Genomic DNA, 144,179 nt, shown 5'->3' on the forward strand with positions numbered 1-144,179 from the left:
TTCTCCAGGGGCCCCCCTCTCAGCTTACAAGGAACCCCCCCGATCTTTGGGGTCTTCCCAGTCAGTCCTGGTGAGATATCCTGCTCTCCAACATCTCTGCTGCCTACCCCCCATGCCCCTTATATGCCCAGGGCTGGGGATCAGTTGGTCACCCTGGCAGACCTGTGTTCTCTTATTGCTGCCTTGCCCACAAAAGAGGACTTCTCTTCACTAACCAAGCAAGTCCTGACAGAGTGCAAGCAAGAATTCGCACAACTCCACACTCACCTGTCTGCAGTTTCAACTAGAGTTGCAGTTGTTGAGTCGGCTCAGGAAACTACTACTTCCACTATCCAAGCTTTACAGGCGGCTGTACAAACACACTCTGATCAGCTTTTCACCTTACAACAACATCTGGACGGTGTAGAAAACAGAAACAGGCACAACAACATTCGCCTGCGCGGCTTGCCGGAGGTTGTGGGCCCTGAGGACTTGTATTCGGCAACCTTGGCTATCTTCAATGACCTGCTGGAACAGGCCTCAGATGCCCATATTGAGCTGGACAGAGTTCACCGGGCTCTTGGACCCCCCCACCCAGATGACCAATGTCCTAGGGACGTGATTTGCCGGGTACACTTTTATGGTATAAAGGACGACATTCTTCGGGCGGCTCGTGCGCGCCGGCGCATTCTCTACAAGGATGTATTGTTGAGCGGCTTAGGCCATATTCGAATTCGCGAATATATGGACGAAAATTCGTCATATATTCGCGAATATTCGCATATTCGTAATATTCTCGTTTTATTTTCGCATATGCGAAAAATTCGCGTATGCGAAAATTAACGTATGTGAAAATTAGCATATACAAAAATTAACATGAGTGAAAATTCGCATATGCGGAAATTAGCATATGCTAATTTTCGCATATGCGAAAATTCGCACATCAGTCTCACACAGTAGTATTAGAGCCTTCTTTACACCACACAAGCTGGAAGCAGAGAGGGATGATCACTGTGATGTCTACTGTGAAAAAAAAACAAAAAAAAAACGAATATTCGTAATTACGAATATATAGTGCTATATTCGCGAATATTCGCGAATATTCGATATTCGCGAATAAAATTAGCATTGCGAATATTCGCGAGCAACACTACAAGGATGTACAAATACAGCTCTTCCCGGATCTTTCCCGCCGCACCCTGGTGCAGAGGGCAACCCTGAAACCCATTCTGGAAATGCTTTGTGAAAGGGACATCCCGTACTGATGGGGCTTCCCATTTGCCTTGTTGGTGCGGAGGAATGGGACTACCTTTTCCATCAGGTCCCCGGAGGACGTCCCAGGGTTTCTTCGGGACTTGAATCTGCCTTCAATCTCTCTACCGGATTGGCCTGGTGTCTTCTCTGGGGGTGCAAAGTGGACCCTGATGCACTCTCCTCAGAGGAACCATAAACAAGCTCAACAGGGACTTCCACCGCGAACCCACCGTCGTCAGCGCCTTGTTACTCGCTGGGAGCCGGTTCCATCCCGGTCGAGAGCTGTCCCGTCCCGGTCGGAGGGCCCTTCCTCTTCTGTGCCCTGAAAGTATGGACATGTAGCTGCAAGTATATTTTAACTGTCTTTTACTTTGCAGGTTGTTGCCCATTATGATCCCGATGTGCTTTGCATTGTTCCATGATTTTGTGTTTTATTATGTTGACAGCTTAAGGGGGTACTTCTGATGTTTAGAGGTGGGAGGGCTGGTTGGGTTTACATCATACTCATCTGTGCCACCCGGAGTCTTGGGGTGTCGTGCTGTTTGAACCGTCCTCCCCGCCCTTAGAAGATGCAGTATATCCCCCCCCTCTTTTACCCCTCTGTTGTACGTAGAAACATGTAACACGGTGGGACCGCCCCCTTTGCTGTGTTAGCCTATCTGTTTCTCATTTGTTCTCTTGCCAGGAAGTTTTCAATTTTAATTGTTGCTTTTGCTTGCATGGTGTGGTTGGCCTGGGGCTCCCTATATGAGTTCTAGAGTCTACCACTTTCCCCCAGTAGGGTGGTGAATTTATCGGGCCTGCCCCGGTATTCAGTTCACTGATTTCCTTGAGTGAGTTATAGTTGGTGCTGCAACAGGTTACCTGTTGCTACTGCTTTGTTGCTTCTTCCTCCACTTCTCTTCTTGTCTCTTTATCTTTGTTCTCTGGTTTTTTCTCCTCTGATCCTTGTCTCTCTGTTCCTCTTCCCCCTCTTTCCCCCCTCTCCCCTTCACCCTTTTCTTTTTGAATTTTATTATTTTTTCTTTCTTCCCCTGGTGCCGGGCCCGACCCTCACCGCGCTTCTCTTAACAGCATGGCGGATCTAAATTTTGCTTCGTTTAACACTAAAGGTCTCAATACACCCTCTAAAAGAACACAAATTTTGCAGCATCTTCATAAACGTAAAACCCACATAGCATGCTTCCAGGAAACCCACTTCAAAGTGAATCATACCCCGACCCTTAAAAATAGGCACTATCAGACATGGTTTTGCGCCAATAACCCCGACTCTAGATCCAAGGGGGTGGCTATAGCCTTACATAAGTCTCTCACACACCAGATTCTCTCAGTCACTCTAGATCCTCAGGCTCGTTATGTGATCCTCTCCTTGTCGGTCTGTGGTAGGGTGTACACTATTATCAATGCTTACGCTCCCAACCTGGGACAATCTGAGTTTGTGGTCTCCCTGATAAACAGGGCCCTCCCGGTGGTGAAGGGCACTGTGGTCCTGTGCAGGGATTTGAACCTCACCCTAGACCCCACTCTGGACAACTCCACTGGTCGCTCTAGTCTCTCCTACTCGGCCATCTGGAGGGTAAAGCGTTCACTCGCTTTACTGCAATTGTGCGACTCAATGGGCCTTCTCCATCCTAGTGACGAAGATTTTAGTTTCTTCTCCTCCCTACATGGCACTTATAGTAGGTTAGATTACATTCTAGTTCCACATAGAGCTATGCCCTGGCTTGCATCCTCCTCTATTGGCAGCATCCTCTGGTCCGACCATGCACCAGTATTTTGCCCTCTTCATATTCCTTTCTTGCAACGATCAGCTTGGTCATGGACAGGGCCGGATCATCATTGGCGCTCATTGAGCACCTGTTCGGGGCCCCGTCATATTCAGGACATCCCTGCGGGCTGCTTAGTAGCGGATCGGGGCCCCCGATAGCCCGGCCGCGGCCACTTTAAAACAGTGACCAGCGGCGGCTCCTGTGGGCCTGCCCAGGACTCCTCCTGCTTTTCCTATATTTCATATTTCCTTACCTGGCCACGCTCGGCAGGCTCAGGTGATGCGTTGGGTCATGTGGGCTGTGACGAGTGACGTCTCCTGCGGCTCCTCTGCACAGCATCAGGGGCATCACTCATCATTTCCTGCAGCCGCGCCGCTACAGGGCACAGTTTTCTTCATTACACCCCAGCACTGCAGGAAATGACGAGTTACGTCGTGCAGAGGAGCCGCAGGAGACGTAACTCGGCACAGCCCACGAGAACCGACACTACATGAGCCTACCGAGCGCGGCCAGGTAAGTAAATATGAAAAATAGAAAAAGCAGGAGGAGGGGGGAGCAATAAGCAGGGGAGAATGAGTGGGGGAGGATGATGAGGCAGAGGGGGGTAATGACGAGCAGGGGGGTAATGACGACCTGGGGGGGGGTAATGACGAGCAGGGGGGTAATGATGAGCGGGGGGGGGGGGGTAATGATGAGCAGGGGGGAATGATGAGCGGGGGGAATGATGAGCGGGGGGGGAATGATGAGCAGGGGGGGAATGATGAGCAGGGGGGAATGATGAGCAGGGGGGAATGATGAGCAGGGGGGAATGATGAGCAGGGGGGGATGATGAGCAGGGGGGGAATGATGAGCAGGGGGGAATGGTGAGCGGCGGGGAATGATGAGCGGGGGGGAATGATGAGCGGGGGGATGATGAGCAGGGGGGGGGGGAATGATGAGCAGGGGTTGATGATGAGCGGCGGGGAATGATGAGCGGGGGGGAATGATGAGCAGGGGTGGAATGATGAGCGGGGGGGGTAATGATGAGCAGGGGGGGTGTTGATGAGCAGGGGGGATAATGAGCGGCGGGGAATTATGAGCGGGGGGAATGATGAGGAGGGGTGGAATGATGAGCGGGGGGGGGGGGGAATGATGAGCAGGGGGGGGGGGGGAATGATGACCAGGGGGGATGATGAGCAGGGGGGATGATGAGCAGGGGAAAACACAGTCTCTTGTAGGGTTATATTGATTGTTGTCTTTATACAGAGGATGGGGAACGGCTGGCAAAGTAAGGAACCAATGATGTCCAGGCGTCAAACTTTACAGAAGAAGATGGAGCTGGAAGAAGACATGGCGTCTGGACCAGATGTAGAAGAAAAGGAAAAACAACAGAGAAGATGTCTCCTGTGAGTCATTTTATGTTTGTGTATTCTTCTGACTGTCCCATTAGATCTCTCGTCACTTCTAAGTTTTGCAGTAATAATGGATGACACTGTATATGAGGCTCCAGCTGTTACAAAACTACAACTCCTATAATGCCTGAAGCTCTCCAGACATAATGGCGGTTGTAGCTTTGCAACAGCTGCAAAGAGTGACCTGAACTAAAGTGATTTTAGACCATGCAGCCCGTTTTATTTTAAACGGGGGCCTGACTCCTGTTCCACTCAGTGGAAGGGAAGGGGGACTGTAGGGGGGGGGGGCATCATAATGAAGTGCTCCGTCTTCCAGGCAGCCTTAATCTGGCCCTGGTCATGGAAACTCAATGAGTCTCTGCTCCTGGACCCGCTGTGTATGTCGGACCTGAAGGAAGCGGTGGCCAATTTTGTGACCGATCATGCTGCAGATCCTTCAACCCCTTTGTTCAGTTGGAGGCCCTTAAATGTGTCTTACGTGGCATACGTATAAGACATGGGTCCCGACTTAAAAGGGAGAAGGCCCACACCTTGAGAAAGGCCCTGGCCAAGGTGTCGACCCTTGAATTGGTGCATAAGCGGTCACTTTCACAACTGGTCTTGGGGGATTTATTGTTGGCCAGGATGGAAGTTAAGAGACTGCTGGAGGCCTCTTGGGGGCGATGGTTGCACATGGGAAGAAGCAAATTTTATGAGTGCGGTAATAAAAGCGGCCGTATGTTGGCCAGGGCGTTGAGGTCTGCTGTGGCCCAGGCCCACATTCCTAGTATTCGCTCCCATTCTGGCCAACAATTTAATTCCACAGAGGACATTACGTCAGTATTCAGGAATTTTTTCATTGACCTGTATAATCTCCCCCCTCCCCTCAGCCCGTCCCCCAGCTCACACTCCCCTTCCCTCCTCTGCCACTTGAGGAGTTTGAGGCATTGGGTGCTCCATTCTCCTCAGGAGAACTCGCACATGTTATTAAACACTTACCGGGCGGTAAAAGTCCTGGACCCCGACGGGTTCACTGCTAAATTCTACAAAACCCTGTTAGACTCCTTATCACCCATTATGTTAGCCGCCTTCAATTCAGTTTCCCCGACCCACCCCATCCCTGAGGGGGCTACTCTGGCCCATGTGGTGGTCATCCCTAAACCGGGGAAGGATCCTAGCTCCTGTGCTAGCTATAGGTCAATCTCTCTTTTAAATGTGGACCTTAAAATTGATGCCAAACTTTTAGCTAACCGACTGAATGTTGTCCTTCCCAATCTCATTTATCTGGATCAAGTGGGGTTTGTGCCTGGGAGGAAAGCCAGGGATAACACTATTAAAACGTTGGATCTGCTGCATTATGCTCGCTCTAAAAAAAATTCCAACTATGGTCCTCTCGCTCGATGCCGAAAAGGCCTTTGACCGCATCTCCTGGTCCTCCCGGGCGCAAACACTACAACATGTGGGCCTGGGCCCTAACTTTAAAGTGTTGGCACTGTATCATTCTCCCACTGCCCGACTCAAAATCAATGGTTTCCTGTCCGACCCCTTTTCTATCCGGAATGGTACTCGCCAAGATTGCCCCTTGTCCCCCCTCTTGTACGTTCTGGTGATGGAACACCTGTTGGCTGGTATTAGAGGGGATTCTAACATCCACGGTCTAGACATAGGTGGGGTTACCTATAAGTGCTCCACTTTTGCAGATGACCTGTTGGTTTATTTATCTGACCCAACGACTTCCCTACCAAATTTGATGGCGTGTTTGAGGGAATTTGGGAGGTGGTCCAACTTTAAGGTTAATTTAGCGAAATCGGAGGCGTTGGGGGTTTCCTTGCCAGAACGTACAAGAGAATCCCTACAGGCGTCCTTTCCTTTTACCTGGCCCCCAGAGGCATCAAATATTTGGGAATAGTGATTCCTCTAGACCTCTCTGATTTGTTTTCCCTGAATTACTTTGGCAGAATCAATATTCTTAAAATGACATTGATGCCCCGTCTCTTGTATCTATTGCAGATGGTCCCTATTCATGTCCCCATGTCCTACTGGAACCAACTTCAGCGGTGCTTCGGGAGGTTTGTCTGGTCTTCTGCCCGTTCGCGACTGAATAGACTGACGTTGGCTCGGCCCAAATTGTTGGGTGGAGCGGGCCTCCCGGACTGTTACTTGTATTACCTGGCCTGTGCATACACCCGTGTACTGGATATTTTTCATAGCACCACCACCAAGTTGTGGGTTCGTTTGGCACAGGCGGTATGTCCCAGAGCCCTCTCCACTCTTCCCTGGACCTGGTCCCCGTCTTCCCGTGATGGATTTTTTGTCCCCATCTCTGTGAGACACACGCTAGCCTCCTTGTACTCGGCCAGAGGTTCATTGGCGCTGGTCGACCACAAGGGCCCTCTCTTGCCTGTCACGGACAATCTGTTGTTCCCCCTGGGATTGTCCTCCAATGGTGGGTTCCTGGGAGCCTCCCTGTTGGCCCTGCTCAGGTTTTCTGACGTACTGACGGCTGACTCACTGAAACCTTTGGAGACCATTTTGGAGGAACGTCCATCCTTCAGACGAGGTCCGTTTTCTTATATTCAGCTTCGACATTTCTACCTGTCATTGACTGCGGACCACTCTCTGCATCGTGACCTTAATCATTTTGAACGGTTATGCACGGCCTATTCGTGTCTCCGCCACTCTATCTCTGTCCTCTATGGTCTCCTGATTTCCTCGAGGTCGGAGTCCCTTCCGGCTTTTTTCCACTGAGCAATGGACAAAATATTTTTTTCTATCTCACAAAGCTGTAATCGCCAACAAAGCTCAGGAGACGAGTTATAAAATTCTCTCTAGGTGGTATAGGGTCGCAGAGACCCTACACAGGTTGTACCCTTCAGTATCTGACCAATGTTGGAGATGTGAGTCGGCGGTGGGCTCGATGACGCATGTCTGGTGGAGTTGTTCTAAACTGGCTCCCTTTTGGCACTCTATTTTGAGGATCATATTGGAAGTCACTGGGGTAAGGATTCCCCCCACTCCTGAATCCACTCTGCTCTATATGTTCCCCATGGCTCAGTCCAAATACAAAAAGTCATTGACACGTCACTTGCTTCAAGCTGCAAAAACAGTTATTCCCAGGCATTGGAGGCATCCAAATTCTCCCTCCTTGGAGGAATGGGTGACTGAAGTCTCCCGCACACAGCGCATGGAAGAGCTCTTAGCGGTGCTCCCCTCTGATGTGGACCGTTATGGTGCCACTTGGACCCCATGGTCCCAATTCTGCTCATCCCCCAATTCCGGACTCTTTGTTGTCCGGCTTTGGTCAACTGATCTGGTTAATCCCCCCTTTGGGGTGGTGGGGGCATTGGGTGGCGGTTGGGTCCTGAACCGGGATGCTCCTTGATCTCCTTTTCTCTCCCCCCCCCTCTTTTCCTCCCCCCCTTTTTTTCTTTTCACCTTTCTCTTTTTTCTTTCTTTTCTTCTCTTTGTGATACTGTTTCCTTTCTCCCCTACTTGTTTTACCTTACAGTGAGTTTTTTACTGATATGGCCGTTATGTAGACAGGTGATGGGTCTTTTGTGCATATGTTAGATTGATCTATATTGGGAGATTAGTAATCCTTCTACCTTCCTGTTCCCCCTTCCCCTGCCATTAAGCTTACATTTAGGCCAAACTTTTGGGTCGCACAGTGGGAGGGTAAGATTACGGATCTCTTTTCATGATATTTTGTGTTTCTCATAACTTGATATTCACAACTGCTTGATGGACATCATATGTTGTCTACTCTGTCTAAGTGTGTTTTCTGGATAATGTCACTTGATATTTTCTCTTGGCCTCCCAAGGCCATTTTGTCTGTTACGATTTCCTGTGTTTTATGGTTGTACAATCAACTGTGCTTCATAAAAACCTTTTTTGAATAAAATAAAAAAAAAGTGCCATACAGAGAGGAACATTAATACAGCTATTGGTGCCAAAATCTGGTGCAATTTGTGGCAAAAAATTATTTGCGCCACATTTTTATGTGAGAAGACAATCCAGCACTAGTGTAATTTAATAAACCATACTTTACTGTATTTATTCATATGTAAAATAAACATTTACATCCACAAGGAACAGCTTTAGATCTGACGCATTTCGACAATATTGCATATGCATCATATGGCTTAAACTAGGTTCACACAGTGTTTTTTCCGGCATATTTTATTTGTAAAAATGTGTCCTCAAAATCGCAAACAAATTGTATCCGCGTTACGATAATGTGCTCTACGTAAGTCTACAGGACTTTCATGTTGTCTGTGCACACAATCTGTAAAAATATGGCTGAATTTTTTACAGCAGAGTCAATAAGTGACATGTCACTTATTTATGTGGCTGAAAAAATGCGTTTGTATTTTTACATATTGTGCCACACAGAACCCCAAAAATGTACTTGTTCACCTGTTATCTTCTAGTACACATTCCAGGCCTGGCAGAACAACACAAGAAGTGTGATAACATTATGATCAGTGGCTGTACCCCCCTGATGGCGGCCCTGATCATGCTTGCCTGTATCAAGAAGAAGATGAAGACCATGGAATTGACCACAACATCCCATATCGAATTTTCCAAATGTGATTATTTGTGCAGGACTGCCAATGACTGGATTAGACAGTGTAGAGAGTGGCTATAAGTCCAGCCATGTCTGTGACTGTAGACAGCTTGTAGTCGATGCAAGCATCTAAGTATTTCCCATCACCATTACTTGAGGTGGAAGCGGCACAGATCAGCGCACAGCTGCAGTGAAGCTACATTCCAGGTTTCCAGAAGATGGAAATGCCACATACTATACTTCAAAGAAGACTGCCTGGAAGCAATTCCCAGCCATATCTCAACTACAAATGTATTTTGCCTATACAATAGCAGAAATGTGATTTCATTTATTTATTCTATGAGTGTGTCATGCTCTGTAAATGGCCTGAAATGTGCACGGCTGCAGACAAGGAACATGAAAAAGATTCACCAGCACTTTGGGAGTTAGATAACAGCGGCACAGGGATTACAACAGCCAGTGTGTTATTTGGGGGCTTCTCCAGTGTCTTTGGGATACTCTGTGTCATTTCTGCATGTTAAAGTATGTCAATCTGCAAAACATATTAGAGAACAAGAGCTTCTTTTATGTTCTCCACTATGGATCAGTAACAAAGGCCGTCGTGGCCACCACTGAGATTATTCATTCACAAAGCTAAACAGTTTCTAATAGTCACGATTGCTTTTATGGCTTTATGCCTCCATGATGTTACATCACCTTCATACATTAAATTGCGTAAAATTTATGGGATCAGCAATTTACCATGTCCCTTGTTAAACTGTATGTGACTAATGGCTTGAAGATTTGCAATGGGCTTAAATTGCAACATTAAACTTAATAAAATAAGAAAATTATCTTGCTCGGAAATCCTTGTGCTTATTATTAGTTCATTGAAAATTCGACTAACAACTAAAAATTCATAGGGATCAATGATGGATCATTACACTCGCCATCGGGACAGATCTTGTAGCCACAATATATGTGCATTTTTTTTTTCTATTGCTAAAGTTTTACTAAGGCTTTCCCCACACATACATTTTGCATTGGGTTTTTTCCGCCCAGAAAAAACACTACAAAAAGTCACTTTTTTGTCCTCCATGATGCAGTTTTTGTGGTTTCCCCCAATTAGTATGTATTATGTATCTGTGCATGCATTTTTGTGGTATTTTTTTTAGTTGCATTTTTCTTATTACAGTACATTTGATTTTTTTTAACATATGTTTTGAGGATTTCTATTGAAGAATATAAAAAAAAAGTACAAAAAAGCACCGTTGACACATTTGTTTTTTAAGCATTTTTTCAAACATCTGGAGGTCTGTATGAGGGGAAACACCACCACAAGCTAGGTGAACAAACCCCAAAGCCAGAGCATGCTACATTTAAAATAAAACTGTCACTGAGCCGAAAACACAATTAAATGAAAAAAAAAAACACAACAAACAAGGTATTGTAGCTAAAGCATTTTGTATTTCCATATGGACTCCCAACTAATACCTCGATGAGGCAAGTTTGCAAAAAAAAAAAAAAGTTCATGTGTTATCCATAGTACTCTTTCTGTTGTTTTTCTGGGAAAATGGTATCTGTGAAATGTAGGAATCTATCACCTATATTTATTTATTAATCTTTTTTTTTTTTTTTACAAATTAGAGCCAGATACTGAAATTTGTACTTTATCTAATCTTTTTCTATTTTACAATTGCTATTTTTTTTAATTTTATGTATGTTATTATGGTGGGCAACCTGAGCTGTATTTACAGCATTTAGAGATTTGCTTTATGGCAAGCCTCATGGACATAGGCAACCATAAGCTGAAGCTGGCCAATTGATAAAATGGGAATGATATCATGGCATGCTCGGTGCCCAGAGATAAAAAAAAAAAGACATCAGCCGACAATTATCATTGTCTTTAGACTATTTATTGTGTCTAGAAAAGGCGCAAAAAAGGCGCAAGCCTTTTGGTTACACATTTCTGCTGATATGAGTTGCAATCCACAGATTTTGGCAATACATATGATATGGAAGAGTTTTATGAACTGTGCTTTTTTGTGAAAAGGCGCAAAGCCACTAAAAGTCTCTAAACTACACCAGCCCAGACTTAGCTTAGCTTTTTGGTGTATGTGAAAAGAGAAATTTCAGAAAATGTTTACCTGCACGAAATGTATAAAATGCTCTGTGACCATTTAATAAATTTGGTGCTCCTACACATTACCAGCACACAAAAAAAAGGTGTAGAAAAATCCTTCACTTAAACCTACAGTGATAAATGCCGGACATCATTTGCAAAAGTCATTTTAGAGGGAGGGATAGGCTGAACAGTATGCAACAGCTGTTGTGTGTTGTTTTGTCTGTTACTTTCACTGTTATCTTGTCTAAGATGTGAGTTCCTGTTCTGTTCAGATATCTTTTCAACAGTGCCCTCTTTATCAACACAGTTTTAGGCCTAGTGGCCAGAATGTAAACTGCAAGATTTCAGAATTATAAAAAAAAAAAAAAAATAGATAGTAAAATGGAAACTTAGAAAAAGATCACAAAAAGTCTTAAAAATTACAAATTTTTTTAAAAACATATTTTATTCCAATGTTACAGCTTAACAGCATAACATATGGGATACATACAGGTAACCTCCACGCAGAGAAGTAGTACTCACGTTTCTGCATATAACAATAAATAGAAAAAACGAACATGCTCATAGAACAGAATAGGTCAAAATATAAACGTCCATCAATCCTAATCTAGGCAGTTCACAGGTCATAGAGGAATAGTCCCTGGACGGTGAACATCCGCCCAAAATGGAGGCGGTGAGGACCCGTAGAGGAATTATGCGCTCACAGTTCTATGTGCATCCACCACAATCATCTCTATGACCTACATCAGTAAAGAACACTCATATCAAGCATATATCTGGCGGCTGTCCCTAAGTACATCCGGACCCTCAGGTAGATAAATGTAAGGCCCCCAGGGTGTCCCCCAATACTCCCCTGCAGTACCATTCCGTTGTGTTGAATAGGCAAACAATGTCCTCTATTTCTGTCGAAGTGTAATGCAAAGTGATAAAAGATTACCATTTGTCAAAAAACGTTTCTGTCCGTTTGTCTTTGTGCCTTTCCGTGTCAAGTCTGTCTATTCTACAATAACATTTTAGTTGTGTTATAACCATGTCTAACGTGAGTGTAGAATTTGCTAGCCATGAGGTAAACAGACAGCGGAGGGCTACATGTAATACAATATGTACCATGGGGGGCACCCTGAATCCCAAGTATTGTGAACCATCCGGAGGCCGAAATTGGTGAAATAATAGCGCTCTAGGGGTGTTAGGCAGAGCGAGATCCCACGTAGTGTTAATATATGATAAAATCATGGTCCAATAGGTTTTCGTGTGCGTACACATCCATACCCTATGCCATAGATCCGTCAGGGGAGTAGAGCATTTGGGGCAAGAAGTTATTCGATCAGGAAAGTTAGGGGAAGGAAGAATATTAAAGCCATATAATGCCTTATGTGCAAGCTTGAAGTATGTCTCCCGCCATCTCTCATTGATAATGTGACATCTCACAATGTTCCACCCGTGTAGAATACAGTCAGATATGTCGTCTCCCGGTATCCACGAAAATATTGTGTTGGGTTCTATTTTAAGCAATGCTTGTCGCAATATTGGGTAAATGTCCGACACATTGAGTCTACGTGGTTCGGAACCAATTAGTCTGTCAAGTGCGTGGTCAGTAACTTCAGCGTTTAGCACCCGTAGGCGGGACATGAAAAACGAGTGCAATTGGTTTAAGGGAAGGGGTTTGTGACAGGGGCAGATTGAATTGCGTCCGTATGTCAGTGGGAGTTGACCAACGCCTATTCGTCCTGTCCATGAAATTGCCCGCAGTTGTCAGACCAAAATCTACATTTTAATACAATTCTCTTCTGGCCATTAGGCCTTCCAGTTCTGTACAGATCCTAGCAGCGCCCCCGTATGATACACTGGTGAAAGGTGACACCAGTGTATAGATGTACAAACAATAGCTGTTGCTCACAGATCAGCCTCCCACTCCCTGTAAAAATTACCTCTGAATAACTTATAGAGCATGTCCAGCAACATTTCCATGTGACTAGGACATGTCGTGTCTATTGTTATTTGTGTGGGTCCTGCTGTAAAGCCTATCTCTAAATGCTGTTAAAAAAGGCCAACGATCAGCTGATCTGTGTAAAGGGTGTTCTGGTGACTTATATTAGGATAGCAGATCCACTTATTAACGGTTGCAGCTGAAATATATAGTCTGAAACGAGGCCATAATATGGTAATAACAGTGTAGTTCTTAGGAAATTAGGAAATACAGTAAATGGCAGTTACCATATTGTCTTTCTTTTTTAGTTGCTTGTTGTTTATGATTATTATATACTTTCTAAAATGGAGAAATAGTCCACATGCAGTTGGCCTTGGTGGTGGGCTTGTCTCTATATACAGCTGCCAAACTAAACAAGCAGATACGCAGCGTAAAGCATAAAGCATTTAAAAAAAAAAACTTTAAAAAAAAAATACACAAACCAGCCGTAATGGTGCTGAAATAAGAGTTAAAAAAAGAAGAAGCATGAAAGAGTAGATAAGCAGGACCAAACCATAGTTACATAATATTCTGCTATCATTTCAAAATGTATGTATTTCAATTTTAATTTAAGGTAAGCAATGCCTTGTTCATTATATATATTTTTCAGAGGAATTGGTTAACATATATCTGATTATATGACTAGTATAATACTGCAGATCCAAAGAACAAAATAAAACTTTTGTTTCTAACACAACGGTAGTTTTTTACATCGACCAAATGTGGTAATGGAAACTCTAAAATCTGACGTTCCACCCAGTTAGTGGTTATGTGTATATTAACAACTGGAGAAGTTTCATGTGGTGGTGAATATATAGGTCACCACAAACACTTTTACATACGGTTTCAGGAAACATTGCTTTATTCCTGCAATTTTCATCTCAGATTATTTTTACATTAAAGAGGAGGGTGCTGATCAGAAATATAGCCACTTACTAGAAGACGGATTCCATTGATGAGGTCATTTGGCTTTAGGCAGTGTTCACACATTTAGGTTTTTAAAGGCAATTATTGAATGCAAAGCCAAGAACAGGTCCTACATGGAGGACGTGTATAAGGGAAATACGTAGTTGTCTCTTGTATCCATAGCCATTCCTGACTTTGTATTCAACAGTTGCCATTAAATATCTGAATGTGTAAATACAACTGTATGTATTACTCCTTTGATTATCGCCATATAAGTATGTAAATATTATATAGACAAAAGTATTCAAAAGTATTAAGCTCCACCTCTTAACCATTGCATTCCTTTACAAACAAATGCAGCCCTGGCCACTATATACGCCCCACTTTCCCCGGGAGGACCCCTTCTCAGATTGCAGTGAAGGGGGCCCCACTCTTGGTCGGTGCCATGGCCCCAAGCAGTGAGCCAGGAAAGGGACACTGCCACTTTAAGGGAAGCAGACGTCTGCGCGCAGGCACACCCCTGACAACACGGAGTGTCCCTGCCCTGGCTACACTTCGTTCTGAGCAGGAGGGGGAATATGTGGCCGCTTCAGCCTGCCGATGAAGCCTCCTGCATAAGGTGAGGAAGGTAGGGAGGGAGGCAAAAAGTGTAAAAAAGAATGATGAAGGGGTCTTATGCGGAGGAGGGTTGGGGCAGAAAGTTCTGGATAGAGGCAATAAAGTTGGAAGAAGGTTACTGAGGGTCTGAAGGAAAGGGGGCACAGAGGTCTGGGGGGAGAGTATGAAGAACAATGACTGAGGGGATTGGTGGGGCAGAGATTTCTGGGGGGTACACAAGTGTGAAGTAGGATCACTGGAAGGTAGGGGACAGAGAGTGCTGGGGGGAACACAAGGGTAAAGGAGAAGGATGACTGAGGAGTCTGGGGGGGGGGGGGGCAGAAAAGTCTGGGGAGACTAAGGGATCTGAAGGAGGAAGAGACAGATGGATCTGGAAGAGGACTAATGGGTCTGGGGGGACTGAGGGCCTATCCACATTGAGGACATTCCGCTGGTGGAAATTGGCTTGCAGCAGAGTCCAATTGTTTTCAGTTGGATTCTGCTGCCCTATTCACACTGCAGAATCGCCACAGCAAAATTCCGCCATCAGAATACACGTAAACCCATGAAAGAACATGTTTGTTCTTTGGGTGGACGTCTGTTCTGCTTGCGGAGTTCTGTGTTTAATATAATACATACAGTACAATAAACAAATATCTGCAAAGGTTTCCATAGGATTTAAAGGGGTTGTCCAGAGAATTATTTCTTGCTAAAAGGAAATTTATCATCAGTGTCAGCTGCACTAACCTGTCAGTACAGACAGGTAGTGCAGGTTACAGTGATGATAACAATACTTACCTGGTTCCGTATCTTCCATTCCAAGGATAACTTGAAGCCTGGGCAGAGCTTTGTGACATCACCGCTCTGCTGGGTCCCGCTGCTAGCAAACAGCAGTGGTGACATCACAAAACTCCGTGCTTTGGTTCTTCAATTGCAGGAGAACCAGAGCACGGAATGGGACCAGGTAAGTATGGTTGTCATCAGTGTCACCTGCACTACCTGTCTGTACCGACAGGTTAGTGCAGGTAAAACTGATGACAGATTTCCTTTAAATTGTGCTTAGAGTGAGTTTAATGATTTTTGCTTTACTCTTGCCATACAGGAAATGCCCATTTAGTCATTTACTAGTGGTGGTCTGTCAATGCTACAGCCAATGACTGGCTAAAAGGGCATCTCCTATGTGTTAAGAGGAGAGCAGAAAACACTGAGCAGTGGTGAGTAACAGCCTCGGAAAGGTACTGGCAGGGGAATGGCTCTTTTTTTAGTGCAGCTTGAGCATGACTAAAGCTAGAAATAATTATCTGAAAAAGCCCTTTAAGAGTGATATTCATTAGAATGTACTCTGTACTATACAGTATATGTGTATGCAAAGAGCTTTATACTTCCATTATAGAAAAAGGCATACACATGTTAAAGCAGTACCCTAGTGAAAACAGAGATCTCTAAAAAAAAAATCTGTATTATTCTAAATTCTAGGTTCTCAGAGGTGTAACATATGGGAACCATGTGACTGTCTGAAATGCTTTGAAACTCTCAAATATATGTTTCTGAGAGTGTTTGTTCTTAGTAAGGCATGGTGGCAAAATTAAATGATGATGTGGCAGAGTATTAAAGCTATTCAACTCTCCTTTTCTATTTGTTTGATGTAGCAGCAAAAAAATATAGAATGCTTTTTTTTTTTTTTTTTACATTTTGTTATGTTGCAGCCTTGTGCTAAAATCATTGACGTACCTACTCTTTCGAGAACCCGATCCCTGCTGGGGGCGCACACACAGGGAAAGGCAGGCCACTTTCCCTGGATCCCCAGACAAGTGAGCACTGCTTTCAGCTGTACTGTATGTGCACATGTGCGTACAGGTAAAAGCTGCCTGTCTGTGTAAGCCACAGGACCTGTGGCTTACACTGACAGGAGACTGTGGCCTCTGCCCCCATGCAGTGCTGGTGCCTTTATTGGCACCTTCATTGTGGATGAAGGAAGATGCGCCGGTTGTTTGGAAATCCCTGGGTTGGACAGAGGAAAGCATGATTTTTTTTTCAACCTAGCATAGGGGGTATCGGGAAGGAGCCTGACTATCTACTTATCTACATAGCTCTTAGAAGCAAGGTGTACCAGGCACTGCTCTTAGTAATACTATAGTCCCGTAAGATAGCTCTATGTGGCTATAAGTGCAAATAGCAGTATGCTGTGTCCTCGGGTGCAGACGTATAAAGCACAATCATAGACAATTAATTATGGCAAGGTATAGGAATAAGTCGCACTCACCCGGACTTCAGCTTCACCATAAAGGATTTTATTCCAAATAGACTGCAGCAAGCATGTGAAAACATACAGATCTGTGGTGGGGAGCGAGAGCCGGCACGGCTCTTTGACGCGGGGCCCACCACTGATAAGCCTATCAGTGGTGTGCCCTGTGTCTGAGAGCCGTGCCGGCTCTCGCAACCCACCAAAGATCTGTATGTTTTCACATGCTTGCTGCAGTCTATTTGGAATAAAATCCTTTATGGTGAAGCTGAAGTCCGGGCGAGTGCGACTTATTCCTATACCTTGCCATAATTCACTATGTACATAGCTACTTGGCTACATATTTAACTACCTACCTGGCTACTTTGCTACCTATCTACCTACTTACCTATGTAACGTTCAGCGCTTCGGCCAGACACGCTGGCCATGAGCACTTTCCTCCTCTCTCCTCCTCAGTCTGCGGGGCCGGGATTCACATTGCAGGACATGCCCGCATGCGAATCTCAGCCTGTCACTCACCTTCCCAGTCTGTTGTCCCTCCGGACATCTCGCAGCACCGGCGCGCGTACGCCGAATCTCTTAGATTTAAAGGGCCGGTAATTATTACTTACACCTGCACCTATCCTATAAGTATCAGCACCTCCCACTAACCCCTGCCGGATCTTTGGTTGCCTTTGTGCCCTAGTGAAAGCTATTCTGTATCTTGCCTTGCATGTTCCTTACCCCATTGTTCCGTGACCTGACCTTGCTCCTGTGCTGCCTGCCTATTGACCTCCTGCTACGTTCCTGACTTCGCACCTGTGTCTCCTGCCCTGACCTTCAGCAATCCAGACCATTACTTGCCGTATTTCTCATGTGCCTTGTACCTCCCCAGCTGCCTGTGTGGTCGAGTCATACCAGGGGTAGCGACCTGGGTGCCGCCTGCCGCAGCAAGACCATCCCGCTTTGCTGCGGGCTCTGGTCAAAACCAGCGGCACCTTAGACTCCGCTCCCTGGCACAGCCCACGTCATCTACCACACAGGTCAAGTGGATCCACTACTACTGTGTGTGTTTCAGCCTTCTGCCGTGAGTCTTACAACCTATCTATCTACCTGATGCTTACCTACTTACATACCTAGCTACTTGGCTACCTACCTACCTTGTTAGCTACTTACCTAGCTACCTACCTACCTAGGGGGTTGTGAAGGCAGAGGGAAAGATTATGTGTGTATATTGGGGGGTGGGCACTGGTACAACACCTCGCCAAGGATGCTAGGGGCACTAGGTAGATCTCGAGCTAAAATAAAACAAAATAAGTTTTCAGACCCTTTACTCAATAATCACCTGCCCAATACTAATGTAGGAATGGTATTGTGCAGGTGATGAGCAGCGTCTGGTTTTCTCCAGACATGTCATTTAGAATTGATGTCAAAAGGTTCAAGACCAGATAATCTTCTTTCTCGCAGTCTGAGAGTTCTTTAGGTGCTTTTTTTGCAAACTCCAGGCAGCTTTCATATATCTTTTACAGAGGAGATGCTTTTTTTCTGACCACTCTGCAACAAAGCCCTGATTGTGGAAAGTTGCAGTAATGGTTGACCTTCTTGAAGTTTCTCTCATCTGCACACAGGATCTTTGGAGCTCAGAGTGATCATTGGGTTCTTGGTCATCTCTTTTAAATAGGCCCTTCTCCCTGATTCATTAGTTTGATTGGGTGCACAGCTTTATGTGTATGCAGCACTCATTGCCCTCATATGACAGGTGAGTTCACACTGCTATATGTCTGCACACAAATGCATGAGATCACCAGGTAGATATAGCCTTATGAATCCTTATAGACATGAGGTGTGAATGTCCATCTTTAATACCATATTGTGATTGCAGTATTAGATTGAAAGCGTACATTTATTTAACGGGAGCCAAGCAGTAGATTCCCCCATAAGGCAATGCCTTATATATGGTAAAATATTTATCCTCACCATCCCTCATCACCAAACAATTCAAAGGGGGTATTCCAGCCTTATACATCTTATCCCCCATCCAAAGCATAGGGGATAAGATGTCTGATCGCAGGGGTCCCGCCGCTGGGACCCCCACGATTTCTGTGCAGTCCCCGGCATTCTGTGCAGTCCCCGGCATTCTGTGCCGGTCACTGCCTCCGAGGCATGATGTCACGGCCATACCCCTCGTGACGTCACGTCACGTCTCCTCCATGCATGCCTATGGAAGGATGCGTGATTGCCGTCATGCCCCCTCCCATAGGCATGAATGGAGGGGGCGTGGCCGTGACGTCACGTCTCGGAGACAGCGCCGGGGGCTGCACCAAGATTACAGGGGTCCCGGTGTCGGAAACCCCTGCGATCATACATCTTATCCATTATCCTTTGGATAGGGGATAAGATGTATAAGGACGGAATGCCCCTTTAAGAAAATGTTTTCCATGCATATTGTGTTAAAACTTATGGACACTCTGATGGGAGTGCCTATTTAAGTGTAAAGACGTAGAAGACTTACACAAATATACCATCAATTAGAACAGACCTAGCTGTGAATATGTAATGGGAAATTCTTTGCTTGTTAAAATTCATAGTTATAATATTTTACAACAAGCACTTTGTGTGTCCCACCAATTGGAAAAACAAATGCAGTAAATGATTTGGATTTTATTGAGAATGTAAACAAATGTATTATGAAGCACCCCATATAAACCTGCAGGAGTTTTATGTGACTCATGCAAATGTCACCAAGAAATGTGAAAGTGCGCAAACCGTACACAAAATTATGTAAATGCCACGTTCCTTCTGGTTTCTTAATACCTACCTCCAGAGGTTTTATTGCCTATGTTCTTCATTTTTATGTATATTTTATTGTGACAATTGTTATTCCTCTAACCTTTATTTATTAATCATGGTTCTTTTTATGAAAACAATAACTTAAAAAAATGTAAAACATGAAGTTATATTTTATTAATAATGAACTTTGCTAAATATGTTCGTAGTTCCTGTTTCTATGGGGAAATGTGTCAGATAAAATTGTCTGTTTAGTAAATGAGGGGGGGGGAAAATGGCCGAGTCTGCACTTTCTTTCCACATTCTGACTCAGTGTCGTCTGATAGCAGAATCTAAAACTGGCAGTTCTGTGGATCAACCCCAATTGAGTTTACAAGGAAAAATTGTGGGCTGGGAGATGTTAAATTTTAGTAAACAAAGCAGATAATAAAAACCTGTGTAAATTGGCTGTACTGGTGGCAGAGGCATAGAAAAGATGCAGGTGAGCGTATTCAAATGTGGTCTGGGCAGAAGCAGGTGGCAGAAGTAGGAGGTGAATAAACTCAGCCAAAAAGTGGAGCTGCGGGCACCATGACATTTATTAATTTCACTGGTATTTATTACACTGGTATGCACTGCCAAAGAGCTATAGTCTGGTTTCATGTGTCCCTTAATCATTTTGCTAGAAGGATTGTGTGGTGTCGGACGGGTTAATGTGTAATTAACCTTATCGTGACACCAGGGCTTGGTTGGCCTATACACCACTATGTAGGCCAGCTTCACCTGTGCCAGACATGGGGCAAATAATCACTCCGACGCAAGGTTACGGAGAACTGGTATGCTTTACTGAGGTTGGAAAGATTGTACAATCCGTTACAGCTCCGAATAGCATGAAGGAGTTGTAGGGTGAACTTAGGGAAGCTTATCGGCTTGCTGGGACTTATAGTTCATTGTGCTGTGTATAATTTACTTGACTGGTATACAGCCCACGCTATACTTTAGGGACTTGGACTTGACTAACTGAAGTAATCCCCGAGACTGTAGGCTTACCGCAAGGCTTTGACTTTCACCTGGGTAGTGGGGTTAACTTGTAGTTGATAAATGGTTGCAGGACTAGCAGGACTCCTTTCAGATCCACCTCACAGACAGAATTCACTCCTCACCAAACTGTACCTCAGCATGCACAGAACTAAGAGAGCGAGTTGAACTCTGACCTCACTGTATATGGGAGGAATTTACAGAGATCCCATTGGCCAGATAAGTCACGTGTTAACCACTGCATACTCCCCTTAACAACAAGGTCCTTGACAACAGGTTCCTTAAGGTAACAAGTGCATAGAAAATACAATACATTAACCCTTATGTAACATTACATTATTTAGTACATTATGGAGAGTTCTAAGGAGTGTGGGCCCAAGACGGACATTGAAGCAGCATCTGCCACACAGGGTTGGCAGGAGTACAGAAGAACACGTGATTCTGTACTGGGTCACCACAGGCTCCCCCTCTAGAGTAAAGTCGCCCTCGGCATAACATCCTGGAGGGCAGATGTAAATGAAATGGCCTAAAGGGCCTTGGTTAGAAAAAACAAAATAGTTCATGGGGCATTAATGAAAACATCCTGCACAGGGCTATGTGATTGTTTTTTTTCCCAACGATTGCTATAATATTGTTATATTGTCTCTGGTCAGATTTTCAATATAACTGTAGGCTATAACAAGTGATGCAATAAATGTTGATCTATTACCAGTTCTTTGTGGTCGGCAATTACTTGCTGAGCTGCAGATATACTTGCAGGAATATGTGCTGGCATGCACAGGTGGCGGCTGGTCCTGACAGCACAGGGCCCGGGTAATACCGCCCGATGAATCGAGGAGATGAATGCAGAACTTCGTGGTGGCTGGTCCTGACGGCGCAGGACCCGGATTATGCAACCCAATGGAATTGAGGAAGTGAATGCAGAGCATCGTGTTTTCAGCGTCTGACGTCAGAGTTCATGCGGACCATGGCTTCCAGACGCATTGCACAGACCAAATGGCATACCTTTGAACTCGAAAAAACCATAGGTGTCACGAAGGTGGTCTTCTCCCGATCCTCCTGGGCTATTGGCACTTGCCAATATCTGCTGGTTAAGTCCAGGGTGGAGAAGTAGGCAGCAGACCCAAGGGCAGTAAGCGACTCCTCAATTCATGGCAAGGGATAAGCGTCCTTGTGAGTAAAATTGTTTAGTTTCCTGTAGTCGACACAGAAACAGATAGTTCCATCTTTCTTTTTGACTAGGACAAGTGGTGCCGCCCAGGGACTTTGGCTTTGTTGAATCATGTCTACTTCCTTCATTTCAGCAAGCATCTTCTTTACATTTTGATTCATGCCTGTCGCGACCAGATGGTGTCTCTCTTTGATAGGCGGAAGATGCAGTGCTGAATCATTGACGTTTTCCCAAAGTCCATTGGGTGCTTACTGAAGGATTCATGATACCTCTTCGCTATATTCACAACTCCATTAATCTGGTCTGGAGGGGTAGTGGCGTCCACTACCTGGAGCTGCACCCACTAGTGTTCTGAGGGACCAGTGCTGGATCCACCGGCGACTTGAGCCGCTCGCTGTCGGGCCACCAGACTTCAGTCACAACATCTCTTGACTCGAGGAGTAGAGATGAGCGAAGTTACTGCACGAACCTTGTGGCTTGGTGGTTGCTGACTTTAGCCTGCATAAATTAGTTCAGCTTTCAGGTGCTCCGGTGGTCTGGAAAAGGTGGATACAGTCCTAGGAGAGTCTCTTATCTCATTTGTTATGAGCTCCATCAAGAAACCTGTCCATTAACACTTTATTTCCCTGCTCAGGAGTTGTACCATCTAACTTCTGGACAGTCTCTATGGCATTCTGTAGGGCCACAGCATACGCTCTCAGAGTCTCACCTGGCTTTTGTCGCCTTTCATAAAGTCAGAGACGTACCTCTGATGGAGAATGGTACTCAAATACCTGGTACAGCCCTCCAAAATTCTGCTCCACAGTCGCCTTCTCGGATGTTGGCCAGGTGTGGACTTCCTCTAATGCCGTTCCCTGTAGTTGCCCTGTGAGCAGTGGCACCTGTTGATTAGGAGGAAAAGAGTAAAAGACAAACAGGCTCTGGATTCTTTCCTTAAAATCCCTCTGGGTAAAGGGGTCTATATTGTAGGGAGTACAGGATTTCCCATGAATACCGGGGGGGTTGCCGGAACACTCGGGTTGTTGGCGGTGGAAGGAGATATGGTGCTGGTCGCCAGAGCAGGTGAGTCCCTTGCCACAGGAGGTGCAGGAGCGTTGGTGCCCGGTTGGTCAATGGTACTTGGTTCAGACATCTGAATTTAATAGGGCGTGATGAGATGCTGCAGCAGCTTGGGGATTGCACCTGGACTGTGAGACACTCCCCCTCTTTTTACAGTTACTCAGTAACAAGCGACTTTGAAAGGCAATTATTGGGCAATAGTAGTAGACTTGGATACCGGAGGTGCAGCGCAGTACTGCCATCAGAAATTTTGGGGCTCCTTACATGGTTCAAGGCTTGGCCTACCCTCACGTGGCCCACCACCTAGTCTGCCCCCAGTGCCTGCCTCTATTTTACCCATCATCTATATAAAAAATATTTTAAAACACAGGACAAGAAAAAGAAGAGACCTTTAGTTCATAGAGAAAGTAAGGAAGAAATAGTCTAACCACAGAAAAAAGCACAGAAAAAAGGGTAGTGAAAAAAAATTGGCATCGGCAATGGAAAGCTACACATATATATCTAGGTGGAAGGAGAGGAGGTCAATTACCCGGCGTGTGTTACTGATGGTGCATCACGTATAAAGCTCAAATAGATATTGCAAACATGGAAGAAATTGAAAACGGAGCACTCACACTACTGCTGGAGGTCTTCAATTCAGGCTGTATTCACGGAGGTCCCGGCATAGGTGACCTCTGCAGGGAGACGCAGATGGAATAGGGGGGAAGCTCGGTTCTAGCTTCCCCCCTATTCCATCTGCATCTCCCTGCAGAGGTCACCTATGCCGGGACCTCCGTGAATACAGCCTGAATTGAAGACCTCCAGCAGTAGTGTGAGTGCTCCGTTTTTTTATTTCTTCCATGTTTGCATTAAGGAAGAAATAGCACATATTGCCGCCATACTGATACTGACCAAATCCAGTATACTGAGACCAATATTACCAATAATACCAGTATACAGGGAGGAATATTAGCACCAAACATATTACCATCATATTGTTACTGAACAAATTCTGTATACTGAGACCAATATTACCTATATTACCAGTATACAAGGAGGAATATTATCACTATAAATATTACCATTATGCTGCAATCCAAAGGGAAGGCAAGCAATATTAACCCCGTCCTGTGTTGTGCAAGCGACAAGCCAGCTTGCCAGGCTGGAACAGCAATATACATCCAAAAAGCAAAATCACAGCACAACTCCAGGGATCCAGTCTTTCAAATTAGGGCTGAAATTTTATTGCACCATGTAACAAACAGTGCGACATTTCAGCATACAATGCCTTTATCAATGCTTGATAAAAGCATTGTATGCCGATACGTTGCACTGTTTGTTACATAGTGCAATAAAATTTCAGCCTTGATTTGAAAGACTGGATCCCTGGAGTTGTGCTGTGATTTTGCTTTTTGGATGTATATTACCATCATACTGTTACTGACTAAATCCTGTATACTGAGACCAATATTACCAATAATAATACCAGTATAAAAGTGAAAATAATACCACAATACCATGACCACTACGATTACCACCACATAGTGATTGAAAAACCATTGAACATAGACCAATATCCCCCCCCATACAAAGCCCACATAGTAATGACCCGGGCTCTACACAGGCTTTGCAGACCGTATAAGTGATTACAGTGCAGTTACATCTGCTGACTCACAGGAGGCATCTTCTTGGAGTCGTTCTCTTTCCTTTACTTCCCTGTTTTGTTTAGACCATCATGAAGTCTTCTTCCAAACATGACTCGTCTCCACAGAATCTGCCAAACAACAAACATATTAGGCTCCATAATTTTTCAGCACATTTCCCACATGTTCCCTACCCTAAGTGCCCCAAATAATGAATGAATGAATAGTATAAGGAAGCAGTTAAGTGTGTTGGGGGAAAGGGTAGGGGGATAGGGTGGTGGTGGGTAGGTTATTTCCCCTCCCCTATTAAGTAGCGGCCCCAGTAGGTAGGTAGGAAATCCCCCTATAAGTTAGAACCCCCCCCCCCACAGTAGGTCGATAATGCCCCTAGTAGGTAATGCCCCCAATAATGCTCCCAGGTAAGTAATGTTCCAGTAGGTATGCAGTAGGTCATGCCCCCAGATAGGTTGTAGTTAATGCCCCCAGTAGGTATGTAATAGGTAATGCCCCAGTAGATAGTGCCCAAGGTAGGTAATACCCCCAGCAAATAATGTCCCCGGTTAAAAGTGCCCCCCAGGTAGGTAATGCCCTTAGTAGGAAGTACCATAAGTTAGTAGTGCCCCAGTAGTTAGTACCTCCAGTAAATAATGCCCCCAGGTAGCTCATGCGTCCAATAGGTAGATACCCCAGGTAGGTAATCCCCAGTAGATAGTAACCTGAAGCAGCAGCCCCTGTGTTGATTGCAAAGGACCCACAGCCCATCCTGGTGTCTAAGTGAGTTCCGCATAGTTGAGTTATAACTCAGTTTTATTGTCTATAGTGTCCACCGGTGTTCTTAGTATCGGTAGCCTACCAGAGGGTTTTTTGAAGTTGCAAGAGTTTGTTTCTCAGACGTCCCAGAGTCCAGCACATAGATTTTCATAGGTTCATGAGATAAATTGCTATCTGTACTGTCTTTAAGGTTTTTCAGCAACAGTTGAGGTTGGCAGCAGGTGACGCCGGACCGTGCATCTATCCTTGGTGCTTCTATTTGAATATTGTTAATTTCCATATAGCGGTATATGGGTTACCCATCACGTCTTTGGGTTCTCTTCCCAAACTGTTTTATAATTTAGCCTCTGCACTTTAACATATTTCTACAGGTTGTGGGTTGCTTAGGTGCTGCTCTACCACAGTGTCAGGTGATACGGTGCTAGTCCGCTGTTGTGACAAGGTAGCAGTTTAGGATCTTAGTTGAGTGCGGTTCATCAAGGCAGGGTCAGGTTCATGTTCTGGGTCTCATCGGGTTTTGGTTACCTTACAGGTCAGATTCTAGGTCAAGGGATTGGCTTGCAGTTCTTTCTGTCATCATTCATCGCCAGCTGGTTACATAGTTACATAGTTAGTACGGTCGAAAAAAGACATATGTCCATCAAGTTGAAGTAGGCTCTCAGTTTGTGTAGGTAGGTGGTGGCATTACTCCTGGCTTGTCATAGGAGTTAGCATAGGCAGGTAATTTCAGGTTATGTGTTGTTTCCTTACAGGTTCAAGGTTCTTGATCTACTGGTCCGCAGGTAGTTATACTTTTGTCTCTTTACCGATCACGGCTTTGGGTAAATCGTTGTCTAGCAGTCGCCAGCCCAACACATCTTTGGGCTCTCGAGGTCTTCCCACATTGTATATCACTTGTCACTGATATGTATGTTTTTTCACACATGACACAATGTCACGATTATATCAGAGGTCTGTCATGGCTTCTGTCAGACTTTCTGGTACCGATAATTATCAAATGCTATAATATGAAAGATATAGGAATTATACAATATGGCTATGTGTCCGGCATCCATTTTGTAAACATTCTCATAAGGCCCCATACCAATTGACCAAAGTCTCTGGGGAAAAACTGAATGTGTGAAAATTCTCCAATGAAAAATCTCCTGGAGAATGAAACTCATTGTCTGTTATTCTTACTCCCATGGGGGTCTGCTCTGTACACCTGGATGCAGGTGTGTGTATGTGTTCAACAATGTGTTGTATTTGCATTCTATTCATCTATATCTCTGGCGATCTATTTGAGGTGCCCGAGAAACATCTATGCCATTGTCTTGTCCCCCTATGTGTATACAGGTGATAAGGTGGCCACAATAATCTTTTGCATCTCTAACACAATTATAGCAAATTAATGTTTAACAGTGATGTCATGTAACTAGACCTTGATATACATAGTTAACACCCACCAGTCATCATTGGTTGACATTATATTTAGTTGGGTGGAGTTTTTAATAGGAAAACAGGTTAAAACTTGGTTGAATGAAACAGGAAAGAAAGCTCATTATCGGAGGTTCATAGAGGGAAGCATCACAGAAGTTCCTAGAGGTACCTGAAGGGGGGAGCCATGAAGAGTCAGGGAGAAACCTTTATCCCATAAGTCATCTCTTCTCTGATGACCGGTTGTTGACTACAGCCATTCCCATGGACCCCAGACAGCCATCTTTCTTTTATCCAGAAGTTCTCTCGGCAAGATACAAAGGTCTCTTATTCGATTAAGTTATCTCCTTTTAATGTGGATGACACTTCAGACCTCACCATTCCCCCCGAAAGAATCCAAGATATCAAGACAGAACCTGCACTGCTAGCTCTGTGAAAAGGAATGTCTTTTTTGCAGTGTAGGAGTACTGTTCACCCAGTAGGATACGGTGGTGCTCTAACATAACAGGCAGATGCAAACAATTTTCAAAGGAAACAAGAAATGCTGGTGACTCACCGATACTTATCAAGTCTTCTTTATTGACGTATACTCACATACAGATGACTGTTGGGGAGGGGGTGGACACATACCGGGGGGGTACAAAGGCGACAGCAGCAGCCGATGTTTCGCACGGGTTACCTGCTTCGTCTGGCCTCAACTTCATGGGGAGTACACAAGGATTAAATACAGGTGTGCAATCACATTGACTTATCACCATGTTCCAACTGAAAACACCATGTGACTAAAATCGTAACCCTGAGGGCGGACCTAGAAGCAGGTAAGTTACTCACTTAAAATGCAAAAAGTAATCTACAAACTCATTGCCATTGGTGTTATTTAAAAGCACACAGACATATCCACCTTATCATTTAACCCCAACACTCCTGTAGCTTCGGTTCTCAAAATACACTGCATTTCTCTTCTAAGCAAGTGTCTGTCTGCACTGATTCCCGGGGCTGCTTTAACCTTTTCAAGTCCAGCAAAGCGCAGCTCTTCATATCTGCCATTGTGGTTTTCCCTCACATGGTTAATGAGGCGAGGAGCCCCTTTACCAGTACGGAAAGAGTAAAAATGTTCCCTCATCCGGATCTGTAACTGTCTAATGGTCTTTCCAATGAAAAAGAAACCACAGGGGCAGAACATGACATACACTACACCTTTTGCCCGGCATGTAATCAAATCTTGGACAACGTGTCACCAATCCTACTCGTAATACCTTAGGAGCTAAATTGTACTTACAAAAATTTTCATTTTTACAGGGGTAATTATCTTGCAGGACTAAGTCTTTTAGCCAGGTATCTCTATCTTTGCTCTTATTCCGGTTCGCATTCACATTGGATTTTAAACGATCGCCGATTGTGCGATTCTTCCGGTAAGCCACCAAAGCTTTCTTTCAGCTATAGATTTCAGCTCATTATCTGCTTCCAGTAGATACCAGTTGCGTCTGATGGCACGTTCCACAATCTTGTTAACCGGAGTATTATCAAATGTGCATGCGAACCTACGAGTTTCTGTACACGTAGCGGTTTTACCGTTATGTGTGAACAAGTTCTGCCTTCCTCTGGCATCAGCTTTTTGTCTGCCGGACTATATCAGAGACATCGGGTACCCTCTCTCTTTTAGTCTTATTTCCAGTTCGTCAGCTTGGACCTGGTACTGGTCTTCAGTGGTGTTATTACGTTTCAAGCGGACGAACTGGCTCTAAGGATTTCCCTTTTTGACCGAGTATGGGTGAGAGCTCTTGAAGTGCAGAATAGTGTTTTTAGCAATACTCTTTCTATAGCCCTCACTGATTAGTGTATTATTCTCTATAATCAACCTCACATCTAAGAACTCAAGTGTCCCTCCTCCAAATTGTTCAGTGAACGACATCTTCATTGTGTTGGTTTTATTAAGGTACTGGACAAAGGTACTAAATTGGTCCCGAGGACCAGACCACACCAACAATATGTCGTCCACAAAGCGGAGGTATAACTTGATTAACCTGATGTAAGGATTGGACATAGAGTACATGTATTTATCCTCAAAAACAGGTAGAAATAAATTAGCGTACGTGCAGGACACCGGTGTCCCTATCGGGGTCCCGGTGTCCTGCCTGTACCACTGCTCCTCGTATTTGAAAGTACTATTGGTAAGGATAAATCTCAAAGCCTCACCTACGAAACCGATATATTTGTCAGAGCTATCTGTTTTTCTCAGTGATTCGATGACAGCCTGTACACCCACATCGTGAGTGATGCGTGTGTACAGGCTGACAATATCAATAGAGCACAAGCTACAGTCCTCCTGCCAATGCATGTCGCCCAGGATCAGAAGAAGATGACCAGTATCTTTGATGTAAGCAGGTATCGCCGGGAGGAGGGGATGGAGGAGCAAATCTAAGTAATGAGAAAGGTGCTCAGTCACTGAGCCGACCCCTGCCACAATAGGGTGGCCTGGGGGACGGCTCAGCGACTTATGCACCTTTGGGAGATAGTGCCATCGGGCTGGTTTCAGGCACTCCGGAATCAGTTTCTCTGCACTTCTTCTAGACAGAATACCCTCTAATACAAACTTATGCAGCATAGACTTTAAATTAGTTAATATCTTGAAGGTGGGATCACTGGCAAGGGGGGTATTGGTGGTGGTGTCAAATAGTTGCCTCTCGGCCTCATCACTGTACATCTCCTTAGACATAACTACCACACTACCCCCCTTGTCAGCTTTAACCACCAGCAGATCTTCTTGCAACTTAAATATTTTCAATGCTTTCAGTTCTACCTGAATAAATTAGGTATTGGCTGAGGATACAAGATGGACTTCACATCACTCACGACCACCCTCTGGAACAGATCAAGGTGACCCCCCTGCTGAAGAGGGGGAGTAAACCTGGATCTATTTCCTTTCTTAAACCTGTCTTCAGTGAAACTGAATACACTGGTCGGAGTCGTGTGAGAATCTTCAAATCCACTAGTCATCATTTCAACACAATCTAATTCAGTGCTAGAGAACTCTGTCTGTAAAAATCCTAACAGGCCGATAATGGCTGGTACATCTCCTGGACATTTCTCATGCTCGTGCTCAATTTTATTTGAGAAAAACTTATACAGATTCATGTCTCTGACGGCCTTAGCCACATCTATTTCGTACTGCTCGGGTTTGAACGGAGTGAAACAGTGTCCGGATCTAACTGTACTTCAGTGAGATTGATGACATTCGAGATCAATTCTGGGGTCTCCAAGAGTTGAAACATCGGCTGCTGCTGTCGTCTTTGTACCCCCCCCGGTATGTGTCCCCGCCCCCCCCCAACAGTCATCTGTATGTGAGAATACGTCAACAAAGAAGACTTGAGAAGTGTCTGTGAGTCGCCAGCATTTCTAGGTTGGTGGCAGAAGTAGTTAGGGTAAGTCACTTTCAATCTTGTTGTATGGCTGGTTTCATCATGTTTATAGTAAAGGTTAGGGCTGGCTCGGTTATGGTATGGGGGCACAAGGTAATTGTTATGTTTGTTGTTAGGATATCGCATGCCTCGGATATTGAAGACGCTGGCTCTATGCTTGCCAACACTGCTAGGACATCCGAATATGGTAGCATGTCCTAGCAGTGTTGTCGCAGCTGGACCATCCCGAATCTGACGGCAGAGCTGGTGCACAGGGGCATTCCATTCCCAGCCACAGCCCATAAAGCTGAAATTTACCGGTTACTGATTTAGGTCCAGACAGGGCCCAGTGATCAGGCGGGCTCTAGTTCAGGGGCCGTTTCAATGCAGACATTGAATACATTCATAATGCAGCTCCATACCTTGGTGAACTCCCTGTCCTCCAGGTTGGACAACCTGGAAAATAGGGCTAACACTTCGTCAGTTCCAGCAACCCTGATGGTACAGCAACAGTCTGCGCTTGTGCCAGTAGGTCTCAATATGGCTCCATCACACTTTATCCCGGCGAATTTGAAAAAAGATATTATTGAGGGTAAGGACGTCAATTTGGCATCTCTTCTCATTGCAACTAATGACATCATAGAGAATAAGACTATTGCTTGCGGGGAGGTGTCAGTGATACTAAAAGCCAAGGACGTGAGGCTCAGCCGGAAGCTAACCTTAGCAGAGTTCAGCATGGCTTTCGCCATTTATAGAGACATTATCTGTTCTGTGAAACCACACAGGAGAGAAGAATTGGACATGTATTTGTACAAGGTGACTGAAGAGTCGCACAAGTATGGTGGCAACATCTTTTACGATTGTCACAGATCGTTTTCGGCCAAAGCAGCAGCGGCCCTGGCGCAGTTCGGTTATACCATGAATTTGGCCTTGATTGATACGGAAATCTTTTGTAACCATTTTGCAGGTTCAAAAGCTCCGGTCTGTGCTAAGTGTCAGTCCATAGCCCACACCACGGATTGGTGTTGCAGTGTCAGTGAAGCATCAGATAAGGCTACTCCAGGGACATCCTCCTCCACTGCTACAATGAAAGGTCCCAAAGCATCCGGTATTACTGATAGGCTTGGCAGGCCTATCAAATATTTAGGCAAGTCACAGATTTGTAATAATTATAACTATTCAGTCTGTAACTACCACCAATGCAGACTGTTACACGTCTGTTTCAGGGCACACCCTAAAAATGCTTGCCCGCAAAAAAATAGGGCGTGACTAGCAGTGGTGGAGGTACTGTCCTTGCAGGTATTTCTGAAAGATCACCCGGATAGGCAATTTGTCTCCTATTTAGTGCAGGGCTTACAAGAGGGATTCCATTCAGGTTTTGTGGCTCTCCCTGGGGTCACTTTTGAATGTGACAATTTGAGGTCTGCCCTGAGAGATCCAGTCACGGCGGATGAGCTGATTAAGTGCGAGGTGGACAAGGGCTTTGTCATCGGTCCTTTTGTCACTCCTCCTTTTGATGTGTGGAGGGTAAGTCCCATTGGTTTGGTGGTAGGGAAATTTACCAATAAAAAGCGGTTAATATATGATTTATCCGTGTCTCACTCTTCTTCCACCCCAAGCTTAAACTCGCTTATTCCTGCCGAGGAATTTGCTCTCAAATACGCATCTATCAACAAAGCTATTGCAGTAATTCTGAGTATGAGGGGCAACGCATGGCTCTCTAAGGCGGACATATCGGACGCCTTCAAACATCTCCCTATTCATCCGGAACTGTGGAAGGGGCATGGGCTTAAATGGCGTGACCAGTACTTCTTTGCAGTGAAACTCACTTTCAGATCCCATAGTAGTCCTTGGATTTTTGATAAATTTGCACAGGCTTTGCACTGGGTTCTCGAACACATGTTGGAATGCACACATGTCATCCACTACTTGGACAATTTTTTGTTGATTTGTCTATTTATTTCAGGTGCAGTATATGGCACACCCCTGACTGCCTGATAGTTTGTTAAGGTACTAGGATTAGGTAGGGACGCTACGCTTATGAGTAGAAATGAGCGAACTTACAGTAAATTCGATTTGTCACGAACTTCTCGGCTCGGCAGTTGATGACTTATCCTGCATAAATTAGTTCAGCTTTCAGGTGCTCCGGTGGGCTGGAAAAGGTGGATACAGTCCTAGGAAAGAGTCTCCTAGGACTGTATCCACCTTTTCCAGCCCACGGGAGCACCTGAAAGCTGAATTAATTTATGCAGAATAAGTCATCAACTGCCGAGCCAAGAAGTTCGTGACGAATCGAATTTACTGTAAGTTCGCTCATCTCTACTCATGAGCAACGACCAAAAGTGTGAAGGCTAACGTAGTTAGCCTGTATTTGTGGGAAGGGCGAGTTTCCACGCTATAAGAACCCGTGGCTTCTCTAACTCGGCACGCCGTGGGTCCTGTTATGTCCCACCCAAAACCCATCCCTTCTTTCAATAATTCAGGAACATCATAGTTCCAGGTATGCCCTCTATTTATTTCAGGTGTACCTACACGTGACAGTATATGGCACACCCCTGACTGCCTGATAGTTTGTTAAGGTACTAGGATTAGGTAGGGACGCTACGCTTATGAGCACCGACCACAAATATATATATATATATATATATATTTATATATATATATATATAAAAGAAAAAGACAATTTGTGTGTGAAAGAATATTAATGGTTATAAATGGTGTGTGATAGGCAAAACAATATATGTATGCTATTCAAAAGAGAAAGAATGTGTAAAGTACTGATACTAATGATAAAAGAATGTAGTTAATGAACAGAATGGTTGAAAAAAGTTTAAAAAAAGATGAATAAAAAATTAAAATAAAGATAAAAATGAAAAATAAAGATAGAAATGAAAATATATAAATCAAATAAAGTGACTAGAGCCGTGTGGGATGGTAAAACTATATCATGGCAATTCAGGAAACAATTAAAGGGTACCTCTCATCAAAAAAACTTTTGATATATTATAGATTAATGTATGCAGAATAACTTTACAATTGCATGTTATTAAAAAATATGCTTCTTTCTATTTAATTTTCCACTTTGAAGAAATGACCACTAGGGGTCTCCCTACCAGTCCTGGCAGCAAGCATTTCAGACTCATGCTGGAGTCCTAAACACTACGAGCTGCCAGTCTGCTTTGTTCACAAAGGAGAACACTCAGAGCTGCCAGCCTGCTTTGATCACAGCCTGTTTGGCTGTGAACAAAGCAGGCTGGCAGCTCTGAGTGTTTAGGACTCCAGCATAAGTCAGAAATGCTTGCTGACAGGACTGATCGGGAAAAATACAATAGAAAGAAGCGTATTTTTCATTAACATGCTATTGGAAAGCTATTCAACATTCATTAATCTAAAATATATCAAAAGTTTATTTGATGAGAGGTACCCTTTAACCCCTTAAGGACCAGGCCATTTTACACCTTAGGACCAGAGCGTTTTTTGCACATCTGACCACTGTCACTTTAAACATTAATAACTCTGGAATGCTTTTAGTTATCAATCTGATTCCGAGATTGTTTTTTCGTGACATATTCTACTTTAACATAGTGGTAAAATTTTGTGGTAACTTGCATCCTTTCTTGGTGAAAAATCCCCAAATTTGATGAAAAATTTGAAAATTTTGCATTTTTCTAACTTTGAAGCTCTCTGCTTGTAAGGAAAATGGATATTCAAAATATTTTTTTATTTTATTCACATTTCCAATATGTCTACTTTATGTTTGCATCATAAAATTGACGTGTTTTTACTTTTGGAAGACACCAGAGGGCTTCAAAGTTCAGCAGCAATTTTCCAATTTTTCACAAAATTTTGAACCTCGCTTTTTTTCAGAGACCAGTTCAGGTTTGAAGTGGATTTGAAGGGTCTTTCCATTAGAAATACCCCACAAATGACCCCATTATAAAAACTACACCCCCCAAAGTATTCAAAATGACAATCAGTAAGTGTTTTAACCCTTTAGGTGTTTCACAGGAATAGCAGCAAAGTGAAGGAGAAAATTCACGATCTTTATTTTTTACACTCGCATGTTCTGGTAAACCCAATTTTTGAATTTTTACAAGGGGTAAAAGGAGAAAATGTATACTTATATTTGTAGCCCAATTTCTCTCGAGTAAGCACATACCTCATATGTCTATGTAAAGTGTTCGGCGGGCGCAGTAGAGGGCTCAGAAGCGAAGGAGCGACAAGGGGATTTTGGAGAGTACGTTTTTCAGAAATGGTTTTTGGGGGGCATGTTGCATTTAGGAAGCCCCTATGGTGCCAGAACAGCAAAAATAACCCACATGGCATACCATTTTGGAAACTAGACCCCTTGGGGAACGTAACAAGGTATAAAGTGAGCCTTAATACCCCACAGGTGTTTCACGACTTTTGCATATGTAAAAAAAATATTTTTTTTTCACTAAAATGTGTGTTTCCCCCCAAATTTCACATTTTTTCAAGGGTTAATAGCAGAAAATACCCCCCAAAATTTGTAACCCCATCTCTTCTGAGTATGGAGGTACCCCATGAGTTGGCATGAAGTGCATTACGGGCGAACTACAATGCTCCAAATAGAAGGAGTGATATTTGACTTTTTGAGAGCAAATTTTGCTCGGGGGGCATGTCGCATTTAGGAAGCTCCTATGGTGCCAGAACAGCAAAAAAAAAAAAACACATGGCATACCATTTTGGAAACTAGACCCCTTGAGGAATGTAACAAGGAATAAAGTGAGCCTTAATACCCCACACGGGTTTCACGACTTTTGCATATGTAAAAAAAAATATATTTTTTTTTCACTAAAATGTGTGTTTCCCCCCAAATTTCACATTTTTGCAAGGGTTAATAGCAGAAAATACCCCCCAAAATTTGTAACCCCATCTCTTCTGAGTATGGAGGTATCCCATAAGTGGACCTGAAGTGCACTACGTGCAAACTACAATGCTCAGAAGAGGAGGCGCACCATTGAGCTTTTGGAAAGAGAATTCGTTTGGAATGGTCGTCAGGGGCCATGTGCATTTACAAAGCCCCCCCGTGGTGCCAGAACAGTGGACCCCCCACATGTGACCCCATTTTGGAAACTACACCCCTCACAGAATTTAATAAGTGGTGCAGTGAGCATTTACACCCCACTGGCGTTTGACAGATCTTTGGGACAGTGGGCTGTGCAAATGGAAAATTACATTTTTCATTTTCACGGATCACTGTTCCAAAAATCTGTCAGACACCTGTGGGGCGTAAATGCTCACTGTACCCCTTATTACATTACATGAGGGGTGTAGTTTCCAAAATGGGGTCACATATGGGGGGGGTCCATTGTTCTGGTACCATGGGGGCTTTGTAAACACAAGTGGCCTTCAATTCTGGACAAATTTTCTTTTCAAAATCCCAATGGCGCTCCTTCTCTTCTGAGCATTGTAGTGCACCCATAGAGCACTTTACATCCACATATGGGGTATGCTCTTACTCAGAAGAAATTGGGTTACAAATTTTGGGGGGCTTTTTTTTATTTTCCCTTGTGAAAATGAAAAATTTAGGGTGACACCAGCATTTTAGTGAGAACATTTTTTTTTTTTCACTTTCCCATCCAACTTTAATGAAAATTTGTCAAACACCTGTGGGGTGTTATGGCTCACTATACCCCTCCTTACGTTCCGTGAGGGGTGTCGTTTCCAAAATGGGGTCACATGTCTGTATTTATTGTTTTGTGTTTATGTCAGAACCACTGTAAAATCAGCCACCCCTGTGCAAATCACCAATTTAGGCCTCAAATGTACATGGTGTGCTCTCACTCCTGAGCCTTGTTGTGCGTCCGCAGAGCATTTTACGCCCACATATGGGGTATCTCCGTACTCAGGAGAAATTGCGTTACAAATTTTGGGGTCTTTTTTTCCTTTTACCTCCCGTGAAAATAAAAAGTAAAGGACAACACCAGCATGTTAGTGTAAAAAAAAATTTTTTTTACACTAACAGGCTGGTGTAGACCCCAACTTTTCTTTTTCATAAGGGGTAAAAGGAAAAAAAGCCCCCAAAATTAGTAACGCAATTTCTCCCGAGTACGGAGATACCCCATATGTGGCACTAAACTGTTTCCTTGAAATACGACAGGGCTCCGAAGTGAGAGAGCGCCATGCGCATTTGAGGACTAAATTGGGGATTGCACAGGGGTGGACATAGGGGTATTCTACGCCAGTGATTCCCAAACAGGGTGCCTCCAGCTGTTGCTAAACTCCCAGCATGCCTGGACAGTCAGTGGCTGTCCGTAAATGCTGGGAGTTGTTGTTTTGCAACAGCTGGAGGCTCTGTTTTGGAAACACTGCCGTACAATACGTTTTTTATTTTTTATTAGGGGGACAGTGTAAGGGGGTGTATATGTTGTGTTTTACTCTTTATTATGTGGTAGTGTAGAGTAGTGTTTTTAGGGTACATTCACACTGGCGGGTTTACAGTGAATTTACTGCTAGGAGTTTGCGCTGCGGTGAAAAATTTGACACAGCCCAAACTTGAAGCAGAAAACTTACTGTAAACCCGCCAGTGTGAATGTACCCTGTACGTTCACATGGGGGGGCAAACCTCCAGCTGTTTCAAAACTACAACTCCTAGCATGTACTGACAGACCGTGCATGCTGGGAGTTGTACTTTTGCAACAGCTGGAGGCACACTGGTTGGAAAACCTTCAGTTACCTAACTCAGTATTTTCCAACCAGTGTGCCTCCAGCTGTTGCAAAACTTCAACTCCCAGCATGTACTGATCGCCGAAAGGCATGCTGGGAGATGTAGTTATGCAACAGCTGGAGGGATCGCAACTACAACTCCCAGCATGCAGAGACAGCTGTTTGCTGTTTAGGCTTGCTGGGAGTTGCAGTTTTGCAACATCTGTAGAGCTATAGTTTAGAGACCACTGCATAGTGGTCTCCAAACTGTGGACCTCCAGATGTTGCAAAACTACAACTCCCAGCATGCCCAGACAGCAAGCTGCTGTCTGGGCATGCTGGGAGTTGTAGTTTTGCAAGATCTGGAGGTGCACAGTATAGAGATCACTTTGCAGTGGTCTCAAACTGTAGACCTCCAGCTGTTGCAAAACTGCAACTCCCAGCAAGCCTAAACAGCTCTCTGGGCATGCTGGGAGTTGTAGTTTTGCAACATCTGGAGGGTTACAGTTTAGAGACCACTATAGTGGTCTCAGACTGTAGCCCTCCAGATGTTGCTAAGTAACTCACCGGCTTCCGTTGGATCCAGGGAGCTGCGTCGCGGTCCTCTTCTTCCGCCGATCGTCGCCCGCTGCCGCCGCTGATCGTCGCCGCTGCCGTCGCCGATGGGTAAGTGGATCTTCGGCGCCGGTCCCTGTCGGTTTCCCCGTCCTGCCCCGCCTATTGTGGGAGGGCAGGACGGGGAAACCGAAAGTAAACCCCTCTGCCCCCGATCTGCTATTGGTGGTCGCGTCTAGACCACCAATAGCAGAGATAGGAAGGGTGGCAACCTTGCCACCTCACTCCTATCGCTACAGGGGGATCGTGGGTGTCTAGGACACCCGCGATTCCCCTTCTATTCCGGGTCACCGGGTCACCATAGACCCGCATGACCCGGAATCGGCGCAAATCGCAAGTGTGAATTCACTTGCGATTTGCGCCGATCGCCGACATGGGGGGGTCTAATGACCCCCCTGGGCATTTGCGCGGGGTGCCTGCTGATAGATATCAGCAGTCACCCCGGCGCGATCCCCGCCCGGCGCGCGGCGGGGACCGAAATTCCCACGGGCATACAGGTACGCCCTTGGTCCTTAAGTACCAGGGAGCAAAGGCGTACCTGTACGCCCTTGGTCCTTAAGGGGTTAAGGTCTCAGAAAACCATATCATAATGCTTGATTATTTAATGATAGTTTGCAACGCATCAAAAAAATATAAACATTTCAGTAAAGATGGGTGGAGAGAGCGTAATTCGTGAATCCATCTGAGCTCACAGCATTTCAATCTACTGCTCCCCCTCTTTTCGACAGGGGTACATGATCTATAAGTGCAAATTTGAGATCATGCTCACTGTGGCCTACTTCAGTAAAGTGTATGGTCACTGGTAGGTCTATCTGCCTTTTGCGGATCGTGTATGTGTTGAAAAAAACATGTTCTGAAATCTAGTGCAGTTTCACCTACATATAGTAGGTGACAGGGACAAGTTAACACATATACCACATGGTCTGAGGTGCATGTTAAGTACCATCTGATTGTGTATTTCCTCTGTGTGGTAGGATGTATAAAACTTAGGACCCTTCATCATATGGTTACAGTTAATACAATTGCGGCAAAGGTAGCTGCCCTTGTTCTGAACTGTAAGAAACCTTTGTTGTCCTATTGGATGGGTGGATCAGTTATTACTATTTTATCACGAAGGCTAGGGAGTCGGCGATATGCCATCAGAGGGTTCGACTGAAACTCAGGAATAAGTGGAAAACTGCTTTTCATTGGTGGCTGATTATTCGAGAAATGTAATTAGAATGATTATTGTAGGTGCATACAAAACTGATGGATTTTCCTGGATTTTTTTGTGGAGTATGATGTATTAATTAATTTCTTGTTCTAATCAATGTTTGTGCTTTACTCCTCAGAACAAGAGGTTTGGGGTATCCACGCTGTGTGAAATTGTGGACCATGTGATCTAGTGCTGGTTCAACTCTCTCCTCAATGCTGATAATCCGTCTAGCTCTTAACATTTGGCTAGACGGAAGGGATTTCACCATTGAATGACGGTAGTGACTTTCAAATCTCAGAATGGAGTTCCTATCTGTAGGTTTAGTATACAGGTCAGTGACCAGTTTGTTTTCATGTACTTTAACCAAAGTGTCTAGGAACTGTACAGCCTCCCTAGAGTGTGTCAATGTAAATTGAATATGCTCATTAATGTTGTTAAGAAATCTCAGGAAGGTAAACAATCCCTCCTCAGTGCCCATCCAGATGAGGAAGACGTCGTCTATATATCTCCACCATGCCAGTATATTCCTGGCATGGTGGGATACATAGATCAACGCCTCCTCCATCGTTGTCATGACCATGTTCGCATAAGTGGGCACCACGTTGGTCCCCATGGCCGTGCCCGCAATTTGAAGAAAAAATATGATTGTTAAACAGGAAGTAGTTACACTCTTATACCAGACGTAATAGTTGTATGATAAATGTGGTTTGGCTGGGTGAGAAATCTGGTGTAATGGCTGATTGAACCTTCTGGATCCCCAACCAGTGTGGAATGGACGTGTACAAACTGCTATTGGAAAGCTATTCAACATTCATTAATCTAAAATATATCAAAAGTTTATTTGATGAGAGGTACCCTTTAAGGTCTCAGAAAACCATATCATTATGCTTGATTATTTAATGATAGTTTGCAATGCATCAAAAAAATATAAACATTTCAGTAAAGATGGGTGGAGAGAGCGTAATTCGTGAATCCATCTGAGCTCACAGCATTTCAATCTACTGCTCCCCCTCTTTTCGACAGGGGTACATGATCTATAAGTGCAAATTTGAGATCATGCTCACTGTGGCCTACTTCAGTAAAGTGTATGGTCACTGGTAGGTCTATCTGCCTTTTGCGGATCGTGTATGTGTTGAAAAAACCATGTTCTGAAATCTAGTGCAGTTTCACCTACATATAGTAGGTGACAGGGACAAGTTAACACATATACCACATGGTCTGAGGTGCATGTTAAGTACCATCTGATTGTGTATTTCCTCTGTGTGGTAGGATGTATAAAACTTAGGACCCTTCATCATATGGTTACAGTTAATACAATTGCGGCAAAGGTAGCTACCCTTGTTCTGAACTGTAAGAAACCTTTGTTGTCCTATTGGATGGGTGGATCAGTTATTACTATTTTATCACGAAGGCTAGGGAGTCGGCGATATGATTTTGTTAAGAAATCTCAGGAAGGTAAACAATCCCTCCTCAGTGCCCATCCAGATGAGGAAGACGTTGTCTATATATCTCCACCATGCCAGTATATTCCTGGCATGGTGGGATACATAGATCAACGCCTCCTCCATCGTTGTCATGACCATGTTCGCATAAGTGGGCACCACGTTGGTCCCCATGGCCGTGCCCGCAATTTGAAGAAAAAATATGATTGTTAAACAGGAAGTAGTTACACTCTTATACAAGACGTAATAGTTGTATGATAAATGTGGTTTGGCTGGGTGAGAAATCTGGTGTAATGGCTGATTGAACCTTCTGGATCCCCAACCAGTGTGGAATGGACGTGTACAAACTGGTAACGTCTAAAGAGGCAAGTATGACATCATTGGGTAATGCAATGTTTTCTATTTTACACAAAAAATCTGATGTGTCTTTGATATACGAGCGTGCCCCATATGCATATGACCATAATACTTGGCCCAAAAAGATGGATATATTACTGGTGAGAGAACCCCGTCCGGAGACAATTAGTCTACCGGGGGGGGAGTCTACTAGTGACTTATGTATCTTGGGCAAGAAGTATTTCATTCGAGTGGTAGAGTGTAGCACAGTCAAAAAGTTGAATAACGGTCTATCAATAATTTCAGAACATGAGGCCTCAACTAGAACAACATTAATTCTTCTCTTAATTTCATGTTTGGGGTCCCTTGTTAGTTTGTATGTAAATTCGTCACACAGTTGTCTATTTACTTCCAACAAATACTTAGAGCGGTCCATAATCTCAACCATGCCCCCTTTGTCAGCAGGTTTATATATATATATATATATATATATATATCAACAAAGAGTAATTGTATTAGCCACACATTTTGGACATACACTACTCTTTGAATAGTTCTATATGGCTCTTTCCACATATCGCACTTGGTACCTACAATCCACTACATTTACATTCTATCACATTAGTTGGTTTTCATCTTAGCATTCTCTTTTTCCCTCCTCCCCCTTTTTTTCACATATATTTTCTCGTGTACACAATTTCATACACACGTTCATTCTTCACTTTCACTACTCACTTTCACTACTTTACTTTCACCATTCTTTACACATTTTTATTGTTATTCATTACAATACACTATATGGGGTGTGCACATGCGATCAGCACGTTACACACTGACTTCCTCATCCAAATGCATGTATTTGGATGGTGCGAAATGCACTTAAAGGACAAGTCTCACAGTAAACAATTGTTCAGCTTTTAGTGCAGAAGGTAAAGTTATATAGGTTTGTAAATCACTTCCATTACCAATGCTGCTTAGAAACAAGCTTTTTCTGCATTCTTCTGTCTGACAGGAAATTCAGCTGTTCCAGGTTTTCATGACTTCCGACCCCCTATTCAGGCTGTTATCAGCAGCATCCAGGGGCCGTGACGTGACAATTACCCAGAAAACCCCTGTGCTGCAGAGAGCTCCCTGTGCTTGGCCTTAGCCCCTCCCCTCTGATGAATATTCACACTGTCCTCCCTCTGTTCTGCAGTGATTGGCTGAGCAGCACTGCCTATATGCCGGCTGATTCAGATCATAGCAGCCCCAGCAAACAGGCTGATTCTCTCCCCTCTCCTTGCTAATGTTTTTACACTGAGAACGGAGGAGATGGGGGAGGGGAGGGAGCTGCCAGCGTAGACCAGTCACACTGAGCACTGGGGAGAGAGGAGTGCAGGGCAGAGAAGGGGGGGAGGTGATTGTGCCAGTGTAAAGCAGGAGGGGGAGGGAGTGATTTTACAGTGTAAAACTGCAGCTTTAACTCCAGGGTCCCTCTCTCTGAGCACTGAGATTACATTTTGTTTCCTCGTGGCCACCCTGCTGTATAGGGCTATGATTGGAGCTCAGTGTTATGTGGGAGTGAGCTAGCAGAGCTGTGGGAGTGACTAACATAAGTTAGGGGTGGTAACAAGCTCTCTGCTCAGGCAGCTGAGAGCAGGAAATGTGAGCAGTGCATGCAGGGAAATGTAGTCTTTGAGATCACAGGCATAGCCACCATAACCAGGAAGTAACTGGAATTTATGAGCTGAATAGCCGGTGAATGGGGGCCGAAAAAAAAATCACAAACATGTCAGAGAGGTGGTAGGTGAATATACTATGGAATGGCTAGGTATTTTTTTTTTCTTTGCTGCATGGGATATCTTCTTTAACTTTACACATAGACTTTGTTCTATTATACCGCACTGCACATTTGCTGTATCTGCTGACTGCGGGACCTTGTTTGCGCATGCGCCAGTAATGCTGGCCGTCTGCCCACAAGTTATATGTCAGCGGAGGGTTCCGAAAGCACAGGGAGTGTGCGTGGACCTCGATCTGACTCTGGTCTCTTAGTTACCATAATGATTGATCTTGATTGGCCGTACTACACTTCCTTTGTCTACGAGGTAGCGTGCGTCTGTATACAAAAGCATTACAGATGCGCCGCCATGATTTTCAATACATGTGGTGAGTGTTTGATCTAACCCTACCTCCTCTATTGTTTTTAATTTCCTTTTATACACTTATTTAACTATGATTATGTTGCACCATGATCGCTTTAGTGCTATGGAAATGTAATAGAACTAAACATATTGTATTTCATTGCACTTATTGATTTGCATATGTACCTTATGTCTCTCAACATTGGATCACTGTTTATATTATTTTTCAATTTGATTGTTTGTAATTACTTTGTAATTGATTTTGTATGTGCTACACATAAATACCATTACTCTGGTCACTCTGTATGCTTGATAAAGACAGTGCAGACAGTCGAAACATTGATATCTCATTATTTCTCAACCAGATTGCCTCTAGCTGTTGCTGTGATAGCCTGGGGGGTGTAGGGTATGGGGAGTGTAGCTGTGCAGTAATTAAAGGGTGCTTGTTAACCCTTGCTATTTGTGACGCCAGGGTGAGGGTTCCTCAATAACGCTTTTCCTACCGCCACCCTTCCCAAGAGCCATAGGGAGGTAGATAAGAAGAATAGATTGTCCACCACCGTAGAGTTTCTGAAACAGCATTAACTTATACTGAAGGTTTTCTGCAAACTTCAATAATACAACAGTCTCTGAGCATAACAACAGCTTTCCTTGGAGATTGACAAAGGTTGGGACTTTAGCATTAAGAGTCTTTTTAGTACTATGTGTTGCTCCACTGGATTTAGGGGAATTAGTTGCGGTCCAGTAGTCACGCTAGCATTAGCGGGGATTTAGATTTGAACTCACGGTTTTGGTTCCGCTGAGGCCGGAGGTTTTTGAGGCCTAGCGTGTCTTTGAAAGATGCGTAGCACCGTCCTGTTAGTCCGGCATCCACGAGAGCAGCAACCCAAGAGAGCGATAATTGGACGCAGCTCCCTTATATGCGCAGGGGCTGGACTAACGCTAATTGGTCCATACTAATGTCAATCACCATTACAGAGATTTGTGGGTAACACGTGACCCAAGGACCTCCTAAGGTCCTGCAACATACCATAGAGGTTACTAGCATGATCACATGGTCGAAGGTCCTGCGACGCTGAACAAGGTAAGTACTATACATTACTATATAATATATATCATTATTGAATATATACATATATATTAACTTTAGAGATAGACTTTAGGAGAGGTGACAAAGGCATGCTGGGAGTTGTAGTTTTGAAACAGCTAAAGGCACCCTGGTCTAGAAACAATGAGATTGGGATAAATAGGCACTTTGATGGGCAGGACCCAGCTGTGAGCATGGGAAGTCTTTCTCATCTCAGTAGCCACCAGGTGTCAGGTTTGTTGGGGGAGAGCAGGAAACACAAAGCATGTGCCTGCTCCCCCAATACTGTGAGGGGAGGGAAGGGGTGTCCCTCTCTGCTCTCCTCTTTTGCTCTTCTCCTACCAGACAGTCAGCACAGCTGCGGCCCCTGTGCTGATGTTACAGGGTGTGCATGCTGCAGATTTAACCCCTTAACGACAATGGATGTAAATGTACGTCATGGTGACGTGGTACTTAGCGCACCATGACGTACATTTACGCGCCGCCATGATCATGAGCGGTGCGCGTCATGCCCGGCAGGTCCCTGCTGCTATCAGCAGCCAGGGACACGCCGGTAATGGTGGACATCTGCAATCACGCGGATGTCCGCCATTAGCCCCTCAGATGCCGTGATCAATACAGATCACGGCATCTGCGGCAGTGCGGTACTTTGAATGGAGGATCAGATCGCCCGCAGCGCTGCCGAGGGGATCTGATCATCCAGCATGGCGGACGGAAATCCCCTCACCTGGCTCCGGCCGTCTCCAGGGGTCTTCTGCTCTGGTCTGGGATCGAGCAGACCGGAGCAGAAGATCACCGATAATACTGATCAGTGCTATGTCCTATACATAGCACTGAACAGTATTAGCAATCAATTGAATGCTATAAATAGTCCCCTATGGGGACATAATAAGTGTAAAAAAAAAAAATAAAAAATAAAATGTTAAATAAAAAGTAAAAAAATTAGAAAAATCCCCTCCCCCAATAAAAAAGTAAAACGTCCGTTTTTCCCATTTTACCCCCAAAAAAGCGTAAAAAAATTATTAATACACATATTTGGTATCGCAGCATGCGTAAAAGTCTGAACTATTAAAATATATTGTTAATTATCCTGTATGGTGAACGGCGTAAACGTAAAAATTTTTTTTAAAAGTCCAAAATTGCAGCTTTTTTGTCACATTTTATTCAAAAAAAAATTTAATAAAAAAATTTATAAAAAGTAAAACCTAAGCAAAAGTGGTACTGATAAAACTAAAGATCAGGGCGCAAACAATTTGCCCTCATATCGCTCCATATATGGAAAAATGAGAAAGCATACATACGAATTTTGTTAAAATGGTTTGAGATTTTTTTTAAGCGGTACAATTATAGAAAAGCATATAACATGGGTATCATTTTAATTGTATTTACCCACAGAATAAAGAAAACATGTCATTGAAAATAAAAACCTTCCAAAATTTGCTAAATTGCGGTTTTCTTTTCAATTTTCCCACATAAATAATATTTGTTTGGTTGTGCAGTACATTTTATGGTTAAATAAGTGATGTAATTACAAATTACAATTGGTGAAGCAAAAAACAAGCCCTCATATGAGTCAGTGGATGGAAATATAAGAGAGTTATGATTTTTAGAAGACGAGGAGGAAACGAAAATGCTAAAATAAAATTGGTCTGGCCCTTAAGGACAAAATGGGCCTGGTCCTTAAGGGGTTAAAGAAAAAATGTCTCTGGAAACAGCAGGCCCCCTCTATCCGCCTCTGGGAGCAGGAGACCGCTTTAAACAGCGGTATCCTGCTTCTGTGGTGGGGCTGCAGGCTGCTACAGGGGTGGTGCAGCTGGGGCTCGGGGCCCCTGGAAGCTCGGGCTCCTTACTGGAGTACTGGCTGTACCCCCCCACCCCTGATGGTGGCCCTGGCCCTGATGATTACTGATGTTTTCATGTGGCTCATTGTTGCGAGGCAGCGTTGGAGATAACCGTAGCAGCAGCTGCAGCATCTTCAAGATGGTGGCGCCCAGGGAACTTCTGGCTTGGGTCCGGTCAGAAGAGTCTTCCCTTGTGCAACACAGGGCGATTCTTTTGATTCCTCCTCGCTGTGCTGGAGAGGCTTTGCTGCCGGAGACTGGTAGGGGCGGAGCTGCAGCTGCTGGGGAGTGCGGGAATCACGAGTCGGTTAACCCCTTCTGGGTAAGACAGCACTATACTTGTTATGCAGCACAAGTCCACTACTTGTACATATGACGGAGGGTGATAACCATAGGCTTGGTACTTTCACAGTGGAAGACAATAAAATCTTCTCCTCTCCCTCAATTCTACAAGCACCTCTTTGCATAAGTATTTTCACAAACAAAGTCAATTTTGGTGCAATCTTAGTAGCACGGACATGCGTTTTTTCTGCAACATGGACGCAGTTCAGACTGGGGGGGGGGGGGGTTTCCTTGCATAAGGCAGACACCCATATCCTGTTTGTAGGACGCCAGAAAGTTGTGGTGTCGGACAGGGTAATGTGTAATTAACCTTATTGTGACACCAGGGCGTGGTTGACCTATACACTCTTCACTAATCGGACCAATATATGGAGGGTTAAATAAATTTATCAACCTATAGATCCCTATTAATAGGAATCCAAAAATCCCTAATTTCCCATATATATTCTCTTTATGGTGAACCCACAAGCTTTAATAAAGTAATTGTGCATGAACATATAATGAAAACTCACATGAGTTAAAAATTGGCAGAGCAGCAGCTCAGTGTTTGGACTGATATCTAACTACTGTATATCAAGGCCAGTATACTCTAGCCTAATCTGATTGACTCTGCTAAAGTGGAGATGCCCGGCGTGCCTGCAGTGCACGCTGAGCAGATTCTGAGCTACTGCTTTGCTTTATATTAAAATTGAGTCCCTACTCTGCCCCCCTCGACATGTTTCGCTGCCTCTGCAGCTTTATCAAGAGGTAGCGGGCACACTGGACACAGAGGCTATTGGTCGTGTCCTGACATTGCTTTCAAATTTGAATCCCTTTGCTCTGCCAAGTTATACAGTATACAGTATAACACTTTATTTTAGGAGATTAATAAAAAGTAAAAGGAAACAGTTATCAAGAGCATCAAAAGATCTTTTGAGGACTGTTTTCTTTACTATTTATTAGTATGCACAGCCGCTCACTTGACCAGTGACCATGAATATTTACATCCAACTGGCGGGCCCGCCTCCAGCTCGCATTTAAGCGCAGAAAGAAGCCGATCTTCAGAGGGACACCGCGCCGGACTGCAGGTATGTATATTAGTCAGAGAGCCCGCATTGGTCTCCTGTTCACTCGCACTCAAACCTGGTGTATTGGGTTTAGTGCGGGTGAACGGGTGACCATTTTCCTTTAATATTCAGGGGTTCCAATAATGTTGACCACAGCTGTATTTGGTGTTATTTAAAAGAAAACAATACTGACTAGGCAAAATACCAGTTTAGATGCTAAAATGGCGATGTTATTAGAAACTGTTGTATGTAAAAATTTAATTTTTCTCCCCAATTCCTTAAAGGGGTATTCCAGGCCAAAACTTTTTTTTATATATCAACTGGCTACGGAAAGTTAAACAGATTTGTAAATTACTTCTATTAAAAAATCTTAATCCTTCCAATAGTTATTAGCTTCTGAAGTTGAGTTGTTGTTTTCTGTCTAACTGTTCTCTGATGACTCACGTCCCGGGAGCTGTGCAGTTCCTATGGGGATATTCTCCCATCATGCACAGCTCCCGGGACGTGACATCATCATTGAGCAGTTAGACAGAAAACTTCAGAAGCTAATAACTATTGGAAGGATTAAGATTTTTTAATAGAAGTAATTTACAAATCTGTTTAACTTTCCGGAGCCAGTTGATATATATAAAAAAAGGTTTTGCCTGGAATACCCCTTTAAGCAGGTATCCAGTATTAGAAATAATTGTCTGCTTTTTGTTTCTGGAAATTGCAGCAAATATGTGAACAGAGCCAAGGGAACGGGCTAGTGCCGTAGCGGCGGGGGTGGGGGGGGGGGGGGGTGTTGGAACGGGCTAGCAAAAAGGGCTAGCAAAAAAAATAATAGGATGGTGGGAGCTACCCTTTAAGGACTCAAAACAGTCTTCGTTTTTGCACTTTCATTTTTTCCTCCTCATCTTCTAAAAATCATAACACATTCAATTTTACACTTACAGACCCATATAAGGGCTTGTTTATTGCCTAACCAATTGTACTTTGTAATGACATTACTTATTTTATAACATAATCTGCGGCAAAACCCAAAAAAATATTTGTGGCGTGAAATGAAAAAAAATGCCATTTTGCTAATTTTTAGGGCTTCCGTTTCTACGCAGTATACTTTTTGGTAAAAAGGACACAATATCTTTATTCTGTAGGTCCATACGGTTACAGAGATACCCAATTTATGTAGGATTTATTTTACTACTGTAAAAAAATTACAACTACATGCACCAAAATTTGAATGTTTAACCCCTTAAGGACTCAGCCCATTTTGGCCTTAAGGACTCAGACAATTTAATTTTTACGTTTTCATTTTTTCCTCCTCGCCTTCTAAAAATCATAACTCTTCTATATTTTCATCCACAGACTAGTATGGGGGCTTGTTTTTTGCGCGACCAGTTGTCCTTTGTAATGACATCACTCATTATATCATTAAATGTATGGCGCAACCAAAAAACACTATTTTTGTGGGGAAATTAAAACGAAAAACGCAATTTTGCTAATTTTGGAAGGTTTTGTTTTCACGCCGTACAATTTATGGTAAAAATGACATGTGTTCTTTATTCTGAGGGTCAATACGATTAAAATGATACCCATTGTTACACACTTTTATATTATTGTTGCGCTTAAAAAAAAATCACAAACTTTTTAACCAAATTAGTACGTTTATAATCCCTTTATTTTGATGACCTGTAACTTTTTTCTTTTTCCGTATAAGCGGCGGTATGGGGGCTAATTTTTTGCGCCATGATCTGTACTTTTTTTTGATACCACATTTGCATATAAATAACTTTTAATACATTTTTTATAATTTTTTTTAATAAAATGTATTAAAAAAGTAGGAATTTTGGACTTTTTTTTTTTTCGTTCACCGTACGGGATCATTAACATTTTATTTTAATAGTTCGGACATTTACGCACGCGGCGATACCAAATATGTCTATTAAAAAAAGAACGCGGGCGTCGGCCATTGCCGGCGGGTCCCTGGCTGCGATCAGCAGCCGGGATCAGCCGCGCATGACACGGGCATCGCTTCGATGCCCGCGGTTATGCATAGGACGTAAATGTACGTCCTGGTGCGTTAAGTACCACCTCACCAGGACGTACATTTACGTCCTGCGTCCTTAAGGGGTTAAAATTATCATTTTCTGACCCCTATAACTTTTTTATTTTTCCACATATGGGGCTTATTTTTTGCACTGTGGTCTGTAGTTTTTATCGGTACCCTTTTTGTTTTGATGGGACTTTTTGATTACTTTTTATTAATATTTTTATGGCATATGAAGTGACCAAAAATTCTCAATTTTTTACGTGTACGCCATCGACCGTGCAGTTTAGCTAACCTTATATTAAAATATTTTAATAGTTCGGACATTTACACACATGGTGGTACCACATATGATTTTTTTTATTACATTATTTTATTTAAAAAATAGAGAAAGGGGAAGTGATTAAAATTTTTATTGGGGGGGGCTTATTCACATTTATTCTCTTATTTTAGTGGGCTATACCATGCAATCTTTTGATTGCATACACTCTTCAATGCTATACCATAGCATTGATCAGTGTTGTGACGAGGAGGCAGGTTAGGACTCTCCCATCATCCAGTAAGCTGATCGGGACACCGCTGAGCTGCCGGGATAGTTTTACTTTCAGTCTAGATGCCGCAACCAACTTTGATTGCGGCGTCTAAAGGGTTAATGCCGGGCATTGGCCCGATTGGCGGTGCCCAGCATTAGCCGTGGCTGCCCTTAGCAACCAGGACCCACAGAGTTTAACCCATTCTCCGCTCGTGAAAACGGTTTAAACCCTGTTAGCGGGATCAGGGTGTACAGGTACGCCATGAGTCCTTAAGGGGTTAAGGGGGATGGTGTGATGTCACAAGGGGGTGGGGGCGTGAAATCATCCCCTGCATCGCCAATCATCAGGCACAGAGCGAAGCTCGATTTTAGTACATACATGCCAGACAGTAATGGACATGCTTAGGAAGGATCCGTGCTTCTCTTGGGGCTACATTGCTATGTTATGAGATTATCTTTTGAGGCTATACTTTTGTGAACTGGCTATTTCCTGTTGGAGTTTGTTCACTTAAACTACAAGTCCCATGATACCTTGTTTGTAAGTGTGAGGTCACTTTTCTCCCTGCCACCCTACCTACTGAAACAGCCACCAGACACCCTACCTACTGAAATACTCCTGTACTCCTTTCATGCAACAGACCAGTGTCTTCTAACCAGGGTGCCTCCAGCTGTTTCAAAAATACAATTACTTGCAGAACGATCTCCTTCCCACCCAGTGGTCACTCCACCTATTGACGCAAAGACACCTGTCTAGTTATGTAATGTTTTGGGCCGCACTGCAACCTGGGAAAACCTGAGATGACAGTAATTTTGTATGCTGTTAAAAATAAACTTTGGGGCAAAATCACAAAATTATGAGACCACCGTCAACCACAGGTACAGACATTATATTATGAACTACACTAACTTTACAGCCCCTGTAGCATAGTCAAATAAAATAAATTCCAATAATACCCCTTCACAAACTGTTAGATGTAGCGACTGGTGACACACCCCACAGTTGATAGTATGGTACAGCTGAGAGGGCATCTGTGATTATATGCTACACGGGCCTATCTATGGTATGACAGATTCCTTTTGTGTTTATTTTAACGATCCCCAGAGCTTAGAAGACACATTTTAAGACACACGTGAAAAATGGAAAAACTTTCGTGAAACGGTCGTGTTGCTCAAACTGGCCCTTGCGCAAGGGTCCAGTCCCGGCAGAGTGCAGCAGCCATTACCTACTAAACCATACTCCCACCGGTCCACTGAAAGTATTGGTCCCGGGAAACCTGGGACTAAGGCTTGGCATCTGATCTGGTGAGTATATCACTTAGGTGTGGTGGAGGGTCACACTAAGTCGGTATATGTAAACGAAGGGAGCGCCCCCTGTCTTCTTTTTCCCTCTTTCCTATGATTTTAAGACACATTAACCCCTTAAGGACACGCGCTTAATTCATTCACTTAACCACTTAGGGACCCAGGACGTACAGGAACGCCCCGACGCCCTGGTACATAAGGACCCAGGGCGTACCTGCACACCCATAGGAATTTCGGTCCCCGCCTGGTGCACGGCAGGCACCCCTTGCAAGCCCCTGGGGGGGTCCATCATGTAAATTCTGTTGACTCGGTGACCCAGAAAAAAAGGGTGAATGGAGATGTCCGAGACAGCCCCATTCGCCCTTACCCAGCAGGAGTGAGGTGGCAGGGGTGCCACCTCACAATCACGTGATTGATCGGTCGGAATGAATGACCAATCACTGCCCTGCTGGGCGGTGATCGGGGCGGCGGTCAGGGCCGGCGTGGGTCTCCTACCTCTCCCCGGCCCTGCGGGGGTCCCCTCAGGAGCGGCGTTGTCGTTCCCGGCTGCAGGAGTGGTAGCAGCAGCGGCGGCAGACATGGCATCAGGATACAGCAGGAGGTGAGGCCTATTTACCTCCGGCTGTTGCTTAGCAACAACTCTCAGCATGCACAGCCAAAGGGCATGCTGGGAGTTGTAGTTTTGCAACAGCTGGAGTTCCAAATACAACTCCCAGCATGCCCTTTGGTAGTCTGTGCATACTGGCGGTTGTAGTTATGCAACAGCTGGAGGCACATTTTTCTATGAAAAAGTGTGCATCCAGCTGTTGCATAACTACAACTCCTAGCATGCACAGAATAACAAAGGGCATGCTGAGAGTTGTAGCAGTGTGCCTCCAGCTGTTGCAAAACTACAACTCTCAGCATGCCCTTTGACTGTCAATGCATGCTGAGTGTTGCAGTTTTGCAACAGCTGGAGACACATTGTTTGTGAAACAGAGTTTGTGTCCTAACCCAGTGTTTACCTCAGCTGTTGTAAAAATACAACTACCAGCATGCACTGAGTACAGGGTACATTCACACGGAAGGGGGTTTACAGCGAGTTTTCTGCTGCAAGTTTGAGATGCGGCAAATTTTCCGCTGCAGCTCAAATTCCCAGCGAGAAACTCACTGTAAACCCCCGCCCGTGTGAATGTATCCAAAAAACACTACACTACACAAAATAAAAAGTAAAACATTACATATACATATACCCTTACACAGCCCCCCCCCAATAATAAAAAAAAAAAACGTCTTGTACAGCACTGTTTCCAAAACAGAGCCTCCAGCTGTTGAAAAACAACAAATCCCTGTATTGCCGAACAGCCACTGACTGTCAAGGCATGCTGGGAGTTTTGCAACAACTGGAGACACCCTGTTTGGGAAACACTGCCATAGGGTATTTTGGTGGTGGATGCAAATCCCCAAAATTGGCCTCAAATGCGTATGGCGCTCTCTCGCTTTGGAGCCCTGTAGTATTTCAAGGCAACAGTTTAGTGCCACATATGGGGTATTTCCGTACTCAGGAGAAATTGCGTTAGAAATTTTTACCCCTTATGAAAAGGTAAAGTCGGGGTCTACACCAGCATGTTAGTGTAAAACAAAAAATGTTTTTTTACACTAACATGCTGGTGTTGTCCCATACTTTTAATTTTCACAAGTGGTAAAAGGAAAAAAAGACCCCCAAAATTGGTAACACAATTTCTCCTGAGTACGGTGCTACCCCATATGGGGGTGTAAAATACTATGCACATAACAAGACTCAGAAGTGAGAGCGCACTATGTACATTTGAGATCTAAATTGGTGATTTGCACAGGGGTGGCTGATTTTACAGTGGTTCTGACATAAATGCAAAACAATAAATACCCACATGTGATCCCATTTTGGAAACTACACCCCTCACGGAATGTAACAAGGGGTATAGTGAGCCTTAACACGCTACAGGTGTTTGACAAATTTTCGTTAAAGTTGGATGTGAAAATAAAAAAATAAAAAACATTTTCACTAAAATGCTGGTGTTACCCTACATTTTTCATTTTCACAAAGGAGAATAGGAAAAAAGCCCATATGTGGATGTAAAGTGCTCTGCATGCGAACTATAATGCTCAGAAGAGAAGGAGCGCCACTGTGCTTTTGGAGAGAGAATGTGTCCGAAATTGAACACCCCACAGGTGTCTGACAGATTTTTGGAACAGTGGTCCGTGAAAATGAAAAATTACATTTTTCATTTGCACAGCCCATTGTTCCAAAGATCTATCAAACCCCAGTGGGGTGTAAATGCTCACTGCACCCCTTATTCAATTCTGTGAGGGGTGTAGTTTCTAAAATGGGGTCACATGTGGGGGTCCACTGTTCTGGCTCCACGGGGGGCTTTGTAAATGCTCCTGGTCCCCAACTTCCATTCCAAACAAATTCTCTCTCCAAAAGCTCAATGGTGCTCCTTCTCTTCTGAGCATTGTAGTACGCCAGCAGAGCACTTTATATCCACATATGGGGTATTTCCATACTCAGAAGAAATGGGGTTACAAATTTTGGGAGGCTTTTTCTCCTATTAACCTTTGTGAAAATGAAAAATTTGGGGTAACACCAGCATTTTAGTAGAAAAAAAATTTAATTTACACATCCGACATATAATTTTTAATTTTCATCTCCAATTTTGGCGGACATTTGTCAAACACCTGTGAGGTGTTAAGGCTCACTGTACCCCTTGTTACATTCCTTGAGGTTTGTAGTTTCCAAAATAGTATGCCATGTGTGTTTTTTTTTTAATTTTTTTTTTGCTGTTCTGGCACCAGACATGCCCCCCAAAAACCATTTCAGCAGAATTTGCTTTCCAAAAGCCAAATGTAACTTCTTCTCTTCTGAGCATTGTAGTGCGCCTGCAGTGCACTTGATGTCCACACATGGGATATTTCCATACTCAGAAAAGATGGGGTTATAAATTTTGGGGGTCATTTTCTCCTATTGCCTCTAGTAAAGATGTAAGATTTGGGGGAAAACCAGCATTTTAGTAGAAAAAAATTAATTTACACATCCAACTTTTTTTTTGCTGTTCTGTCACCATAGGGGCTTCCTAAATGTGACATGCCCCCCAAAAACCATTTCAGAAAAACTCACTCTCCAAAATTCTATTGTCGCTCCTTCTCTTCTGAGCCCTCTACTGCACCCGCCAAACACTTTGCATACACATATGATGTATTTCCTTACTCGAGAGAAATCGGGTTACAAATTTTGGGGGGCTTTTTCTCTTTTTACCCCTTGTAAAATTTCAAAAACTGGGTCTACAAGTGTAAAAAATGAAGATTTTGAATTTTCTCCTATTCCTGTGAAACACCTAAAGGGTTAACACACTTTCTGAATGTCATTTTGAATACTTTGAGGGGTGCAGTTTTTATAATGGGGTCATTTGTGGGATATTTCTAATATGAAGGCCCTTCAAATCAACTTCAAAACTGATTTTGAAAATGTTGTGAGAAATTTGAAAATTGCTGCAGAACTTTGAAGACCTCTGATGTCTTCCAAAAGTAAAAACATGTCAACTTTCTGATGAAAATATAAAGTAGACATATTGTATATGTGAATCAATATATAATTTATTTGTTATGTCTATTTTCCTTATAAGCAGAGAGTTTCAAAGTAAAAAAATGCAAAATGTTAAAATTTTTCATAAAATTTTGGAATTTTTCACCAAGAAATGATGCAAGTATTGACATAAATTTACCACTGACATAAAGTAGAATATGGGACGAAAAAACGATCTCGGAATCAAATGTATAAGTAAAAGCATCCCAGAGTTATTAATGCTTAAAGTGACAGTGGTCAGATGTGCAGAAAATGCCCGGGTCCTAAAGGGGTTAAGGGGTAAAGGTCATTTTTAAAGTGTTCACCAGAAGTGGAAGAAGTAGAATACTTGGAATACCAGTATGGAACCCAATGGTCTGAAATGCTTGAAAACTAATGACACCAGCACATAACCCCTGAGGTCCTAGTATAAATAAATGAATTCATGTTAAAGCAATTAAACTGACCAGTTACTTGTGTCCCAATGCCAACTGATGGCATCTGGTGAAGGTCTTCTGTACACAAAGCCAATGCACCTAAGTATAAATTCATTGTGCATGGAAATGTCTACTTCATCTTTGTTCTTGTCAGTCTCATAAGAGACTTTTTTCTAACTTTTATTTTGCATGGGCAGCAGAATAGTTAGAAAGCTATTCTCCGCTTAGATTTTGTCAAAATAGAACCTTGGCAATGCTCATTTTTTTTCTCGCTCTTTTATGCGCTCATTGTGAATACCTCCTAGTAAAACTGAAAGACGTTCCTAAAAAATAACTTTTGAAAAAGTTCACCTTGTAATAACAAAAAAAAGCAGCTTGGCTCATGAAGGGAACAGACACCATGGAGATTATTCGTGATGAAGAAGGGCAGATCATTATTGGAGGTCAACAATTCACACTTTCAATTATTTTTCTTTACCTGCTTTGTGTTCTGAATTCTATTATGGTTGAATTGAAATCTCTACAAGTTCAGGACTGAATAAATAAATACTTTAAGAAAAAAGAAAGCTGAAAAAAAGTCTTTTAAATGTTGTAGGAGCTAATCTCCCATACTGGCAATAAACAGGCCCTTTCTTCCGGCAGGAGTTTTGGACTCCATCCAGGTATTACAAAGCCCTTGCTTTCGCTGACCTAACACCTTCCTCTACACTAGCAGAGTCAGATTGTGATTGATGCTCCATACATTCGAAATTCTAATCTCATTTCACCTTAAATGCTCAAGTCTTAGACTACATAGGTTTCATCCTGCTGGCTAAGCTTAGGTTTTCTCTTAACAATCAATGGGTCCTATTCTTCTCATTAATGGAATACTTGGCGGATAAAATGGCTCCTGTATTATAAATGTTTCATATTCAGGTTTGATATCCCACATAATAAAACTATAAAAGTTAGGTTTGTCACTTGTATCCATCCCATTTCTCACGAAATAGTCAAATGATTTGTTATTCATCAAAATTGTGTTTTTGCTTTCTGTTATTATCTTTTAATTTCTCAATATAGTTTATATAGCTACATAGGAGTGCAAACTTGCTACAGTGATTGCGCCTACAATTTGGTACAATTTTGTGGACACATATTATGTTTGCACTTTTTGTGCTTTACCTAACTGGGGATGTGGTTTTGAGGGAAATGGGACATGGCTTTACAGGAAGGAGACATGGCTTAAAGGGGTACTTTAGATAAAAAAAAAATATTAAACAATTCTGCAGAAGCATAGAGCTTTTCTTACTTGTCTGTCCCAGTCATGAAATCACCAGAAGGTCTTCTACAATAGCTCAAAGACAAAAGAGCTAGCCACACCTCCTGAGACCGGAGGTAGGCTGTTAGGTTCCTGAGACAAAACCACACAGAAAATGAAAGAACCACAGGACTTCCTGTCAGAGGTATTTCAAGAAAAAACATGCCCAATAGTCTGAAAATAGAAAGTACCACGGCACTCATGTTCTGCAGGTAAACAATCCAGGATTTTTATTCCAATAAGGACAGCAAGTTACATTAGGAGGAGCGAGATGGCAGGACTATGTTGCTTCAATTGGTCCCTACGTCATCCCTGTGATGCCACTTTATAGGTATTTAAATCTGTTTTCAGACAGCACCCAGATCCTGCTTCTTACTGTGACATGTTGTCCAAACAGGAACTGCCCCACTCAGGCAATCACTGGGGTGGCCTTTCTAAAAATAAAAAAAATTATAGATTGATGTGCAGGATTTAAAGCTGCAGATTTTATGCTGCAGATGTCAATGTAAACTAAATTACTTTAAATCTCCAACTTTAAATCCTGCACATAAAATATGCACAGGATACTGCACATGTGAATACACCCCCAAAGGGGTACTCCACCCCTAGACATCTTATCCTCTATCCCAGCGGTATGACTTCCCGCGCAGCTGGCACCCCAGCGTTCTGAACACTATGCTCAGAATGCCGGCTTGGGGGCGGCCGTGGTCATGGCATGGTCTATAGGAGGGGGCGGGATGGCGATCAGACATCTTATCCTCTATCCTTTGGATTTTTTAAGTACCACTTTAAGCTCTTCAATCAAATCATGCTAAAGAATTTGTAAGATAATATTTAAAAGATATTGCATTGTTTACCAGACCTTGCTTTTAAGTGTTTGTGTATAAGAGCTGCATTATATAGATCAAGGTTAATTATTCCTTGTAAATTAGCTTTTCGTACCAGCTTCAATTTACACACATAGGGGGACATGTATCAAAGATTTTACCCCTGTTTTGTGTGTATTTTTTTGCGCAAAATTTAGCGCAAGTCCTTTTTTTGCGCATTTTTTTGCGCACGTTTTGGTAGAGCATGTCCTCCAGATGTGGCTGAATCAGGGTACCTTGGAGTGACATCTATAGTACACATTGATTTATTAACTGCGTACTTTTCCTTTACACCAAAACTTTTGCTGCAAGAGCAGGTTTTTTTGCGCAAATATTAGCCATCTTGGACTTAACGTAGCAAGATGCTCTAAATCATCGATTCTATTTTCCAAAGCGTGGATTGAGGAGATTACTATATTTACCCGCAATTTATGAAGCTCATTGCGCTTGATTGATAAATTTAGCGCTTCTGCTCATAATTTAGAATTCGGGAAAAGGGGTAAACTGCTTCTACCATACACAAATAATGATACACGTCCCCCATACTGTATAAAATATATTTATAAATGCGCTTGATGACCTGTTATTTCCTTACCTACATTTTTTTTAAATCTGTAGGCTTTAAATGTGGTGAGATACGATGCTACATATTTATACTTTTGCAGGATGTGGTCATCTGGGAATTTGGAGAAATGTAATTTATCATCAACTGACTTGGTGTCAGGTCCCATTATAGTGCGTACATAACACTGCTGATAGGCGTTAAAGATACCATCAACGGTACAATCTAAAAGGAAGTATAAGTGTGAACTCTTCAAAGAAGTTCATAACTGTGTAACAGATTGAAGAAACACTAGATCAGCAAAATGCCCTTTTGATATATCATATAGCATGTTAGCATTCCAGTTATATTAGCATTTTTCTGAGATGGTCTTTCTTAGAAATGTGATGCTGCCTTTAAGTGTGAAATCCTTTTCATATTTGATGATTAGAATTTTAAAGAGTCAAGTGTTTTCCATTCTGTAAATTTTCCATTCATTTATTTCTCAGAAAATCTAAGCGCAGAGAAATACGTTTGTATCTACTTTATAATGATCATGATTTCAAATAACAAAGAACATAACCAAAATATTTGAATATTAATATATGCATTTAAAGTTAAAAAAAAATGTAAGAAGCAGTTAATGAAATAGAACTGTTGTGTGTGCACTGCGAGTGAACAAACACTGCGCCCTCTAGGGCTAGAGCCATACTTACCAAATTTTGTTTTTCAAATAAGAATAAAAACTACAAATAGTTAACTCTAGAGCTACTGTTCTTTCAGATAACATTTGACATGTCGTAGAGGCATGGCAGAAGTTTTGAATGTTGGGCATCTGGGTGCCTTCTGGGATCTGTAGAATGAAGAGGCAATAGTGCTTATCTGAGTAGGGCAGATTTTGGGGGAAAGAAGGATCAGGCATGTTGGATTTTGACATTTCCAATCTTCTGTTCCCAAAGGAGATAGGAGACCAGCATTGACCCCAATGTAAACACATGTATGCAGAGCCAACCTGAGCATGCATGCACTGTGTGTGTTCAGGAATAATAGCTCAGTTGAGTGCTGAGATGAGTACCTTCAAAATCTACCGGCGCTTTAAGTCTAGCACCAGTCAAAAAGAAAAATCCTTAAATCCTCATATCTACCGTATTTTTCGCCATATAAGACACACCCAATTTTAAAGGGTAAAAATCTAGAAAAAAAGATTCTGAACCTTCAACCTGCGGACCTCTAGATGTTGCAAAACTACAACTCCCAGCAAGCCCGGACAGCCGTTGGCTGTCCGGGCATGCCAGGAGTTGTAGTTTTGCAACATCTGGAGGTCCGCAGGTTGAAGACCACTGGTATAGGAGGTAATACTCACGTGTCCCTGCCGCTCCGGACCCGTTACCCAATAGCAAACCTCTCCTGCTCTGGGCAGTTCCTGACATGGACAGAGGTGTCAGCAGAGAGAACTGTGGACAGACAGAAAATAAATTTAAAAAGAAAAGAACTTCCTGTGGAGCATACAGCAGCTGATAAGTACTGGAAAGGTAAAGATGTTTAAATAGAAGTAATTTACAAATCTGTTTAACTTTCTAGCACCAGTTTTAACAAGCACCAGATTTAAAGAAAATGTAAGTACATGGAGAAATTGTGTTGCAGTGAAATAAAGCTGTGTCTGGTGGTCAAATGACATTTGATGTGACATATCATAATTCATTTAACCCCTCAAATATATGTGTGGAGTTCAAAAAACTGAATTGTAATATGTTTAGTGTGTGTAAGCATTTCTTTTTACAGTATATAGTTTTGTAAAGAGTAGTGCGTATTTCTCCTCCTATAGGTTATACAATATGCAGGGTTCAATGTATACAGTCCTTGAATGTGGGAGCATTCCATATAAACAAACCCAGAAGGCACAAATATAAGAATATTGCAATATTAAAGGGGTACTCCAGTGGAATTTTTTTTCTTTAATCAACTAGTGCCAAAAATAAACATATTTGTAAATTACTTCTATTTAAAAATCTTAATCCTTCCAGTACTTATCAGCTGCTGTACACTAGAGGAAGTTCTATAGTTCTTTTCTGTATGACCACAGTGCTCTCTGCTGATACCTCTGTTCATGTCAAGAACTGTCAAGAGTAGAAGTAAATCCTCATAGCAAACCTATCCTGCTCTGGACAGTTCCTAACACAAACACAGGTGTCAGCAGAGAGCACCGTGGTCAGACAGAAAATAACTATACAACTTCCTCTGGTGCATACAAAGGCTAATAAGTATGGGAAGGATTAAGATTTTTAAATAGAAGTAATTTACAAATCTGTTTAACTGTCTGGCACCAGTTGACTAGATTTTTTTTTTTCCACTGGAGTACCCCTTTAAAGCTCTCAAAAAGTATACTGGGTAGCCCTGGGGAAAACCTTTAATGTTAATAAGAAATATGTCATCAATTATTCTGTTGACACTTCAGGGATTATTAACAATAATGAACTTTCTAGAAAGTAACAAGGGAATTTCCTTATGAAAGTTTTTTATGTGTGGTTTTATATAGTATTGACATTTGTTCAGTGAGAAAATATTTAAATGTCATCCTAGTCACAGCTAAACAGCGTAAACAATACGTGTGAAAGCTACAAAGCATGAACATTAAGTACTGGACAGGTTGTCATTTAGGCATATAATCTCTTAGGTGTTTCTTATGACTATAGGCTCACTTACCTTAGTACGTCAGACAAAGTATCAGGTACTAATGTAATAAAAGAACATAATCTATTTACATAGGATCTATCATGAAAGCCATTTTGCTCATAAATACATAGTTTTAAATTGCAAATGATAGTGTGTGTCTGTGTGATCACGATATGAATCAGTAGGTCCGATGGTGAGGATAGCATGCAAATGTAACCTTTACACATAAAATCTGATACGGCTGACTGGATTATTGATTGAACATTCATGCAAAAAAAAAAAAAGGATTTGAATTCAATGGTTTTACGCATCAGGACATAAAAAAATCTGGTCCTTTCTAAAATAAAGTAAGTCCAACCTTTATAGAACATTACATAGAATTCTTGTCTATGGTTGCCCACATTCCCTCCTTTTTATTCACTCATACTGCTTCTCTCTACTCCTTTCCTTAGTTGAACTTGATGAACATGTCTTTTTTCAACCGTAAAAATTTGACATTACGTATATATAGATATATATATATATATATATACAGTACTAGTACTGAGACGGGTGAGGGGAATATAGCTCGGGTTCGCGCGCTGGGTCCACACCATAACTGGCAGATGACTGCTGCTATCAGCAGAAGATATCTGCTGGTAATTGGAGCTGGCTCTGATGTCCATCACTCAAATGGTTAAATATCATGATCAATAGCGATCACAACATTTAAACATCAAGTATCGGTAATCCCTGGTGTCTGGGGGTCCCATTGGCAGCTCTGCGATATAATCACATGCTGCGGATGGGTTGCTGCGGATGGGTACCTGTCCTTCCCGATACTCTGTGGATCGGATTGCCTAAGGCTGCCAAGGGGTGGGAGAATACACAGAAGCAAAATACGGCACATGTGACCCTACCCTAAGAAGGAAATGTTGAACTGCTAAATGCAGAAAATGTTATCTTGATGTTAGCTTCATGTTAACTTAACGTAATCGCGGTATGATAGTCAGCCAAAACTAAAAGTTAGTTGTAATTTTAGCAGTGTTACATTGCAACATGGCCAAAGTCACCAGTAGCCCTAACCTTAAAGGGGTACTCCAGCCAAAATCTTTAATTTCTTAATATGCCCAGGCTGCTGCAATGAAAAAATAAATCTTGACTTACCTCCCACTGCTCTCCTGATGCCTTCATTATCGCTGTCCTGTCCTCAGGTGCGATCCCCCTCTTGCTTCTGGGGCCTAAAATGCAACAATGCAGCTAAGCTAATCACTTACCAAAGCGGTGTCCTGCCTCGTCCAGTCATTGGCTGAGCAGCAATGTGACATGTAGGGCCTGTGCATCAGGAAGAAGACCGGGGCCGGGGCCCAAGACATCATACTGCCAAGGCAGGACACTGTTGGGGCCAGCGATTAACTAAGCTGCATTGTTGCATGTTGGCAATACCAAAGGCACCAGAGGAGCTGTGGGAGATAAGTCAAGGTTTATTTTTTTATTGTGGCAGCCTGGGCATATTAAGGGTACGTTCAGTATGCCGATTTGATGCGCAGGATTTGCTGAACAGGATTTTCTGCTGCAGATTTCAGTGTAAACTAAATAACTGATCACAGCTTCTAATCGGCAGTTACAAATCCTGCGCATCAAATCTGCGCAGGATCCTGTACGTGTTAACGTATCCTAAGAGAAAAAAGATTTTCTTCTAAGTACCCCTTTAACTCTTTGTATTTGTGAACAAAAATGCAAAGTTTTCTAAAGTACATAAGATTGATAGTAGCTAAAGTAGATAATACTGCACTTTAAAGTCTTTTAGTAGAGGCATTTTGGTTTCTGTAAATCACCACACCATCACTTTAATGCATTTACTTAACAAATTTATTCTAATGAAGATTTTTCGGAGTAGATACCGGTAATTGTACCTGTTTATTTAGTGATTTCGTAGCATAGATTCCTCTTCCGCTACTTGCCAAACAGAAAACATTACACATAATCCAGTACTCACTGAGCTCAAATGACAGCAGAAATCAATATATTGAGGCACATTTTATACTGGCGGCTGAATATTACAAAGCCTGCATGTTCCTGTAACCCGCTACTGACTTTTAATGTCAAGAGCTGAGAATACAGAAGGGCGAGTAATGATTTTATTTTTTAGAATTATTGGGGGAGATTTATCAAGGGATTTAGAGCTCTTTTTTTGCTTACAAAAGTTGCACAAAAAGTAAGTGCGCCTAAGCAATTTTTTGTGAGACTTTTGCCTGTATGCAAAAAACTACAAGAGAGCTTAAAAAAGGAAATTTCCTTTTTTTACTTTGCAGTGGTCAGGGATTTATCAAGTGCGAAAGTCACACAAAAAGTCGCAACCGCCTCAAAGCACCATAAATATAAGCCAGCCCAGACCTGGCTTACATAACTTGTTTAGGAGAGCAGGATTTCATATTTACCGCCAGGAGCCGAGACCACAGCTCCAGCTGGAAATACAAAATCACAGCTGTACAAAGGAGCCCGGGCTGGCATAACTGTGCAGCCTCCCGGGCTATATCTCATCCCCGCTACCCACCCTACACTGTTTTTCATGCCTCCGTTGCACATCTTAACAGACCAGCCCCCTCCCCCCCTTAGCCGCTCATCTCAGCAGACCAGTTCCTCCTGTTATCACCCGCCACCAGCCCCAGCTCATCTATTCCCCCCAGCCTGGTCATCTCCCACCTGCCGCTCTCGACCCTCACTCACCCCCAGGCCCCCCCCACATTGCCGCCCGGCTGCTCTCCCCCTCCGCTCATGACACCCCTCAGCTCATGACAACCCCCCCTCTCTGCTCATGATTACAGTGTAGTTTCATATTCTTGGGAGCCAGCCGGCTCCACTCCCCGGCTACCCGCAACTACCAGCAATTGCAACTATAACTCCCAGCATGTTCTCACTGAAAGGACAAATTTTTCTCTTCGTCTACACCCAGGGAGATAAGCTACAGTGCCATAGGTTGCAAACTTCTTGATAACGTTGCGCACTGTGGACAAAGACAAATCTAGATCTCTGGAGATGGACTTGTAACCTTAAGATTGTTGATATTTTTACACAATTTTGGTTCTCAAGTCCTCAGACAGTTCTCTTCTCCTCTTTCTGTTGTCCATGCTTAGTGTGGCACACTCAGACACACAATGCAAAGACTAAATGAACTTCTCTCCTTTTTATCTGCTTTCAGGTGTAATTTTTATATTGCCCACACTTGTTACTTGCCCCAGGGGAGTTTAAAGGAGCATCACATGCTTGAAGCAATCTTTTTTTCCCCACAATTTTGAAAGGGTGCCAATAATATTGTCCAGACCATTTTTGGAGTTTGGTGTGACATTATGTCTAATTTGCTTTTATTTCCTCCCTTTTTTGGTTTAGTTCCAATACACACAAAGGGAATAAACATGTGTATAGCAAAACATGTGTTACTGCAATCCTTTTCTGTGAGAAATACTTCATTTTCTTGAAAAATGTCATCGGTGCCAACATTTACAGCCATGAGTGTATACATATCAAATTTTTTTCACAACTGCAACTTTAGAGCAGAAAGAGAGGAGGTGGTGTTATAAAGTAGCGTTCTGAAGTCATTTAATGGTCATAAATGAGCCGACCGGACGAACGTTTCACTCCGGTCGGCTCATTGAAATGAATTACATATGGGAGCGCATACGAAGGCATACAGGAGCACGAGATTTTAGCTCCCCCCTGCCGTATGCGCTCCCATATGGGGAAAACGTGATGTGAACCCAGCCTTATTTATGGAATTCAAAACCAGCTGCAAATTGTTTAGCGTATCTTTTTTTGACAGAATAATACAGCTCCTTCAATACAACTCTAGTTACAATTGTGCACTGTAGTCAGTAAGGGTGTACCATGTCTTACTATGATAATAAGCTTTCTTTGTGATTTTCTAATTTACAGGTTTCTTTTGGTGAAATCTAGTGGTTCCCATCTGCTGCACATCTGAGCACTTGGCTTATCTGTGATAAAAGCATGCTGTCTACCAGATGTCTATGAGGATTCTCTAGCTAACACCTTTGTTATCATATATTAGCACACAGCACAACCTTAACCTTGTGGGAGCGGAAAAGCAATAATGATATTCTTGCCCTTATATACTGGTCTCTTATCCTTGTCTCATATTCCTGTCTCATATCCCATCCTCAAATTGCGACCTCATATGTCATCCTCAGGTGGGGCTAAGTGTTAGGGGCAGTGCTTTGACCATTTATTCTGGCCGTGAGCTCTGCCCCCTCCCTGGTCTCCCTGACTCTGCGACTCGCGGTGCAGGCATAACCATGAGCAATGCTCCGGCTATGAAGTCCGGCCGTGAGTGCATCCCTTCTAGTCCTCCTGTTGGCACCAGGACTCGCTATGCGGGGCACTCCCGCATGCGAGCCGCGGGCATCACCTTACCTTCCTCTGTCCCCGGCCTCTCTGCTCCTCTGCTTCGCCGGCACACGCATCCCCTGTCCTTAGGGTGCGCGCGCCGGCTTTGCTAGATTTAAATGGCCAGTACGCCCTTAATTGGTGCCCTGCTGGGCGGACTCTATATTAGTCTGGCACCTCCCTAGTGTGGTGCCGGATCTTCGTGCCTTGTGCCCAACAGAAAGCGTTACCGTGTGTGTGCCATATAGTGTTCCTTACTCTTCACCTGACCTTTCTCCTTTGCCGCCTGCCTCCTGACCTTGTGCCTGTGACTTGACTACGCTCCTTTGCCGCCTGCCTCCTGACTTTGTGCCTGTGACCTGACTACACTACCTTGCTGCCTGTCTCCTGACCCATGCTTCGTCTAACTTTGCCTTCTTCTGTGCCAAGCATCACTTGGGCAACCTGTGTGGATGGATCGTGCTGGGGTAGTGACCGGGGTGCTGCCTGTCGCTGCAAGTCCATCCCGCTTTGCGGCAGACTTTGGAGAAAACCAGCTGCACCTTAGACTCCGCTCCCTGGTATGGTTCAGTCATAGTCCACACAGGACAGCGATTCCACCTCTCCTCTGGCGTTACAGTACGAGCTTTACAGTAAGATCCGGTCATGGATCCAGCCCAGGTTCCTCTGCCAAGTGTTGCCGACCTCTCTACTATAGTAGCTCGACAGTCAGCGCAGATAGAACAAAAAGCGCATCAGATGTCTCAGATTTCTGCACTGGTGCAGCAACTCCTAGCATCGCAACAGCCTCAAGCTCCGCCGGCTGGACCCTCTGCATCTCCTGCTTCCATTGTTTTGGCTGGTTCTAAGATTCGTTTTTCTCTGCCTACCAAGTATGATGGAGATCTGAAGTTGTGTATTAGCTTCATGGATCCATGGATCTTAACTCCAAGCAGAACAGTTTCCCACTGAACATGCCAAAGTGGCATTTGTCATCAGCCTTCTTTCCGGGAAAGCCTTGGCCTGGGCTACCCCGCTCTGGGACTACAATGATCCTTTGTCCTCAAATCTCCAGACTTTTCTTACTGAATTCCGTAACGAATTTGAGGAACTGGCCCGGGCTTCTTCAGCTGAGACAGCTTTACTGAATCTCTCTCAAGGAAACTCTTCAGTGGGAGAATATGCAGTACAATTCTGCATCTTGGCCTCTGAACTGGCCTGAAATAATGAGGCTTTGTGCGCTACTTTTAAAAAGGGCCTATCTAGTAGCATCAAGGACGCCTTGGCGCTCGGGATCTTCCTTCTTCCCTGACTGATCTCATCAACCTGGCTACACGTATTGCTGTACAGTTCTTGGAGAGACAAGAGGAGGTTCGACATGAGAGGGAACCACTCCAGTCGTGACATTATCCCCGCTTGGCCCCCGTTTTTCAAAGTCCTCTACAATAATCTTCAACTCCACCTGTAGAAGAGCCCATGCAGGTGGACCGCATTAGACTTTCTTCTCAAGAAAGAACCTGTAGACGTATTGAGAACTTATTCCTTTATTCTGCTAGTCCTGAACACTTCCTAAAGGAGTGCACTCTTCGTCCTTTGCGTCCAGGAAACGCTCGCACCTGGGGCACGTAGGAGAGGCGTCCCTGGGTAAGAATAGTTCCTCTCCACGTTTGACCATGCCTGTTCGTCTTCTTACTCCTATGAAGTCTTCATTCCTACAGCCTTCCTCGATTCTGGTTCTGCCGAAAATTTTATTGATGCCTCCCTGGTCCAGAAGCATCAACTACCAGTGTCTCGTCTTATCAAGCATCTGTTCATTTCTTCTGTTAACAGTGAAGACCTGAAGTGTAAGGTCCTTTTTCGCACAGAACCTCTTTTCATGCAAGTAGGAGTGTTACACTAGGAGAAGATACAGTTCTTAGTACTTCCCCATTGTACTTCTGAACTTCTTCTGGGACTTCCTTGGCTACAGCTTCACTCTCCTCAAATTGACTGGAATTCAGGAGAGGTTTCTGGTTGGGGAGCTTTTTGTCAAGGTCGCTGTCTTGATTCCATTCTGCCTAAGATTGTTTCCTTGCTTCCCATTAAGTCTAGTATTCCATCCCCTTATTGTGACTTTGCAGATGTATTCTGTGAAAAACAAGCAGAGACTCTTCCACCACATCTCCCTTAGGATTGTCCCATTGACCTACAACCAGGAACTACACCTCCTTGGGGAAGAATTTATCCGCTTTCAGTACTGAGACACAAGCTATGAAAAAATATATTCAAGAAAATCTTCAAAAGGGTTTTATCTGGAAATCCACCTCTCCTGCTGGGGCTGGATTCTTCTTTGTTGGGAAAAAAGATGGCTCTCTTCATCCTTGCATTGAATATCGAGGACTAAATAAAATCACCATAAAAAATTGCTATCCTTTGCCTCTGATCTCAGAACTCTTTGATTGTCTACGTGGGGCCAGAATCTTCACTAAATTGGACCTCCGTGGAGCATACAATTTAATTTGCATTCGAGAAGGTGATGAATGGAAAACGTCATTTAACACCCGAGACAGCCATTTTGAGTATCTAATTATGCCTTTCGGGCTTTGTAAGGCTCCCACAGTCCTCCAAGAATTTGTTAATGACATCTTTCTTGATCTTTTTTATACCTGTGTGGTAGTCTACCTGCAGTGTCTCTGGTAGAATCGTTTATTTGGCAAGTTGGAGAAATGTCTCTTTGAGAGAACCAGTCTACCTTTTCTCGGATATATTGTTTCCTATCACGGACTACAGATGGATCCTGCTAAGCTTTCAGCCGTCCTGGACTGGCCTCGCCCTTCTGGACTTCGGACAATTCAATGATTCTTGTGTTTTGCCAACTACTACCGTCAATTCATTCCTCATTTTTCTTCCATAGTAGCGCCAATAGTAGCTCTTACCAAAAAGAATAGTAACAGCAAGAATTGGTCTCCTGAGGCTGAAGAAGCTTTCTCTCGGTTAACCCCTTAAGGACCCGGAGTTTTTCCGTTTTTGCATTTTCGTTTTTTCTTCCTTACTTTTAAAAAATCATAACTCTTTCAATTTTGCACCTAAAAATCCATATGATGGCTTATTTTTTGCACCACCAATTCTACTTTGTAATGACACCAGTCATTTTACCCAAAAATCGACGGTGAAATGGAAAAAAAATCATTGTGAGACAAAATGGAAAAAAAAAACGCTATTTTGAAAATTTTGGGGGCTTCCGTTTCTACTCAGTAATTCTTTCGGTAAAAATGACACCTTTTCTTTATTCTGTAGGTCCATATGATTAAAATGATACCCTACTTACGTAGGTTTGATTTTGTCGTACTTCGGGAAAAAAATCATAACTACATGCAGGAAAATATATATGTTTAAAATTGTCATCTTCTGACCCCTAAAACTTTTTTATTTTTCCCCATATGGGGTGGTATGAGGGCTAATTTTTGGCACCGTGATCTGAAGTTTTTAGCGGTGCCATTTTTGCATTGATAAGACTTATTGATCGCTTTTTATTCATTTTTTCATGATATAAAAAGTGACCAAAAATGCACTATTTTGGACTTTGGAATTTTTTCGCACATATGCCATTGAGGGTGCGGTTTCATTAACGATATATTTTTATAATTCGGACATTTGCACATGCGGCGATACCACATATGTTTATTTTTAATTTTATTTACAGGTTTTTTTTATGGGAAAAGGGGGGTGATTCAAACTTTAATTAGGGAAGGTGTTAAATGATCTTTATTCACTTTTTTTTTTTTGCAATGTCATAGCTCCCATAGGAACCACTGATAGATGATTCTGCTGCTTGATTGCTCATGCCTGGATCTCAGGCACTGAGCAGTCATTCGGCGATCGGACAGCATGGAGGCAGGTAAGTACCCTCTGGCTGTCATGTAACCTGTTCGGGATGCCGCAATTTCGCCACGGCAATCCCGAACAGCTCCCTGAGCTAACCGGCATGGTTTTACTTCCACTTTAGACGCAGCGGTCAACTTTTAATGCCACATCTAAATGGTTAATAGCGCACGGCACTGCGATCAGTGCTGCGCGCTATTAGCCACGGGTCCCGGCTATGATGCGGGGCTTTCTCTTCTGCACCTCTTCTCTCCACACCTGATCCTGGAAAACCGTTCTTTATGGAGGTTGACGCATCTTCAGTAGGAGCCGGCGCAGTTCTCACACAAAAATCCTCTAAAGGCAAAAATATTACTTGCTGAGAGCCGATGCTCTCTCTCATTCTTCTGATGTTGTTGGTCAGGATTTTGCTTCACTGAATATTATTCTTCCTGAGTGTCTTATTACTGCGGCTCCAGCTTCTCTTCTTCAAGTCCGTCTCGGGAAGACGTTCGTGCCTCCTCGCCTCAGACGTCGGGTCCTCAGTTGGGGACACTTCTTGTTGTTGGCTGGTCACTCTGGGATTAAGAAGTCCTTTCATTTAATCTCCAGACACTGTTGGTGGCCACATCTCAAACAGGACGTCACAGACTTCGTCTGTTCTTGTAACACCTGGCTCGAGAAAAGACTTCCCGGTTGAAACCAGCACGACTCCTACAGCCCTTGCCTATTCCGGATATTCCTTGGACTCATATAGCAATGGATTTCATCACCGATCTCCCTCCTTCCAGTAACAATACCATCATCTGGGTGGTCGTTGATCGGTTATCCAAGATGGCACATTTTATTCCTTTGCTTTCCTTCCTTCTGCTCCTCAGTTGGCCAAACATTTCCTCCAACAAATTTTTTGTCTGCATGGCCTTCCTTCCCACATTGTCTCTGTTCGTGGGGTGCAGTTTGTCTTCAAATTCTGGCGTTCCATTTGTTCTCGTTTATAAATTAATCTGGACTTTTCTTCCACCTACCACCCTCAATACAAAAATCCCGTCTCATACAAATTACGTCTACCCTCCTCCCTTCGCATTCCTAATTCTCTTCATGTCTCTTTGCTCAAACCCCTGGTCATTAATCGTTTCTCTCAAAAAGTCGTTGCTCCCACTCCTGTCTCTGGTTCTTCAGACATTTTTGAGGTGAAAGAGATCCTTGCCTTGAAAACTGTGAGGTAAACATTATTTTATCATTGACTGGAGGGGCTCTTGGACCTAAGAAGAGGGGGATACCCAATGGGGGAGGAACTGTTAGGGGCATGAGCGCTGCCCCCTCCCTGGTCTCCCTGGCTACGGGACTCACGGTGCGGGACGCACCCGCACGCGTGTCCCAGGCGTAACCATGAACAACGCTCCGGCCGTGAGCGCAACCCTTCTAGTCCTCCTGTTGGTGCCGGGACTCACTATGCAGGGCACTCCTGCATGCGAGCCCCGGGCATCCCCTTACCTTCCTCTGTCCCTGGCCTCTCTGCTCCTCTGCTTCGCCGGCACGCGCATTCCCTGTCCTTAGGGCACACATGTACTGGCGTTGGCAGATTTAAATGGCCAGTTCACCCTTAATTGGTGCCCTGCTGGGCGGACTCTATATTAGTCCGGCACCTCCCTAGTGTGGTGTCGGATCTTCATGGCTTGTGCCTAAGAGAAAGGGTTACCTTGTGTGTGCCACATAGTGTTCCTAACCCTTCGCTTGTGACCTGACCTTGCTCCTTTTCCTCCTGACCTTACTACGCTACCTTGCTGCCTCCCTCCTGACCCGTGCTTTGTCTGACTTCGCCTTCTTCTGTGCCAAGCATTACCTGGGCAACCTGTGTGGATGGATTGTGCCAGGGGTAGCGACTGGGGTGCCGCCTGCCACTGCAAGTCCATCTCGCTTTGCGGCGGGCTCTAGTGAAAACCAGCGGCACCTTAGACTCCGCTCCCTGGTACGGTTTAGTCATAGTCAACACAGGACAGTGGATCCACCTCTCCTCTGCTGTTACGGTAAGATCTTTACACTAAGTTGTGATGAAGAGATTTTAGGCTGAAAATTTAAGGGGTTGTGGGTTTGTGGGGGCATGGCTTGTAAGAGGGGCCTGTCTTGCAAGTCATACTGGCACATTCACTCATAGATTTGGAGCTTGTGGAGCAAGGTGGGGCTTAGCTGGATTGAAGAGATTGTGGTTGAAGGACCTGTGATGTTGGTGTATCAGGCAAAAATTGTGTTTTCGGCCTTGAGTCGAAACAAAAAAAGGTAAAAAAAAGAAGGGTTGTGGTTTGTGTTAGGGCATGGATTGTGGAGGGTGTGACTTGCAAGCTGGACCGACACACTCACCAGGAGATGCAGAGTGGAGCTTGTGGAGTAAAGGACCAGAAATCCCATAGCCTTGCCTGGGGCTTTAGACAAAAACCCTGACCCTCGCAAATGGGGATGAGTTAGGGTTAATTTAACTTTGTAATATTTTTAGGTGACATATTAGTAACGTGTACCAAATTTCATTAAAGTGTCCCCAGTTGTTTGGAAGTGATGCACACTTACACATACACACACTTAGAGTTGAGTTTTAGAGAAAGACAGAGAGAGATAATATTCTGGATCCTGGTTAATATTCTTTTTTTTTTTAGTTTTTTTTTTTTTCAATTACCTTTTTATTAGGAGTTTAATAATAAAAATCAGACAAAAAACATAGAAACTGAGTCCTATGGACTCTAAACATTATAACATCACGACATAGCATCCAAGGGAATGAAAATCATGAATGGCAAACAGTATTTATAGAGGAAAAGGGTTCATCGTCTAGTCGTATAATTTCAAGGGCCTATGTAGGCAGAACCGATTGCGCAAAACGTCTAGGATGCAGAGATTTAATTGCGAGAACATCAACCAATAACTAGGGGAGGATGAGGGTGGGAGGTGGGGGGGGGGGTAAGAGGGGGGATGTTTATGATATGTACTTGTAAAAAGTGTAGTGCAAGCGTTGACGGCTCAGCCATTGCCTTCAGCTGGGGAGGCAGGGGGTGTAGGCTGCACAGACAGGGTAGGGGTGTAATGGGGGAGGGTCTATCAAGGAGACTAGGTAGAGAGAAATTTGTCATGTGTCCTATTGCACCAGCTAATGAGCTCCTCGAATCTAAAGATGTCATTGACTTTAGTCTTCAATTGAGATAAATTTAGAGGGAAGGTTTGTCTCCATTTCAGCTTTAGCTGCAGCTACAAGATGGACTGGCAAGTTGTGTTTCTTGGGGTGAAACATTGAGGAGTGTAATGAGAAACACCAGTACCCAAATAGGCATGCCTCTCTGTCAAGAGAGGATGCTAAATGGATCTTCCGATTACAGAGTCAGGCACCCATCAGTATTAATGAGGGGTTTTCTTTTGCTGCCTTTTTGCACGCTACCATCGTTGCATCAACGATGAGTTTACATATATTCCAGTATTTCTACTTATTATTTATTTTCTGTCAATTATATGTCAGTATAATGGTGTATTCACATGTACAGTATTCTGCGCCGATTTTATAGAAACATAGAATGTGTCGGCAGATAAGAACCATTTGGCCCATCTTGTCTGCCCAATAATCTGAATACTATGAATAGTCCCGGGCCCTATCTTATATGAAGGATAGCCTTATGCCTATCCCATGCATGGTTAAACTCCTTCACTGTATTTGCAGCGACCACTTCTGCAGGAAGGCTATTCCATGCATCCACTACTCTCTCAGTAAAGTAATACTTCCGCGCAGGATTTTCTGCTGCAGATTTCAATATAAACTAAATGACTGAGCACAGCTTCAAATCGTGTGCATCAAATCTGTGCAGGATACTGTACGTGTGAATAGATCCTTAGAGTTTCCAAAAAAGCAAGTTATGGTTGATGGAGGGTATGGGGGTACTCCAATTACATGTTAAATGGAGGCATATAGGGGCACTCCATGTGATATGGCTCTGCCATTTCATGATATATCTCAATTTGTTAGACATCATTAACAGTAAGTATGGACACACTGAAGATAAGTGATGGCATGATAAGAACCCATAGTGAATAGTCTGTCTTTTAATTGAATGACATATTGATGAGTGATAAAGGTCACTATCCTATGTAGGTACAGTATGTATTAGCACCTTGATGTAATTAGACATCACCAATTAAAGTTACCTTATTTCCCTGTAGTATCAGACGACTATCCTATCACATGACTTTTTTCTGCACTTTGTGCACTTTTTTCTGAGTGCTGGTACATGCGCTCTCAGTACCGAAATATATCCCTACAGGAGCCAGAGACTAAGTCTAGTGGCATGCGGCATGCACACTAGTTCTTTTCTGTGCGCTCCACTCTAAGTACTGGAACATGCACAGTTACTGCTAACTATGCACAGGAGACTGAGTTTTCTTACATTTGACATGTGCTGCGCCTTTAAATGGCTGACATCAGAATAAACAATGGCTGCGGCCTGATGATATAAGTAGGTGAGCTGCTGATGATGGGTGAGTTGTCCTGCATAGACCTAGGAAGTGATTGATAGGGGTATACTTTGATTGGTAGACACCTATTGTTGGATGTGTACCTTAATACCATTGGACATCCATGGTGGTCCATTGAGTATGATGTCATAGGGATGATTATAAATACCCCCGCCGCCCATTACTGACTGCCATTGCCTATGCTAGCCTCTTGAGAACGTTGTTACCATGGCAAAACATGTTGGGTAGGGCAAGACAGATATGCTTTTAAATGGGCACTGTCAGATATAAAAAAATATAGGTACTGTACATCTTCGCAAAACAATAGTTTTTCTAATATACTTCTATAAAAAAAAATTACATTTTATTAAAGAAAACTGCCCTTGAAAATCCCACCACTAGGGGTCCCCATACCTCCTAGGACAATGATGAGTCCCACAGCAGCATGAGCATGTCCAAGGGTCATGGACACAAGATGGCTGATTGACAAGGCTGCAGGAGTTTTACCAATCATATGCCTCCAGCTGTTGCAAAACTCCAACTCCAAGCGTGCCTTCACAGTCAAAGGATGTCTGGCTATGCTGGAAGTTGTAGTTTTTTAAAAGCTGTAGGCACACAGCTGAAGGCAAAAAAAGCTGCAAAAAAAGAGTTATTCAAACACTGTACCTCCAAGTATTCCAAAACTACAAGTCCCAGCATTACAGGACTTGCTGGACTTTTTTTTTTTGGGGGGGGGGGGGGGGATCTGACAGGTACGCTTTAACTTCACGCTGAGATAGAGTGCAAGTTATGCTGTGTACTGCAGTACCCCCACACCATCTGATAAGGGGACTAAACCCTGTATTCTACATCGGTTACAGCACGGTCACTCTATCCCTGGCATTACATTTTTTAACTTTATATTTGTTTTGGGGTGAATATTTTTATTACACTAATAAAAGTTATATTTTGGGGGAAGGTAACAAAGGGATATTTTTATCTTGGGCTTTGGGATATAACCTCCATGGATAGGGTAATTTGAGTGGAAGCTAGATAATATTCTTTGACAAGTTCCTATAAAATATTTACACTAAAGAAAGGGAGGTGCTCAAAAAGTTACCTTTAGTAAATGGCCAGATAGGAAACAATTGCTGAAAATTTTCTTTCTCGACTTTTTGGCAGAAGAAACATCATGCAGATTTTTTTGGGCAGATTTTCTTCTGCAGAGTAAAAAGACAAAAGTGATCACGCTGATGTCCACCATTACCCCTCAGATGCCGTAATCAATACAGATCACAGCCTCTGTGGCAATGCAGGCGTTTGAATGGATGAACTGATTGTATGCGGCACGCCTGCAGTGATCCGATCATCCAACATGACGGCAAGAGGTCCCCTCACCTGCTCCGGACGTCATCCCGGGTTCTTTTTCTCTGGTTTGACATTGCGCAGACTAGAGAAGAAGATCACCTACAATACTGATCAGTGCTATGCATATGCATTGCACTGAACAGTATTAGAAATCTAACGATTGCTATAAATAGTCCCCTATGGGGACACAAGTGGAAATTTTTTTTTTTTAATTATAAATAAAATGTGTAAAAGCCTTTTCCCCAACAAAAAAATGTAATGGCTTTTTCCCATTTTACCCCAAAAAGTGTAAAAACTAAAATTAATAAAAATATTTTATATTGCAGCATGCGTAAATAATCGAACTATCAAAATATAATGTTAACATGTCAACATTAAAAAAAAAAATCCCAAATTGCTGCTTTTTTATCACACAACATATTTTAAAAAAATTATAAAAGTGATTAAAAAGTTACATATACGCAAAAGTGGTATAAATAAAAACTACAAATTGCGGCGGTGGATGCACTGACGGCAGCCACAGAGGGATTGCAGAGCGAGCTTCCGGCTGCGGTGGGGTAGCTCTGTGTGTCCACTCGTATAGGCAGATTTCTCGCTCTACAGTCCCTCTGTGACTGCCATTGGCACATCCACAGAGTGAATTAAGCTGCGCATGTGCCTCATTTGACCCTGCCCTTATTGTAGATGTTGATTTCCCCTGGAAGTCAGTAAGGAAAATCTGCAGTTTACCCAAAACATAGATTAACACCCTGCAGATTTACATTGTGCACTGTGAGTTGATTTTCATGCTGAGGTAAAAAGCTATCCAAAGCCTTTAAATAAAGTAGGGGCCTGTGGGTGGACTACCCTCTCCCTTTCCTAAATAGGAAATATTTATAAATTCTAATTTTGCAATATTAAATATTGCAATGTATATGTCACAGATATTACATCTTAGCAAAACGTTAACCTTTCTAATGTATTTCAAGAGAAAATTTTATTTCCTTTTTATAGAAATCATGGCCTATAAAATCATGGCTTAGTCCAAGCTGAAGCACAGGCACGGACAAAGTCCAGTAAGTGAGGGTGGGCTACTTAAAAATGTTAAGCCTTCCAGTACTTATCAGCTGTTGTATGCTCCCCAGGAAGTTGTGTTTCTTTATGGAATTCTTTTCTGCCTGACCACAATATTATCTCTGCTGACACCTCTGTCCCTATTAGGAACTGTCTAGAGCAGGAGATGTTTGCTAAGGGGATTTGCTTGTACTCTGGAAAGTTCCTGATATGGACAGAGGTGTCAGCAGAGAGCACTGTGGTCAGGCAGAAAAAAATTTGAGAAGAAAGAAATAGAACTTCCTGGGGAGCATACAGCAGATGATAAGTACTGGGAGGATGTGTAAATTACTTCTATAAAAAAAAAATATTAACCCTTCCAGTACTTATCAACTGCTGTATGCTCCACAGGAAGTTCTTTATTTTTACATTTATTTTCAGTCTGACCACAGTGCTCTCTGCTGACACCTCTGTCTGTCTCAGGAACTGTCAAGAGCAGGAGCAAATCCCCATAGCAAACCTATACTGCTCTTGACAGTTCCGGAGACAGACAGAGGTGTCAGCAGAGAGCACTGTGGTCAGACAGAAAGTATATTTCAAAATAAAGAACTTCCTCTGTAGTATACAGCAGCTGATAAGTACTGGAAGGGTTAAGATCTTTTAATAGAAGTGATTTACAAATCTTTTTAACTTTCTGGCAACAGTTGATTTAAAAAATAAATTGTTTTTCACCGGAGTACCCCTTTAATGTTTTGCCATGATAAACAACATATAAAAAGATAATAGTGCCCATTTAAATACTGCATTTATAATACATAGAATTGTTATTATTTATTTGAAAGTGCCCTCTTCCAGTATATCTGCAACAGATATACTGGATGAACAGTACATCTACCTAAACATTTTAGCATGAGTACTTCCATAGGTACTGTCACCAATGAAATTTCTTGACATTTCAGTTCTGAGATCCGCTACAATCATTGGGACATCTACACATTGTTGGCTCATAATCTTTGTTCTAGGACTCTGTGCAGACCAGTCAGGTTCTTAGAAATTAACAAAGTAAAATAGACGAATTCAGAGAGCACTGTCAGACTGCTATAATATATCCAGCATATACGTCTGCCAATCACCTAATGTACAGAAAAGCCAGCCGGTAACTGGAATGATAGCTACTGCGGGGTGCTAAGCTGCAAAGACTGAAGCAAAAATGCAAAATATCGTGGAAGAATGAGAGCTTGCACTCACTGTAGACTTTTATCTTGCGGGTGATCCGTTCCGGCAGGGAGACTTCATTGATGCGGGGTGCTCAGAGGCTAACAGCCGTTTTCGCACAGTAAGTGTGTGCTTCTTCCGGCCTCAAAGAGGCCGGAAGAAGCACACACTTACTGTGCGAAAACGGCTGTTAGCCTCTGAGCACCCCGCATCAATGAAGTCTCCCTGCCGGAATGGATCACCCGCAAGATAAAAGTCTACAGGAGCGGTGAGTGCAAGCTCTCATTCTTCTACAATATTTCTTAGAAATTAAACTTACCAAATAATCCTGGTAGGACCTTGCTTTGTGTACTGGGGCACAGGTACACTGGAACAGAAAAGGGCCTTCCCCAAGCTGCCCCGACAGAGTAGGAAGCATACAATTGTGTAAAATGTCTTGGTATGCTGAAACATTATGATTTTTCTTCATTGGAATTAAGGGGCCAAGGCCAAACCCTAAAAAAAAAAACCAGCATTATTACTCCTTCACAAAACTCTACAGGTAACAAACACAGTGCAGTTAAGCAGGTAACATTTTCCTGCCCTTCGCCAATCCTAGCCATGTCCATTAGACTCCTAGATAGAGAAGAAGAATTTGTCCCTCCACAGAATGTTTCCACGGCTCCAGAGTACAGTAGCGTTGTGCTTTGACTGGCGATGTAAGGTTTGCATGTAGATGCTCAGTCATAGAAACCCAAAGTTTTTGTGCTTATAATAATAAGGTTTGACTCAAGATATTGAGTCAGTATTGTGTTGACCACTTTTATGCACAATGGAGTGGCTGAATGCATGCGTAGCCTCTGCTCCAGGGGGTGCAAAACTGCTCATTTGTCGTATAGACTCAGGTCTTATAGATAAACCATCAAACCTAAAATCCAGCAATATACTATATGTCCGGAAATCGCCCTAATCAATTACACTTTATATATACCTTCAAAAGGGACTTACACGAACAGTACCAACAACCAAAAACTTTATTAAAAATGCCATAAATAACAACACAAGAGCCCTCCTCTATTAAAATAACCATAAAGGATGTCAGTGAATATACAGCACAATCATTGATATGATAATGATCACATTTCCTCATAAATACCTGCTTGTGACATGTTGACTGTATGCGAGTGCACCCCACTGCCACGTTCACATCCCACCTAGTTTTCTATGGGGTTGGGGTGTATATTAAATAGGTACTCCCCTGCCCCTTGAACATTTTGTTCCGAACGCTGGGTGCAGGCTGCGGGGGACGTGACGTCACTTCCATTCCCACACCCATAGACTTGCATTGAGGGGTTGTGACATCACAAGGGGCATGGCCGTGACGTCACGACCCCCGCAGCCTGCACCCGCGTTTGCAACAAAATGTTCTAACAGCTGGGGCAGTGGAGTACCCCTTTAGGGGTGGGTTATTTTAATAGAAAGGGCTTTTGTGTTATTATTTATAGCATTTTTTTAAAATAAAGTTTTTGATTATTGGAAATGTGAGTGTCCGTCCCTTCTGTAGGTGTATACATTTAGATAAAACACCTGAAAAGCCTAGTTACCACTCTGATCATTCCTGCTGCCACGACTACAGTCCCTGGCCAGCATCGATTTGCAGAGTCTAATCTTGTTCTGAAGATTGTCTATTTATTGGGCGATAATGTTCATTCTAATTTATATGTAGTCACGACTGTAATGAAACATTTTGTTTCTGCCGCACTAATGGATGACTTCAGATCTGATTTCATTAGCAATAACAAATGCTAATACTTCATGTCCTTCAAAAGCTTAGAGATGAGTGCTTGCCGCTGATAGTACATTGTTGTAGGACTATTCCGATATGCATTCATTTATCACTTATGTGTATTCCTTCAGTTATATATACTGTGGCATTCACCACCGGATGGCATATGTACAGGGTCTAGATGGTTGAGGCTAAAGTTACTTTATGTTTGCTGAATTCTTTTCCATAGACTGAATGCAGCTCCCTCCTGTTTTCTTGTCTCAGCTTGGTAGGAAGAAAATAACTAAGTCAGGAATATGAAATAAGGAATAGGCTTGAGATCAATCCCAGCTGTATGCCTGTGAATACATCAACATTATTTCTCATGCTACTTCATGTATACAGAATCCCTGCATATTTATTCAGATACAACACAACTAATAGACAAAGGTGACTTATGGACAATGTGCGGACACCATCTCCTCCATTACACAAGCGTTCTGTTGTGTTGTAGGGGTGTCTGTTGTTTCCCAGGTTATATGGGCGCCAGTGTGATGGCCTCTAGAACCTATATTGCTAAGTATATTAGAATGAAAGAGGCCGGATTATAGGAAAGGTATAAGGGGCAATTCTCCCAGGGTTCACGAAACTTAAAGGACATCTGCGGCAAAATACAACTTATTCCCTATCCATAGGATAGGGGATAAGTGTCTGATCGCAGGGGCCCGGACCGCTGGGACTCCCCGCGATCTATTGCATGGGGCCATGGCTCTGCCGTGGCTCTCTCGTGCAGGAGGCATGCTGGCTGCAGTGTGACATTGCGGCCAACACGCCTCCTCCATGTAATTCTATGGGAGAGGCGGGGAGGCACCAACCCCTTCTCCCATAGAACTGTATGGGGAGGGGGCGTACAGTCAACCTCAGAGAGCGGCAGTGCGGGGCCCGTTTGGGAGATCGCTGAGGGTCCCAGCGGTCGGACCCCCCACGATCAGACACTTATCCCTTATCCTGTGGATAGGGGATAAGTTGTATTTTGTTGCAGATGTCTTTTAATAAATATTACATATGAGATCACAGCAGTGTCCCCTTTTGACATGGACAATGGAGTCCTTTACTTCTTCACTGTCAGCATCTACCAAGTAGATTTACCTTTATAGAACATGTCCAGCAAAACAAAACTTATCTTCTATCCACAGGACAACCGCTGGGACCCACCGCAATCTTCCGTACAGGCCCTGCAGCTCGGCCCTGGCTCTGCTCCATGAAATGACATTTCGCACACAGCAAGTCAGATGGTCGAAACACTCTCCCTCCATTCATCTCTATGGGGGAGGCGGACACACATTGGTCCCTGCCTTTACCATAGAGATTAATGAAAGGGGCATGTTTCAACCAGCTGATGTGCTGGGTACAAAATTTGCATTAGTAGAGCTGGGGCCCAGCCAGGGCCCTGTGTGGGAAATCGCAGGGGTCCTACTGCTCAGACTCCCTGCGATCAGAAACGTATTCCCTATCCTGCAGATCCTGTTTTTGGGCATTTGTGTGTGTGTGTGTGTGTGTGTGTAAACCACATCGGTAATTAAAAGGTGTATTTAAAGGGGTACTCTGCCCCTAGAAATCTTATCCCCTATCCAAAGGATAGGGGATAAGATGTCTGATCACTGGGGACCCCTGTGATCTCGGCTGCGACACCCCACTGTTATCACTGCAGAGAGCAAACTCACGCCCCCTCCCATAGACTTGCATTAAGGAGGTTGGCCGTGACGTCACGACGGGCGGAGCAGTGACGTGACGATGCTCCGGCTCCTGTATCATCCGTCATTATGCACAGAGCGAGTTTTCTTTGTTCAGTGATGACAGCAGGTTGCCGCAGCCAAGATCACGGGGGCCCTTAGCGGCGGGACCCCCATGATCAGACATATTATCCCCTATCCTTTGGATAGGGGATGAGATGTCTAGGGGCAGAGTACCCCTTTAAGCTATGCTTATACAAGAGTTATGGCTTCTGTTATAATGGACTCCATTGTACAACAGATATCTGATGGATTATATTGGCTTATAATAAAGTCTGTCTGGTTATTGTTGTTATTGTGGACATTTTACTAGTTATACTACAATGAGAATAAAAATGACACAAAAAAAAACTCTTACTATCTTCCTGTCACTAAAATGTCCCCTAATTTATATTGTATAAAAGAATCATCCAGTTTGGGCACTGGGAGACAAATCACAGTGAACAGATGGGCATAGACAAGACAAAATACTGGACTACAGTAATGGCTTTGTTCTTAAAGAGGACCTGTCACTTCTCTTGCTCTTATGTTTTGTTTGGCTTGTATCCCTGCTGCTCTGATGTTGTACTGCATAGACAACATTCTGTTTTAGTTTTCTTTGTATCTGTATGAAAAAAAAATCTATAAATATTACAATGAAAGAGAGGATTTTTCATTAAAAGATACATATTTGTTTTATTAAAGGGGTAGTCCAGTGGTGAAAAACTTATCCCCTATCCTAAGGATAGGGGATAAGTTTGAGATCGCGGGGGGTCCGACCGCTGGGGCCCCCTGCGATCTCTCTGTATGGGGTCCCGGCTCTCCAGCCAGATAGCGTGTGTCGACCACCGCACGAAGCGGCGGCCGACACGCCCCCTCAATACATTGCTATGGCAGAGCCGGAGATTGCCGAAGGCAGCGCTCCGGCTCTGCCACAGAGTTGTATTGAGGGGGCGTGTCGGCCGTCGCTTCGTGCGGAGGTCGACACGCCCCCTTCCTGCGAGCTGTCGGGGTTCCGTACAGGAGATCTTGGGGGGCCCCAGCGGTTGGACCCCTCGCGATCTGCAACTTATCCACTATCCTTAGGATAGAGGATAAGTTGTTCACCACTGGACTACTCCTTTAAATACTTGTATTCCCCACAAAATAATTGTGGAGCATCTTCTCTTTCTCCGCATCATGCCGTTTCTCCATTATTCCTCCTAAATATTTATTTATGAATAGATTAATAATTGGGGTCTTGTCAAAAGGGGTGTGTCCCTACACAACCTGAGACTGTCAGCTCTAATGGTTACACCCAGCTGTCAATTTATATTTAGGAGGAATGTCACAATACAGGGTTTTAGTAAAAGATGCTGTAGAATTGTTATTTAAAAAAAAAAAAAAAAAAAAAAAGTATTTACTACAGTAGACATGACAGGAGAGTTAACAGGTTTGTTTACTGTGGATAGGGGATAAGTGTTAATCACGCTGCAGATGTCCTTTAAAACTGATTTCCAGCTCTACATTTGAGGTACATACCAGCGGGCCAAGTCACTTCAATAGACTTAATGTAGTCTACTAGTGACTACCTTTAACCTATTTCCTGAATTTATACTTTTTTTTTTCTGCAGGACTCAAAGTGTAGTCTACTACTATAAAAAGTATACATTTGTGAAGTAGACTTAAAGGAAATCTGTCATCTGTGTCACCTGCACCAACCTGTTGGTACAGACAGGTAGCGCTGGTGATACTGATGACAACAGTACTTACCTTGTCCCTTTTCGTGCAGAGGATCTCCGGTAATCTTCTCTGTTAGCTTCAGCTTCGGGCCCAGCTTGGGCGGAGCTTAGTGACATCACCGCTGCTGTTCTCTGCTGGGTCCCGCTCCTAGAGAACAGCAGCAGTGACGTCACTAAGCTCCGCCCATGCCCCAAGCCGGGCCTGGAGCTGAAGCTAATGGAGGAGATTACCGGATATCCCCTGCATGGAACGGGACAAGGTAAGTACTGTTGTCATCAGTGTCACCTGCACTACCGGTCTGCACCGACAGGTTAGTGCAGGTGACACTGGTGACAGATTTCCTTTAAATTAGTCATTAGTTGAGTATATCTGGTCTAAAAAAGGTAATGGATCAGCCATGGGTACACTTTTTGCTGCTATTCCAACATATACTTTGGACATGGCCCTGAAACATGATGTGAATGGATCCTAAGGACCACCTTGGTTAATACATGGTTACTTCCTACATTATATACAAAATAAACTTCAAACAAATAGAATAATTGTTTACCTCTCCTTTTTATTCCTCTGGTCCCAGCAACTGGGAAAATACGGTCGCCTGTGAGATTGTCACTTAAAGGACAAGGGCCAGTAACTTTGCACTTGCCATCTCAAAGGCAGCAGCTGTATCATGAGGCCTGTATGAAGTCAGCCCCGCTAAGCAGAGGGAGCTGTGTTATCTTTGAGCTGCAGCCTCTTTCATCTTCCAAAAGAAATCCCTTATCTCTGATTAGTAATACCACCCCAATTCTCCACTCTGGTAAGATAAGGACAGGAAGCCTGCGCACCAAGTAAAAAAAGCATTGAGTGATTTGTAGCATAGCTGTGTATAAATAAGAAAACACTTCATAAAATATGTATTAAAAGCTTCTACGCTCATATGTTCAAAAAGAGTTAAAGGGCATCTAACACACGTCTTATGTCTTATGTAATAGATTGATCATTATATTAACTTTTAATTAAAATAGAAATATATTCTACATGTCTGGCTGTTAGGGACGATCACAAATGAGGTGATCTGTAGATCTGTTTATTAGTAAAAATAATTTTGCTCAAACATCAGATGAAACAACCTGAACCCTTACTGCAGTATGTGATATTTATGGGCAGTTTAAAGGGAACCTGTCAGCAGGAAAATGGAAGATACCATTCAATAGCTGTTGGGGTGCTCAGTGTATGGATGTAAATGTTGAATTTAGCCTTTTCTTTGTCAGAGCGCAGTTTTATTAATCGGCAGTGCAGCACCGTACTCTGTACTGGTAACTAGAAACTACACTCTGTGAGATGGCATATTGGAACAGATGGGATGGAGACAGGGTGGTTCTGTATACCTGATCCCGCCTCTATTGCGCAAAGGACTAGCATAGCATATTAGCAATGCACTCTTATACACTGCTCAAAAAAATAAAGGGAACACTAAGATAACACATCCTAGATCTGAATGAATGAACTAATCGTATGAAGTACTTTCATCTTTACATAGTTGAATGTGCTGACAACAAAATCACACAAAAATGATCAATGGAAATCAAATTTATCAACCCATGGAGGTCTGGATATGGAGTCACACTCAAAATCAAAGTGGTGATGAGTGATGATCCAACTTTGATGTAATGTCCTTAAAACATGAAAAAGTTTAAAAAAAAATGAGGCTCTGTAGTGTGTGTGGCCTCCAGGTGCCCGTATGGCCTCCCTACAATGCCTGGGCATGCTCCTGATGAGGTGGCAGATGGCCTCCTGAGGGATGTCCTCCCAGACCTGGACTAAAGCATCCGCCAACTCCTGGACAGTCTGTGGTGCAACATGCCGTTGGTGTATGGAGCGAGACATGATGTCCCAGATGTGCTCAATCGGATTCAGGTCTGGGAAATGGGCAGGCCAGTCCATAGTATCAATGCCTTCCTCTTGCAGGAACTGTTGATACACTCCAGCCACATGAGGTCTAGCATTGTCTTGCATTAGGAGGAACCCAAGGCCAACCGCACCAGCATATGATCTCACAAGGGGTCTGAGGATCTCATCTCGGTACCTAATGGCAGTCAGGCTACCTCTGCCAAGCACATGGAGGGCTGTGTGGCCCCCAAAGAAATTCCACCCAACACCATTACTGACCCACCGTCAAATCGGTCATGCTGGAGGATGTTGCAGGCAGCAAATTGTTCTCCACGGCGTCTCCAGACTCTGTCACGTCTGTCACACGTGCTCAGTGTGAACCTGCTTTTATCTGTGAAGAGCACAGGGCGCCAGTGGCGAATTTGCCAATCTTGGTGTTCTCTGGCAAATGCCAAACATCCTGCAAGGTGTTGGGCTGTAAGCACAACCCCCACCTGTGGACGTCGGGCCCTCATACCACCCTCATGGAGTCTGTTTCTGACCGTTTGAGTGGACACATGCACATTTGTGGCCTGCTGGAGGTCAGGGCTCTGGCAGTGCTCCTCCTACTCCTTCTTGCACAAAGGCGGAGGTAGCGGTCCTGCTGTTGGGTTGTTGTCCTCCTACAGCCTCTTCCATATCTCCTGATGTACTGGCCTGTCTCCTGGTAGCGCCTCCATGCTCTGCACACTACTCTGACAGACACAGCAAATCTTCTTGAAACAGCTCGCATTGATGTGCCATCCTGGATGAGCTGCTCTATCTGAGCCACTTGTGTGGGTTGTAGACTCCGTCTCATGCTACCACTAGAGTGAAAGCACCACCAGCATTCAAAAGTGACCAAAACATCAGCCAGAAAGCATAGGAAGTGAGAAGTGGTCTGTGGTCACCACCTGTAGAACCACTCCTTTATTGGGGCTGTCTTGCTAATTGCCTATAATTTCCACATGTTGTCTGTTCCATTTGCACAACAGCATGTGAAATTGATTGTCAATCAGTGTTGCTTCCTGAGTGGACAGTGTGATTTCACAGAAGTGTGATTGACTTGGAGTTACATTGTGTTGTTTAAGTGTTCAATTCCTTTTTTTGAGCAGTGTACGTCTTTTATCACCTAAACAGTGGCACCAATCGGAGTAAGTTATATCTTATTGTAATCCAATTCACCTACACTATAACCCTGTTACTGGGTTAGTGTGGGTAAACAAGCTATCAGTTTGTAATGTGGGAAGGTCTTTCTAGCCCAACCTTCCTCTTCCAGAGAAGGGGTTTCTACTTAGCTCAGTGTAGTGTATGTCCTCCTCTCCTTCAGTTATACCTGGCTACTTATTTACATAGTTTATAAGGGTGAAAAAAGACCAGAGTCCATCAAGTTCAACCTATATCCCTAATGAGTCCCTAGAGGTTAAAATTCCTTCCCAACTCCTAATATGGCAGTCAGAATAAATCCCTGGATCAACCTTCTGTCCCTGTAAATCTAGTATACATAACCTGTTATTATTCTCCTGATATGCATCCAGACCCCTTTTTAACTCTCTTACTGAGTTCACCATGACCACCTCCTCTGGCAGAGAGTTCTATTGAGATCTGTCAGAGACAGTGAGGATAAGCCTGTACAAGGGCCTCATAGCTGATCTGGGACCAGCAGAACTTCAGCCCGGGCCCAGAGACCTTGTGTCTACCACATTACGTATTTCGTTAAGATCTGAATACTGCAGAAAACACTGGAGTTCGAGTATCGCATGTTTATCATTGCTTGTATGACCCTAGAGAGGAAAATATAAGCTGTCTTAGACCCCATTCATTTTCTGCTATGCTTCCCCTAAGGAGCTTCTCTAGGTTCTGAACTGCTGTAACTTCTTAAGAGGCTGCACCTTCAATTGCTGTGGAAGACGTACTGCCACTACTTACTGCTACTGAAGACTTACTGTGGAAGTAAGTAAACAACTGTTCTGTTTATTGCATCTATGTGTCTGATTGCATTGCTGCACTCCTAACCCCAAGATCCCCAAATGTTCCAGCCACATCCCCCAGAGTGTGCCCCAGGGGACTATTACTACTACCATCGTCAGTGCACCAACCTTCACTGGGATGATCTGCACAAGGGTGAGAGGACTAGTAATTCAATTATTTGCCATTGGGACCTTAAACACTTCTACACTCATCATCCCCCCTCAGTTAATCCACTGGTTCCCAAGTCACCGCCCACTTAATACCCGGGTTACCATAGTAAGATGCATTGATTACTTCACCCTTCCACCACCCTTGCCTGTAATTGACAGCTTTTCTCCATTACCTCTACAGGAAGAAATCATTAGACCACAGACAGGCAGTAACGTGAAAGAGGAGCAACAAATGCATTTCATGAATCCACTAGATTTCTACTTATAATCTCCAGAACAAACTATACTAGGTCAATGAGGCAACATCCATACATTCAGCCGCCCAAGAATGAATAAATGGTGCCTTCAGGTCAGCCACCAATTTGTGCTGACAGGGTTTTCTTTAAACACCTACACATATGCTTCATACTAAGTCTGCTATTAGCAATTGACATCTTACAGGAGTACCAGTGTACTGGGCATTATTCACACCACACCCACTAAACAACTAATTTAATTATAAACTGCACAGCCACAAGAGAATGGGTGGTATAGCATGCTGAGTACTGTCATAGTGTTGGGTGGAGCATGCATCTCCACTGACCCACTTAGAATATACACCTCTGTGATTAAATTCTAGAATCACCGTAAAAATGAGCGTTCTTTGCTGTTCATTAACTTGCAGGATGCATATTCCATCATATAATTATAACGCATAATAGAAGTAAATTATTACCGCCCTTTGTTCTCTTCTTTTGGATGTCAGATATAGGAGCAGAAAGAGAGAGCTAGATTGAATACTTTGAATACCTTACTCAAAACCTTTCCTACTTCTTGTAGAGGAAAATAGATTGTAAATAAAGTCCTGTGATTACAGCAGCCTTGGCCCTGAATCAATCAGTATGTGGGAAGATCGGCAAATCTCCCAGACTTACAGGCTCACAGGCTTTTAGAAACAGTAAAGGTTCAGCAATGTGCAGCTCCACTGTCTCCTCCATCTGTAACATGACAAAGATATCAAATTCCTTTTATTATATTAGGAGAAAGCAGAGGTCTACAGCACAAAGAGCTGAGCATTGAAGAAATAAATTCTTAAAACACTAAGATAACACATCCTAGATCTGAATGAATGAACTAATCGTATGAAGTACTTTCATCTTTACATAGTTGAATGTGCTGACAACAAAATCACACAAAAATGATCAATGGAAATCAAATTTATCAACCCATGGAGGTCTGGATATGGAGTCACACTCAAAATCAAAGTGGTGATGAGTGATGATCCAACTTTGATGTAATGTCCTTAAAACATGAAAAAGTTTAAAAAAAAATGAGGCTCTGTAGTGTGTGTGGCCTCCAGGTGCCCGTATGGCCTCCCTACAATGCCTGGGCATGCTCCTGATGAGGTGGCAGATGGCCTCCTGAGGGATGTCCTCCCAGACCTGGACTAAAGCATCCGCCAACTCCTGGACAGTCTGTGGTGCAACATGCCGTTGGTGTATGGAGCGAGACATGATGTCCCAGATGTGCTCAATCGGATTCAGGTCTGGGAAATGGGCAGGCCAGTCCATAGTATCAATGCCTTCCTCTTGCAGGAACTGTTGATACACTCCAGCCACATGAGGTCTAGCATTGTCTTGCATTAGGAGGAACCCAAGGCCAACCGCACCAGCATATGATCTCACAAGGGGTCTGAGGATCTCATCTCGGTACCTAATGGCAGTCAGGCTACCTCTGCCAAGCACATGGAGGGCTGTGTGGCCCCCAAAGAAATTCCACCCAACACCATTACTGACCCACCGTCAAATCGGTCATGCTGGAGGATGTTGCAGGCAGCAAATTGTTCTCCACGGCGTCTCCAGACTCTGTCACGTCTGTCACACGTGCTCAGTGTGAACCTGCTTTTATCTGTGAAGAGCACAGGGCGCCAGTGGCGAATTTGCCAATCTTGGTGTTCTCTGGCAAATGCCAAACATCCTGCAAGGTGTTGGGCTGTAAGCACAACCCCCACCTGTGGACGTCGGGCCCTCATACCACCCTCATGGAGTCTGTTTCTGACCGTTTGAGTGGACACATGCACATTTGTGGCCTGCTGGAGGTCAGGGCTCTGGCAGTGCTCCTCCTACTCCTTCTTGCACAAAGGCGGAGGTAGCGGTCCTGCTGTTGGGTTGTTGTCCTCCTACAGCCTCTTCCATATCTCCTGATGTACTGGCCTGTCTCCTGGTAGCGCCTCCATGCTCTGCACACTACTCTGACAGACACAGCAAATCTTCTTGAAACAGCTCGCATTGATGTGCCATCCTGGATGAGCTGCTCTATCTGAGCCACTTGTGTGGGTTGTAGACTCCGTCTCATGCTACCACTAGAGTGAAAGCACCACCAGCATTCAAAAGTGACCAAAACATCAGCCAGAAAGCATAGGAAGTGAGAAGTGGTCTGTGGTCACCACCTGTAGAACCACTCCTTTATTGGGGCTGTCTTGCTAATTGCCTATAATTTCAGCCACCAATTTGTGCTGACAGGGTTTTCTTTAAACACCTACACATATGCTTCATACTAAGTCTGCTATTAGCAATTGACATCTTACAGGAGTACCAGTGTACTGGGCATTATTCACACCACACCCACTAAACAACTAATTTAATTATAAACTGCACAGCCACAAGAGAATGGGTGGTATAGCATGCTGAGTACTGTCATAGTGTTGGGTGGAGCATGCATCTCCACTGACCCACTTAGAATATACACCTCTGTGATTAAATTCTAGAATCACCGTAAAAATGAGCGTTCTTTGCTGTTCATTAACTTGCAGGATGCATATTCCATCATATAATTATAACGCATAATAGAAGTAAATTATTACCGCCCTTTGTTCTCTTCTTTTGGATGTCAGATATAGGAGCAGAAAGAGAGAGCTAGATTGAATACTTTGAATACCTTACTCAAAACCTTTCCTACTTCTTGTAGAGGAAAATAGATTGTAAATAAAGTCCTGTGATTACAGCAGCCTTGGCCCTGAATCAATCAGTATGTGGGAAGATCGGCAAATCTCCCAGACTTACAGGCTCACAGGCTTTTAGAAACAGTAAAGGTTCAGCAATGTGCAGCTCCACTGTCTCCTCCATCTGTAACATGACAAAGATATCAAATTCCTTTTATTATATTAGGAGAAAGCAGAGGTCTACAGCACAAAGAGCTGAGCATTGAAGAAATAAATTCTTAAAAGTTCTGTGCATTATATAAGAGCAATGTTATGTTTTTATTTTTCACTGAGGGCATTTTTAACAAATTTTTTCCATCTCGGCCACAAAGGATAAATCTCCCAGACTTGCCAAGGAGTCAGCAAATCATCAAAAAAGTGTCAAAAAATACATCTTTGCACAGTCCACCCAATGCATATGTGGTAGCCCTTGGGGGGTGTATGGTAGTTGTGGTGTTGTTTCAGTAGATGAGGGGGTAAGGTTAACCCTATAGTTTGTGGCGCCAGGCTGAGGGCTAGTATGCTGAGGTAATTCTCCGGCCTATCGCCGCCCTTCCCAGTAACTATAAGTGTATGTATAAAATGACTGAAGATCCACAAGGTAGTTGAACTTGAACTGGGATAACTGTACTTAAATGCTTGCGGTACATCCAATGAACAGTAACAGTCTCAGGAATACAGTCTCTATATAGTTCAATGACTGACAGTTGTTGCGGACCTTGACTTCTCATACAGTCTGAGAATTTAGGGTAATTTGCGAAGATCCATCTGGATTTAGGGGATAGATAAGGTCCGGTGATCTTGCAGAGTGCTTAGGGATTGATACACTCACGATTCTGAATAGATCAGCCGTTGCCACAAGGCTCGGGCCTAACTCACTGCGGAAGACAGCTGCGCAGATCCTGCTAGTTTGACAGCCTGGGAACAAGAGAGAGATTAATGGCCGCCGCTCCCTTATATGGGCAGGGGCAGGGCCGCCTTTACTGGTCCAAGCAACTGTCACTCACCGTCACAGGGAGTGATGGGTGAAATATGTCACAGGGACCTCCAAAGGTCCTTAAGCATAAAAACCATAGAGTTTACCTGATCACGTGATCCGCAGGTCCTGCTATACTCCGTACAGGTAATTAACCACTTATAAACATTTGTACAAATATATTTATATAAATCCTAAATAACTGCTAGATAAGTAATACCTAGATGAGAGGTGACAAGGGGTGGACTAGATACGAAGAACCCGACGTCCTAGGGACTCTGGCTATGGGGACTTCTACACAGGTACCGTATAGGATGCGGTGCCGGGACACCACAAACCCCCTTACTTAAGACAAGTCGACCTCGACGCCTGTCCCCTAAGGCAGAGGGACTAGGACTAAACCAGGATGATACCTGTTAATTCTGCTATACATTCTAAGTAAACATTGAACACATTTACATTTTCTGATATCCTTATTAGTATTTGGACTAGACAATAGAAATCTATCTAGACATTAGTGCTATCTAGACATGAATGCTATCTAGACATTGGTGCGATCTAGACATGAATGCTATCTAGACATTAAGGAAGCTATCTAACCTTTCGTTTCTAGCTTCTTAGACATTTTATTACACTTATTATACATTTTAAAGCTTACTAGACAAATAGGCAGCTATCTGACATCTAGTTACTAGCATTTTTATTATCTCACACAAAGGAACGTCCATAGTGGGATGAATTCCTTCTCCCGGCACATATTCTCTCACTGGCCTTGTTGGAGGTGCAGTAGAAGTATCAGGAGGAGCAGAAGGAGTAGGAGGAGATGGGCCAAGCACATCTTCCTTCAAACACACTTTTATCCTATTCCTGTGGACCACCTGTGGCTCGAACCCGTCTTTCTGTATCTCGTACATGTCCGTTTCAGGATAAGGGACTGCAGTAATGGTGTATGGCTCCATTTCCCACAAGGAGTCCAATTTATGGGTTCTAGGAAATTTCCTGAGCCACACTTTATCTCCAAGCTTTAAGGGCTGAGCCGAAGCATGTCGATTATAATCTTTCTGCTGGCGTTCATGAACTTCACCCATTTTCTTCTCAACAATGTCCTTGGCTTCCTCAATTCTTCGTTGATGCTCTGACACCCAACCTTGGGGAACTTGAGGAGAATTGTTGAAAGATGACTGTAGCCCAAAGGTTCGATCCTTTGGCAATTGGCAGTGTCGACCCATCATCAGGAAAAAAGGCTTGTACCCTGTAGAGCAGTGGACAGTGTTGTTGTAAATTTCTAGGAGTTCAGGCAACAACTGAGGCCACTCTTCGTGCTTTGAAACAGAGGCAGCTCTAAGCATTTGGATGAACACTTGATCCTCTCGCAGAGCCCATTCCCTTGGGGATGGTAGGCCGTCGTCCGGAGCTTCTTGCAATCATGCAACCGGCAAAGTTCCTGGAACAACTGGGCTTCAAAGGCGGTTCCCCGATCCGTGAGGACCGATTCGGGACATCCCAGAGGTTGGATCCAATGTCGAAAGAAGAGCTGAGCAGCAGTCTTGGCGGTAAGATCCTTGACAGGGACCACGACCACCCACTTGGAATAATGATCCACCATGGTTAGAGCATGACAATAGCCAGATCGAGTGGGGGTCAGCTTCACATGATCCAAGGCAACAATTTGATTTGGCCTTTCTGTACAGATGGGATGTAAAGGGGCCCTTGCGTCCCTTCGGGGGTTCTTTATCACGTTGCACACGGAGCACTCGGCACACCATTTCTCGATGCATCCCAATTAGTGTTGCTCGCGAATATTCGCAATTCGAATATTATTCGCGAATATCGCATATTCGCGAATTCGCGAATTTCGCGAATATAGCGCTATATATTCGTAATTACGAATATTCGTTTTTTTTGTTTTTTTTTCTTCACAGTACACATCACAGTGATCATCCCTCTCTGCTTCCAGCTTGTGTGGTGTAAAGAAGGCTCTAATACTACTGTGTGAGACTGGCGTGCGAAAATTCGCATATGCGAAAATTAGCATATGCTAATTTTCGCATATGCGAACTTTTACGCGTGTTAATTTTGTATATGCAATATTCACTTATGTTCATTTTCGCATACGCGAATATGCGAATACAACGAATATGCGAATATTCGCGAATATATGACGAATATTCGTCCATATATTCGCGAATATTCGCGAATTCGAATATGGCCTATGCCGCTCAACACTAATCCCAATCCAGTGGAATCTCCTTCTGATGGTGATCTCTGTCTTATGGACCCCGAAGTGCATTCAGGACCATGGCTGCATCTCTTCTGGGAACCACAAGCTGGTGTATGGGGTCTCCGGGAACTGGGTCCAGGGAATTTCGGTAGACCAGCCCCTTGTGCAGGAACAGGCGATTCCTCTGCCGCCACAGCCGCTTCAATTCGAAGTCCCCATGGGCCTTGCGCACCAGAGTGGGCACTTTCTTGTGGAGGCAATAGTCTAGGAGGTCCCCGATAACCCGGCTTTCATCCTGAAGTGTCTTCCAGGTGGACAGATCTTCAGGGACTTTGGGAGATTCAGGTCCGTCATCCGCCTGGGCAGTTAGAGCACTCTGGCACACGAACCTTCGGTAGAAGGGAGGCATTTCTACATCTTCCCACACATCCTCAGCAGGAGGTGCTTCTCCCGGGGCCATGCGAGAAAGTACATCCGCATTAACATTGGTTTTTCTGCTGCGATACTTAATGTTGAAATAATAGTTGGCCAACCGAGAGGCCCAACGCTGTTCCAGAGCTCCCAACTTAGCAGTGTTCAAATGGGCCAAGGGGTTGTTATCAGTGTAGACCGTGAAGGGGGTAGCAGCCAGGTAGTCCTTAAACTTCCCAGTAAAGGCCCAGACCAGGGCCAGGAGCTCCAGCTTGAAGGAGCTATAGTTGGCATCATTCTTCTCAGCACCTCGGAGATGCCGGCTGGCATAGGCAATCACCCTCTCCTTGCCATCTTGCACTTGAGATAAGACCGCCCCCAGACCTTCAAAGCTAGCGTCTGTGTATAAACGGAACGGCAAGCTGTAATCAGGATACGCCAAAATGGGGGTTCCGTGAGGAGGTACTTCAGGGCTCGAAAGGCATCTTCCTGTTCTTCAGCCCACTGTATGGGGAGCCTCACATTATAATTATCCCGGGCAGTCCCTCTCAGTAATTTGGTTAAGGGTCCAGCAATTTGAGCAACATGGGGGATGAAGCGCTGGTAATATCCAGCAAATCCCAGGAAACTTCGGACGTCTCGCACCGTCCTGGGTGTAGGACACTCTTTCACAGCACTCACTTTGTCTGGATCAGGCTGGACTCCTTGAGCACTGACTACATGTCCCAGATAGTGTACTTGTGGCTTTAGCAAGTGACATTTGGAAGGTTTAACCTTGAGTCCATGTTGGATAAGGACTTGGAAAACTTCTTTCAGGTTATCCAGGTGTTCCTGATATGTCCGAGAATAGACGATGAATCTAAATACATCTAAATACAACAGAACACTCTGGAAGTTAAGATGCCCCAAGCATCGCTCCATTAGGCGTTGGAAAGTAGCTGGTGCATTGCACAGTCCAAAGGGCATACTTTTGAACTTGAAGAGACCCATAGGGGTCACAAATGCGGTCTTCTCTCTATCCACTTCTGCCATTGGCACCTGCCAGTAGCCGCTCATTAGATCCAGTGTGGAAAATGAGGCGGCCGACCCCAATGCAGTCAAGGATTCTTCGATGCAAGGGAGAGGATAGGCATCCTTATGAGTTATGCTGTTCAACTTCCGGTAATCCACGCAAAAGCGGATAGTCCCATCTGTTTTCTTCACCAGGACTAAAGGTGCAGCCCAAGGACTCTGGCTTTCCTGGATGACATCGGCCTCTTTCATCTCCACGAGCATTTTCTTTATGGTCTGATACATCCCAGGAGCCACAGGGCGATGTCTCTCTTTAATGGGTGGATTGTCCCCAATGAGAATCCTATGTTTGATCATGGTGTTCCTGCCGAAGTCTGTGGGAAACTTGCTGAAAGCTTGCTGATATCTCTTAGCTATCTGGATGACTCCTTCCACCTGTTCCTTGGAGATATCTTCGCCTCCTATTTGCAGTTGGCTCCACCAAGGTTCCGCAGGATTCTGGTCAGGTCCTCGTTGAGCCACTTGTGACTTCGAGACCACATCTCTGACTTCCAAATGGTGCAGGGTAGCCACTGGGGTATACTTGGGTAGTTGGACCACAACTTGAGAGAGGTTAATAAGTCTCACTGGAACCTTCCCATTACGTACTGTTACCAAGCTTCTAGCGGCTCGCACCAAGGGGCAATCTTCCAGTAGGATGGGTTCCAAGAGCGCTTGGTAATCTTGATTTTTCACCCCGGGTCAGGCACGGCACCAAATGACTGTCTCCGTCTGTGGCTGTAGACTAACGGCTCGGATATCTTGAATCCTTACTCGACAGATTTCTTCTTGATGATTCACGAACTTCTGTTCTGTTTGGAGGATTTTGAGGTGGTGTTGGGCAGCTCACCGGCCTGGGGGTGACAGGTGAGGGAGAGATGCAGGCAGTGCACAGACAATATCATCAAAACAGTGCCTCATAATATTCATGCCTAAAATGAAATCAGCTGCCCTAACATTGGTGACAATCACACCCTGCCTTCCTAACACATGCTTTCCCACCTGCACTGTGGGCTCCCAGTAGCCATGCCTGGGTACTGGTTTCCCGTTCCCTGCAATTACTCTAAACTCTGCTTCCTGAGGGTCACACAACCTTTCTGGGCCCCAATACTTATAGAAAACCCCCTACGGAATAGTGGATACCTGAGACCCCGTATCTATCAGAGCTTGTAACCGGATACCTTCAACCATCACCTGTACATAAGGACAAGAAGCTACATACATAGACAGTCCCTTCTTGTCGCTGGTTGATTCTGGACCTTCAGCCGCTACTCCTGGGGTGTGGTCCTCGACCCCAGGGGACGCCCATTTAAAGCCCAGCATTGCCTCTTCCAGTGTCCATTCTTGTTACAATAGCTACAGACGGGTCTCTGACTCCCAGGTGGTCTCACAGGAGGGGTACTAGGTGGACCAACAGGGCGAGGGTCAGCCTTCTTAGGTGGTGGTGTTGCAGATCTAGAAGGATTTGGCCGTACAGCCATTTCTTTAAAGGCCTTGGCTAACTGTTCAATGTCCTGTTTGATGTCTTGTAAGTCAACTGTCCAAGGGCTAGAAGAAGGTGTTGACAGGGCAGATTGAGAAGGGACAGGCAGCTGGGGCGAAAGCCCCGAAGATTCGGTAGCGGGAACACTAGTCTCTTCTGTCTGAGGTCCCGACTCTATTACTTTAACCGATAGTTTCTTAAAAGCTGGGAAAGCCATGTCAGGATATTGCACGGCCAGCATCCTAAGTTGGGCCTCGTCCCATTTGTTCAGTGCCCCTTCTATAAAACGGTCCATCAGTACTCGATTGCCCTGCTCGGGCGTGATGCCGTCCAACTTCTGTACCGCCTCTAACGCGCTCTGTAAAGCTACTGCATATGCTCGGAGAGTCTCACCTGGCTTCTGACGCCGTTCATCTAGTCGGAGGTGTACTTCCGAGGGAGAGTGAGATTCAAACACTTGAGAAAGTCCTTCAAAGATCTGTCCCACTGTAGCTTTATCAGCCGCCGGCCAGGTGCGAAGTTCCTCCAAGGCGGGTACCTGGAGTTGTCCCAGAAGCAGCTGTATCTGTTGATGAGGGGGTAATGTATAAAACCCAAAGAGAATATAAAACTTTTCTTTAAAGTTTCTCAAGGTAAAGGGGTCACCATTGTAGGTGGGCAACACAGGGTTCCCCAAGAAGACAGGTGCAGCAACAGGGGCTCCCAACACGTAGGGAGAGACTGGAGGTGGACTTGCTGGGTCCTGCTCCGCTTGTGATGAAGGCCTCGCTGGGATCACAGGTAGAGCACGTCTTTGTGAGGTAGAACGTGTTGGTGAAGGTGGCAACACCCTTCTGACTTGGGGTGGAGACCCCATTGGTGGGGTCACAGGAGCATCGCCCCCTTGCTGTTCAGATGGGGACTGTGGCGCTGCAGGTTCTGACATTTCTGTATTTGGTATGCTGGCCCTTTAAATAGATCTTGAATTCCGCGGTCTCCAGAAGATACGCAGTTGTTCTCTAATCTGGAACTTGAGAGCGTATATTTCAAATTTGAGGGCGGTGACTTGAAACTCAACAGCTTTTAATTGAAATTTGAGTGCGTTGATCGGTAGCTGAAGTGATTCTATATAGCACTTCAATTAAGCAATCTGATGTCTCAAAGTCCCGTACTTCTCCGGCTCTTTACAGCTTCCAACCCTTTGTCGCACTCTGCGCCTTTTCCCGTGCTGAACTTCCTCTTTTGTTGGTTTCCGCGGCATCGAGGGCTTCGGGGGGTGGGGTTTTTGGATCACGTGCACAGGGAGGCCCCGCGCTAACTTCAGTACTTCCTTTCACAGCATGTAGCTCCGCTGTGCTGTTCGCCTCCTCCCTTACTTTACATGCGCACTTCCTCCACACAACACCGTGTGCGCAACCCCTTACTCAGGAGTATAAGTCACAGTACATGAATAAAGTTTGTTTTCTCGGCGGGAGTACACTTTCACTAGTGGCGACTGTAGTAGGCACACACCCGAATCCTGTTCGTGACGCTGAAAAGGCTTTGTGGTAGCCCTTGGGGGGTGTATGGTAGTTGGGGTGTTGTTTCGGTAGATGAGGGGTTAAGGTTAACCCTATAGTTCGTGACGCCAGACTGAGGGCTAGTATGCTCAGGTAATTCTCCGGCCAATCGCCGCCCTTCCCAGTAACAATAGGTGCATGCATAAAATGACTGAAGGTCCACAAGGTAGTTGAACTTGAACTGGGATAACGTTACTTAAATGCTTGCGGTACATCCAATGAACAGTAACAGTCTCAGGAATACAGTCTCTATATAGTTCATTGACTGACAGTTGTTGCGGACCTTGACTTCTCATATAGTCTGAGAATTTAGGGTAATTTGCGAAGATCCGTACGGATTTAGGGGATAGATAAGGTCCGGTGATCTTGCAGAGTGCTTAGGGATTGATACACTCATGATTCTGAATAGATCAGCCGTTGCCGCAAAGCTCGGGCCTAACTCACTGCGGAAGACAGCTGCGCAGATCCTGCTCGTTTGACAGCCCGGGAACAAGAGAGAGATTAATGGCCGCCGCCCCTTTATATGGGCAGGGGCAGGGCCGCCTTTACTGGTCCAAGCAACTGTCACTCACCGTCACAGGGAGTGATGGGTGAAATACGTCACAGGGACCTCCAAAGGTCCTTAAGCAAAAAAAACATAGCGTTTACCTGATCACGTGACCCGCAGGTCCTGCTATACTCCGTACAGGTAATTAACCATTTATATACATTTGTACAAATATTTATATAAATCCTAAATAACTGCTAGATAAGTAATACCTAGATGATAGGTGACAAGGGGTGGACTAGATACAAAGAATCCCTACATCCTAGGGACTCTGGCTATGGGGACTTCTACACAGGTACCGTATAGGATGCGGTGCCGGGACACCACACATAAGAATCACTGGCAGCTGGTAATTGGTTATTTACAGGCTGTTATTGTCATGTGATCAGGAACCATGTTGGGGCATTGCGGTAGGATTAGGCTTTTTTACTCGGTACAATGTACAGAGGAAGATTTTATAAACATTCATGGAGTATAAGACGTATGCGTCACTGTTCCTATAAACATACCCTACCTTACTACTCATAAAACTGTATGGGGAGTCTGGTCTAAAAGTTTGTCTAAAGGAGGGTTTGGTGCAAGATCTATATGGGATCTATAGTGTGATCTGTCTTTTTTAAATGGTCTGGTTTTTGGTCATTTTGTTGTGTGATAATTTGTCTTTTAAAAGCTGTAGGTTGGGGTATGTCCTATATTAATATGTGGGGCATAAGGGAAAAAAATGGGCGCATGACATTTTGAGTGACTTTTATTACCTCTTTGTAACCTTCCTGAAGTTAAATAAAGGGGTATTCCAGGAAAAAACTTTTTTTTTTTTACATCAACTGGTTCCAGAAAGTTAAACAGATTTGTAAATTACTTCTATTAAAAAATCTTAATTATTCCTGTAGTTGTCAGCTGCTGAAGTTGAGTTGTTTGACAACAGTGCTCTCTGCTGACACCTCTGTCTGTCTCAGGAACTGTCCAGAGTAGCAGCAAATCCCCATAGCAAACCTCTAATGCTTCGCATAGTTCCTGAGACAAGCAGAGGTGTCAGCAGAGAGCACTGTGTTCAGACAGAAAACAACTCAAATTCAGCAGCTGATAACTACTGGAAGGATTAAGATTTTTATTAGAAGTCATTTACAAATCTGTTTAACTTTCTGGAGCCAGTTGAAAAAAAGTGTTTCCTGGAATACCCCTTTAAATCTTAAAAAGTTGGAAGTATGCCTAAAAAAAAAAAAACATAAGGCCAGGTTTCCATAAATGTTTTTTCTGGCATTTTTTTTTTTTTTTTTTGGAAAACTACCACTGCAGTTTTTGAGCAAAGGTCAGGAGTGGATACAATAGGAAGGAGAAGTATTAACCCCTACGTTATATTTTTCATTCCTTTTGAATACACTTGGTTTGACTCAAAAACTGCAGTGGCAGTTTAAAAAAAAAAAAAGCTAAACTTTTTGGTTTAGGACCATTTTGTGTGGCATTTCTTTCCCCTGTGTTTTTCTCATTATAAGTCATGTAATTCTTTTATCATGTGACTCAGATTTCTACTGAAGAATTATTATTTTTTTTAACTCACCAACATACATGTACACCTACATTTTTATCTGCCAGTAGAAGTCTATGGGAGATAAATGCCACAACTTGTAAAAAAAACACAATAGCCAGAGCATATATGTGATTGGTGATTACATGGTAGAAGGGGTACGCAAATGTATAGAACCATTGTATATTTAATAGCCAGAGCATGTAGCAATTTTAAAAAAATCGCTAGCACTATGTCTGTTTCCAGTCTTGCTGTCATTTAACTCAGATTTTAACATATCACATATGATATGTCAAAAGTTTAGATCAGTTGGGGTTTCAGTGCTGAGACCCACTCCAATAGTTTGATAAAGTCAGGTGCAGTGCGCAGTCTATATCATATTATACTATACTAATATAGACTTTAGGTCTTGTTTCTCTCTTCTACTGGTTTCTGTACATGTATGTGTATGACGAAAGAGTTTCACTGCACCACGAAGGTTAAATTCAGACAAAACTCACGCCCATGTGAATTGCTGCAGCTTTCTCGGATCAGAGGCCAGTGCTTGGGGACAGCACTTAAAGGGGTATCCCGGCTTTATACATCTTATCCAAAGGATAGGGGATAAGATGTATGATCACAGGGGTCCTGCCGCTGGGGACCACCGCGATCTCGGTGTAGCCCCCGCCATTCATTGTCAGATGCTGCCTCTGAGACGGGGACATGATGTGACAACCCCGCCACTAGTGACATCACACCACGCCCCCTCCATTCATGTCTATGGGAGGGGGCATGATGGCTGTCCCACACCCCCTCACAAGACATGAATGGAGGGGCGTGGCCTGATGTCCCAAGGGGGCGTGGCCGTCATGTCCACATCTTGGAGGCAGTGCCCAGCACAGATTGCCGGGGGCTGCACCGAGATCATGGGAGTCCCCAGCTGCAGGACCCCTGTGATCATACATCTTATCCCCTATCCTTTGGATAAGATGTATAAAGCCGGAATACCCCTTTAAAGTGGTTGTCCAGGATTAAAAAAAATATAACTGCTTTCCCCACCAGTCCTCAGGTTGTGTTTGGTATTACAAATCTGCTTCATTATCTCAATGAAATTGAGCAGCAATACCACACACAGGCTTAGGACAGGAGTGGAGCTGTTTCTAGAACAAAGCGGATATGTTTTTCTAATCCTGGATAACCCCTTTACCTGCAATGGAGCTACAGAGCTTAACCATGTGGAAAGGAAGTTCCCAGCCTCGCAATGAAATCAATCGGAACTGGGTTTTTGACAGTGACCTGGGTTGTTTTTGATGCCGACATTGGCACTGCTTTAATGTAAAAAAAAAAGACATGCCGATTTTGTCCATGTGAACATACCCTAAGATGTCCATCACTTTCTGTGCTTCTTCTCTTACATCCCAACATCATGCTGCTTTACTGAAACAATGAATTTATTTGAAGTTCTTGCTTTCATGTAGGTGACATAGCAAGGATTTGATACATTCCTAGTAGAGCAACATCTGGTACAGTTAATGCTCCAGTATCTTTAGGATTGATAGGCCCACACAGCTGGGACATATCAGATTTGGTCATAACATACAGTAAACCATTTCTGTGCATGTTAGTGAAGAGAAAAAAATAGATGGATCCAGCACTGATACCAAAGGGAATTGCTACACCATAAAGTAAATAGGTTAAATATTTTGCTATAAATAATAGTCTTTCTAAAGAAGTTATGTGAATTTTTCTTTATATCCTTTCCCACAGTCTGTTCTGCTCCCAAGGTTCAAAAAATATTTTCTTATTTGGGGGAGAAATGATTGCCCGTTCCTATTTCAGCAGGATCACGTTATTGACTGTAAAAGGAACCACTCCCTGGACAGACACATTTGGAGAGAATCCCAACATATTGTCACGTCTGGAATTCCTTTCAATTCTCTGGTTGGGTTAGTCCTGTGCACATAGCCACATGTCATGAACAGCATGTTATCTCTACATGGGTCTGTCAGATGTTATTGTGTTCTTGGTTATTTAGGATCTTATCTGGTTAAAACTGAGTGTAAAATACATAAAAAAAATAATCATACTTAACACGTTCTTAAAGGGTTGTTTAAAGGGGTACTCCGGTGGAAAACTTTTTTAAATCAACTGGTGCCAGAAAGTTAAACAAATTTGTAAATGACTTCTATTAAAAAATATTTACCCTTCCAGTACTTTTTAGCAGCTTTTTGAATTTCTTTTTTGTCTTGTCCACAGTGCTCTCTGCTGACACCCCTGTCCATATCATGAACTGTCCAGAGCAGCATAGGTTTGCAATGTGGATTTTCTCCTGCTCTGGACAGTTCCTGATACAGGCAGCAGGTGTCAGCAGAGAGCACTGTGGACAAGACAAAAAAGAAATTCAAAAAGTATAGAATTTTCTCTGTAGCATACAGCTGCTAAAAGGTACTGGAAGGGTAAAGATTTTTTAATAGAAGTAATTTACAAATCTGTGTAACTTTCTGGCACCAGTTGATTTTAAAAAAAAAGTTTTCCACCGGAATACCCCTTTAATTTGGACATCCCTCTTGCAACCTAAATTAGTCAAGTGGTATGGCCATTTTTACCACTAGGCACTGGTGGTTAGTGCCTAGGGTGGTACTTCCTGACAATAACTAAACTAAAGGAGGAGGGTGAGGGAGTGTAACTGTATACTTTTTGTAACTAAAGCTACATACAGTATACAGTTACACTCCCTCACCCACCTCATCCCAGATTTATTATTAAAACCAGTATTTTTGGAGGGGTTTGGAGCGTTGGCCAAATGCAGAAGTGTCAGGAACCGGACTGGTATGCGGGTAGTGGATCCTCTGTGTCAGTGAGGCGATGACGTGGGCCCGGTTCTAAGAAGTTACGGGTTTACACCAGAACCCGCCGCAAGGCGGGATGGACTTGCTGCGTCGGTAACTCCCAGGTCGTATCCCCTGATAGCAACTCGACCTCACTAACAGCTGAGATAGGCGTGGTACACAAGGACAAGGCGAAGGCAAGGTCGGAACGTAGCAAGAGGTCAAGGCAGGCGGCAAAGGTTTGTAGCCAAGGGCAACAGCAAAGGGTCTGGATACACAGGCTTGGGATACACAAAACGCTTTCTCAGGGCACTAGGGCAACAAGATCTGGCAAGGACAGGAAGGGGAAGTGGGTTTATATGTGTAGGGAGTGATTGGGAACTGATTGGACCAGGCACCAATTAATGGTGCACTGGCCCTTTAAATATGAGAGACCCGGCACGCGCGCGCACCCTAGAGAGCGGGACCGCATGCGCCGGGACTGAGCAGGAGGACGGGGCAGGTGAATGGAACGGGATGATACCCGCGGGCAGGCACGTCCCGCCGCTTGGATCGCATCCCCGCCGGGGGACACAGAGCAGCGCTTCCGGTCAGCGAGTCTGACCGGGCCGCTGCAAGCAGGAGCAAAACGCTGCGAGCGCTCCGGGGGAGGAGCGGGACCCGGAGCGCTCTGCGTTACAAGAAGTAGACAGAGGCTGCAGCTTTAGCGCAGATGTATTCAGACACAGACAGCTGCACCAGAGAGTAAGCAGGCACCTACTCCTCCCCTGACCCGTCCATCCTGCAGAGAGCTACTGGATGTAAGTAGCTGCCTACATATGCTCCAATCAGTAATCTGCATCAGGTTCACTGTCACTGCGTAAAGTGCATCAGCAAGACAGCAGGATTAACCCTTACACCGCTTCCCTGCAAATCATCTAACTGTAATATCTTCAGGGAAGTAAGTACGCTACTTCTCCCCATGACAACAGACCAGCAGTTATATTGACATTTTATGTTTGACAATACATGACAAAAGTATATATACAAGTGCTTTGCCACTGCTTTCTGCTACTTACGCTCACCAGGTGCTCTCTCTGACCACAAGAGAACCCTGTGCACAGTGGACAGTAAAACAATAAGCATTAGACACTTTATATTTTTATGGACTGAGTATGACGATACTGGCTATAAGCTAACAGTCCTATCTTAATGTTACACATGACTATTTTATATACACAAAATGTAATATGTACACTACTCACTATTTTACATTGGTGCTGACTCTCTATCTGTCCACGAAATTATACAGTGGCAACATTTGCTGGAGATTAGACAATCCTAACGTAATACTACGTTTTACTATTGACTATTATATCTATAGGTGTTATGTACACCAACTTAGTGCATTTTATGGCAAGAGGTATATAGATATGATTTTCCTGTTGTGTTCAGGATACTTCCTGAACAGCTGCCATAGCTAGTAGAAAAACATTAGCCACTATAGACAAGCGCGTAAACATTTTATGTACACTTTATTACAATGTGGTCCTAGTGAATCAACTTCACATCAATATTATGTAGTGCATACATTTATGCAAAAGACATCAAAACAATATATTACAATTTTTGTAGTAATTTTAGTACCGCTCTACAGTTCCAGGTACTTAGAGTTTGTAGTAAAGGATCACGGCCGAAGCCGGGCACATAAGCTTACAAATTTTGGTTATGCTGTACTTCTTGGCTGGTTCGCCAGGCACATTGCTTAAACTTTACGTCGGGACCTGCAAAACAGTAGTGGTATACCACAAAACAACTTTAGTCTCACGACTGGTAGTATAAAGAAAACAATAAGAGGACATATGACTTATCCAGGAAACTTGCAATCCCAGCCTCGCCTGTCAAGGTGCTTCCTGGGCTGAAGACGTGTAGCGGGGACTACCGGGACTGTGCTCCCTCCAAGGGACTGACTGTGGTGTTCCACAACACTTGGGATAACCTGGAATCAGTGATGGTGGGGCTCACTGTTACCACCATCTGTACCGCAGCAGCTTGCGCCACTGGAGGACAAAGTGTTGGTGCCTGCTGGGCTGGCCAAACCTCCTCCCCAGCAGGAGTAAGCTGAGGCACTTTAGTTGACTCAAGGAGGTAGTAAACCAAAAGGATCTGACTCCCAATCCTCCGTGGGAAAACAGACAGAGGGGAGCTGTGTGGGGTTCTTCGGTCTGGTAACAGCTGCCCCCATTCCCCTCTTGCACTGCGGTGTGGGGTGTACTCCACTATCTCCAAGCTCTGCAAATGTGTGGGGAGGTAATCTCTTGTGACCGCTTGCCGATTTACAAGAACGGTGCCCCCATGTTAGCAGTCCATTAAGGTGCCAAAGCCCCGGACTATGTCGAACTTGACCACTGTGGCTCTTTGCCTCTCCAGGGGTGGATCTTTGACTCTGGGGTGATCCAGCGGATATACAAATGCTCCAAATTTTTGGTATCTGATTGCTGAGCCTGCCGCACCTCATAGGGCAATTCTTTAGGGCTATATTTATGTCTCCTCTGCATCCTCATCTCTTCCACTATTGCAGCTATCTGGGCCTCCTGCCTGGCCCTCTTGGACACTGCTGCTAGAATAGGGAGATGCTCTTTCCCAGGCAGAGGGAATAGGTACTGGTACATGTACTTTATTAGTTGAGGTTCATCGCCGAATACCCACTCTGGAAGTGGGGGTGATCTGAGGCGTACAGTAGATCTTTGGGCCTGGGGGGTGAACTCTGGGCTGGACTGGCTGGAAGTGGTAGAAAATGTGGCTTCCGGAGTTCTCACATCAGACTCCTCTGTAGGTATCTCAGCCCAGGAACGATGGTGTGGAGACAGTCTCACCAGCAACACTCCTCTTGATGATGCAGGAGTTCCGCCCTCAGGAGTTGCTGGCCACTGCTCATCATCCTCCGGCAGTGGTACTTGCAAGAATGCCTCTTCTGCTCTGATCGATAGCTTCTGCAGCCAATCCGCCAGCTCTTGGAACAGTTGAGCCGTGGCCACTGCTACTTTGCGGGGCACTGGGCACCATCTTGGGACTCACAGACCTCGTGCTGTCCTGTGCTTCTGCCATCTTGCTCTGCTCGCCAACTTCCTGCAGACTGCAGAGGTTCATATGAGTTTTTACTGACAAATTCCCGTACAATTCTGGCGCAATTTCTGTTGCACCGAATGTGTGGTTTTTGCAATACTGGACACAGTTCAGCCTGGGTGGGGTATTTTTGGTACAAGGCACACACCCGTAACCTGTTCGTAGGACACCAAAAGTTGTGGTAGAGGGTGTTGGAAGGGCAGATGTTATAACCCTTAGGGCAGATGGTATTAACCCTTATTGTTTGTCACACCAGGTCATGGTTATCCTCTACACCACCCAGGGTATGGCCGTTGGTTCCTGGGGCAGGCGCGGGGTAAATAATCACTCCGACACAAGGTAATGGAACAATGGCAGCTTTACTGAGGCAGACAGTTGATAAAGTCTTTACAGCTCAGTTTAGGCCGAAGGAGATGACCAGTGAACTTTAGGAGGCTTGTTGGGACTTGTAGTGGACTTAGACTCAATTATGCAACCCACGCTGACTTTAGACTTAACAGACTTGACTATGCTGACTAGACTTCTCCCCTGTATTTGTGCTTACCAGGCTTTAACTTTCCCCAGAAGGGGGTTCCACGGATAGTGGCTGCATGGTTAGGCCTTGGTCTCCCTCAGGAACACCAGACACTCTCAGCTACACTTGACTGTACCTCAGCTACAACTCTAAGCTGACTAGGCTAGCTACTCCCTGCTATATATAGGAGCAATTTGGAGGGGTGCCATAGGTCACCAACAAGTCACCTGGTCACTTACACCTTCCTTCCTTGGTTACATAGGACTTAACAACAGGATTTAAAGATACCGTAGATTAAAACATAATGCAATACAGTAACTCTGTAGGGGCAATGAGAGTTCTGAAGAGTGTGGGGACCAGGGGACTGGGACTGAGTCCACCTGATAGGACCAACAGTGCATAGAATGGCCACTTCTGTACTGGGCCACCACATTCCTCACTGAGACCCCTTACATGAACCCTATCTTTTTCTGAAAAAAATATCAATAAATCAATATAGCAATATAAGTGCAGGGGCTGCATGAACTTTAAATACTGCCCTGTCAAGAGGACCAGGTTCTCCAGAGCAAGAACTACTGTTTATGTAGTGGCTTTATACTCTGGCTTTGGCCCCCTCTATGACAACCATACACTGAAGCGAGGCTTTTCCCTAACATCTTTAGAATATCTGACTTTGTTTGTAAGAGGAGTGGACAGGATCAGTATTGTTTTCTTTTGAGACATTCATTAATGTAACATGTTTTTCTTTCGAAACTATAAATAGACCAATACTTTTCGGTTCAGCAGTGAAGAATATCTACAGAATATCTAACACACAGCGAAAACATCTAGGTTTCTATGGCAAATTCTTGTTGACTCGTGTTAACTGCATGTGCTTTGCTGCCTCCAAATTCTTCATAAATGTTAACTATAATGGATTTCATGATGGATAAAAGGATGCATTTCACGAAGACTTGACAAGAGAAAAAAAGATTCTGCAAAAAAAAAAGAAAAAATTTCTTGACTTGAAGTTGAACTAAAACTGGCATATTATAAAAACGGTATGCCAGTATTTTGCACCTCTACGCAGTTTCAGTTTGTGTTTTTTTCTAAAATATGTCTGTATAGATTATTGTACAAAACTTTTGGCACAATTATCAAACTCCGCAAATTGCCGCCCTGAGAATATTTTTGGCCCTTTTGTGACTCATGACGGACCTAGTCCTTCATGGTGCCGCTCAGGGTGTATGGAGTGGGCCCCTGAATCATGCCCACTCCATACCCGGCAGCCTACAGGAATCAGCTGGGGGCTGCCGGGTATGGAGTGGGCCACTAATAGCCGGCATGTAGCTATCACCGCAGCCGGCTATTAACCCTTCAGATTACTGCTGTCTAGAGGTCTCAATGGACCTTTTAATGCTCCTTGGTGGTCCAGTGTGATTAATCGCCATAATCCCCCCCCCCCCCCAGCAGCACGATTGCAGGGAAGTGATTCACTGTAGAGGTAAGCAAGAGGGCTTACCTCTCTTCCTCCGCTGCCTGTGGCTCATCGTTTGATAAAGCCTTACTGGACCAGGCTCTACCTTATGATCGCAGAGCACACAGATCAATGAAGTTCTATGAAACTTCACTGATTTGTATGAGGAATCTAATGATTCCTCCTAAAAGTCTCTAAGGGACTAATAAGGTGTAAAAAAAAATGTAATAAATTTAAAAAAAAAACACCCATAAACCCCTTTCATATTAAAAGTTCAAATCACCCCCTTTTTCCCATTTTCCATATAAAAAACATGTAAACATAATAAAACTAAACATATTAGGTATCACGGTGTGTGTGTAATTGTCAAAACTATTAAAATACAGTGACCCCACGACCTACGATGGCCCCAACATACGATCATTTCAACATATGATGGCCTCTCAGAGGCCATCGCATGTTGAAAGCAGCATCCACATACAATGCTTTTGTATGTCGGGGCCATCTCATAAACGGCTATCTGGCAGCGCAGACTGCTTCAGCTGCCACCGGATAGCCATTTACGGTGCCCCGTGTGGTCCGCTGACGATCACTAACCTGTCCTCGGGGCTCTCCATTGTCGTCATCACGTCGCTGCACACGCCGTCCCATCATCCAATAGGAGCGGCATGCGTAGCGACGTGATGGTGGCGACGGAGAGCTAGGATGCCGGGGAAGCAGAGGCCTTGCCGGAGCGGCGGGGACAGGTGAGTACAACTTCCTCTAACAGTGGTCTTCAACCTGCGGACCTCCAGATGTTGCAAAACTACAACTCCCAGCATGCCCGGACAACCCCTTTAAAAGAAATTTGTGAACACATTATTGCCTAAATATGTATATGCGATTTAATGGAAAACTCTAAGTGGTATAACAATGGCTGCATTCACAGCCAGAGACCCATTGGCTTTAGTTTGGGCATGGGGCTTTGGTGACCTGACACTTAGCTGCCAGCAATCCTGTTTGACAATTCATCCAGGTAGTCTATTGAAGTGTTTATGAGGAAATGACGGCCCCGTTACCTCTTTATTTGACTAAATGTAGAGTGGGACTGCTGGGCAGCTGCATCACTGGTTACCAGCCTAAGGCTATGTTCACATGTCCGGAATGACCAAATGGAAAATCTCAGTGCGGACATTTTGGAGAGTGCGAGTGCCGGAATTTCTGGATGCAGCAGAATCCCATTGAAATCCAGGGGATTCTTCTGCTCTGGAATCTCTGGCAGAATGTGTGAACATGGCCTAAGGCTAAGTTTTCACACAACATATTTTTGACAATTTGTCGGCATGGAAGTATCTAGTTGGTGCATATATGTGTGCATTATATTTAACTATTATGTGAGCCTTGTATGGTATAATTTGTGTTAAATATAAAAAGTCTAAGGGTACATTTGCAAACATTCTCCCCCCCCTCCCCACAAAAAAGGCCATCATTTAGGGGGCAAAAACACTGTGGCCAGATGTTAGCTGTAAGTGTGGTGTCCCGGTACTGTATTGCATACAGTACCTAGTGTAGAGGTCCCCAAAGTCAGAGTAACTACGTTCAGGAAGGGTTCCTCAGGTGGGACAGCCCCTAGTCGCCTTTCCTCAAGTCTATCTCTAACAATAATATATGTATATATTTAATAATTATATATATTTTATAGTAATGTATAGTACTGTCGGGCGGTAATAACTAAATTATGAATTATGGTCATAAAAAAATTATTAATTATGAAAAATTATTAATTATAAAAATTATTAAAAATATCAAAATTATGACCTGCTGAATTGTAGACAAAGCTAATCAATACAATTCACATCTGAGTCCGACTATTTCCTCAGATATTGACAAGTTCTTTTTATGACGGGATGACATTAACGCTTAAGGATGTAGTTTTGCAATATACAATAATACACAGGTATTATAAAGTATGCAGATTTATTGGTTATAAGATTATAAACATAAATGAGTAATAAACACAATGATATATGCAAATGAATATCAATTAGATATTAGTAAACAATATAAGATTGTTAATTGACTACATTTAGTAGAACAATACATGTGAGTAGTAAGCAACTTGTTAAAATAAACAAAAGCTACCAGGTTAGAATATCACATAAGAAAAAGGTTACATATCACTCTATTTAGAGGAACCTCATGATATTAAGGTGGGCAATATCTAATCATTAGACATCAATATGGAATGTTAGCTACACTCCGCCCCCTTCTAACCACTACAAATCACATGACTCCAAGAATGGGGAAATCCATCTAAGAATATATACATGGAAGAACTATGATATACTTCCCCCCATTCTGGACTATTTTTCTATATATCTTGGTAAGACATTAAGACAATTAGCAGAGATATATGATCTTGCTCTATATTTTAGGAGGAAGAACTTGAAACAAGTTTCCTGTGTGGGAATATACATATAATACTTAAATTGGCGAGTAGGAATTCTATCAATATGTCTAAGCAATTATTTAATGCTTTGATAGATTATGAGTCTTGATTCTTCTGCAGGTAGAATGAAGTCCCACAATATCCTAAAAACTATGATCTCAATATTGAGATAATTAATTATTTAATTAAATTTATTTATTTGCCAATCTAAATGATATAATTCTATCCACATTATCCCAATTAGTCTTAATTAAATGGAATACCATTTTTTTGTCTCTTACCAAAACTCTGTAAGAACCTTACTTCTGCTCTGAGGAACACTGAACGGTCCATCTCATCGTCAGGGACAGCCATTGGGTCGGTACCGTGTGATCAGTCCGGCATCTGGAATCTCACATGGCTTCCATGGCATCCATCTTGTAGACCTCTTCCCTTTGTCTTTGCGTTCTCAGTTAGAGCAGTTCAGCCTTCAGTATCAGCTATCAGTATCAGCTATCAGTATTCAGAGCCTCTAACATCTGGTTTACCAGACTTTTTAATTAGTTAGACACACCCTCCTAAATTGGAATTCCCCAATGAATGTAGGTTGGGCGTGTACATATGGTAATGACTATGACACACTTTACTGCCCAGAATGCATTGAGCATATCACCCATAATGCCTTTCCTGTCAGTGTATTGTCAACTACCCATCCCGGACTAGGGGTTGCTATTGCATAAGCAATTAGCATCATTACCATTAAGGGTTAACAGTCAATAATTGGTCTTAAACCACATTCCACACTTTGACGAATGGACCAATATTTAACAGACAGGGATTACTTTTTGACACCTATACCCTGGATTCCCACAGACATTGAGTCTCGAATTAGACATCCTAAATTTATTGGAAAGATAAAAGTCATGGAGGTCTCTAACACAGAGGTGTGAATGTTTATGTCCAGTCAAATGAGTAATTAACTGTTAAACAGGATAACATTCACAAAGTCTTAGGAATACACCACTAGTCGTTATCTCACCCCCCTTTACTTGGGTGAATTTTAGCAGTGATGTCTAGAGAATGTAACCAGACCCTTTATTAGTCTCTTGTCTAAACACCATAAATAAACAGAAGATACAAGGAGCATTGTATCCCCAGACTGGCATTTATAGATGCAGAGAAGATGGAACTTCAAAAGTGTGGCCTACTTTGATTATACGCAAAATGGCCGACATCATGCAATTATGCTATGAAACATATTAACAGAGAAGTATGAAAGACAAAAAGGGACAATGCGCCTATCTATGTGCCGTTATCCTTATTACAAGTGACAGGTGAGGAAGCGTAAGGAATGCTCTCACCTGGTGGTGTTATGCTGAGAGCATAACACCTGTTGCAGCTTGAAGGGGCCCAACTGGTATGGGTAAGGGGAAATCCACGGTGTGCTGCCCCGATCCACCCGTCCGGCCGGACGGTCTGAGAGTATGAGTGGTAGCGGGGAAAAGGAATCCGATCCTGGCACTCACCCGTGCGGCAGCTGAGGAAATGATGTCAGGAGCCGTGATGAGGTAAAACATGCACTTTATTTTGGATAAAGCAGGGACTACACGTTGCGAGGGGACAGGCTCCCCTCTTCCTCAGGTCCAATCATAAGGGCTAGGGGGTAGGGCTTGTGTTTTAAAGGGAAAAAGCCCTTCACCCTAGGGGTCTGATTGAGGCAACTGAGCTCATTTGCTAATATCAAGCTATAGACATTACCACCCCCCTTAGGCCTGCCAGCCTATTTTCTGCCTAAACCATGTACCCACCTCAAATCATCTGGATTCAATGGAAGGGCTTGGATTGCCGGTTCCTATGTCTCCCATCCAGAGGTTTGTCCCTGCCATGCCTGAACAGCGACTAAGCACGCCGTCTGTCCATGGCCCCATACCACTGGGACTTCCTGTGCACCATGTCGTATAGTATCACTGCCCAATACTTGGTGCATGAAACTATACTAAATATAGAACGTATCCTATCTTTTGTTTTCACATAGGGCCTTTGTAACATTCTTGTGCCCCACATGTTTGTATCGCTCACGATCCTTATATATTATGTATTTGTCTGCTATTTTTTGCATTATTGTGTATTCTGTGATTATGAGCACCTAAATTTGCGGGCTTTTTCCCTTTAAAACACAAGCCCTACCCCCTAGCCCTTATGATTGGACCTGAGGAAGAGGGGAGCCTGTCCCCTCGCAACGCGTAGTCCCTGCTTTATCCAAAATAAAGTGCATCTTTTACCTCATCACGGCTCCTGACATCATTTCCTCAGCTGCCGCACGGGTGAGCGCCAGGATCGGATTCCTTTTCCCCGCTACCACTCATGAAACATATTAAAACATAGTGATTCATTTTTTGGGCTTCACAAAATGCATGACAGTACTTACCTTGTTCAGCGTCGCAGGACCTTCGGTCATGTGACCATGCTAATAACCTCTATGGTATGTTGGAGGACCTTTGGAGGTCCTTAGGTCATGTGTTAACCACAAATCTTTGTAATGGTGATTGACATCAGTATGGACCAATTAGCATTAGTCCAGCCCCTGCCCATATAAGGGAGCTGCGTCCAATTATCGCTCTCTTGGGTTGCTGCTCTCGTGGATGGCGGACTAACAGGACAGTTCTGCGCAACTTTCAAGGCACGCTAGGCCTCAAAAACCTGCCGGCCTCAGCTGAACGAAAACTGTGAGTTCAAATCTAAATCCCCACTAATGCTAGCGTGACTACTGGACCGCAACTAAATCCCCTAAATCCAGTGGAACAACGCACAGTACTAAAAGACTCTAAATGCTAAAGTCCCAACCTTTGTCAATCTCCAAGGAAAGCCGTTGTTATGCTTAGAGACTGTTATGTTATTGAAGCTTGCAGAAAACCTTCAGTAAAAGTTAATACTGTTTCAGAAAACTCTCCGGTTGTGGACAATCTATTCTTCTCTACCTCCCTATTGCTCTTGGGAAGGGTGGCGGTAGGACAAGCGTTATTGAGGAGCCCCCACCCTGGCGTCACGAATAGCAAGGGTGAACAAGCACCCTTTAATTACTGCACAGCTACACCCCCCATACTCTACATCCCCCAGGCTATCACATAAGTCAATAGGGAATTATGAAATGCTGTACCAACATAGCATTTTTGTTTGTGGTGTCTTTTTCTCACTTAGTGGCGTTTTGCGGTTCAGTTGGCAAAAAGTGTGTCTGAAAGTAACCTAGGGCTATGCATATTTTCTGCTACAGATTTGCTGTCACAGATTTTGCTACCCATTGAAGTCAACAGGCAGCAAAATCTGCATCAGCAGATCTGCAGCATAAATACGGACGTATTGGAAAGTGGTTGTGTGTGCACACAATTTACAAAAAAAAAAAACACAAACTGATGTATTTTTTCCAGCCGCGTAAATAAATGACATGTCTGTCTGTGATACACCTGTCTGTGCATGCAATATGTAAAAGAAAACACTTTTCTAGTTTCTTTTTGGAAAAATGCCATGTATAAAATCAAGCGTACATTGGCTTATTGTGTACCTCCAGTTATAACATGTTATGAATCTTATTGTGTACCTCCAGTTATAACATGTTATGTGTCTTATGGTGTACCTTCAGGTACCCTGTTTCCCCGAAAATAAGACAGTGTCTTATATAAATTTTTGCTTCCAAACCTGAGCTAGGTCTTATTTTCAGGGGGTGTCTAAATCCTCCTGTGCCATTTTTATTGATTCCCCCCTCTAATCTCCTCTGTGTCATTTTAAGTGATCCCCCTCCCCACCACTGTGCCATTTCAATCCCCCCCCCCCTCTGATCTTCCTGTGCCATTTTACAGCAAGTAATCCCCTCCCCCCACTCCTGTGCCAGTGGACTATGGATTTAGTCTCTCCCTACCCCCCTACCCATTTATCGCTGTTCCAGTGGATTGAATCCATTGAATCCACTGGCACAGAACAGGGGTGAGGCTGGGGGGGGGGGGGGAAGCATCACTCATCATCCAGAGAGAGCTGACTGTGACTCTCGCTGCGGCCACAGCTCTCTGCAGGCATTCGCTGCGGCCGCAGCTCATTGTGGACGCTCGCTGCGGCTGAAGATCACTGCCGGCAATCGCTGATCTGCGAAGCGCCGCCCGCCGATACACTACAGAAAAATCCGTCACATACCGATACTGAATTTTCAGGGGGGGGGGAGTGGCATTGTTTTGGGGGGAGGTTTTATTTCCAGGGGGGAGGTCTTATTTTCAGGGGAGGAGGTCTTATTTTCGGGGGAGGCCTCATATTTAGCCTGGATTCAAAAGGCACAATAGGCCTTATTTTGGGGATGTCTAATTTTTGGGGAAAGACAGTATAACATGTTATGTGACTTATTGTGTACCTCCAGTTATAACATGTTACATGACCTCATGTGCCGCTTACAGCAGCTTATTTTGCAGTTGAAGTTAATGGGTATTGAAGTTAATGGGTATCAAAATACGCAGTAGCAAATATGCAGCAAAATATGGCTCATGTGACCCTACTCTAAAGTGGGCAAATTTAATCTTAGTACCCTGGGTAGCATGCATGAGCTGCGATTATGTTCCTGGACGTATGTAGAACCCATCAAGTTTCCCATGCCAGGTGAAAATCTATTTTTTGTTTGTTAATCTTGTTTAGATAATAAAAAGCCTTCCTAAATGTTAAGAAGAGTTGTCAGTGCTGTATGTGAGTTCAGGAAGGCTGGTGTAAAGTGTTTTCAGCTATTCTTATGTCTTAGCTATTCTTATTTCTCACTAATTCTCTTAATCTGCTGGCTCTCACAGAAACATGGATACAACCTTCTGACACTACTTCTCTCGCTGCTTTATCTTATTGTGACCTTCACTTTTCCCATACCCCTAGATCTGACACCAGGCATGGCGGAGGAGTTGAGGTACTTCTAGCCCCACACTGTACTTTTCAAGTCATCCCCTCATTACCCTCACTCACATTTCCCTCTTTTGAGGTCCACACCCTCAGGCTATTCCGCCCATTGTCTCTCAGAGTGGCGGTCATCTATCGTCCTCCTGGTCCTCCCCAAATGTTCCTGGATCATTTTGCCGCCTGGCTCCCTCACTTTCTTTCCTCAGAAACACCTACACTCATTATGGGTGATTTTAATATACCCATTGATACCCCAATCTCCTCTTCTGCCTCTCGGCTTCTGTCTCCCACACACAAGGATGGGAATACACTGGACTTGATCTTCTCTAGACTTTGCTCTGTCTCTAAATTCACTAATTCTCCTTTTGAGCTCTCTGACCACAACCTTCTCTCTTTCTCTATCAGTAACTCCTATCCTCTTCCGGACACTCCAACCTTGTACACTTACAGAAACCTGCGTGCCATAAACACTAGTCAATTTATAGACATTCTACAATCTTCACTATCACCAATCTCTTCTCTCTCCTGCCCTAATCTAGCATCCAAACATTACCATGACACCCTAAAGTCTACCCTGGATCAAATGGCACCCTCTAAAACACGAACCTCCCGACACAGACGGCAGCAACCCTGGCACACGCTAACAACCCGCTTTCTCAGGCGATGCTCTAGGTGTGCTGAATGTCTGTGGAGGAAAACTAAGACTTCTTCAGACTGTCTGCACTATAAATTCATGCTTAAATCCTATTACTCCGCTCTTCTTCTCGCCAAACAAACATATTTTATCTCCCTCGTCTCCTCTCTGTCTAACAACCCAAAACGCCTTTTCGACACGTTCAACCCTCTCCTTCGGCCTAAAGTACAGACCCCAATCACTGATCTCTGTGCTGAAGACCTGGCCAAATACTTCAAAACTAAAATCGATGACATTCGTGATGAAATCCTCTCCAAGTCCCCTAAAAGTTCTGATCCAATTCCCAGCCACGTCTCCTCTTCATCACTCTCAGTTTTTGAGCCTGTAACAGAGGATGAGGTTTCCAGGCTCCTCTCCTCCGCACCCCCCACTACCTGCTCTAGTGACCCCATGCCTTCACACCTCATCCAGTCTCTCTCTCCTGCTATCAGCTGTCACCTAACTAAAATCTTTAACCTCTCCCCCTCTTCTGGGGTCTTTCCCTCCTCCTTCAAACACTCTATGATAACCCACTATTGAAAAAAACATCTCTGGACCCGTCCTGTGCAGCCAACTATCGACCCGTCTCAAATCTCCCCTTTATCTCCAAACTCCTGGAACGCTTGGTCTACTCCTGCCTTATCTGCTATCTCTCCGAGAACTCTCTCCTTGACCCCTTACAGTCTGGTTTCCGCTCCCTTCACTCCACAGAAACGGCCCTAACCAAAGTCACTAACGATCTTCTGATGGCCGAATCAAATGGCAATTTCTCTTTACTGATTCTCTTGGACCTGTCTGCGGCTTTTGACACTGTGGATCACCAACTCCTCCTCAGTAGTCTCCGCTCCATCGGTCTCAAGGACTCTGCTCTCGCCTGGTTTTCCTCCTATCTCTCTGGCCGCTCCTTTAGCATGTTGTTTTCTGGCTCTACTTCTTCTCCTCTTCCCCTTGCTGTCGGGGTTCCCCAGGGATCGGTCCTGGGTCCTCTACTCTTTTCACTCTACACATCCCCCATTGGAAAAACAATCAGTAGATTTGGTTTCCAGTACCACCTCTATGCTGATGACACCCAACTCTATACCTCTTCCTCCAACATCACCCCTACACTCCTACAGAATACCAGTGACTGTCTCTCTGCTGTCTCAGACATCATGTCCTCTTTATATCTGAAACTAAATCTTTCTAAAACAGAACTTCTTGTTTTTTTTCCATCAACTGATACTGTACCTAACCCTGACATTTCCATCTCGGTATGTGGTACTACCATAACTCCTGGGCAGCAGGCTCGCTGTCTTGGAGTTATACTTGACTCTGATCTGTCTTTCACTCCCCATATTCATGCTGTCCCTCAATCCCTCAGACTCAACAACAACATCATAGTTTCAAGCGTGGCCTAAAAACACATCTCTTCAGACAGGCCTATAACATTCTCTAATTGGCCTCAACATATCCTCAACATATCCCAACATATCCTCAACATATCCTCAACATATCCCCACACCTCTTGTTTGAATAGTTATTGTGTAATATTATGTCTGATACTTGTCTTTGTTTGTACCCCATAATTGTAAGCGCTGCGGAATCTGTTGGCGCTATATAAATAAATAAAATAAAATAAATAATGTCTGGGACAGGCTGTATGGTTCATCTTGTCAGAGCCAGAGTACAAATAATTAAAAAGCCTGGGAGACAAATGCATACGGTTCTACATTATCCTTTACACATATTACAAACACACTGCTTAGGCAGTCTCTACATTGTTCATGTTGCTTGCATACAAATGCAGAGTGCTTGTCATTTAAGGGGTTGTCCGACCCTTCGTTCTTGTTGGAATAGACCATAGTTTGTAATCCCTCCTATTCCTGAAGTTGCTTCCACCACTTTTTTTTTCCCCTTTGCGCCCCTCCTGGGCATCCTTTGTTGCTGCTTTTCTGATGTGTGTTTATTTACATAAAAAAAACTTCCTGTTGACATCTTATATTGCCAGAGAGATGATGGGAGTTGTAGTTTGCACAGACTGTGCCGAACCCTTCACAATTACTGTCACCGGTAGTGGCTGCCTTTAGGGGGAATGCACACAGCAGACTACAAAACCAGAAAAATAAAGGTGATTTTTGAAATTTCTACACACAGAGGAAATGTTCCTGACTGTAGTTAGAGATTTTAAAATCGGCAGATTGTAAAATCTGCACTGAATCTACAACATTTCCACAACAATTCCACTACAAAATCTGTACCACAATCCACACATATTTTCAGAAGAATGTGCTTCACTTTTCATGCACACATAATTAATATTGTGTACATTCACCCTTAGGATTTGTTTAGCCATTTTCCCATTGACTTTCATTGTGCAGCTGCAACATTCAGATGGCAGGGTCAAAATCTGGTGCAAAAAACATGAAAGCAAGGATCCATCCTGCCCTGTATAGGGAATTTTTTTAGCATACTTATTTTTTTAACCACTTAGGGACACAGGGCATACATGTATGTTCTGTGCCCTCTCCTGCTATATGAAGCACGCTCAGTTTAATCTGATTAGGGAGGAGGTTACTTTAAAAAAAAAAAAATGCTCTTATCTGTCTGTGCCACTTTTTTAGTGGAATCCCAGTCTATGGATAAAACCTGTATAATGCTACTATAAAACGGCCAATGTATATGCGGCTCTAAGTACTTGTTTGTGGTCACGTTATTAGATATGTCATTGTACTTACCTCCCTGATGACGCCGCTTTAAAAAGTGCAGTAGAAACGCGTCGGTGATTTGTTTAATAACACGGTGAGCTGGCAGGGCCCAGCAGAGCTCTACCTGTGTGGTTACTAATAGTGATGACTTGATGACCATTATAATATAATTTATTGGTGATTGTTTACACAGGCACATTTCCTTTGGGTTTATTTTAAATATTCTGTGAATAAAAGTTGAGTATTAGGCACACCATTTTTGAGCACATAATAGTTGCTTAACTTATTATAATTTCATGTTTTGGTGAGATCTTACAGTAACCTGGTTTATGCGCAAAACCAAACAAACTATTGCGCTAGACTACTGTCTATGCGACTGCCAGTATAACAGAGCTACACTCCCCACTGTCCAATACTTCCAGGTTTGGTGACATGGTGTCACACGCCCACTCAACCAATCAGTAGCCACAATGATGTCACACCTCAGCCACTGATTGGGTGACCGGGCATGCGACGCCCCTGCAACTGGAAGTGCCGTACAGCGGGGAGTGGAGCTCAAAATACCGGCAGCAGCGTTGGCGCAAAGGGGAATGGGACCACTGCCAGTAACCCTTTTTTACTAGTTGCTGATTCAAATATCAGTGATTTATTGCACAACAGGAACTTTAACCCTTGCAGAGATGACTTTTACATTAGCTGCAGGTAAGCATTGTTGGGTTAATTCTACTGCCACTGCAATAAGATAACAGACATTGAAGAACTTCTAACGGGAGCTGCAGGGTAAAGAATCGGCGCTGGCTGGAACGACCACAGGTAAGGAATACAGTTTATACTAAAGCAATGCAACGCGTTTCACCGCGCATGCATGCGTGAAGTTTAGTTTGGTTATCCATGATGTCATGAAGAGCACTGATCATTATACATGTCATAGAGAGTTGTGAGCATTAAAAGTGTTATCGCATTATCACAACTGACAATCTATCCATATGATAAGTAATAAGACTCTGATCTGTGGGGATCCAACCACTAGGATGCCCATTGATCATGAGAATGGGGGTCCAGAGTGCCCCTGTTTGAATGGAGTTTTCATCCTTACAGGAGTCTTTATCAAGATTCGATGAGGGGCCACTTAGTACTTGAGACTTTACAATGTTGTGCGGTAATAACTCAATTATGAATTATGATCATAAAAATATTAATTATGAAAAAAATAAAATTAAGAAAATTATTAAAAATATCAAAATTATGACCTGGTGAATTGTAGGCAAAGCTAATCAATACAATTCATCTGAGTCCGACTATTTCCTCAGATATCAACAAGTTATTTTTATGACAGGATAACGTTAATGCTTAAGGATGTAGTTTTGCAATATACAATAATACACGGGTATTATAAAGTATGCAGATTTATTGGTTATAAGGTTATAAACATAAATGAGTAATAATCACAATGATATATGCTAATTAATATCAATTAGATATATTAGTAAACATTGTAAGCTTGTTAATTGACTACATATAGTAGAACAATATATGTGAGTAGTAAGTAACTTGTTACAATGAAACAAAAGCTACTAGGTTAGGAATATCATATAAGAAAAAGGTTACATATCACTGTGTTCAGAGGAAACCTTATGATATCAACATGGACAATATCTAATCATAGACATATGGAATGCTAAATACACTCCCCGCCCCCCTGACCAACTACAAATCACATGATTCCATGAATGGGCAAATCCATTTAAGAATATAAACATAGAAACCTATGATATACTTCCACCCCATTCTGGATTATTTTTCTATACATGATCTTGGTAAGACACTAAGACAAATAGCAGAGTTTTATGATCTCGGTAGACTATATTTTAGGAGGAAGAAGCAAGTTTCCTGTGTGGGAAATATACTTATAACACTTAGTTTGGCAAGTAGGAATTCTATCAATATGTCTAAGCAATTATTTGATGCTTTGATAGATTATGAGTCTTGATTCTTCTGCAGGTAGAATGAAGTCTCACAATATCCTAAAACTATAATCTCAATATGGAGATAATTAATTATTTTATTTAATTAATTAATTTGCCAATCTCAATGGTATAATTCCATCCACATTAACCAAATTGGTCTTAATTAAATGGAATACCATTTTTGTGTCTCTTACCAAGTCTACGTAAGAACCTCGCTTCGGCTCTTAGGAATGCTGGACGGTCCATCTCATCATCATGGATAGCCATTGGTCTGGTACCATGTGATCAGTCCACTTTGCTGGGACCTCACATGGCTTTCATGGCTTCCATCCTGTGGACCTCTTTCAGTGGAAGACCTCTTTGACTTTGTGTGTTCTCTACAGCCTACAGTCTACTGCACAGTACAGTTCACAGTACAGCCATAAATATCTAAAGAGATAAGAAGCATTCTCTCAGGCTGGCACTTTTTGTAGAGATGAAACTTCAGAATTGTGACCTACTTAGATTATACACAAAATGGCCGACATGATGCTATTAAACATAGTGATTCATTTTTGGGGCCAAAAAAAAAGCATGACAACAAGCATGCTGCTGAATAAATAAAGACTCACATCTACTTCAGGCTGGGGTGTACTATATATATATATATATATATATATATATATATATATATATATATAGTGTATTTTTTGCTTTCCTCCAAAAGGAAGAGTACTGTCTTATACAAGCCCAACCAAAGATTTCTTCAAAAAGGAAGAGTCACCCATCTGTATACGCTGTGTTTTTGGTTGTATCGGAAAAACACAGAGGCTGATTAGAAAATGCATAGGCTAGCTGTTTATTCTCACCATACCTATGCCAGGAATGGAGAAAACATGCCTGGTGTGGCATTTTAATGGGTGAAGCTGTATTTACTATAACTTGTTATTGAAGTTATTTCCTGCATTTCTCTTTCATACCTTTAACATAGTTTCTACAGTCAGTTTTCAATCTATTTCTCTACTGTCATAGGTAAAGGAACTATCATTTATTTTACACCACTACAATGGTCCTATTTTTTTCAGTAACTCAGGGCTAAGCTATTATCAATTTCACATCAAATTTACAATTGGGAAAACAAATTTTACTCAGCCATACGCCTATAGCTACAAATAAATCTCATTGTTAATAAGCAATACAGTATTTTGAAAATTAAATCACAGCAATGACACTTATTTACAGCTGTACACTGAAAGGTGTTATTAATTTAAGGAAGACGGGTGACAGCATTTTGTCATTTATAAATGTGTAATTTTAGCACTTTTATTTATTTATCTATTCATTTAGTCATAAACAACTTTCTTGTTGGTACAAATTTTCTACCTGCCTAGGACATATTACATGTTGTATAAATAAAATATCATGTGGCCTACACATACAATTTCACTGTGTTTGCTTAACCCCCCCCGCCCCCCCCAAACAAAAAAAAAAAAACTGAAATAAAAACAAAAAACATTTTTACCCAAGCATTTATCCACATATTTCCAAAAATTCATTGCTGATGTGAAGCTCTTTTATTTCTTTACAGAGCTCTATGGCTGGGTGAATGAGCACAGGAAATTTCGAGAACCGTATATTAAAAAGAAAAAAAAAGTTCTAACTACCAAGCAATCTTTAATCTAGAATGTGCTCATGAGAATGGGGGTCCAGAGTGCCCCTGTTTGAATGGAGTTTTCAGCCTTTCAGGAGTCTTTATCAAGATTCGATAAGGGGCCACTTAGTACTTGAGACTTTCCAAGCATGCTGCTGAATGAATAAAGACTCACATCTACTTCAAGCTGGGGTGTACATTTATATATTTGTGTATTTTTTGATTTCCTCCAGAAGGAAGAGTACTGTCTTATACAAGCCCAACTAAAGATTTCTCCAAAAAGGAAGAGTCACCCATCTGTATACAGCTGTGTTTAGGGTTGTATTGGAAAAACACAGAGGCTGATAAGAAGGCGCATAGGCTATCTGTTTATTCTCACCATACCTATGCCAGGAATGGAGAAAACATGCCTGGTGTGGCATTTTAATGGGTGAAGCTGTATTTACTATAACTTGTTATTAAACTTGTTATTTCCTGCATTTATTTCTCTTTTATATGTTTAACATAGTTTCTACAGTCAGGTTTCAATCTATTTCTCTACTGTCATAGGTAAAGGAACTATCATTTATTTTACACCACTATAATGGTCCTATTTTTTTATCAGTAACTCAGGGCTAAGCTATTATCAATTTCACATCAAATTTACAATTGGGAAAACATATGCCTACAGCTACAAATAAATCTCATTGTTAATAAGCAATACAGTATTTTGCAAATTAAATCACACCAATGACACTTATTTACAGCTGTACACTGAAAGGTGTTATTCATTTAAGGAAGACGGGTGACAGCATTTTGTCATTTATAAATGTGTAATTTTAGCACTTTTATTTATTTATCTATTTATTTAGTCATAAACAACTTTCTTGTTGGTACAAATTTTCTACCTGCCTAGAACATGTTACATTTCACTGTGTTTGCTTAAACACCCCCCCCCACACCCACCCACCCACACACACACACACACACACACACGCACACACACACAAAACAGGAAAAAAAACATTTTTATCCAAACATTTATCCAAATATTTCTGAAAATTCACTGCTGATGTGAAGCTCTTTTATTTCTACCAAGCAATCTTTAATCTAGAATGTGCTCATGAGAATGGGGGTCCAGAGTGCCCCTGTTTAAATGGAGCTGTCACGTGATCTGCCACATCCTAAGGGGCCTAACAATGGGAACTCTGGTTGCTTTGGACAACAAGGCTAGTCATTCTGTTACACAATTTGGTTTTCTGTTCCTTTTTTAACTAATATAATGGAGAATAAGAGTAAGGGTAAAAAACATAGCATTCCAGTTTGAAATAGACATGAGCCTTTGTTCACTTACTTATGTTCACACTGCAGAATCTCCTCTCGCGGAATTCCGCTCGCAGAGATCCCATCAGGAGGCCGCTGCCGAAGATACTTCTGCGGTACTGCGCCGTCACCATTGACGGCTATTCAGTACTCGCAGAATTCCGCGCAAAGAATGAACATGTTCTTTCTTTGCGCGGAACAATTTCAACAGCGAAATTGTCCACCGCTAAAATTCCGCAGCGCGAACGGGTCTAACGGAAGACCCGTTCACACTGATGGGAATGTTCAATGCGTGGAATTCTACTCCGCGAGCAGAATTTCAGGGGAATTCTGCAGTGTTAACATACCCTAACATTGGTAGAGGAGGATTGGGGAAGGTGAGTTTAGTTTTTGTGTTCTTTTTTAACAAGAACATGAGCATAATTATTTATTTAAACGAAAACCATAAAATAACTTACTGGAACTCCTGAAAGTGGCTGAAACAAATTCTGAAATGTGCTGCTCATACAGGTTCAAGGCTTCAGAGGGAAAGAAGGCCTATTTTTTGTAATAAGTCGCACACCTACTACATGTGAGCTGCACAATTTCAGGAAAGGTTCCCAGTCTCTGATTTTAAAAAGTGAATGTTTCCATTAAAGGGGTACTCCACTGGAAAACATTTTCTTTTAAATCAATTGGTGCCAGAAAGTTTGACAGATTTGTAAATTACTTCTATTAAAAAATCTTAATCCTTCCAGCATTTATCAGCTGCTGTATGCTCCACAGGAAGTTGTTTTTTTAATTTCCTTTCTGTCTGACCACAGTGCTCTCTACTGACACCTCTGTCCATTTTAGGAACTGTCCAGAGCAGGAGAGGTTTTCTGTGGGGATTTGCTCCTACTCAGGACAGTTCCTAAAATGGACAGAGGTGTCAGTAGAGAGCACTGTGGTCAGGCAGAAAGGAAATTCAAAAAGAAAACAACTTCCTGTGGATCATAGCAGCAGCTGATAAATACTGGAAGGATTAATATTTTTCAATAGAAGTAATTTGCAAATCTGTTTAACTTTCTGGCACCAGTTGATTGAAGAAAACATTTTTCCAGTGGAGCACCCCTTTAACTTACTACAAGAAAAATGGAAAAAAAAAATTAAGAGAGTTTAACATTTTAATTTAGAAAGAATGTAAATGGGTGTTTCGGTTTCAGAAAATTGTATTTAAATAAGACTATCATATCAAGATATGACCTAACTAATATAGTGTTATAACAACCTGGCTTCATTTTGCATGATTGATCCCTGACAGAAAGTGTTGTAGTCCTTTCCTCTTCGTTGTGGTGTTGTCTCAGGAAGTACAGGACTACAGATCCCCCAAAACAAATACATTTTTGGGTTGTTTCAGAACTGGGGCAGACAGAAAAGCAGCATTATTTTTATCCTTTGTCGGAGTACCCATTAAAATGGAAATACTTTCAAAAGTTCAGTTAAACCCAAAGCTTTAACTATCAAGCAATCTTTATTCTAAGTTTATACCATTTTTGCCATGTTAGATATTCAGAACACATGCACATTTCGACAATAGTTTGACTATTAAATTGGTTATCCAGAAATAGAAAAACAGAGCTAATTTCTTTAAAAAACTGCTCCCTGTCTGTCTCCAGGTTGGGTGTGGTTCTGCAGCTCAGTTAAAGTGAAGTAAATGGAGCCAAGTTGTAATACCACACGCAACCTGGGGACAGACGTGGAGCTGTTTTTGAAAGAAATTAGCTCAGTTGTTCTATTCCTGGATAACCCCTTTAAAAAGTAACTAAGTGATAATACATTTAATGAGGTTCCTGAAGATGTCATAAATAACACTGGTTATCCATGATGTCATAAAGAGCACTGATCATTATACATGTCATAGGGAGCAGCATTTGTTTCACCTGACCTTTAAAATAGGTCAAACTTTTTAAATTCCCTTTCTTCTAGAAATCTTGGAGAACTGTCTCCTATTTCTTCAGGTGAATAGCACCTATATTTACTGTATATAAATCTTACAGAAAACTTTGGATGTATATATAACCAGTACTGACAGGGCCAGGAGGGCACATACCTGGAGGCTACCTGGCTGAGTATATTTCTTGTCAGATTCCGAAGATGAATTGTCAGACATCACATAGTAAACTTGTCAAGTGTACTGGTTAAAATTATACATCAGTTTTCAACTCTTTCACACATTAAACTTTGTCATCAGAAAACAGACAAAAGTTTTACGGTGTTATTTATTTCATGTCTAATAAAAATCACAACTGAAGGGGGGCCCTGGAAGATGAACATTAGTGGCGGAATCTATAAAAAGAGGCTACACTGGAAGCAGCAACTTTGCGAAGCTTACTGATTGGGCAATGTTTGGTGTGATTATTTGCGTACTTCAAAGGTGGACATACGTTGATTTTTTTTCTCCCTTTTAAAGGACTAGACTCTTTTAATTTTCCCTCTACATGGCCATTGAGGGCTTGTTTTATGCAAGGCCAATGGTACTTTGTAATGGCATCACTTATTTTGCCACTAAATCTATAGCGTAACCAAAACTTGTGCCATGAAATTGAAAAGAAAAAATGCAATTTTTAAATTTATGGGAGGTATTTGTTTTTACGCAGTGCACTTTACAGACGAGATCCAGGCTAAGAAGTCTGAAGCTCTGTTCACATTGTCCGTTTTGGATAATGGGAACAGACCCTTCTGCCAGTGTCTACCCAGACAGGGAGACTCCAGCTGTTGCTAAACTACAACTCCCAGCATTCCCAGACAGCCAAAGGCTGTCTGGGAATGCTGGGAGTTGTAGTTTTGCACCATTTGGAGGCTCCCTGTTTAGGTAGACATTGCATTATGGGCACTCTCCCCTGCAGAGAGCGCAAAAAATGTCTTAATTTTTTTTGTGGTTTTATTTTTTCTCCTTTCAGATCCGTGTTTGCAGAGGATTACGGCGGATTTGATGGATTACGACGGATTAACTTGATTTATTTTATTTTAATAAATAGGGCTGTGGGGGAGTGTTTTTTTTTTAAATAAAATAATGTTTCCAGTGTGTTGTGTTTTTTTTATTGAATAATCAGGCTCAGTAATGGAGGCTGTCTAATAGACAAGCTAAGCCCCAAAAACAGCTAGCGCTAACCCCCAATTATTACCCCGGTACCCACCGCCACAGGGGTGCCTGGAAGAGCCGGTACCAACAGGCCCGAAGCGTCAAAAATGCCGCTCCTGGGCCTAGGCGGTAACAGGCTGGCGTTATTTAGGCTGGGGAGGGCCAGTAACAATGGTCCTTGCCCACCCTGGTAATGTCAGGCTGTTGCTGCTTTGTTGGTATCTGGCTGATACTAAAAATAGGGGGAACCCTATGCGTTTTTTTTTTTTTTTATTATTATTTATGGAAAAAAATGCATAGGGTTCCCTGTATATTCAGTATCATCCAGATACCAACAAAGCAGCAACAGCCTGACGTTACCAGGGTGGGCAAGGACCATTGTTACTGGCCCTCCCCAGCCTAAATAACGCCAACCTGTTACCGCCTAGGCCCAGGAGCGACATTTTTGATGCTCCAGGCCTGTTGGTACCTGCTCTTCCCGGCACCCCTGTGGCGGTGGGTACCGGGGTAATAATTGGGGGTTAGCGCTAGCTGTTTTTGGGGCTAACACTAAGCCCCAGCTTAGTAATGGATTCTGTCTATTAGACATCCTCCATTACTAAGCCTGAAAATTCAATTAAAAAAAACACAACACATTGGAAAAAAATTTTATTTTAAAAAACACTCCCCCACAGCCCTCGTTAACAATTTTATTAAAATAAAAAAAATCCAGTTAATCCGTTGTAATCCATCGAATCCGCCGTAATCCTCTGCATACATGGATCTGAAACGAGAAGAAAAAATAAATAAAAAAATCGGTTAGGACATTTTTTGCGCCCTCCGCAGCCTTTGGCTGTCTGGGCATGCTGGGAGTTGTAGTTTAGCAACAGCTGAAGTCTCCCTGTCTGGGTAGACACTGGCAGAAGGGTCTGTTTACATTATCCAAAAAAGACAATGTTAACAGAGCTTCAGACTTACTAGCCTGGATCCAGTCTGTAGCTCCGCCCACTAACGATGTCATCACTAGGGGCGGAGCTACACGGACCCGCAGGGACTGAACGGAGGTAAGGGGACTTCATCTTCTGTATACACTACAGACAGCAATCTATAGATAGCTGTATATAGTGTATACTGCCCAAAGGGTTAACCTACACTGTCCAGCAGTGTAAGTTAACTCTTTCCTTGGTGGGCTGGCTTGGCGCACAGCTCAGCAAGGGGTTAAGTGAGCCAGCAATGTGAATACTGTATACACAGTCTCACTGTAAGTTCTTGCTGGGGCAGTAGATATAGGACATATTTCTACTACTCGGCATCAGCTGTTCTCCCGGCTCTGTAGCCTTGAGCTGAACAGCTGATCCCGACAGTCACTTCGTGAGGATCGCAGCAGGTGTCAGGAGCAGTGACATCCGCTGTGATCTGTCCCTTACTGCAGGTACTACTACTCCCAACATGGAGCACACTCTGCTCCATGCTGGGAGCTGTAGTATCTGCATTAATAGACAGATCGCAGCGAGTGTAACTCCTGACACACGCTGTAATCCTCCTGCATAATGTATAGATGCGTCTAGCCGCTCTTCTATGGTCCCCCGCACTGACATATATATATACACATATTCCTATTTCCCACAGAGTTGTGATTGGATGGAACCATCTGACCAATCACGGCTCTCTGCGAGAAATATGAATATGTGTATATATACGGCAGTGCAGGGGACCATAGAAGAGCGGCCGGACGCATCTATACATTATACAGGAGGATCGCAACGGACCCCGGCGATCTTTCAATTAGTACAGGTAACTACTACTCCTATCATGGAACAGTGTGTTCCATGCTGGGAGTAGTAGTACTACCTAAAAAATAAAAAATAAATTAAAAGTAAAAAACACAAACACACTACATTTTTATTATTGTCGGCTACATTTTTAGTGCCCTCCCCGCCCACATAAATTGATCCCTGTTTAACCCCTTAACTACGCAGGACGTAAATGTAAGTCCTGGTGATGTGGTACTTAATGCACCAGGACGTACATTTACGTCCTGAGCATAACCGTGGGCATCGGAGCGATGCCGGTATCATGCGCGGCAGGTCCCGGCTGTTGATCGCAGCAAGGGACCCTCCGGTAATGGCGGACACCCGCGATCCCACGGATGTCCGCCATTAAACTCTCAGATGCCGTGATCAATACAGATCACGGCATCTGCAGCATCGCGGTCACTTAACAGGATGATCGGATCGCCCGCAGCGCTGCCGCGGCGATCCGATCATCCTGCATGGCAGACAGAGGTCCCCTCACCTGGCTCCACTGCCTTCCGGGAGTCTTCTGCTCTGATCTGCCTTCCCGCAGACCAGAGCAGAAGATCACCGATAACCCTGATCAGTGCTATGTCCTATACATAGCACTGAACAGGATTAGCAATCGAATGATTGCCATAAATAGTCCCCTATGGGGACTATAAGAGTGTAAAAATAAAAGTAAAAAAAGTAAAAAAATAAAGTAAAAAAAATTTGAAAAACCCCCTCCCCCAATAAAAACGTAAATTGTCCCATTTTCCCTATTTTACCCCCAAAAAGTGTAAAAAACTTATTTTATATACATATTTGGTATCGCTGCATGCGTAAATAACCGAACTATTAAAATAAAATGTAAATGATCCTGTACGGTGAACAGCGTGAACGTTAAAAAAAAAAGTCCAAAATAGCTGCTTTTTTTATAGCATTTTATTCCAAAAAAAATTAATAAAAATGTAATAAAAGTTTTGTATTAGCAAATATGGTATTAATAAAAAGTACAGATCACGGCGCAAAAAATGAGCCCTCATACCGCCGCTTATACGGAAAAATGAAAAAGTTATAGGTCTTCAAAATAGGGGGATTTTAAACGTACTAATTTGGTTAAAAAGTTTGCGATTTTTTTTTAAGCGCAACAGTAATAGAAAAGTATGTTATCATGGGTATCATTTTAATCATATTGACCCAGAGAATAAAAAACACATGTCATTTTTACCATAAATTGTACGGCGTGAAAACAAAACCTTCCAAAATTTGCAAAATTGCAGTTTTCTTTTTAATTTCCCCACACAAATAGTATTTTTTTGGTTGCGCCATACATTTTATGGTAAAGTGAGTGATGGCATTACAACGGACAACTGGTCGCGCAAAAAACAAGCCCTCATACTAGTCTAAGGATGAAAATATAAAAGAGTTATGATTTTTTGAAGGGGAGGAGGAAAAAACAAAAACGTAAAAATAAAATTGTCTTAGTCCTTAAGGTCCAAATGGGCTGATTCCTTAAGGGGTTAAAAACTAATAAAAATTTTGTTTTAGAAAAGAAAAATTTTGTTAAATACAAATTTTTTTTTTATAATTTTTTTTTTTTAATGGTACCCTACTAAATTTTAATTAAAAAAGGTATCTCCATCACTTTTTTGGATCGCTTAAGTCCAAAAGAGAATAAAAACCGCCAGAAAAAATGCCAAAGTTAAAACCCACATGGCGTTTTTCTTGGCATTTTTTCACTCCCATAGACTTCTATGGAAGAAGAAAAACGCCAAGATTTTCCCGAAAAAACGCCAAAGTCTCGACAAGAGGTCGTTTTTTAAAAACTGCCAAGGAGCCCAAAAACACCAAAAGGATTAAAAAGTGCCAAAATGAAAAATGCCAAGTGGATTTGGCATTTTGCAGTTTACTATTGACTTGCAGCTAACATCTGTCCACCGCGTTTTTTCACAAAAAAAACGCCATTCGTCAGAAAGGGCGTTTTTATTGGCGTTTTTGAAAAAAAGAAAAAAAGAAGTGGAAACCTAGCATAAGAAAAGAAAAAGTTGCACAGCCTCGAAGGGGAGGGGAATGGGCCTGTCTTGTTCAGTCACGGGAGGCATTCTGGATTTTGTCTCTGGACTCCCGTGCAACAAGCGATCTCAATCATCGAAATGATCTTATGTACATCTATTAATATAACTGTCTTGTATACTTTCCAATCAAAACCCTTGGAATATTTATATGTATATCTATTTTGCGGTGGCCATGCATTACTTGGTCAGTTATTTCGAACATATTTAGAACATCTACCTATTTTCGCACATGCGTAATCCATGATTTACATGGTCTCATGTCTTTTATTCACTTCAATGCCCCAATATGTTTGAGTCTATGCAGTTGTGTTGTCTTATGTTTCTTGCTGTGGTCTCCCATAGCAACTGGAGTTCCCAGTATAACCCAATGTGTGCCTCAAATAAGGCAATTTGCCACAACCATACCATGTCCATGTGATGTTGGCATGGTATGGATATTTAGCGGTTGTGTATGTATACATGTCTCTTATGGCAGTTTTAGCCAATGTGGTGGTGTTCTAGACTACATGCTTTTACATGTCTTTGTTTTACAATCTATATTGCTGTTGACATATATATAGTTTTTTTACTTATACCTATATTTTATCAGCCACATGAGTGACTATGTATGCATTTAATTGAATGATCCTGAAAATTAGCAATTGTGATGCCATTGACTACCAAGTGGGTTGCTATTGATTACCTCAGTCCGGGATGTTCACCGACTTGCAAGATATCATGACACACCTGCTATCATTTAATGCTCCTGCAGTCGGCTCCACCGGAATTGACATCACACGCCAACCCCACTGTGAGTTACTCCCGTGCACTCAGGTATGCATGTATAAAAACTTTCATTCTTTTATCAATATTTGCCATGACTAAGAACTCGTAGCAAGTTCGATACGCGTCGGCGTTTGTTTTTAAATGCACCTATAGGTTTTTGTGTTTTTTCTTTGTGTCCATGTTTTTATACATGTGAAGTAAAAGTTATATTTTAGCCTATTTTTGTGAGCTGGACCCCCGACTTCCTTTGTGTGCTCTTTCTGCCTAGTCTTGTAGATTTCCCTATCTTCATTGCTCTGGGTTGTTTTATCTATATATATATATATATATATATATATATATATATATATATATATATAAAACTCAACGTGTGTGTGTGTTTATGTATGTGTGTGTATGTGTGTATGTTCCAGCATCACGTCCAAACGGCTAAAGATGTTAACATGAAACTTGGCACACATGTTACTTATATGTCTACAACAAACATAGGATAGGTGATTTAACCCTTACCCACCCTGATTTGCCAGGGGCGGGGTTTATGTTGAAAGTCCCATACAAGTCAATGGGAAATATATGTTACTGCATAACTTCCAAACGGCTGGAGATATTTCCATAATACTTGGTCACATGTTACTTATATGTCCACTTAAAATATAGGATAGTTAATTTAACCCTTAACTACCCCCCTTTGTGAGGGTCAGGGCTTTTGTTTATAGTCCCATGCAAATCAATGGGAAATGTATTTTCTCACATAATATCCGTACAGCTGGAGATATTTCAATACCTGCTACACATATTACAGGACGGGATAGGAGGTCAAGATAGGAGGTCGGGATTGGAGGATGGGATAGGAGGTCAGGATAGGAGGTCGGGATAGAAGGTCGGGATAGGAGGACAGGATAGGAGGACAGGATAGGAGGTCAGGATAGGAGGTCGGGATAGGAGGTCGGGATAGGATGTTGGGATAGATGGACTGGATAGGAGGACGGGATAGGAGATTGGGATAGGAGGTCAGGATAGGAGGTCGAGATAGGAGCAGTGGATATGAGGATGGGATAGGAGGTCAGGATAGGAGGTCGAGATAGGAGGTTGGGATAGATGGATTGGATAGGAGGACGGGATAGGAGGTAGGGATTGGAGGTCGGGAGAGGAGGTCTGGATAGCAGGTCGGGATAGGAGGTCAAAATAGGAGTTCGAGATAAGGATAGGAGGACGGGATAGGAGGTAGGGATAGGAGGTCGAGATAGGAGGTCGAGATAGGATGATGGGATAGGAGGACGGGATAGGAGGACGGGATAGGAGGTCAGATTAGGAGGTCGGGATAGGAGGTCGAGATAGGAGGACGGGATAGGAGGACGGGATAGGAGGTCGGGATAGGAGGTCGGGATAGGAGGACGGGATAGGAGGTAAAGATAGGAGGTCGAGATAGGAGGTCAAAATAGGAGGACGGGATAGGAGATCAGGATAGGAGGTCAAGATCGGAGGACGGGATAGGAGGTCGGGATAGGAGGTTGGGATAGGAGGATGAGATAGGAGGTCGAGATAGGAGGACGGAATAGGAGAACGAGATAGGAGGTCGGGATAGGAGGACAGGATAGGAGGACGGGATAGGAGGACGGGATAGGAGGACGGGATAGGAGGACGGGATAGGAGGTCCGGATAGGAGGTCGGGATAGGAGGTCAGGATAGGAGGAAGGGATAGTTGGTTGGGATATGACAACAATATATGAGGACGGGATATGAAGTCAAAAGTTTCCTCCTTTGTTTATTTTCCTTCCCAACAAGGATAAGGAAGGAAAAACCGGGCAATGCCGGGTACTCAGCTAGTAATTACTAAATGCTAGCATTTTGTTTTTTTATGATTTTTGCCACTCCTGCTGAGTACCACAGTGGTCTCTTATTTTTTCTGCTTATCTGCTAGAAAGTTAAAAATATTTGTAAATTACTTCTAGTACTTAGCTGCTGCTGTATGCCCCACAGGAAGTTCTTTTCAAATTTATTTCCAGTTTGACCACAGCACTCTCTGCTGACACCTTTTTCCATGTCAGGAACTGTCCAGAGCAGGAGAGGTTTGCTATGGGTATTTGCTCCTGCTCTGGACAGTTTCTGACATGGACAGAGGTGTCAGCAGAGAGCACTGTGGTCAGACAGAAAAGAAATTCAATAATAAAAGAACTTCCTGTGGAGCTAACAGCAGCTGATAAATAAGGGAAGGCTTAAGATTTTTAAATAGAAGTAATTTACAAATCTGTTTAACCTTTTGGCACCAGTTGATTAAAAAAAATATTTGTTTTCCTCCGAAGTACCCCTTTAAAGTAGATTAGAGTTGAACTGCAGAATGAACACTATACAATGTACAGAGCCATCCATTTCCAGCTCAGTTTCACTAATCATTGCAGCACTCCCAGCTGATCAGCAGGGGTGCCGTGTGTTAGCACCCCACTGATCAGATATTAATAACCTATTCTGAGCATATTTTATCCATACATTTTGCCTGGAAAAGCCCTTTAAATTATACAGATTTGTCACTATTTCTGTTTACTGTGATATAGGCTGCCATGAGCTACAAAAGGATGATAAGAGGATGTACTTACAAACAAGTGTAAATATTAGCCATCAACATAGCTCAATGAAAAGATTGCATCAGTGTCAACATTATGGCTTAATGACTTATCATTACTAACACAGAGTCCTGTTACAAAGTAAACACTATCTTAAAGTTCATACTTTGCAAAAATAAAGCATTAACCCTTCCACTGCCAAGAGCATACAGTATACATCACAGTAGTAAGAATTCTCTACCTGGAACTACTGTTTATCTACTGTTTCTCCGTTGGTAGAGCATATTTATAGATTATGATGAACCACCAACAAACTTCTAGTCCATTACAAAAATGAAAGCCTTTTTTTATTTTTTATTTAATCAGTTATATTCAAATATTACATACCCTCTCAATAATCATAAAAACAGTTACATGTAAATATCTAGTTGCCAAATCAATATAAAAATCAATACATTTCAGTCTGTCAATTTGATGTGGTAGTTTATTTCCCAAATTAAAGGGAAAAAAAATTACATTATTTTTACTCAAACAAACCGTTTCAAATGCAGAAGATCAAAATATGTAAACGCTCCATCCAGGCAGCACTACTAAAGCCTATATGTCCCCACAAAATAAAATATTTGTGATGGTACATTAGAAATATACAAAGTAGTTCACAAGTAAATCAAGATCTGTATTTTGCACACTCAGCAGTTCCTTTAAAAAAAAAAATAAAATATATATATATATATATATATATATATATATATATATATATATATCTCAAGGCTGATTTGTGAGTCGCTCACCCCGTGCACGCCCACCTCGCCACCTGTGCCGTGGACCAGCCGGTACCGCCTCCGGCTACTCACTTGTAGAAGAAAGGACAAGGTCCGGCACTAGGTTGCAGGTAAAAACTTCTTATTTCTTTATTTCAAGATTCTGCAGTACAGGGTAGAAAGTCTGACGCGTTTCGCTAAAGAGCTTAATCGTACGATTAAGCTCTTTAGCGAAACGCGTCAGTCTTTCTACCCTGTACTGCAGAATCTTGAAATAAAGAAATAAGAAGTTTTTACCTGCAACCTAGTGCCGGACCTTGTCCTTTCTTCTATATATATATATATATATATATATATATATATATATATATATATATATATATATATCTCTAAACAATTTTGTTAGGAAATAAAATCAAGTTTGTGATAATCACATTCATTGCACCTGCTCCCTCTGGCATCAAATTATAGTAACAATAATAGTAATAATAATTATTATTATTATCAAAAGAATAAAAGTGAAGCATTTCCAGCATTAATGTTTACAACAGTAGTCACAATAAAGCTACATGAAATGTTAAATATTTTTCCAAATACTTAGTTTTATTTATTTTGTACCAACTGTATAATAATGTGATGTTTTCTCCTAACTCCAAACACTACATTCCAAATAGTTATAGATTCTTGTTACTAGAGAACAATGCTTTGTGGGAGTTAAGATGACTGCTTGAACTAAACTTTTACAGTAAGGCTATGATTACACATCCTAAAATAAATAGCACAATACATCCGTAAAATAGCAATAAAGTACATCTGTATCTTTCATTTAATTGTGTAAAAAAAATTCCAACCTCCAATCCAAAGACTAACCTTAGTGGAGATCGAGTAAAAGAATACGGCAAAAGGCATAAAGTGTGTGCCTATCTTAAAGGGGTATTCCAGGAAAAACTCATATCAACTGGCTCCAGAAAGTTAAACAGATTTGTAAATTACTTCTATTAAAAAATCTTAATCCTTTCAATAATTATCAGCTGCTGAAGTTGAGTTGTTTTTTTCTGTCTGGCAACAGTGCTCTCTGTTGACATCTCTGCTTGTCTCAGGAACTGCACATAGTAGATGAGGTTTGCTATGGGGATTTGCTTCTAAACTGGGCGGTTCCCGAGACACGTGTCATCAGAGAGCACTTAGACAGAAAAGAACAACTCAACTTCAGCAGCTCACAAGTGCTGAAAGGATTAAGATTTTTAATAGAGGTCATTTACAAATTTGTTTAACTTTCTGGAGCCAGTTGATTTATATATATATATATATATATATATATATATATATATATATATATATATATATATATATATATACAGCAACAGAAGAATGCAGCAGCACACTGCCAGCACAAGGATATAGGTAAAACATGAATATGCACTTAAAACATGGAGAGCTATACAGCTATGGTGTAATAGATGCAAATGTGAAACTATGAAATAGTGAGGCCCTTAGCTCGCAAATTTGTCAAATAGCTTGGACCGTCCCACCGCGATAAGGTGGCCTCATTGGGACGGACCCTACACTGTGAATATGCCTCTGTGTGAACAGTTCAGTAAGCATGGCAGGGTCTGGAACATCCAAGACACCTTATATACACACCTGATAGAGGTGGGTGGGGTGCAAGGCCAACATGGAGGTAGCCACTCGTATTATATTATACTCGTATGTGTAATACAGACAAAGAATAAGTCAGCCAGCACTTTAGTTGATACCAAACTATTATATGGACCTGGCCTACAGGTGCACGCTACTAGGCTAGATATACAGCAACAGAAGAATGCAGCAGCACACTGCTAGCACAAATATATATAAAGTTTTTTCCTGGATAACCCCTTTAACAATTCACTTTAATTTTGCTTTTCATAAAAAATATCTATATCCCCTATGTCAAACACAAACAAGGACCCAGAATGGGTTCAACACTCAAAACCTTCCATAGTACTGATCAAACGTGATAACCAATGTAGTAATAAAAAAAAACACCATGGTCCCAAACATTCACCAGGAAGGAATAAATTATGATAAATTGTGAAAATTGGGTAACATGGGTAAGAACATCACTCTAGTATACCCTAAGTGTGAGTGCTGCTGACTACCACTGCTTGCACAGGGAACGAGCAAGGGATTGCCTAAAAAGGGTGACCCCTGCCCCAAGCAAATCCTTTGCATAATGCCCTAGAAAGCCCTACCCTGTGTAATCTTTATTTTCTAGATTTTTATCCTATAAAATTAGGTGCGTCTTATATGCCGGAGCGTCTTATATGACGAAAAATACGGTAGTATTAAACAAAAGCAATAGTGGCTCCACTGCTTCCACACTTACAGTCACTGCAATAAGTTGGTAAGTGTCTGTCTTGCACTCTGATCATCCTGCCACTGCAGGAAGATCCTTATACTTTAGCTTCTTATACCTTCCTCGTGTCACTACTGAAGGCCTTTTCTATTTCTTGCACTAACTGTAAATGTGTTGCAAGATATTGTTAATAATTGCTCCCTTTACTATTTACCCTAATTCATTTCCCTATCCCCTACCTAACCCCTAAGCAATTCTGCCTACATAGTGGAGAAACATTGGATTCTGAACAAAATACAATGTAAAGAATAGGACAGTGATCTTCAACCTGCGGACCTCCAGATGTTGCAAAACTACAACTCCCAGCATGCCCGGACAGCCGTTGGCTGTCCAGGCATGCTGGGAGTTGTAGTTTTGCAACATCTGGAGGTCCGCAGGTTTAAGACCACTGGTATAGGAGGTAATACTCACGTGTCCCCGCCGCTCCGGACCCGTCACCGCTCGTCACAACTGCCCTGGATGTCGCCCTCCATCGCTGTCGCCGCGTGCCCGGGGTGTCCCCGTCGCTCCGGAACATCTCTGCTGCCCGGTATCCTTGCTCTCCGTTGCCGCCATCAGGTCGCTACGCACTCCGCTCCTATTGGATGACAACGTGATGAAGACGAAGGAGAGCCCCGGCCATGCAGGGGATCCCGGCACGGAGCAGACACCGAGGAGGCAGGTAAGGTCCCTCCCGATGTCCTGTAAGCTGTTCGGGATGCCGCAATTTCACCGTGGCGGTCCCGAACAGCCCGACTGAGCAGCCGGGTTTGTGTCACTTTCGCTTCAGACGTGGCGGTCAGCTTTGATCGCCGCGTCTGAAGGGTTAATACAGGGCATCACCGCGATCGGTGATGTCCTGTATTAGCCGCGGGTCACGCCCGTTGATGGCCGCAGGGACCGCCGGTTTTAATGTGTATTTCCCCAGTTTTGGGGAAGAAAAATTGCGTCTTATACGGCGAAAAATACGGTAAGTGCTGCACTCCCATAGAAGTAAATTGGAGCATGTGCCGTCTACAGCACATGCTCTCTTTGACAGCCGGGGGCCCCCGTTCTGGAGATGGAGGGAGGTCCCAGTGGTCAGACCCCCCACGATCAGATCCCTTTCCCCTATTCTGTGGCTAGTGGATATGATATTTTTCACTGGACAATCCCTTTTAAGCCGTTTGTTTCTGTACAGCTCCAAGAAAGACACAAAAAGGACCTATGATCAGCACCCCCTAAAAAAAAATATGTTTTTAATGTAATTTTGTAGCCCTCAGTTTCCCTGATGTAAATTGTGTTTTTACTTTTACTATGGTAGGGTGTAATAGGAGCACAAACAGGACTTAATCATTGCATTCTATAGATGTGATTGTATTAGAAAAAAGGAGTTCTAGTCCCCTATGAAGATATATTTTTTATAATGAGCAGCACAATTTTTGGATCTATTTAGTGAAAAAAAAGCTAAGATATATTCAGATATGGAAATTTAAATCATAAATCATATGAAATTCTGTGGCATAAAGATAAACTTTGACTAGGCAATCAAGCAGAATCATTGCTATCAAATTGAATGTAAATGGAGAACAAAATAAAATAGCCCAAATTCAGTGGTAAGTAAAGTATACCCATGCACGTAACTATAGCAACAGCAGCATTTATAGGGGTCTACAAAGGTACAGAAATTGTTTTCAGTTTTTTCCTGAGGGGGGGGGGGGGTTGAATAACCTACTGATTGCTACAGATATAAAAGTAACCATGCTGCTACCTGCATGGTTTAGTGAACTGTAAGGTTCCTGACTGCTGTCTGTAGGAGAACCCTGAAACATGACTGTGTATGACAGAGCTATAATGTATTTCATATTAAATAGAAGCTGCTATGATCACTTGTCTACTTGTAGCACTGATATAGTGGTCACTCAGACAGGACATCGGAGGTTCCACCAACTCGCTTAGAGGCAACTAAAAATTAGAGGAAAAGCATGCAAAGCACAACATTTCTGGATTTTCCTCTGGGCCTAAGTGAGTGAGAAATGTCATATATAAGTTGTAGCATGGCTGGAAATAATGCTACTCTTATGTATACTCATGGCAGCTTCTCCTGAGTCACTTGAAACAAAAGGTATACTTTAAAAACAACATCAGGACCAACATTAGGAAAGGTTGGTTTGCTAGTTTCACTAGTCAATCTAAGGTCTTAATGTTTTCCCTTATATGTACCATTTTATAGCCATATTACTAAACTTTAACCCTCTTCAGAACTTAAATGGTATCCATACTTAAAGGGGTACTCCACTGGAAAACATTTTTTTAAATCAACTGGTACCAGAATGTTAAAGAGATTTGTAAATTACTTCTATTATAAAATCTTACTCCTTCCAGTACTTATCAGCTGCTGTTGTGATCCACAGGAAGTTCTTTTCTTTTTGAATTTCCTTTCTGTCTGACCCTAGTGCTCTCTGCTGACACCTCTGTCCATTTTAGGAATTGTCCAGAGTAGGAGCAAATCTCCATAGAAAACCTCTCCTGCTCAGGACAGTTCCTAAAATGGACTGGGGTGTCAGCAGAGAGCACTGTAGTCAGACAGAAAGGAAATTCAAAAAGAAAAGAACTTCCTATGGATCATAACAGCAGCTGATAAGTACTGGAAGGATTAACATTTTTAATAGAAGTAACTTACAAATCTGTTTAGCTTTCTGTCACCAGTTGATTAAAAAAAAAAATGTTTTCCATGGAGTACCCCTTTAACCACTTAACCTCTTAAGGACGTAGGGCATACCTGTACGCCCTACGCCCGGTCCCGGTGTTTAAAACGGGGTCACACCGGGTCGGTCCCGGCTGCTATTCATAGCTGGGACCCTGGGCTAACAGCACGCGGCACTGATCGTTGTTGACTGCCGAGTCTGAAAGTGAACGTAAACGCTTCCAGGCAGCTCAGTCGGACTGATCGGGACATCGTGATAAAATCGATGTCCCAATCAGCTAGGACGCGAGCGCAGGGCCCCTTACCTGTCTCCGTGGCGTCCGATCTGGGTTTGATTGCTCCAAGCTTGAGCTACAGGCTTGAGCAATCAAGCCCATATCTTGCTGATCCATGCACAGCTATGGCTTTGCAGGGATCAGCATAAGAGATCAGTGTGTGCAGTGTTATAGGTCCCTATGGGAGCTATAACACTGCAAAAAAAAAAGTGAAAAAAAAGCTAACAAAGGTCGTTTAACCCCTTCCCTAATAAAAGTTTGAATCACCCCCCCCCCCTTTTCCCATAAAAAAAACTGTGTAAATAAAAATAAACATATGTGGTATCGCCGCGTGCAGAAATGTCCGAACTATAAAAATATATTGTTAATTAAATCGCACGTTCAATGGCGTACGCGCAAAAGAATTCCAAAGTCCAAAATAGCGTATCTTTGGTCACTTTTTATATAATGAAAAAATGAATAAAAAGTGATCAAAAAGTCTGATCAATACAAAAATGATATCAATAAAAACTTCAGAACACGGCGCAAAAAATTTGTCCTCATACGCGGAAAAATAAAAAAGTTATAGGGGGTAGAAGATGCAAATTTTTAACATATAAATTTTCCTGCATGTAGTTATGATTTTTTTCCGAAGTACGACAATATCCAACCTATATAAGTAGGATATCATTTTAACCGTATGGACCTACAGAATAAAGATAAGGTGTTATTTTTACCGAAAAATGCACTGCGTAGAAACAGAAGCCCCCAAAAGTTACAAAATGAAATTTTTTCTTCAATTTTGTCGCACAATGAATTTTTGTTTCCGTTTCGCCGTGGATTTTTGGGTAAAATGACTAATGTTACTGCAAAGTAGAATTGGTGGTGCAAAAAGTAAGCCATAATATGGATTTTTATGTGCAAAATTTAAAGCGTTATGATTTTTAGAAGGTGATGAGGAAAAAATGAAAATGCAAAAACGGAAAAACCCTGCGTCCTTAAGGGGTTAAGGACCAGGTCCATTTTGGCCTTCAGGACCAGGCCAATTTTATTTTTGCATTTTCGTTTTTTCCTCCTCGCCTTCTAAAAATCATAACTCTTTTATAGTTCCATCCACAGACCCATATGAATGGAATTCTGCTGCACTGATCACATGGCAGAATTGACGCGTCAGGTGATGGCGCGAAAATTAAGATTCCGGCGTCTTTCTGCAGAGTCCGCATAAATGCATTGCCTTCTATGAGACAGCACATTTCCGTGCGGTCCTAGTGCCGGCATGTTCTGCTGGTGCTCCTCTGTCGGTGGAATGTCCACACAGGAATTATCCATGCGGACATTCCACCATGTGAACATAGCTTTAGAGCCACTAACTGAGAGGGTCCTGAGTAGGGGATCACCCTCTATGATGTCCATCTGGCTTAAGTGAGTGCATGAACCCAGTACTTATCTTACTATTGTTTACTACTACTGCAGCTCAGTGTTTCCCAAGCAAGGTACCTCGGACTCAGCCATGGGCTGTCCGGGCATGCTGGGAATTGTAGTTTTGCAACAGCTTGGAGGCATGCTGGTTGGGAAACACTGTGCTGGAGAAATAACAAGATCTAAGTGAATTTTTATTAAGCAAATAAATATCTTACATATACCTGCAACCTGGTAGCTATCATTAACTCTTAATTATTTTGAATGTTCTTGTCCCAGTACAAATTCCAATTTTACAGCATTGTATGGAGGAGGCTATTGGTATTATAACTTGCCTAAGCTTTGTACCTATTTCCTACAGCTTCTCTGACAGAAAAATGTGAATTGTGTATTGTTTCAATGTGTTCTTGTTTTCTCCAGTCCCAGTCACTGAAAGCACAGAGGTCGGGATCGCTGGTGTCCAAAGTAAAGGCCATATTTCAGTTGAAGAGAAAGCGACAAGTTCAGGTAATTTGTGCTAATACAACACAAGGGTCATATTTCATTATTAAGGTGGTCCCACACTAGTTACTGGGCCAAATATAATCTCTGATTGATTTCTAGAAAATGCAGCCCCAATCGGGAACCGCATGCAACATAAGATATTCTTGAAATTGCTAATGGTACAAGACGGAGTCTGGCTCAGCTCTGCAGTTCTACACTTCTGTATGTTTTATGCACATTTGTCACATGTTTTGAATATCTTGGGGGGGTATCTATAGGTAGGTACTCTATAGGTGGATGTCTGACCCATAAAAAGGGTATTCCCAGATTTTTACCTAATATGGGGGACTATCTACTACCTACCTAATATGGCAGACTATCTACTACCTACCTAATATGGAGCTGGCCGGCCGGGGCGGGGCGGCCGGTGATAGGCTGAATGCTCTCCGACATTCCATCCCCAGGAAGCGCGTGAGGCCGGCGTAGGAAGGTTCGTTAAAGTTTATTTTGTTTATCTTTTGCAGCCCGGGCATAGGGATATAGCGTACAGTATCGAGTGTCAGTGCCGGCGGCCACAACAAACAGGAGGATGAGGAGGGCAGCGCTTGCGGGTGACGTGAGTAGTACCCCGATGGGGACAGTGCAGCGCTGGGCTGATAATTATTTTGGGGAAGGGGGGGGTGAGAAGCAGAACAGCGCTTGTGGGTCACATGATTTGGGGAGGGGGGAATACCATTATACCGTGGAACCTCCATAAGTTACAAAAATACCGTGATACACATATTTGGTCATACCGCCCAGCTCTAACAACATTATTGCTGTTAAAAAGGTATATTCCTCATGTGCAGGCATGGGTGGTTAGGATGTGGATGATTGTGTGGTTAGGGTTATGGCTAAGGTCGTGGTTAGTGCCTGACTTGCCCCTCTTTGCTCTTAGCAAAAGTTAGAGGTATGGTCTGACTATTTTATTGAATAGACTGCTGAGTAATGCTGTCCTGAGCAGGTTGTACAGCACTTTGCAGGCACGCTAACAACCTCCAGCCCCTCGGAGGGCACTTGAGGCAGTGACTTGAGCATCACATGTGAGCAATGTATAAAAAGGCTGCACAAGGTAGTCAGTAACAGTGAAAAGAGGAGCTCTGTCAACCTGCTTGCAAAAACGTTGAATTGTGGTAAAAAAAAAAAAAAGGCCCACTAAAATCCTCAGCACCAGGTCCATAATCCTGCTAATCGAGCCCTGGTGACATTGTGTGCTTGTGGGTTGCACTAAAATGTGTCTAGATGAGGGCAGTAGGTGCATCTATAAAAGTGTGTGTTTTGGTGTCCACGAATGAATGTGTTTGCAGTGAGGCACATGGCAAGTAGAGGGACCTGCTGTAAGAGTAAACAAAGGTCCAGGCTTAATCCGGCCACCCAGGAGCACTACAGTGGAGACTAAAAGCCTTTTTAGATGGGCTGTTTCTGCCACAATAACTTTGATCTCGGTGATCAATTGTGTGACCGGGCAGCCGATTAGTGGATTGATTGTTCAGCCTTTTAAATTCATCAGCCTTTCGGTAGTGGTTGATAGAGTTAATAGGATAATGCTTTTGGAAAAGATGTCTGCTGTGAGGGAAGAGTCTTTAGATCTCTTTCACAAAGTCTGGAAACCCTGGCTTGATTCCCCCATGTCTCCGATGTCTCCTTTTACCTACGTCTGTTTCGTATGTATTTACTTGTATGTACTCTTCTATGTATGATATATGACCTGTGACCCTTCTACTTCCCCTCCCTTTGTCATGTTCTCGAGACTGTCCACCCGATCCTGGTTCTCCTAACAGGATTACTGTTCCCCTACCCTCCCTGTAGTTATTTACTATGGTTTATGCATGTGTATTTTCATTTTTCTGCTGTAATTACCGCAACCCCAGCTTGGGACGCTTTTGTGCTTATTTCTTTGCACATTCATGAAACTATTTTGTTTGACACTAAATTCATCGGCCAATGTAAAAGGAGCTTATGAGGGAAAATAATGGAGAGCCTGGAAGAACTGCTGTTGGTAGTGCTCTAGGTTAAAGTGCATTCTTAACCCCTTAAGGACCAAGCCCATTTTAACCTTAAAGGGTAGCTCCCACCATCCTATTTTTTTTTTCTGTCCCTGCCTATTGCCAATCTATCCCTAACCCCCTCCCTGGTTTTAATTTTTCTTTTTACTATATTAAAAATAACTTTTTGTCTGCCTGGTAGTGTGCTCACTACCAGGCAGACTTCCCCAGCAGGCACCACATCACTGATGCCTGCTGGGGACAACACTTTCGCCCTTAGTTTATCTACACAGGGTGCCTCCAGCTGTTTCACCACTACAACTCCCAGCTTGCCCTGACATCTATAGGCTGTCAGGGCATGCTGGGAGTTGTAGTAGTGAAACAGCTGGAGGCAGATAAAGTAGATAAACTATAAGTTAGTGCCATGCGGCGCTACGGCGCTAGCCCGTTCCCTCCATCAAAGCCCCACCCCCATACCCCGTTCCCTCCATCACAAACCCCCCCCCCCCCCCGCCCGCATACCCCATTCCCTCCATCACAACCCCCCCGGATACCCCGTTCCCTCTTACTTACAGATACTGCAGAGTCCGGCAGTGGGCGTGCAGGGGCAGCCATTTTCAGGCTGCAGCCGGCCACTAGGAGGGAGACCCCTAGTGGCCGGTTTTCAAATGTAAATTACACCATGTTAATAAAAAAAAATAATAATGAAACTAAATTAGAGATATGTTGTAGTACATATGTACTACAAGATATAAAAAAAAAAAAGTTGGTGACAGTGCTCATTTAAGGACCAGGCCAATTTTATTTTTGCGTTTGTATTTTTTCCGTGACCAAATGAACTTTGTAAGGGAACCTCTCATTTTACCATAAAATGTACGGCGAACCCAATAAATTATTTTTTTAGGGAGGAAATTTAAATGAAAACCACAATTGTGCACATTTTGGAGGGTTTTGTTTTCACACTGTACACTTTACAGTAAAAATGACTTGTTCTTTATTCTGTGGGTCAATACAATTAAAATGATATCCATGGCTAGATACTTTTATATTTTTCTATCTTTCTGCTTAAAAAAAAATCTAAAACTTTTTGTACAAAATCAGTAATCTAAAATCGCCCTATTTTGACCTCCTGTAACTTTTTCATTTTTCCGTATATAGGGCGATATGAGGGCTAATTTTTTGCGGCATCATCTTTATTTTTTATCGTTACCACATTTGCATATATAAAACTTTTAGATCATTTTTTATTAATTTTTTGGGGAATAAAATGTGACAAAAAAAGCAGCATTTTTGGGGAAAAAAATTTTTTACGTCGTTCACCGTACAGGATCATTAACATTATATTTTGATAGTTTTGACATAGACACCAGATATGTTTATTATTTTTTTTTAAATTACGCTTTTTGGGGATAAAATGGGAAAAAGGGTCAATTTTCATTTTTATTGGGGGAGGGGATTTTTCCCTTTTTTCCCTTTTTTTTACATTTTCAACTTTCTTTTTTACACTTTTTATGTCCCCATAGGGAACTATCTATAGCAATAATTTGATTGCTAATACTGTTTAGTGCTATGCATAGGGCATAGCACTGATTAGTATTATCAGTGATCTTCTGCTCCGGTCTGCTTGATCTCAGACCAGAGCATGAGACGCCGGGAGACGGATCACCTTTTATACATTTTTTTAAGGAATAGAAAGTGACCAAAAATATGCAATTTTGGACTTTGGAATTTTTCTTACGTGTATGCCATTAACCGTGCGGTTTAAACATTATATTTCCCTAGTTCAGACATTTACGCATGCGGCGATACTACATATGTTTATTTTTATTCAAATTTTTTTTTATGGGAAAAGGGGGGTGATTCAAACTTTTATAAGGGAAGGGGTTAAATCATTTTTATTAACTATTTTTTTATACTTTTTTTTGCAATGCTGTAGCCCCCATACGGGACTATAACATGCAATACCTTGATTGCAGACACTGATCAATGCAAAGCCATAGCATTGATCAGTGTTCCAGCCTGGATCTCAGGCACGGACGGCGGGAGACAAAATAAGAAGCCTCCCGCTGTCCTCTCAGCTGTTCGGGTTGCCGCAATTTCGCCAAGGCAGTCCCAAAAAGCCCACTGAGCTAACCGACAAAGATTTTCTCCCATTTAAGGCGCCGCGGTCAACTTTGATCGTGGCGACTAAAGGGTTTATACCGGACATCAGCAAGATAGGCAATGTCCAGTATTAGTGGCGGGTCCTGGCTGCTGATAGCAACCGGGACC

The 144,179-nt window shown here is 43.1% G+C and overlaps 1 long non-coding RNA gene across 1 annotated transcript; it reads left to right on the forward strand.

Moving 5' to 3' along the window:
• The first annotated feature begins 20,732 nt into the window (after positions 1–20,732).
• Positions 20,733–86,408, forward strand: LOC130368416 (uncharacterized). Its single transcript, XR_008892453.1, has 4 exons — positions 20,733–20,823; positions 38,590–38,784; positions 85,176–85,283; positions 85,653–86,408. It is a non-coding gene; the product is annotated as an uncharacterized LOC130368416 (long non-coding RNA).
• The last annotated feature ends 57,771 nt before the right edge of the window (positions 86,409–144,179 follow it).

Source organism: Hyla sarda, chromosome 4 (genome assembly GCF_029499605.1).
Source record: "Hyla sarda isolate aHylSar1 chromosome 4, aHylSar1.hap1, whole genome shotgun sequence".
NCBI classification, from domain to species: domain Eukaryota; kingdom Metazoa; phylum Chordata; class Amphibia; order Anura; family Hylidae; genus Hyla; species Hyla sarda.